Below are 143,727 nucleotides of genomic sequence, written 5' to 3'. Positions count from 1 at the left end.
ATAAATCCTGCCCGATCACATCACATGCGTATTTCAAGCCAAAAAGAGGTACAAGCGCATCTCTACTTTCACATCTTCACATTTAAAGTAGGAATAAATCTTCTCAATATGCACACAGACCCGCTGCTTGGTTGTTTCACGAGCTTTCAGTGAAGGCCTCTCTTTGAGGTTTGTTGTGCCAAGTCGGGGAATTTCGAGGTCTAACTTAAAACTGCTGCCATGTTTCAAAGTTGTGTTGGTACTAGTCCTTTTTATCACTGAATTCATTATAGTTGAGCTTTTAAGCCCACGGCACTGCATATCTGGTAAACAGAGTAAAAATGATGATAATGTACAATGGGTTACTATACTGTGAGTTCATAGAATACCAGGAATCAGCCTTTGGCAGAATGACTACACAAACCAATGAGTATTTTGCTAAAATAAAAAGATCTATAAAAAGCCATTGGTCAAATGCTCTACAAATATTGTGCTAAAATGGATTGTATCCCTCAATACATAATACATAATGTACAGTGCAGCTACACGTTTAGTTTTATAAGTAAATTACTGCCTACTGTATGTTTGAATGTAAATGCCACAGTAGAATCATCATGTGAAAGCATTGGTTATGAGGACTTTCAAATCATAGAGTATCACCTTGTCCATTGAAGTAGACCTCCTGGATAGTTTATACAAAACAACAGGAATAACTGTCTATAGTAATGTATTGCTTTGTTCAGTTAGGAAAGAGTTGGAAGAGTCCCTATAGGGTTCTTTAGAAAACAAGTCTAGACCCTTTAGCCCTCATATTTGGGTCATTGTATTTGTGTTAGGGATCAGAGGGACTATCTTTCAGGGGAAACGGGTGAGGCTGAGCTCAGTTCACCAATAAATATGCCAAGCTGCTTTTTTTAAGAAGAAAGGGGAGATTTAGAGGAGTAATAAATTATTCTGAAATGTAACTGATATTTAGTTCGCGTGTAGTAGAAAAGTCCTCAGTAAATTGAATTAAGACTATCCTCAATTGTAAGGAAATTGTATGCACAGAACTGAAGACTCATTTCCTAATTCAGACATTAGGATTCCCACCACTTGAAAATAATACATGTTTTTTCCTATTCACAGAGTCAACTATGGTACAAGCAAAGAGCTCTTGTCACATTTGATATTAGGCCCTTATCCAAAGATTACTTTTACTGGAAGTTATCTTCATTGAATGTAAAAAAAATGAATAATTGATTGCACGTGTCAGAGGGTACATTTTTGGGTATACACACACATACGTATATATATATATATGCAGTATGTAAATATAATATACAGTGTATATAGTATGTATTAATGAATATATTCATGCCATTTAATGAGAGAGTCCCTTAATAAATGCCACTTCAATTAAAGCAATCATTCAACATGAAAATGAGAAATCGCAGCAGCAAATGACAGCCTAATCTTAGCTAGGTGGATTGTGTGCTGGGGGGAGAAAAAAACTTCCTTTGAGTACAGTAGCTCAACAATGCCTCACAATCACCTTCAGGCCATATTTAAATTTCCATTGAAAAGTAAACCTTTTTTTCCACGGTTACTGCAATCAAATGAAACCTAGCCCCTCACTAATTAAGTGTGTGAATATCTGGACTCTAATTAACATATTTGTGAGACAGGCAGACAGGGCTTTATAGCATCAGTGTATGTTCACAGCTTGAGCTGTGTCTCTCAGACCTGGGTTAAAAGAAACTCCAGCGCATTCAAGCACAGGTCTTCCAGCTTCTCAAAGAGAGGGAGACGTTGTAATTGGGTGACCGTCTTGTTATCCCTTTGTTGGTTGCAATTCCCTCATTAGCATTTTGGAATATTTTAAATTATAATCCAGAATTAGGTTTTACTTTTTCCAATTAGCTGGGGCATTAAAAGAGGAGATGATGGGCTCAAGGTTTGGGGCAAGCATAAATTACTGATGTGTCAGACTATGTGCTATCGAAAGGGTTGTCCTCTTGCACTGAGTGGTATACAGTAGATGGTATGATATGCATATCACTTCAACCAACAATATATTGCTGAGGCCACTTGAAAATTGTGTGTCTAACTTGTGATACTGCTGCTTTATAAAAGAGAAAACCTTGCCTGTTTAAACACATGCCAATACTCATGATCAAAAATATAAATGTCACATTGTCAACTCCACAAAGCAGCTATTCTGGTTGGAATCACTGATTATCAAGACTGATTTAATGTGTTAGTGTTTAAGTTTTTTTTGTCATTATTGTTTCTAAATAGTGCCATTTTAAAGTAAACTACAGATTCTTAAACTGCTTTCTCTTTGTTCTGATTGTTTTACTGAGCCTGAGTATTGTTGAAAGTTCCTGATGTTTCATGCCAAGGTTATGTGGTTGAGAGTAGCGCGCGCGTGTGGAAAGGAGCAGTGGCCCATGGCCTCCCAGCACACCCCTAGTTAATTGGAAACGTACATTGTCGACTCAGCCAATGTTAGTGTCTAATCAGGCTGAGTTTCTAAAACTAAGTAGATTTTATTAAAGAAAATTTAAATCATGGGTGACCCAAATTGAGTGCATACAATTCCTGTCCTTTCCAAGCCAGGTCATGGACCAATCTGAACCATTAGAACACAGACCAAAAAGTACTAACAAGTTAAGTATGTCATTGTTTATTTCAGAAAAAAAGATTTTTTGCCTTTGTCATGTGAAAAAAGTGAGGGTTTTTGGCGTCTTTTGCACCCAGAGTGTGTGGTTAAGGGACTGTGACTGAAGCACCCAAGTAGAAACGTTGCTGATCCTGTGTTCACCTAAACCTCTCAGGATCCTACGTTTGTAAGGAGACATTTAACACCATTTCACCTCTAACAGGACTTACAGTGGCACTGGGCTAAAATATGATGTTCACCTCATGTCAGCCCTCGATGATAAGACACAAAGAGAACCACACAAAACCCTTCACATTCCTTTGAATTGCTTGGCTTTTTTCTTTAAATTGCATTTGTTCCAAATGTCCTATTAATGTGCAAAAGTTGAAGATGTCAAAAGTAATCTGACAGCTAGGTTTTAGTTAAAGCATACGTGTCATACTTTGGTTCTATTAGGAGGTCGTCCAAAGCTCTATTAGTGACAACCAAGTCACTGATGTGTCACCTTCATTTAAAGTTAAGCACTGTGACAGTTTAATATGGCGGAAGATGAAAGCCTACTGTTTGGATGACATATCAAACCTTTCTCAGATGGGTAATAAATAGGGCTTATTGTTTCAGTCACAGTGTGAGCAACTGTCCTCCTTCCTCTAATGTGTCTTTATTCCTCTTCTTCCTAGTGATTGATTTGTGACCCTGGAGTTTCTTTACCTTGTTGTTGGAGGTTTCTTTGTATCAGACGAGGGTCCGTCAAACCAGGTTTAACTGAGCTGTCAAAAACACAGAGAGTGGGGAAGAGAGTGGAGAGAATAAAATACACAACCACACACATGCACTCAAACCGGAGTGCCCCCCCAAAACACTAGCAGCGCTAGCTAGCTATACTCCTCTCCATATCTAAAAAAGGTTTGACTTTCTTCGACAATCAAATTGGCCAAACAAGTTATGTCCCAACATGCAACACGGCGTATATTTAATTTACAGTTATGTAACTTCTCATTCTCTAAAGCCAACTGTATTCCCAAGTCATCAGAACTCAAGACTTATTCATACTCTGATTACCTACATACTAGCATAATAAGAAACTGGTAGACACAATGAAAACCGTTTTTGATTTTTACAGATTTTCACACGAGAACAGTGTGCTCATCCTTCCTTCAGCTCAGAAGGGGATGATGAGCTTCATTTCCATCACTGTCACCTCACATGAGGCATTCACGTCCCAGAAGACAGTTTCTTACATGTGACCACTGGACCATATATACAAATGTTATCAATATATCTTCCAGGGGCGGCAGGGATCTTGCCTTGTCGAATGTAAATAGTCCATTGTAAATATCTCTGACATGTCATTAGAGGGGGAAAAGTGACACAGGTTGCGCGCTCAACAGAGACCGATTCTACAAACATAGCAAAGCCTCGGCAGCTACAGGTGGGCAATTTTGACGGCTGGAAAAGGGCCTGGGGGATCCCTCCGTCAAGATAAGCAGGTCTATTAGACCAGGGCTCGGTGCTAGGCAGTCCGTTTGTTTTGTTCTTTTATGTGGAGCGCAGAATGAGGTGCCGTGAAGCTTGAAAGAGTGTCTGACATCTGAAGTGTTCTGATAGCTCCCCGCAATGCTCGAAAAAATTAACTCCAACTCCCAGATCAACCCTCAGGAGCTTAATTACATCAAAGAGAGGGAATCTTGTTAAATTCAATCCAAACAAAAAAAAATGATCAGTAGTTTTCAAGGCTTTGTTTGACATTGAGAAGACATGAATGAAAAAGGGAGTGAGGGAGAGAGAGAGAAGCTCACATTCACATGCAGTGAAACTCAAAAGAAGAAGAAGAAGAAGAAAAGAGAGAGACAGTCGAGGGTGGCCTGTCAGAAATTTGGGGTTATACATGACGCCATTATAAGGACACATCACGTTGAAATAAAGTGACCTAGCTGACACAGACCCTACAAATGTCTAGAGAAGAAAAGTGCCTACAAAGGTAGCTTTGCATGGGCTCCCCCCTGGCCATTCTATTGACAGAGATGACAAGGGTCCCACGATGCACTATTATCCTTGACCGTCGAGCACACATCAAATGTGCAGGGAGCAGTCCCTGTCAGAGAAAAGAAAGGCCCTCAGAATACGCAACACAGAGCCAGCTTGTTACATTAGGTTCCACCTAGGTTTGTCAAAACACAGGGTTATTCAGTGTATACACATGCCTTCAGGGATCCTCCTTTCAAAAAGAGACTGAATGCGAGAAAGACAAGAAAGAGTAAGGGTGAGGAATCAGACATGCTTTTGAATCTATGGCTTGCTCTCTCTTCAAGGAGACGATACTCTGCATATGTTTACGCAAACCTTTACTTTTTCTCTGAAATGGAAAAGAAAAAAGAGAAGCCTTGAAGAAGACAGATAAAACAAACCGCTCCTCTGCTATAGAAATCGCATCTTTGTGATGTTAAAAGTAATTGATAAACAAGGTCTTTCTTTCAAGGGAACTTGTCACAAACTCAGGGTTAGGGATTTTCTATCAACAATGAGAAACTTTGCTTTTGTCCCATGCCTTCATTTCAAATAATGTCTCCAATTAAAAGATCTTGACTTGGGGCATCTGCTTTATTGATTTAACCAATGGCCTTACCAAATATTTACACTGGGTTTGAAAAGTGAGCAACCTAACGCCATGCTGTAAACAAACAGAGAAATTTACAAATCTTTGACTGTCATGACAAATTTGGAAGAACTCTCACTTATTTTATTTGGTATATAGATATATATAGACACACATACATAAATAAATGTGATATTGTGGTCTTTCCATATACACAAATAAGATATGTAATATTTGCTACAGTGTAAACAGTCCATGCACCATAAATATGTTAACGTCACATTCACCTTAGGTGAACCTTCTCTTTGCCGATTGCATAATTGGAAAGTTGTTAGACAAATTGATACATCTGCATTGAGCCTTGCTGAAGGTTTGGTAACTTCACCTCCTAAGAAGTCACACACTCTCTGTATGACCAATCATGGTATTACAGGGGAAAGATGGAAAAAAAACTGAGGGTAGTGCATGGATTACTTTTGACAAAATTATTTAGTCAAATGTATTCATATTCAATTTTGCAATACAGCTACAGTAAATAGTTGCACTGAAAGTAATAAACAAATCACGTTTGAAAATGACCCATTAGAGTTGTTAAAAGCAGGACACACTGAAAAAGAAATCGAATAGGGTTTAATAGGGCCTGACAAACATTACTGAAGAGGAACATGCTAAAGCATAGAACCTGTGCCATGAACATGATGGACTTGATAACGTTCCACAGCGATGGTGGGCTCAGCTGGAGACGGTTGCTAGCACAAGGTCCAGTATGTGATCAAGCTCCTCGAGGAGCCTGCTCATCTGGGGGAGAGATGGTCATCAGGAAGAGCCAAGTCAGGGGCTGATTTAAGGAGTTCAGGAAATCCAGAGCACTTCACCCAGGCTGGCCCCAGTCCACCACAGATGAGCACACATACTCCCAGGGAAATGACAGCATGGCCGATCCTGGTCCTACATCATTAGAAAACATACGCCATGACCATGGGGATCTGTGTTACAATTTATGTTGGACTATTGCCAGTGGCTGGACAAATGGATGCTTGATCATACCAGGTTGGGTCTCTCCTGTAGAACACTGAGAACTGTTGCATTCATTTGCGTCACGTTTTTTCCTGAACCTGACGGCACTGTTTGAAGGAGCAAATGGCAGGCCTCTTACTTCAGTAGATTGATGACCTAAACAGGGTGTGGGGATCCACACAGGAGCTCCATGGTGACATACTAGACTGCATTGGTCATGACCACGAGACGCTAAGGGGTTAGGTCATCTACAGTAGAGTTTGGAGCTAATACGAACATCCTGCACCAAAGTCAGAAAAGGATCAACCTTGAGAGGCCAGACCTTTCCCAGGCTTTCAGAAACCATTGAAACACTATAGATGTTGTCCTAACTGTCCCAGACATGTTTTAAATAGCGATTACAAAATAATACAACTCAAGGAAGACACAGTACACTGTACAATGTATCGCATTAAGTCACTGCCATCCCAGCCTACGTTAGGAGCTCCATTCAGAAAGAGCTTCACGTTTATGTCAGTCTCAACCTATAATGACAAATGCCATAGAGCCTGAGGGTGGCGGCAGTAGCCAAGGACAGCAGTAGAACTCCTAACAGGGTAGTTGACCTTTGAACACGAGATATGTAAGACACGTCCCGGTCGACGTCAGAGTATGGCCACTTCGAGCCCGTCATTGCTGGGCTTTAACTGAGATCCCCATCAACAAATGGCCCGAGGGGGAAATGCTCCCCTACCGAGCATAGCTGCTCAACTCCCTCCACCCACGTCCCCCACACTATCCCACCCCCCAGAGGCTGGACCTTCATCCCCTACGAAGACACACTCGCCTCTGTCACCTCCACTGTGCTCTTTAAGGGGATTTTCTCCTCAAAGGGTCAGTGTCCCTCTGACAATGTCACATAGCAAGCAGGGATATTGTCTTCTTCTGATTTTTGGAAGCAATTTGTTCAGGTGCCATCAGTAGATTTGATCTGAGGTGTCGTGTGTGTGTGTTGAAATAATAGCACATGAAGTCCTGTTGGATCCTGTTGATTACTGACCTTACATGGTCAGTAATGTTTGAGTGATCTTACTTATGATAGTATTGATGAAATTGTTGATTTAAAAATCCTCTTCTTTTGAGGTAGTGTTTTTTTTTAATCAATGCTGCACACTCACTTTTCAAATGAAGTCTGGAGAGTATCATTGCACAGTTCAGGGAACCGCACTTGGTAGGCTTGTGTTTGGTTTGAACATAGAAAAACTAAAAAAATATCACAATCAATCACGAGCGTTGGATCTGTCTGAACCTCATAATTGGATGTGACATGTTTGGATACATATTTTTGTCTCCAAATTAAAAAATATCGCCCCACAGAAAATGTATTCCTGTGAATGCCAAAAATACTGGCAGTGTATCATTTAGAAAACTACAGCCAAGTACAAAGTTACACTGGAATTGCATTAGCTGAAATAATCAGCATTATAGAGATAGATAAAGTAAAATATATTACCCAAAACACAAGACATGACTCTCAGGAAGACTCGGTATTGCACCCCTCATTCAACTTACTTCAACTGACACAAGTTCATTATCATGGCCTTGAAGGCATCGACAGAGTGTGTATATTGGCTGAGTCTTGAAGGGCGGAACAGACTTCATAATTTGAAAGAAGAAACAACAATTTTACTATCAAACCATATGGCTTAAATTTAAGTAAGTAGCAGGGAGAGGCTAAATCTAAGAATTCCGTCGATTGTGCTATTGCCCTGGTTTGTACACTGTCTGTCAGAGTAACATTTTGTTCTCTGGCTGACTACGGCATCCACTGCTTTACCATTCCAAAATAATTCTTCTGAACTTTTTCCAACACAAGACCAAAACAAAACAAAAAAAGCCTAGTCGTCACTGCCAGCCTAATTTGCTTTCTCCAGGTTACCTGCCTTGGCCATCAGAGTTGAAGCAGGGGGCCACTGGGGGCCAGTGGGGCCATGTTTTACTCCCATGCACCCTCTCACCACTGCCTTTAAAGTCCTGTACTGAGCGCTCGGCATTGAAGTTTGCCTTGTACCCACATGCAAAGCTATCATTATCCATGCCTCTTGACAATCCACCCTGCCATCTTTGTTACATCTGCAGCAGTAGCCTAGGGCAACGACATGACTGTATGGTTGATCTGTCTCTTTTACATATCGCTCTTTCTCTGCGAGGAGCGTGCGCTGTGTTTGAAACTGGGAATCCAGAACTTGGACAAGCTCCCACCTCTGCTTGTGTGACACCTCTGTTTCCATCCTCTTTTACTTCGTCATTCTGATGACACCTTAAGAAAGCACTGATATAGACGTTCAGCGGACTGCTGTAACTTGATCAATATCAGACAATAATGGCCTCTCAAGCACATCCTCCATAGTACTTAAATGTATTCACAGAACCAAAGAGTGTTTACATTTGAAGATCGGAATATCCTACAGTCCTTGTAGTGCCTTTAGGCTTTTAGAAATTGAAGGTTACTAACCTAAAGAAGCTTAAATGTCTTCAGTAGTCGATTTCTATAAACAGTGTATTACTGCATTATAGCTTTTGCAACAAAACAAATAAACAACTTCTAAATTGCTACAAAGAAAGGCTGCATTCTCATAGCTATCTACAAATAATAACTAATGGTAATTATTTACATAGGAAAGCTGTAAAAAAGAAAAGTATATTCTGTATAGTACAGGAGCAACACATTACGCATGGAGCATGCAGTCAACATGACTAGGGCCTGCATCACTTTTGTAGCAAAGCAAATCCCAGAGCGCGTTTTTCCTCTCCTGAACACTGACAGGCCACCGCTTGGGAAGTCAACTGCTCTCATCTTGTTCGCCAGAGGAGGTAGCCTGCAGCTGTTACAAGCCAGCCCCTGATCTTTACATGAAGGACCAAGCGCAGTCTGTCTACCGCCTTACTAAACAGAATCAGAGTAAAAAAGAACCCAATGTTCGGAGTACATGCGTGAAATGAAAGTGCGGGAATATGGCTGAGTATTTTTTATGTCTTTTTCACCCATCTCGTGTACAGCGATCATATTTCCAGCTGTCCACCAATTGTGTTTGTCTTCAGTTTTAACCTGCAGTTTGGTTTGTTTATGTATGACATGTCCGACTTGATTCATATCTCTTTGGTCGCTGGTTCTAATATTCCCTTCCACAAAAACATGTGGATGTTGATATTGTAAGAAGCCCACACATGGATATGAAACCGTCTCAACGTAAAACGCAGGCCATTATAGTCAAGGTGTTTCACATTATTGAACCCTCGGTGGTCCTGCTTGCTAAGATTTATTTATTTTCTGATTTCTCGCCCAATTGGTCAGAATTTTGCAGTTAATAAGGGGATGAGGTTGGGGTCACAAATCCCTCTTATTTTGGCTTACATTTGCCATTAAAAGATAAAAGTGACAGAGCATTTTACTTTTGGATCTGTAATTGAGTAAATGTTAGAAAACTAAAAGCACCACAACTCATCTGTCACAACATAAAGAGAAAGAGACGAATATTTAAAAAGCAGGAAACCCAACTGTCAGGCGGTTGTGTCTATTTCAAGATCAACATTCTTCCCCCCCCCCCCCCCCCCCCGCTCTGTCAAAAATGAATAATTAATGTGTTCTGTCCGATTTTAATTTGGAGCTAATTAGGTCAGGAAAGTTTGGGAGTGAAAGGTACGTCCAGGTCACGTGACGCTCTCAGAAGGCATCCACTTTCATGTGGCTAAAACTTGAGCGGAGAACAGAGGATCCCGGGGCAGGGGAGCCAACAGGACCAGCGTGGGGACAGAGGGCCGTGGCTGTGGACAGAGATAATAAAATAGAGCGGGAGCCTCAGAAAGCCACTGAATGAAGTCACCGGGGAGATATTAACCATGGGCCCTCACCAAAAAAAAGCTGTCTGTCTTTTTGTTTGTACTGTAACCGCAGAGAAATAATTATTCAGTTTTAATTACTGTTTGGAACGCCACTGTGTCTGCGGCTTAGGACGTGGACTGTCTCTGGTTGGAGAAGTTTGAGAGGCAAGCGCTTCTGACCAGAGCGCAGTGGGGGCAGGAAACTCACAGGCAACGTTATCACCTTTCACATGCACTGGAATAATTGACTTTGCAGACTTTGATCAGTCTGCAAATACTTACGAATGTCTTATTTTTACTTTTTGGCATGACATAGATTTTCACTGAGAATTTATTTGGCAAAGTGTGTCTCGTCGTGTAGTCTCAAAATGTACAGTGTCCTACTGTGACCACAGTGCTAATAATCGCAGTAGTGTTGAATCCAGATTTATAGTTCTACAGGTTACAGCAATTACAAAACAAACTTTGTAACAATCTACCTAGTGTCCAGTATCACCAATTCTTTGTGCTTTTTCCTCAAGGACACAATAATGCAACCATGAAGTGACACATTTTTTCCTGAACAATGTGAAGCTCTCTCACGAGGGGCAGAGGGAATGTGTTTTACTTTCCATCTCCTTTGAAATCCTGCCTGCATAAAGAAGACGGATGTCATTTTTAGATTTGTAACGGGAATATCTGTCAATGACTGGAAACCTCTCCCTGTGCCAGTCAAACAAAACGTGTTTACCATTGTTCTAAAACAGACGGAAACCAGGAAGGTAAGCAACTCTGACATTGAAAGTGCGAGCGCAGAGGAGAAATCACACAATAAAATTCCCATTTGCGCAACTGATTTCCACTCTAAAGTAAACATGGTCTGAAAAACTGTACGCATGTGAAAAGCTATCCGCAAATGTTTGCCATTTCCAAAACCAGAAATGCAACAATGTCATAATTATCTCCATTTACATTTAGGGATTGTAACTCCAAAACCAAACAACACCAATACTACATGTAAAAGTTGTTTGATTAAAACAATGAGTATAGCGATTAGATGAATGATATGACTTTAAGGAAAAAACACGTCTGTTCACTTCCAACTAGGCCATCTAACCTCCTCCAAATGCAGACAGAGAACAAGAAGGAGCCCTAATCCTGATCCCTGTGAAAAATGTCTGGAGGAGAAAGATCCAAAATAAAATTACCCCGTTAAGATGGTATGACCTTAGCTACGTTATTCAGGAACCCCCTCCTCGTACACCATTTTAAGTGAAGTCGATTCTCTTTTTTTTTCTCCCAACTTGCTATGCTTGAATCTCAGGTTCAATGCATTCCTTTCAATGGCTTAACACTCGGCAATGGAAATATAATTATGTTTTACAAGTCTAACCCTTATCTTTACTCTCCTTCATTTGCCCACCCTTCCAATACTTTCAAGGGATTTTAAAAAAGCACTTCGAGCTATGTCAGGACACTGCTCCGCGTTTCATCTAAAGTACAGTGCATAATCGTTCAGGAGAATGCCGCAAACCAGACTCAATTTTTCACAGGCCATTTACAACCAAACAAGGTGCAGCCTTGCTGTATTGGAACTTGAAAATGAGCAGATCTGGTGTTTTTCCACCTTCCGTACTCTTGACACAAACACGCCAGCCATCTCGCTGGTGCCAAACAGAAAAAGGTGTGCTCCGAACGTTGAAGCCCTGACGAAACGTCCTCCTCTGTGTCCTGTCAGCTCCTGCTCCTTTTTTAAGCGTTATCAGGCCGTGCAACGTCTTCGTTTAATCAGTTCCCATTGTTTAGAAGTGTTGTATTCCTCATTAGTTGCTATTGTTAACAAGCACGTGTAATTATGCTTCCGAGCGGACCATCATTGAAGCTCCTTGCAAAGGAAGAGTCAGAGCCCTGTCTAATCAGAGACGCAGAGACACTGGAGAGAAGGGTGTGTGGGGGGGAAGGGGGAGAAAAACAAACATACCACTCCTGAAAATACCTGCACCAGCGGCTTCATGAGGCTGCTTCCCTGAGAATCCCCACGATCTAACAAACACAAGAAACGAGAAACTAACAAGACAAGGAATCCCAGGGCTGCGACAAATTACACAGCGTTATATAATATGTTCAGCCTACCAAAAGGTGTGGACGCAAGGTAGGAAAACAGCTCAGTTTATCTGAGAATGTGGCAGTTGGAGGGATGAATGTTTTCTGTGTCAAACTTATATCAACATGCTTGTTTGTCCCCTGTGCAGAGACGAGACACTGTTTGTGGAGGCTTGGGGGCTGTCACCGTGTAGTGGAGTAGGTGTGAATTATGCAAATGTTCTGACACATACTTGGACAGGATTCGCAAAGGAATATTCACCAGTCGCACAGCAGGCCCAACAAAACAGGGCCCTACCTTGAGGCAGGAGCTTATCTTATTTGCTGCTTTTTTAAAGTGGGGGATTAACATAAGCACCTCTGCCATTGTGCTCCCTCTCAAAATAATTTTATCTGCAGCGCTCTCAGCGACAATCTGCGTTTATCAGGTAACTGAATATCCTCCGCGCAGATGAAATGCGCCTTTGAGGATCTCCTCCATTAACCAGGTTATATTTAGCAGTGCGCCACTTCATTTTCAATATTGAGAAAGGGAGCGGGTGACACAGAGTGGCCAGGGGGGCCCAGCAGATAAAGACCCCAGGGTTAGGATCCTCAGCCTTGGTTGAAAGGTAAAGAGGAGGAAGTGAGTCTGTTGTACGGAGGCTTCTAGAATTATGGCGGCATGTGACACAATCCGCCTACATTGTACGTCCTGTGCTGTAGGTTTCACTGTAACTATTTTAAGACAATTGAGATGAGCTACGAGTTACGGTAACACGGGTCTTTCGAAAATGTCCCGTAGCTTATCTCTCTCTCTGGTCGCTGTACAATCACCATGTAAATGGGATCTACCTCCCCATGGTACTCTTCGCATAACAGCTTTTTTTTCCTTCTGCATAAAGAACTTTTTAGCACTCCCTTTTGGCTTCCCCCTTTGCCCTCTGGAAATTGCCCATTAAAAGGGTTTTTTGGCAGCTCCGGCTGACAGGAAACAGAACAGGAAATGATATAATGGTTTCAGAATTGAGCGCTTCTCCCATGCCCAGCTGCTCTGAGTGTGACCTTTGAGTTGACTGGGAGCTGTAAGGTGGCATGTTTGGCATCGGCTCTCGTACGAGGAGAATGTTCTCGTGAAGAGTTCCTGTGCTGTGACAAGCAGAAAGGGTGCTTTTTCTCAGTTGGGAATAAAAATAGATTTACAGGAAACCACTTCAGCTTTGAAAAGACAATACGTCATTTAAAACAGATACAGTTTTGGTTTCAGATAATTATATATTTGTTGTCCCCATGTGATTTTTAAGCCTTTTTTAATTATTTCCGAATAATATGATTGTTAAAAGAAAAACAGGATACACACTTTTTTGTAGAAATTAAAGATCCAGAAGATGTGGATATACTGTTGCCTGTGTACATACTACACATATGTACATAGTCTGTATTGGTTTGCTTATAGTTACAAGCAAAACATGGCCTTTCCCCCTGCTCTGCTCTGAGCTGTCAGTATGGAAGACATGTTCCTCCCGGGCTGACGGCCCCAACTCTATGTATCCCACTTACACACTCACCGTGATAGCTGTGCATTACTGTCACTCACCCTGTTTCTCTCCCTCACACGCACAAACACATGCTCACTACCACGCACACAGACACACACCATACACCCACAGACCACGGTGGAAAAGGTAGCGTTTTAAATGCTGTTGTTGATGTCATGGCAATGCAACTATCGCTGACTAGTTTGGTAGATTGTGTTTGCAGCCGACTATGAAGTAGTCAAGCTCATCCCTTTCATATTTATAGCGTGACTGATTTAAGATGGACCGATTGTAGAATTTAATTACAGGGGACACAATGGCCACACAATCCTGTTTTCTTCTCCAGCCCTCTTCTGAGGCGCTGACACGCCACACACTCTGGTGCACACTGCCACCGATGTTTTACACTCCAAATGAGCTGTGCTTGCACAAGAATTTAATTTGATCTGCTGCTGTAATTGTGCTCCGAAAAAAAGGGGACAGTGCAACTTTAAATGTAATATGCACAAAAAGTAAATTAACTGAAGAGAGCCCTTGTGATGTGTTGACACTTGCTCTGTGCTCTTACAAAAAATTGTGATGATAAAACACCACAAAGAAAAGCGTTATGAATTTTATTAATGACTGCAAGACAGTATGCAAAACATCAAAGGTCCACAGAAAAGATTAATGACCCCGTGTGAGACTGTTTAATTACCTCGAGCTAATTAGATTCTTGACCAAATTTTTAATATCTGCATTCCCTCTAAAGCCTAATTGAGATTCTACCATATTTATCAATCTTTCGAATAAAAGAAAAATACCTAAGTGCTGATTTTAGTTCTTTTTTTGGACTATGGTTACCATTTATGGACAATTATTAAATGAATCGAGGTGAAGCAGAGCTTCCCCAAAGGTACAGGGGGAGAGTGTTTTTCTCATTGCTTATTTACTCTAATGGGGGTGGAGGGGTGGTTATCGATGTGATCTCCTGTTTCTAATGAAGTGTGCTGATGCTAATAAACAGACTTAGCAGAGCTGTAAACTCTCCTTGTCATACAGTAAGTCTCTTATCTGGACCTGCCTGTGTGACACTCTCCTGAGTGCTCTCTGAAATTATACTCTATCCAGCCCTTGTTTGGCTTTCAAAAACCTTTCTGCAGATAATCCTGCCGCTGTTTACCACAGTACACAACCTGATTGGTTAAGCTATTCTGTTTGAACCCCTCAACCTAATTATCTATCGATGTGACCCTCGCTGGTGCAATTATTGCTTCATGATTATCTAGGTAAAACAAGTCAAGACTTGATGCCAAAGTTTGGAAACAGTCTAGCTTGTTAGGATCAGTCAGAATGGCAGATTTTCTGAGTTGTTTCTCAGGGAAAAGGAGCAGAGGAAACTTGGGAGTGTAACATGATGGCTGTCCATGACTTACACAGCACCATCTGGTGTCGTCATGTTTCCACTACAATACTAACGCATGTACAACAACGTACATTGTGGTCAACTTGGACTTGACCAGCAGATTATTTATATCGCTCTGTCAAGAACCATCCAGAGCAATCCTAGTCATGACTAACCCTCCAATTAGCCAGCAAACAAACATTTAAATCATATGCACTGCCTTGTTCCCTTGCTCTGTTTTACACACCAGCTACAGTGAGAGAGATGGGGTGAAGGCTGAGAGAGGGAGGGGAGGGGGGGATGTAAATGGGAGTGGATCACCATCCCTCACTGGTATTTCATTAAAGGCAATTAGAAAATGAACGCTGTACTGTCCCATAAGACTCAATCTGAAGAAAGAGAAGAGTGGTATTAGCTCATTGAGCTCAAGTATGTATGATCGCTTTCATCAATAGATAACTGTTCCTCTGCCTACTCTCAGTGTCAAAGGTACTATGCTAACAATTACAACAATTAACACTGTCAAAATAAACCCTGTTGACTTAGCAAGAGGGCATAACACTAATATAGTTAATTAATAACAATACTGGGTTTTCCCTTCGAAATGTATTTTTCTCAAATGGCAAAAAAGCGACATACAGTAGGACAACTGTGACAGAAATAGCAAGACATCTGTTGTTGTATTTATGCTAGCCTCGGGTATCTACCTTCCAGCTATACTTGCCTCTCTTCTGTTCTGTGAACATAGAGCCACATTGACTTCACATTTGTCTAATTCCCTTATGAGTGCCTCAGTAAATACAGAATGACCAACCAAAAAAATACTGTTTTCATGATGAAATTTGACCTTTTTTCCTACTGTAACAGTCTTGTGAAGGGAAAAGCGTTGTAAGCTTCGGTTAACACAAATACAAATGAAAACCTACAAATGTCTTAAGAATAGCAGCCTCTTCACCTTAAAATATGCAGCACTGTCCATCTGTGGGGGCTTGAGGGGAAAACAGTTTTCTTTGTGCTGCATATGTGAAAATACAATTACGCAATCCCTAGGGAATCCTGCCTGTCACGTTGCATTTACCTTGGTCAGGGGGAACGTGTGCTCTCTGCCATCACCCCTGCCAGTCATAGACACTCCCTGTCAGTAACAAAGCAGCAAGACTCATCGGTGACTTGAGTACTGATATCTCCCAAATGCCCTTCAATGAATACAACCGTACCCAGAGCATTTTGCCTCCACCATCTATATTTAGTCAGAACTAACTCTCGTGCTACTTGCTGAAAGTTCCACAAATTCCCAGACGTGAGGGTAACAGACCACATATGAGCGTTGATAAACTGCAACAATCCGCATTGGGAATCCTCAACAAACTTGCATCTTTGGGTCTGGCAGCACATGCATACACCAGCAGCATCGGAATAGTGTCTGTTCATTAACTGCTTGAATTCATGTCTGAGACAGAGATGTTTTTAGAGGGGCAGAGAGCCAGAGTGGGTTTACTGAGGCCTGTGACCTCGGGATGGCCTGAGGCCTGCAGACACCGTCCTAATCAAATGGTGGGCACTGGGTCGAGTCTTTGTGTTAAACCTTTTGTGCTCCGCCTAGCAATGGGTGAACAAGGGACAGACACTCACGCAAGACTCGTTGCAGGTCGCTGCGAGGGCAGCACTGCTCCGGGCTCGTCTGTAATTACAGATCTCAATCTAGGCAGAATGAGGGGGAAAATAATTGATGAATCTTTAAATGCATCTGTCATTAGCAAATGGAAAACAAACAATAAGTGCTTCACTCAAAAGTTGGGGATACAATTATTATTGTGTGGCGATAGTGGGCTTTTACAGAGTGACTTACACAGTTCTCTGGTGTGACTGGAGCCATTCAGAAGTACCCTGGTAAAGGAGCTCTATCTAGGCCAAAGCTTTTAATAAAGATTGAGTACAAAGTCAAAGTGCAGTGATCAGATCACAAGGAAGAGGAAAATCTGAGTACATAAAAAATCCTCATATTTTGAGATCTCATTTCCTGAGTTAGTACACTTCCTAATAGAATCAGCTGCTCTGTAAATCAGACCAGTTCAAGTCGAAGCTGGGGGGAAATTATAGATGCCGCCAGTGATTTTACCCTTTAGTTTTATAAAACGGAACCCAATAAATGGACAAGATAAGGATGAAAGTTCTTCGCTTTAAGCTCTATGTTACTAAATGAATATGTTATCCATCTTGTGGTCCACTTATTACATTTCTGTGTGGTTAAATGTATTTTCTCTTATTTTCTGTAATAAAAATTATGAGAAAATAAGCCTATGGTAGGCTGAGTCACTATAGCAAAATACTCTCTGATCCTAATCAGGAAAAAAAATCTGATCTGTTCTCTTTTGAAGTCATATATCTTCATCTTTCAGATAATTCTCTGAGCAGTGACGGTAAATGTGGAGAAGTTGAAGCAAAACGGTGACATCCTTGTCTTGGAGGAGAGAACATCATCTTATCAATAAATGACATCATTCGACTCCAGAACTCAGGCTGTCACATAAGAAGCACTTGAGGTAAAGAAGGATCTATTTTCCCATTACGATTGTCTGAAACTGACTGAGCCAGGAACGCCAGGGATTTTTGTCTCCCAGCATCTGTGCCTACAAGGAGATGGAAACTTTTGCCATTTTAAGCAGTTAAGGAGTTTTCCTTAACAGGTCAGAATCCAACATCAAAACATTTTCTACAGCACGTTGTAGCGCAATACCGAAGACTTTTAGTCAAAAGACTCAAAAGTATTAGGCTACTATTGAAGAGACTAAGTTCATCAGCAATGCTGGTAATGTATTACAATCCATTTAGAGTTTACTAGATATAACGCGTATTGCCCCTGTTTCTTCATCAGGATTGACCTAGCGTTTTACAACACTTTATTTCGTTCACTCTGTTCGTACATCTTCAGTCTCTGTGCAGTATTTCTGACAGGTTCTCTCCATACGATCATTGGCCTTGTTTTGTAGTGCATGTTGGATAGCTGAATACTTTTCCCATGACCACCATTGTACCATGCAGTCATCAGTGTAGACAATGTAGGAAAGTCCCCTTTCACCAACAAAGACGCTCTTGTTCAGTTGAGCTGGAAGTGAACTCGGGGTGGATACCTAGAGATGGTGACTATCCTTTGTTGAGGAATTTCAGTAGCCAGTAACTGCAATAGGGTTCACAGTGAACAAATTAAATGGTTCACCTCAAGGTTGACTATTTTTACAGCATCAGAAAAAAGTACTGCAATATATCTAACATTTGCACGTCTGTTTGCTATCTCCAAGTTCCTGAACATTTTGCACAAATATTGCATATAGTGCTGGATGGCCACGGATAAATAAGTATAACTAGGATAATTAAAAAACGGACCATCTATATGACGTCAACATTGCATTTGGTGTGACTGACATTGCAACCTTAGGGTTGGTCTGAAAATTGCATTGTATTTGCCCTACAATAGGGAACGAGCATTGTGGCGATTGCTATCTGTAAAGGAGTCTCAGGAGGTTCCTGTCTCATTGTGTCTTAGTGTAACAGATTACGTTTGGATATGTTTTAGACTAAACACATTACAGTGCAAAAGACACACCTGCACTTTATCTGATAGGGAAACCCACAGTGCAATGGGAACCAAATACAGTCTCCCAAAACAGTTTCCTGTCTACTCACTGAGCGTGAAGGTGTGTGTGTTTTTAGGGTGGGGACATATTGACCACAATATGTTTCTCTGAGGAACATACTGTAGGAATGACATCTTTTAATGATAAAGCTGGGGATAAATTGTTTATGGTGCTTTTACGGAGACCATATTCCATCCACTCTGTGTATTGAGTGAATAATTCAAAGAAAAGCCGTTTGTTTCAGGGGAAAGCAGCAGCATCTGAAACATATGGAGGGAAATCACATTGAAAGCAGTGCGCAGTAAATTAATAGTAACAGATGCCAGGATGTCTGGCTACATTTTTTATTTATTTTTTTGCTTTGTTTCTCAGAGAGGTCTTGCATTCTTAATGTTTTGAAATAATACTATTATAATTGTCTCCTAGTTTACTTCAGTCTCACTCCTGAATACAACATTTCAGGGTTCTCACAGGGTAAGAAACCTTTAGGAAATGAGTCAACCACGATCCCAGAATGAGTTACTGTATGAGTTATCGGGACTTTAAGTTAAAGTCAATATTTGCCTCCGCTGAACCTTAATAATATAAAATAAATGTCATTCTAAGCCTTGCTTCCTACTATTGTTTCTTCGGTAGTATCAGGGGGACCATATTAAATGGAGTGGGCTTTAATTGGAAATGTTTAATAGGCAATAAAGTGTCCTTATGAGCTTAACATCACTAGTAAAATGTTGATAGATATCACAGACATCTTACCTTAACAATCCTCGCCTCTGTCTGGCCTCATGATGGAATTATTTATTCTATCCCGACAAGAAACACGACCATTTGTCCTCAGGTCAAGCAAGCACAGTAAACCTTGTCTAAAAGATGTGAGATACCAAATTCAAATCAAGGTAGAGTCTGTGATCTTTACACTGATAACAATCATCTTCCAGAAAGCCTAATGACAAGCAGACGTATGTGCCGTGTATTTGTAATTAACGGTACTGAGCAATGAGCAATTAAGAGCATGGTTTTGTGAAGCTTTTAAGATAACAAAGAATGATGATAAGACGTAAAAAAAGAATAAACACGTATTTCTCTGAGAAGTGCTTGACCTAGACAGAAGAGAAAAAAAGGTATTAATATTGTGTATTAATCTATTCTTAATGCCCATACCGGATGATTTGCAGGGTCTGTGGACAGGAGACTAGTGTGGCAGCATTATGATTGAGTGTGGGGCCATTGTGATGGGGAGAAACAACAAGGTAATTAAAGCCAAAGCGTGCAGTTTACGCTCTGTCATCCGTGACAGTGTAAGGTGTCTTCCATTCCAGCCCTAATGGAAAATAAGTCAGGTAATTGTCATTGTGCACTGGGTGTCATCATTTATTAAATGTGTAATTCATCTTCACACCAAAGTGACGAAAACAGGTATACTGATTTATTAGAAATCACCACAATGATTCCCATACAGCATATACTTGTTTGTGTTGGTCACAATGCACCTTATAACGTCAAATCATTCTAACCATAACCCTCTGAAAGAAAACACACATGCAAGCACACAAAGGCATTCACACTGGGACATTTTCTTCACAAATATGGACTCCAGTGGAGGGACTGGAGAATCACTGCGTGAACACAAATCTTTTTTGAATAAGTTTGAAAGCATCAAAACCCCTTGTACTGTATATTTTTCGACGTGCGACGGGTTGAAAAAGAGATCACATTCAGTGTTTTCTTTCCCAGTTACAAAGAGGCACATAAAAAGTTACAAGGTTGTCCCCTGTGGGGGTAGATTTCAAACAGCACCTGTCAAAGCAGATGGGGCATTTAAATAAGATTCTTTTAGAGGTATTTGTTACAGTGTAACTCAAGATTACCTGCTGTGCTCTGCGATGCTTTCACTGCTGTCGCACTTTCCTGTGAATCTGTTTAGGAAAACATCTAATTCGCATTAAACACCCTGACCGCAAATTACCAACCCAGAACACTGCATTTATGTTGTTATCATTGCCATCCTAAGTGCAAGTAGTTTGGTGTGAAAACACAGTTTATGTTTTTGGGTAAAGAATACATGTGCCTCTGTCTTTTCATGATAGAAACAACGTTCTGGACTTAATCACTGGTTCCAACAGCAATCGAGCACTCATGACTTGGAGGGGCACTGAGATCCCACCTGGGATGTAAAAAAAATTCTCAAAAATCAACACCCCCCCCCACCCCCCCATGCTCACATGTCGTTTTAGCTGACTCTCCTCGTCCAGGGAGGGCCAACAATCAAATACACCTCACAGAGAAAAACAAGCTTTCTAATTGTCCGCAGTCCTCCCCACTTATGCGTCACACTGCGTCCTTCATGTAATTCACAATTTGACAAAAATCAACGACAAGTTCAAGGGGGTGTTATCGTTGACAGGCGATAGTGGCCGTGGAGGAGACTGATCCCCTCTTGAGATGACTTTGCTGTCACTTTGGCAGCTTCCGTGTTTCACCGCGTTTTCCCATTTTCCCGACTGTGACCAACAGGGACCCCAGCGCGAGCTCGGGGTCAGCACCGATGTGTCCTCCTGCGCCACTCTCTGCTCCAGTCAGAGCTTTCTGATGACAGAATGAGAATTCCTTAATGCACTGGTGGGTTCAGCTACCATGGCTCCTCTGTCATTTCCATCTGCTTTTCCCCCCAGCCCTTCCATCAGAATTGAAGATGCCCTCTTGTTCTTAGCATGCTAAACTTCATTCAGATTGTCACACACATAAGAACTGACAAAATGCTTTCTCAGTCCACTTCGTCAGAGAATAAATAAATAAATATGTCTCCTTTGTGGCTGGGAGACAAGGGCTATCAAGAGACGGACAAACAATCTGAAGAAACCTAAAGGGATATGACTAATACACACACAGAGACGCACATACACAGACAGAGGCACACACACACACACACTTAGGATATGGGGTTGGTCCCAAAAGGCTTATAATGGAAATAGGCAATGTGACAAGAGTTAAAGCTGTGGCAAGCCAATGTCCCAGATAATGGGACAAACACACAAAGCTGTCCAGAGTTGCTTGCTTCCCATCTGCATCTGGTCATACAGGTCTAATAGAGTGCTACCATTTGGGGTTTCAAAGAGAGAGGGTTGTGGCAGGGCAGTCGGGGTAGATAACCCTCTTCTCCTTTGGAGCCTCACTGCTAGACTGTATTTCGCACGGAAGACCGCAATCCTCTTTACACTGACACACAGAGAAAACGTACAGCTTGGAGACAAAGAGAAATAGAATACTATTCTTTTATTGCAAATAAAAACAACCAACCATTAAAACAGGTGAAAGGCAGAGTTAACTGATAAAACCACAAATGTATGGTTGGAATATGTATCTATTTGAGGTATGCCGAAAATATCTAATGTCCTTGCTATGTGGGGTTTCGCAATAGTTTGTTTGTGAGTGAAGGACAATTGGTCCTTAGTGTAAAGTGAGTGTTTGGCTTTTAGCGGACCTTTGGATGCCAAGTCCTCTGCAGGCTGGGGATGTTACCTTCAGTGTCATTCAGGCCCATCTCAACACTAATCTTCTTGGTGCAATGGAAGAGCTTAACAGCTTTGCAACAGTATCCCTTCCCAAATGTCATTATCACAATGAATTGTACGACTGTCTCCAAGCCTTTGTTTATCATTTCTTCATGGAAAGTTAACGGCACTCCCATTGACATTCACAAAGCCCTCTCCCCACTCATTCTCAAAACATACAAATAATCTCGTCAACCACTTCTGATTGCAATTTGTGTCTAGTAAACAAGCTGAATGGTACTACATTGCACTTGATCATTTCACATCCACAATTTCAATCACGTTAACAAGGGCAAGGTAAAGGTTGAGGCTGGTTAAAGGGGGTGAGTAGCATGTAGCATGCTTGCTAAAACGAGAAGCAGATTGTGCAGATATTGTGGAGATATCCAGAATGTACAGATACGTATATCCATGTTCGACTTCATTCTGTATCTAAACAAAGTACATATTTCCCAAGCACATAAGTCAACGACCTTAGACCTCTCACCCATTCATGCTCAGCTGGAGAAGATAGTGGATTGGTGGTGATCCCTGTAGATGCTCCTTTCCTGTGTAACATCTTTGTTTACTCTCACACCGAGTCTATGATAAGCACTTTAGTAGACTCAGGAAGCAGAGTGCACACATTCCACCACCTCATTACCCCTGCTACCTGATGACCCAGCCTCTCCAGCACATTTTTATTTATTTATTTATGTTTCACCCCCTCACCAGACTTGGCGGGTTACGGTTTTAATATCATTGGTGAAACATGATTATTACCTCTTAATGCTGAAATTACGGGGGCCTTCTTTTTGTCTTTCCCAGCGCTACATTTTTCCTGTGCTGCACCCCATGGCATTAACATCTTTATCTCCACATGTGCTCCTAGTTTTAAAACCTTTACCCCTGCTGTTTGAAAAATATTTCTCATTTTCCTCCCCCATGGTGTACAGAAATCCCCATAGGCAAACCATTAGTGATCTTTCTGCCTTTCCCAAACACTTATTACTATCACCCGTACTCCTTGCGCTGCCTCATTGGCTTTTGGTAAATTATGCAAATAAGGTGATGTTCAACATATAGTTTTCTGTTTCTGCAAGTGCGCAAGTTTGCACAGCTTTCAAGAAGCAGCCGAAGCCATTAGAGTGACTGAATCTGTCAGCAAGATTTATGCATCAGTGACAAATTATAATGCTCTGCTCCTAATTTTCTCTGCACTTTGCACAGGTTTAGTTAAGTTATGTGTTTGCCTTTTGGGGTCTTCCGACTGAAGTTTTGTGTTTGTTTTCACATAAAAATGTGTCACTTCACACAAACATCTGTAATGTGATGACATGCATGGTTAGATTCACTTGTCTGGATGTTCATGAAATGTCAATTAATTCCAAACAGTGGGTTGGTACATTGCTTCTTCAATTCATTGCAAGCAATGCAGCTATTGCACTGTGATGTACTGTATTCACAACTATTCTGATAAGTTTGTTGTACTTAATAATATTACATATGCTTATGATATGAATGCATCTTATTTTCTAATATACATTTAATATTAACCCTTGTGTTATCTTCGGGTCATTCTGACCCATCAGTCATTGTGACCCACCATCGTATTGCGACAAATTTAACGCATACAAAAACAAAGTGAAGCATTTTCTTTTAACCGTTGGGCTGTCTCAGACCCCCCACATTGCGAAAGTTAAAAGAAAATTATTTTTATTTGTTTTTGTATTGGGTAAAATTGGGTAAACACAACGATGGTTCGTTATGAACCTTTGGGTCATGTGACCCGAAGGCAGCACAAGGGTTAAAAGACCCGTGATGTTTAATGAAAAGGGAAGTGAAGCCATAACCATAATCTGCTCTCTGTTTTGATGGAGTTTGTCATGGAGAAGATACAACTCTTACACCTACAGTACTTTCTAATCACCAGGCAGCTCATTCAGATGGTGGATGGTACTTTAAACTATCTTATTACGGTAATGATAGGAGTAATACCAATATGCATCATTGTAACACACCTGTCATTGATTAGGTACTGCCTTTCAAAGAGGAAATTAACTGTAGTCTCCAAGAGTATAAGATAAACCAAAATATGTGGATAGTCTCGGGATTGTTGACAATCTTAGTGATATCTAACATAGGCATATTTCATGGAGTCACCATAGTTCCTACGCAGCGTATAATTGTTTTCATTTACTTCAACATGGCTAGCTGAAAAGATAGGGTGTTTCAATGAACAGATTAGGGCCTATGGGTGCAAACAAATGACAAATCCCTCTTAACCCCGTGAGCCTCTCACTCTCTGCCTCCCCCCCATCAAACATCACTCTGGCAATGTTATTAAACACAACTTTGTAGATTTACTTCCTTCAAAGTGCCATTTAACCAAGCCCAGGCAGGAAGGAAGAGCTGCGAGGGAATTACAGGTTGCCAGTGTGCCTCTTAGCAGAGGAGTGACAGGGCATCATTTTGCCCAGAGGGCCACCTCCCGTGTGTTGTGACAACCAGTCATTACACCTCGGAGAGATGCTCTCAGCTGCAGGTTCCAGCCAGATGCAAATGGACACAAATGGGCTCCGACTGTGGAGAAGCTAATAACGCCTTTTTATCTGCTTTACTCCCCCTTCCCTTTCTTTAAGGTGGAAGGTTGGCATTGAGAGGAGACTTGGTGAACGTGCTGGATTCAGAGCAGCCTCTGGTGCCAAAGAGAGCTGCTGTAGCTGCCTGGAACGGACAAACTTACAAAGATAAAGTTGAAGAAAGATTCAGAAAGGCTACGTTTTCTGTCCGCGAATACTGAAATGCTTTCCTGAGTCTTGCCCATTTGAAATTACAATGCAAAAGGCTGGCCTAATTCCAAAACGACACCCACCGCTTCCTGAGTATCCCACGTCACCTCCCACACAAACCATCGAAATTCAACGAAGAGTAAGAGAACAGAGGAAAGTTGAAGTCCATCATTTGCCTGAGAGATATTCTCTGGAAAGAGGAGCTTTTCCCTGGTCTCTTTGAGAGGTCAAGGGGATTTCAAGTTGATTTAAACACACGGAAATACAATCATACTTGGTGTTGGTTTATCTAAAAAATAGCACTGTTAGATGACCTCTGCACAGAAATGTTTCAGCAGTTGGTGAATCAGATTTTCGGATTCAGGTAGTTTTGGGCATGATTGTAGCATAGGCAATTTGGGTTAAAGGCCGGTTTACATTATAACCCCTGGTTCATGCAAAGGCCTCTCCTTCCTCATTCAGTGTGAGTAATAGGATTCTATGTCTCCAAGCACTCAACTCACTATTCAAAAGCTCAGAAATTAAAGTTTTTCAAACACTGGTTGGAACAGTTTCCAGGTGCAGTGTCATGTAAAATGATGCCATACACACCTTCCCTCTTCCCTCTTGAGATTCACATCAAACGCATCAGGTTCTTGGTAGGTTCTGACCATGTAGCAGAATACCTGTTCTGTACCTCAGACAAGCCAAACACATTTTCCATCCATTGTCATTTTGATTAAAGTCAATGATGCAGATATGTTGAAGGTACTCTTGCAAAGAAATCTCTGCATGCATGGCGTTATTTTTTCATCAAAAAGAACATACCACATTCCGATGATGAAAGGAGGTGTATTGTTGATGGATGAGGTCATCATCAAGGCACCTTCATGTATATTTGCATTTTTCAAGTCAAATCCTGTAGGAGAAAAGGCACTGCAACACTATCTGTGTTTGCTTTTGCCTTTATTTATGTAAGTGCAAGGTACTGTTAAAGTTATTCTTTATGAAAGAAAAAGTATACAAAAAAAGACAGTGAGTGGGTAAATCCATTTTACAAGTTGATACAATCATGTACTGACAACAAGGATACCAATTACATAGAAGCTATGATTCAAAAGGTTCCACCTTAACACAAATCTCCTGCACAACATATCTTTCCAATATCCTTTTATGTATTTTTTAAATATCATTTTCCTCGCATAAAAGATTATAGCTAAAGAACGCTGGCAATTTTATTGCTGTTTTGCCAGAAAAAAATAATTATTTTATTGTTTTAATAATGCCTGCTTTTATTCTGAGGGTCAAATTTGATTTAAATCTCAGTCCATTACGGCCTGTAGAGAACTGTGTTTTTGATAAACAGAATCAGCAGGGGAGGCCTTTGCTCTCCGTGTCTGCGGCTCTAATAGGAGCGCACTGACAGGTGCACACAAGCCACACCACATGCAGTTTGCTTAGAGAATCATACAAACCCAAGTTACTGCACTAAAGAGTTCTAGAATTAAGAGAGGCTATTAATATGAAATGCACAAACAAAACCCCAAATGTTACCCTGCGCACGAAAGCTGCATCATCGCAATAAAAACTGCCATAACCTGTACAGAGCTTATAGGTTTAAAGACAAGTGCAATGACGTGCCATTAAACTACATGGGTATAATCTACAGCCACAAATTAGTCGTTCTTCTCTACAAGGACAGCTGTCAATGGTAACAGGGTTTCATTTGATGGTTTTATCATGAGAATTCATTCCAACAAGAGAACCCCAAAATTAAAGAGGATTGATTAACATTGTACATTATCTCACACAAGTGGGAAGCATAAATGCCTTTGAAACACACACTATACATCTGTTGAGTAAGAAACAACTAACAAACATGGATAATAGCGTATTAGTCTTTCTCACTGGCCGTTGAGGATTTAGAGCTTTATCTCAATACATAACAAGCCATGTGCTCATAAATTCAGACTTCAATTGGATAATTGGATCAGTTACTGAACAATTAAATATAGTAATTTAGTTATGATGTGATATACAGCATTTATGCTCATTAAAGACTTAAAAAAATGTCATAGGCCAGAGTTCTATGAAGTGCAAATGTTGAGACAGTCCAGAACTGTATGACTGGTTAATCTCTTAGTCCGTTAATACTGATTTTCGAACATTAGATTACTGACTTTTGTACTGTGCATCTTACTATAACAAGGTGGACCCGGAGGTGACAATTACACTAACTGAACTAAAGGCAGTACATCTTACTGTTGGAGCACAATAATTTGATTTTGAGATACTTATCTAAAATTATTCCTGTTTATGAATTGAATAAACAAAAAAACATAAATAAATAACTGAAATGTGCATGTGCTTAGTGTATCTTGAAAAGTTTGTTTTGCATAGCTAAAAGTAATATAACCACTTTATTTTGTGGTTATTGTATAATACATACAATTACCATACAAAGTCTTATGTTGCATTATGCAGGGATCAATGTTGGAAGGTTATATTGGGCAATAAGGCACATACTCAACTTTCTTTGTGACAATATCCTTGAGAAGATGAAGACATGTTACTATAAGAGGGAGTGAAAATAGGATTGTCTCGGACAGAATTTATACTTCCTGGTTCTGAGATAAAGTGGTCTATAATCTGGAAATGGAGTTTTCTTTAAAATATTATGTTTGAAAAAAAGCAGAGCTCAAAGCAGACCTCTTAATCTAATAAATTGATTTGCAATATCCTTTAAACTGTGAACTGACAAATGTGGCCTCCCTGTTGCTCCGCCTCAACTCCCCATTTCCTCTCCATGGCACAACCCATTGAAAAGACAAAAGGATGCCCCAGTAGTTTCCAAACTATTTGAGTCCCGTACTGTAACATTTCATTGGGGCCTCACCAGTGGTCACCTAAGGATTAAGGGCTACACTCATCAGCTCTGTTTTTACCATTTCTATTCTTTGACCAAAAGCCACAATACACTGGAGACAAGGCATTAACGTTGCAAGCGAATGAAAAACAGATTATCCTTGGATATGAACTCCCATGTTCTTCGATTGCTGGACAGCTGTACCAAAATGAACAATAAGCGGTTGACTTGGGGTCCGTAGCCAGTATCATCTGCACCAGCAGATTGCAGCACAGAGAAATAAGATCCAGTGACTTCACAGGGCCATTATAACACCATGCGGCCTGTGTGTAAAAAATAGAATTAATCTCAGGCCCAACAGACCCGCGGCTCATTCCTAAGTAGCATGTTTCTGCACAGGGGAAGATTTACCACCCATGGCTCCATTCGTAGCATGTGAAATATGTCACCCTTCTTCACTGCATACCATCATACACAAAAACGTAAAACAAAAAGTGATTTTCATCCAAATCCTCTCAGGCCTTTTGAATGCAGCATGGAACATGACTCTTTGGAATTGGTGAATAATCTCCCAAATGTATTGTGATTCCTAATGGTTTAGTCCTTGTTGCCGGTCGCTCTTTTCTTATCAAGCATTTGTAGCAGGCGTACCTGCGTTTGAGGCTTGTAAAGGATTAGAGGTGACCAAAACCTGCAATACCGTATTTGGAATATTGTTCAAAAAAAGACGAAGAAAAAAAGAAAGAAAGACAAAGAGAGGAGGATAAGACGTGTGAGAACCCCAAGCTCTGGCACTCATTGTTGGACCACACAGATCATCAGGGACATTCTTAGGAATAAATAAAAACATTTCCTCTCAGTGTTTTTAATAACTGCCACTTGACATTGGGAAGCTTTAGCAATGTCCCTGCTTTGGAGCTGGTCTGAAAGAGGAGTTCTTCTGGATCTGGCCAGTTGGCGGAGCCTATCTCTACCCTGGCAGAAGGCATCAGGGATTTCATGGCTATTTGCCCATCATGGTACTTTCCCCTGCTCACACCCCACTTGGGCAGTATTTTCTCAGTCTAACGTCTGAGTCCTCCTTTTGATTCACAAAGGCAACATTTACATATTTCTCTGTATTAACGTGAACCATCCACAAGCCAATCTCAGTCAGGGGAAAATACATGATATGTAACCATTTCATGAGAATATGCTCTGCCTATTGTTGCCACTATGTATCTGCTTTCATAAAAGCAAAACACAGATTTATGAATCTATAATGCTCTTGGTAAAAATGAAATGGACATGTTAATCACCCTCCCATTTGTAAGAAAACAAGAGCCAGTTCCTCTTGAATTGAAAGATTCTAAAAGGGATGAAATATACAAATGACTGTGCTTGAAGGCGCTAAAAGCTGGATTGGGGAGGTTAAGGGTGTCTTAATGTGGCCGCCGGGTTTGTGCATCTGTGCAGCATCAGAGAGCCCAGAGCCAAAGCCGTGTTTGACTGGGCAGCCACAGCTGTGGCCTGCCCTAACCCACTGTGGTTGTGTGTCTCTCTCCCTCTCTCTGCCTCTCTACGGCATGGCCTTTTTGTTTTAAGTCCTATTTTTTACCCCCCTTTGTAAAACTTCAATTGAAAGGTTTTGCTTACCAATGTTGAAACGTATAAATAACCAGGCACGCTATGCCTCTGTGATTATGTCCACGGTACACCGCAGACTCGATGGAAAATCGGAAATAGTTGCAACCTGTGTTCTCACACGCAGAGCAGCTGGGGTGTGTCGAAGCCCACAACACCACTAATGTAATGTTTGACTGCCAAACCAATACGGAACGCAGGGAATATTCAGTCTCATCTCTCTCACCCTTAACGACGCTATGATATCAGCCCCTATTTTCCACCTTTTCACGCAAAAACCGACTAGCCAAACACTTATTCAGAGAGCAACTAAAAAAGCTGAGATATAATTACTGAAACCGGTAAGAAATATGCTTGTCTGTCCGATATGTCAGTAACTCACAGGTTACTGACAGAGACCACTGCAACATGGTGTGGTGTGATGGAGACCAGATCATGATGGATGAGCAGTAGTGTTCCAGACCACTGGACATCAGTGGCCAGTGCTGAGTAACCCCATTTCCTGCTTGCTGTTGACCCCCTTGCTCCCATCAGCCACTGGCCAATTCCAGGCTTCTGGATCCACCCCAGGCCAGAGGGGTCAGACACTGGATGAGAGGCCAGCTCCCAGCCCAGAGAGGGAACAGACAGCAACCCGCCCAGCCTGGGTCTCACCACCGTGGCCTGGCAGACAGGACACTCTACCGCTCCAGCTCTGCCCAAGCGGCTGGGTCTTGTGAGCTTCATTGACATAGCTACATTATCAAGGGACTGGAATCATGATGTAAATATTAAAATATCTCTGACTGATATGGAACATTGTTTGATGATGTTGGTAAATTGTTATTGTTAATTCCATTATTGTTCTTTTAATATTGACGGTAGCGTTGATCAATCATTAATCATCACCATTTTTATTGTTACCGTCCTTATTATTGCTGTTATACTAAAATAAAATAAAAGTAATACTATTTTATAAGTAGTAGCAACATTAGTTTTATGATTATTTAGTTTGTTTAATTATTATTAGCACTTTCATCATTATTCTCAGGAATATTATTGTTGTTTTATTATCAACATTAGTAGTAGCAGTATTTGTGTTAGTATTGTGCATTTTGTGAATGTAGAAATGTTCAGTATTTAATCATTTAAATAAGTCATTCTTGTATTGTGTCTTGTCTTAGTTAAATATTGTTTTGTCTTTAATCTCTAAACCTGATATTATGATAGCTTGCATGGCCTCAAGATGAACTCTGTGAGAAAATAAATGAATACATGAAGATGGACATTTGAGATTATTGAAAAAAACACATTGGGCTAAATTAGCTTTTTAATGTTTTGGATTTCACACTGTACATCAACCTTTTAGTTGTGGGTATCGTTTACATATTGAACATTTCACCATTATTATTTTTGTAGACCTATACTGTGAACCATTCCGTTTCCCTCAGAGCGAGATTTGTAATTTGTGTACATGGCCTCCACTGTTGTTTTAGGCTCTGGTCCAAAGCCACTCTAAAAGGTATGTGGCTTCGCAGAAAGAATAAACAGCCATTCCATTTCACTCCCACGTCTCGGACAGTTGTCTCTACTCCTCTCGACTCTGCCAGCTCCAGAGTCCAAAGAAAAGCACACATAAAACACATACTTTGGGGAAATCAAAAACAGAAGGAACGGCTAAAAAGGTTACAATAAGAATACCAGAAACAAACCCTGGCTTTTTCAACCAGCCTGCAACTCTGCGAGAGCACTGTGTCTCTCTGTGAGGAGGAACAGGAAAGGCATGGGCAGCAAGATCATGCTTTCCTTCTCCTGTGTTTCGTCTTGTCTGAAGGTGATTCGCCTAGACGTCCATCAATTAACTCAGAGAACAACGTCTCATGTTTGGATCCCGCAGCCGAAAAACAAGCTGCGTTCATGAAGTATGACTCAACCCACAGACTCTGGCTCCTGCGAGCACAGTGAAGCACCGGGAGGGAGAGCGAAGGCTGTACAAATCCACACTGACAGATTCACTGCTACCTGGCCCTTATTGGTCATGTCAATGTTTGCATTGTCTTACACCGACGTGAAATGGCTTCTGGCAGACGTGTGAGGCCGAAAGACTCCTCAGCAGAATGTCACCCCCATCCACCCCTCCCCCCCCCTCCCCCCCCCTCCCCCCCTCATCACACATAGGATGGGTGGCAGTGGAGGTCAACGGTGTTTCACCTGGTTAAGAGACACTTAGCGCAGTTGGCAGGGTTGTTTTGCGAGACAGTGAGCACAGCGCACACGGCATACTGGATGATCTAGCCTCAGGAGTTCGGAGAGACACAGAGAATGAGCCGCACGAAGGCAGGAGCTCACAGTACCTCGCTGGTGTCTTGTCTAGGCAACACCGCTCAGCCTTTCTCCTCTAATGTTCAACACAGCCATCTAGCCACGGGGGGGGGGGACTAACAGCCTAACTAACTTCCACTAAGGTGTTCAACGTAACGAGAAAAATGGAAACAATCTTATCTGAGAGGGAGGAAAAGTATAGAGTTAAAAGCTTTTAATATCCGCCCCGCAGATCCTGCCATTGTTCTGGAGATGCCTGTTCGCAGGCCAATTGAGACTTTTAGGAGTTCAAAAACACAAGGTATTTAACGCAAACGCACCCCCTCGTTTATTGTTCCTTTTGATGGAATTTTCTTCAAAGCCAGCCTCTTACATCTGCACATCATCTGGCTCGGCCCCTCATTTGAGATCTCTCATTTGAGAGTACCTAACATCAAGCCTTCTCATTTGCGTGCTGAGGTGCATTACCTTAGGAAAGACATATCAGAGTTTATTAACGGCAAGAAAACAGGGGATCCTCAGACACTGTGAAATATTCCTCTCCCCAGGAGACTAAACAGAACAAGAAATAACATGAGTGGTAAGTATTAATGTATGCTCTTTGATGTCTGCTTCTCCAAGTCCTGTAGCACCATTAACATTTTAACTGAAACATCACGTTTGTCAGAATTAAATTGTGCATCTGAGATGGAAAGAACACGTATATGTCTATCACAGAGTCAAGAAAGAGCAAAAGGCCCAATTAGAATTGTTTTTGAACTGGAGTAACTGGAGTGTGTTCAAAGAGAAGCGAGACATAGAGAAAAAAGGTTGCATGACACAATAGCTTAGCCCCCTCTAGTGTCCATTCAATGCTCCAGCTGTACTTCAGCATTACGTCTACCAGCAACACTAAAACATGAATAAAATACTGTCTATTTACCATTGAACTTCAGTGTAATATTTCTCAAATCTATTTGATCACATTATTAACTCTGCCAATGGTAATAAAAAAAAATATGTCAATGAATATGAAAATAGTGACATGATCTGCTGTAGAAATAACCACGGTAGTCATTCATTCATCCTATTTTGCCTTTTATAATCACCTTAGTTTTTAACTAATAATTTTGCAGCAATACTGTTTTCCTACTCAATCATCTCAACATGAGCAGACCGTGAGAGTCAGTGCTAGATAGTGTTTCAGGGATAAGCAAACACTCATGAATAACAAACAAGTAGATGCTGCTGACCTGCCACAATCACTGTACAGTAGATGTTACATACAACAGTGATAAAAAAGGATGAAATTATAGTGCTTGTTGGGAAACCCTAACTGAGCTAGCCTGGCCTGTTTCAATGTCAAGCTCTTGCACATTAACTAAGCTAAATGTCATAATTCAACTCAAATTCAGTCATGTTGTAGGGCGTTGTTCTGGAATAGAAACATGGTGCTTGTTCCATGAGTAATATTTTGGCAATTAATCAGTTGATTAATATGGTTTTAAACACACAAAGAAGACAGTGACAAATTCTATTAACACATTTGCGATCCTTAAAACGATAATTGGTCAATGAACATCTCATTTGTCAAAAAGGAGGAGGAAATATGGCATGGATTTAGCTCCCAATTCACTGTGTGAAATAATGCAGCTGTAATAAAGAAAGTTTTATAAGACACCTAAGTATGTTTCATTATCTTTTAATACATTCATTATGCTTTGAATTCTGGCACTATAAAGAGCACATCTCTGTCCACATATTTCAGCACCAGAGCATGGCCTCAGTTTAAACTCAGATTGGAGCAGAACAGTGGAATTACTGCGACTGAATTCAGGACCAGCGCCTACGATGTCCTCACAATGCTAGCGGGGAAACTGTGCCACCGGGTCAAATACAGTACGGCAACTTTTTTCCCCTTCACAATCGTTACATTTGCCCTTCTGACGTCCACGGACATTTTTACTTGTAGCACAATGGATTATGACAAATGTATTCTCTGTGTGATTGACCTACTTCTCTAACTACTTTGTAGTGAAGCAGGCAAGGTTTTTGTGTTGTGTGGTTTTAACACACGATTCAATTTGTCTGTTGGAATTCCGTATTTTCAGTTGATAGTGGGCCTACACACTTGATAATTTCATGTGAACGTGCAGAAGATAGTATAAGGAGCATGCCCAGAAGACTCCCACGGCATACGGCACTGTATGTATTGTGTGGTATGTCCTAGGTGGAGACCAAGATTGTGTTGAAGAGCTGTCCAGGCTGCGCCCAAGCCCAGGAATGAGCTCAGGGACTGGTATGAGCCTGAGGTCCCCTGATACACAGCTAATGAGCTTTGCTGCCGCTCCTAACATGTTTCCCATGCCTTCTCAGGAACACCACACATGCACCGCACACACACACACCACACACATTCACCACACACATGCCCTTGCTCTCTTTGTGTGTCTCTTGTTCTTTCTGTAGGTTGCTGTGTTTCTGATACACACACGCCTCTCTCTACAGCTTTCTCCTTATTTTCACACACACACACACACACTGTATGGGCTCAATGAATCTTAGACACATACACAGCATATCTGTATGCTTGCATGCCCAACACAGGAAATCTCTATTGGCAGTGGGTTATTCACGAAAGTCTGGTAAATAAGATTTTCTACAATTACCAACACTTACAAGGCAATAGCCAATAATGTCTTCCTGAGCAAGAAAACAAATTGAATTCGTTTTTATTCCAGTCAAAGAAATCACCTTTCTATAATTGCCCCAAGAAAAATGTGCAAACTGTATCATTTTTTGGCCATTTTGACTAATAATATTGTAATAAGATGTCTTGCAATATACTTCAAATGGAAAATATAATTACATGCATTAGTTTGTCTGAGCATTTATAAGATCACAAATCCATCAGGTTTTCAGAGCTCATCTTGAAATCCATACATCACTGTCGGGGCTGGTTTGATGATGGAAAATGTGTTCATTTGTTAGCTTTAGTTTAAAAGATGTGCCTCAGATTCATTTAGCTTTTAATAGAGAAGAATAGTTATGACAGCACCATTACAAAATGCAAGGGCTTCAGACAATGCACTTTGCCTTGGAAACTTCATCTAATTTTGCATTTAGATGATTACAGGCAATGAGAATATAAATGTGCTGAGCATCGTTGTGGGTAACAATGACGTTGCTGTACTACACTACTGTTGATACTTTTAGACGTGTCCATTAGTAGCAGTAGGGAGTTGTGGTAGTAGTAGAAGTCGTAGTGGTAGTAGTTGTAGAAGTAGCAGTTCTAGTAGCACAGCACAACACTGTTACATTAGTGGGATATAGGGAGGAAAATTGTCTTTTTGTCCAAAGTCACATAATGCAATGTGGCTGCTTGCTACTACTCACACTAGTCCTGAACAAATCACATCAGATGCTGTGATGCCATTAAAGCACTATGCAGGGCAGTCCCTTTCTAAACACAAGCCCTGCCCCTCCTTCCTGTCTCCCACTCCCACGCAGTCCACTCCAGTACTGCTGACCATATCCCCAGACACATCCACTTCCTGTCTTTTTTTCATGCTGCATTATACATTATACTCTGATGTGAGCAGTAAATACTGTGTTTCAGTCATACTGTCCACGTATTAAAGACATAAAGATCTCCTAAGTCCCGCAATACTTTATGTTTAAACAATAATGTGGGGTATACTGATTTGAAATTATTTTTCAAGAAGCCACACCCACCCCCCCTCTCCCATTATTTAAATTGAATCACAATGACTTTCTTCTGAAGTTAAATATGGGGGTTGACAAGCATAAGCAATTTATAAAACCGTATTTCTGTTTGAATAACAAAGTTATAGTGTTGTAGGATAATCAAACAACATTTTAAATACATGTAGTGAACTCCTGTGACAGCTAAACATCAGATTCTGTCCATACATGGTCATTTTATCCTTGTTTGATGTAATTGATTATAAGAGAGTGACACAGGAAATACAATTAAAAGGAAGACATTTGCAGTAATTGCTCTTAAAAAGCCCATGAAAAACTGATGGTGTTGTGTATTGTATGGCCACTGCACACCATTTCAGTTTTCAGTCATGGTGTCTCAACTCTTAATGGACATTAAACACTGAACAGAAGAAATATACAAGTACAATTGAGTTAGCAGGCACTTACTGGAGAATGCGCCTGATACATTTGCGTAACAACACATAAATGTCACAGAAATTACATGTCATTAGTAAAGGGTATGGATTCCACTTCTTGCACTTACTGGAGTGATATCTTTTTAAAACATGGTTAGCATAGCATTTACAGATAATGTACAAGTTTCCCTTTCAAAGGACAAACCTGGTTATTCAATTCAAACATCCTAAACCTCCATTTTAGAGTAATTTTGGTAACAGCTTGTTAGCTTGGCCACCATACAAGCCCGTTCGACACTTCCTATCCAGCACCAGCTCCTACACTACAGCCAGGAGAAGATTCATGCAGACCGAACTTGGTGAGGAGAGTAGAAGGGATATTCCCTAGATTGAAATCTCCCTCTACTGGTGATGAAGGGTAATAATAGAACACACAGTTACCGTATGAGCCAAACTGACTTGATTTGGCAATGTTTTAGCACTGGAAATAGTCTCTAACCACATTTGGAAAAGACACCTCAAAAAATGGTTAATCCTAAACTAGACCTTAATCAAACCACGCAACCTCAGAATTTTGAGTTACTTTGTTCTTTAGTGTATCAAATTAGCTGTCAGCGTGATCTAAGCGGTGCACTGGACATGTTACACCCAGAGATAAGGAAATAATCAAGTAAAGGAGTGCAACTTGTTCCATTTATGAACCACTTCCATTCAGGCAATGTCATAAGGTGAGGAAGAGACACAGTCATCTGGAGGAAGATAGAGTAATCCAAACCCACAGAGACCAAGGCAGTGATATTATATAGAGCTAGGGATTTTTTCTTTTGAAAAACTTTATATCAGAACGGGATTAGATCAAATTAAGAAAAACCTATAAATACAGTTATTATCAGATCAAATTCTACCTAACCGTGGCAAAGCAGAGCACATTATCTACCTTTGAGATGGTAGAGACAGACATTAAGTGGTTCTTCCATGTCAGCAGTGGGCTCCTTTTGGCAGCTTCTCCTGCATGATTCATGAAAGACCAGTAGAGGGCTAATTGTTCAAATTAATTTGCGTAAACGACTAAGCAAGAGATAACAGAATTACATCTGCACTTCTTTGGCATGGGTTCAACAGCGATGGGCCTAAACAGCCAGCTGCTTCAAGACGGAATCCTTGCCAGAAATTAAAAGCCACAAACATTAATTAATAGACTTTTTGTTACGTTAATTTGCAGCAAAAGGTTCAAGAGTGAAAGAAAAAGCTGAAGAGGAGCCGGGATAATTAGAATACATTTGTTTGATGCAGCATTTTTTAACAGATGAAAAATGGTTTCAAAAATAAATTTAAAAAGGGTTAAAAAAAATAAACAGGCGGGAGGGGAGGGGGGTGAATGGGGTGGAGAAGTCAAGTTTTGACAACCCCATTAATCTCCATGATAATGTAGCTGTTACAATTAGAGGGATTAAGTCCCAGTGCTGCACTGTTATTCATCATGTAGCATGTTCGAGGCCATCTGTCATTGCTCAAGTCAAATTGTGAAGGCTGTCCTTGAGGGTACGCTTAGAAACAATAGCCAAGCTCTGGGAATTCCGGAATACGTAGAAAAGTAGAGTCAGTGAGCGTAGGAACATCAATCTCTGGCCTCCTCATGGTCTTTCCAAATGGGGAGAGAGACCCATACTTTGTGCTTGTCAATTTCCAGCGTTATCTACACGCCAGGCGTTAATGAGCCATCTCTAACTCTCACTGGCCACAGCAAATGATCTTAAACAGCTCTCAATCTCCACTCTCTCTAGTCACTGTGTCTGCCATGACCAGTGGGGTCGGCAAGGGACGTCCTGTCTTTGTTGCACTGATCTGATCACAGCTGTTATTTGGCTTTCTTGTTTAGTAGGCTTTTAACAGAATATTCCATTCTACACAATGTAAACATGTAAACTTTTCAGTTTTTACAGTGTATACTCAATATTAGTAATACTATGGAGATGAGACGGAAGCCTTCGCTGTCATTAGCACATGCTAGTTAGGAAAAGTTCCATTCCAAAGAACCATTCCTCCAGCAAGATTCAGTGGACATGAAATGACTGTCACAGTGTTTCAGATGAACTTTCTGCTTCAGCAGACTGCATCAATTCTACTCAAATACATCACAGTCCCTCCCTCTACCCCCCCCCCCCCCTTTCAACAATAATGTCATGTCCATGTAAACACAACGACCAATGCACCGCTTATCTTTATGTTTCCTGCTTTTTGCTATTATGTCAAGGGACATCATTACCATAAATTACAGTTGCAATACGAGGTGTCAGGGAGATAAAAGTGAGGCTTGGGCGCACATTAACTGTGGTAAACTTCCTCATCAGCCAGAGTTCATGATCGCCCATCCACACTGACTATTTTATGCCTGACTTGGCTGATGTATGAGAGGAAAGTGTTCAGCAATTTTTTCTACCCCCCCCTCCCCCCGTCACTCCCCGAAAAGCGAATCAATGGGCGAACACGGGGAGCTATCATTTATGTTTGCTTGTGCATGCCCCTTCCCATCGCCCAGGGATGGCTCACCTGGGTGTCGTACATCTTGTGTTTATATTACCCACAGGAGCCAGCGGCTCACACAGACGCTGCTGCCTTCCATTCCAGCGATCCAAAAGGAATGTAGAACGCCTGTCATTCCCTAACCGCTTCAGCAGGTGTGTCCGAGTCACAACATTTCCAAACAGACACCTTGTGCCACGACACTGTGGTGGAGACATGCTCTTACTGTGTAATAACATATCCAGATGTATGACTTCACATTACTACGAACAAACATTGCTCTTATCCTGCCACACGACACTATTTGATACACAGTTGAGCTTGTGCCGTGAGTGCCAAACATCCCTATTCTTCTCCCTGTCTGCCTATATTTCAGTCTCACGTCTATAATACCCCTTGATTGTCACTGTCAATTAGCAGTTGAGGCAACAGCAGTTCATCTATCAGTCTTAACGGTTCCTCACACTCATTTGGACGCTCAGGTCAAGTAGCTTAGGGGGCCATTAATTGCAATAATGAAGTCTTCAGTGAGTGATCATCAATGGCGTTAGAACGCTATTAATCCTTTTCGAAATCTATTTTTTAATGTTTAGCTTTATCTCCCCGCTTGCAACATCTCATTTAGCAGTGCTTAATAAACATCATGGATCCCTGATCCTCTCTGCTCTCATGTGAGGGCCACTTGAAGGTTTATTTTCGCTGCTTCACTGGACAAATAGGAGATCTATCTGCGGAAGCCTGTGCACAATTTACTCTGTATAGAGTCCTCCATTCATTCTCATGCCAGCAAGCAGACAGCTTTAATAACTGAAATGACAAATAAACTGGAAATCATTCCAGGTCTTTTCACTTAACTGACAAGTTGAACACTTTTTGTAATGAGGCAATGAACGTCACCCCTCCCATCCCCCTGCTACCACACACACACACACACGACACACACACACAACACACATCTACTACCATAATAGGTTCATTTAAGAGCATCAGGTCTTGACGTGTTATCATTTATCTGCATTATTTCGCATCCTCTATCAAAGTACTTGCCTCGCACTACTGCACACATCAAACGTATTGGGCCTATAATGCATACACCAAATTTTAAACGCAAATCTTAACACTGACCAAAAGATTATTACACAAAACGTGTCTTTATTTTTTACCTATAACTTCCAAGCGAATCCTGTCAGCTGATATTCTCCATAGTCCTCCAGAGTTACACAGAGTGGGAAGCCTGACAAACTGTTATTTTACTATAACTGCACATAAATAAAATCAAGATACAATTGTGATAAGATGGAAAGAAATTATAAAATGCATATAAGTCAAAGCCAGGTCATATTTGACTCTACAAGACACCCTTCTATTTCAGAGAAAAGGATAGACTTAGTGTGCTTGGGTGGCACATGTGAAATCTTAATGCTTTCATCACACGCCTGAAGTGAAATTGTTCATTTTACCTCTAATCGTGTCATTTATCAAAATACTGCTCAAGCACGTTGATATGTGTGATTAGACTAACTAGATTTAAGCAAGGGCACAAGGGCTTTGCCATCATTTAGGCCAAACTTCAAGTGAATTCAAAAGAGTGCAACTTGATTTAGCTCAAATCTGGGTTTCTGTAATGCTATCATTAGTTTAACTCTTACATTTTCATTTTGCACAACTCACCCAGCTCCCCTAACTACCTTAATGACCTTGAAAATCCTGCATTCATCCACCAAAATGTGTGTAAAAAAAGAAAGTGTAGAAACCTTTGACAACGGAAACCTATTTGTATCCAGGAACAAACTCTTAAGGGTCACTGAAGCAACATTCAGTAAAATTAGTCCCCATGCAACTAAAAACACAATGGCCTAATTGAGTCCAATATTTACAGATGATTGTGAAAATGTTCTTCATGATGGGGAGATTAATCTTGTTACGATGGAAATATGTCAGTTTCAGCTGGGCATGATGGATGTGATGTATCACTGTGGAGAAATCGACCAGATAACCCCCCCCCCCCCCCCCCCCCCCCCGTGACAGCTCTATTGTGCAGAGATGATGTCACCTGTTGTCCATGTAGTGACCTTCTAATTTCCTAATTCAATTTCAGCCTCCTGGCCGCCTGGAACCTCCTCTAGCACACTCATATCATGAACCAGTATTAACAATTGCATTCTGACCGTCTCAAACCTGCAATTCCCTCTAAATCTAACCAAGTAGTCCTTTATTAGGCTGCCCTGTTAAATCAATCTAAATCTAAGCATAATAACTCTCTAATCAGGTAGTAGGAAGAATAATAGGTTGTCACACATGAGGAAAAATAGGCAATCATGAAATGTTTTCTTTAATTAAGCTCAGTAAAGTAGAAGGGCAGGCTAGGAAGCGAGGACACATTCATCATAGCCAAGGTGGGAAATTACTTCAATTACTCAGCAGGGAGAGAGCGAACAGAATAATAGAACTCACAGAAGCAGAAGAGGGGACACTCTGAACCGTAGGAAGTCCCAACGACACAGCTGTAGTGAGGGCACTGAACTGAGGGAAGTTGCCCACAAAAGGTATTACACTTAGTCACTAGAATTCCCTGCACTGACAATCCCAGCAGAGGTCTCCTCTACCAGTGGTCTGTCTGCTGTCGCACACCTGGCCAGAGATGGTGAACCCCTTCTAGTTCCTGCCCTTTTGGCTGGCTCTCTACTCCTGTCTCCTGCGAATCAGACTCCCAAAATGCCCCCGTGAGTGAGCAAGAGGGAGTCTGGCTCCCTTTCCTGGTAAGATGACAAGATAAATGACCTCTTACGGTAACAGGATTTATTGATTAGATGAGAGAGACGCTGGCTGAGGAACCCGAGGCTTCAGTGACAGAGCTCCTGCCAGCTAAGCTGCTCAGGAGAGAAATATAGAGATGATGAGTTTTGATAACTGCAATTGAGTGCCAGGCGGGCTGCTTCATGGTGTACAAATAGTTCAGTCTTAGCCATTACAAGCAGGATCAGAGACAGCTGATGGATAATAAACGGTACACAAAAGAAACACCTAAGAGAAACAGCCCTGATAGCACGAGATGGAATGATGCACTTGTCTGTGGTACAAGATGGAAGGAGAAAAGTTGCACAGATCTGTTGTGAACTAAAGGATCGATAGCGTTATTGCATGAGCACAACAAGCAGCTGTGCAAGATATCCTCTGTGAGTGACTGACGGTAGAGCGACAAACCATTAATAAAAGGCGACCCAAGGCAAAGAAATAAATAAACACTGCGTTTCCTATTGACTTCTGTCTTTCAGCTTTCGTCTTTCAAGACTGAAAATGCAATCATCAAACAGTCCTTTAAGAGGCAGCCCAACCTTACCTATCCAAAGACATAGCTCGCGTGGAGGTGGGAACTACTGAGGCTCCTAAGGTCCTCACGCTTCAAGCTCCAGCCTGGGCTGGGGACCTCGGGGCTGGGGCCCCCGAGGAGCGAGGACTAGTGCTGGGGCTCTGTGGACTAACGAGGACACCTAGAGCCCACTTGCCAGCAGTCTCACCGAGCACCCTCTGCACTCCTCATTAATGTCGAATCAGTGGAACAATTTCACTTCATTACCAGGTAGTGATTGCCCTGGAGCGGGCGGGGCCAGTGTGATTTAGAGGTTTGCAGGCGCGGGGGCTGCCTGAGCAAGCCTCCCCCTCGCTCGGCCGCTCATGAAGAAACACACCACCAATCACCTGTCTGTCAGCCCGCCATCCACCTTGTCCGAGGTGCTCCTATTCTTTGTCTATTCACGTGTTCGTGTGCCCTGGGAAAATTAGATATGGACTTCCTCAGCTCTCTCCTCCTCTCTCTCTCTCTCTCTTTGGAGCTCTTTCTCCTCTCTCTCTCTCTCTCTCTCTCTCTCCCTCTCTCACTCTTTCTGGAGCTCTCTCTCTCCTCTCTCTCTCTTTCAGCTCTGGCAGCGCTTGAGTGACCTGGGAGCTCTATCATAATGCCAGCCAAACTGCAATAAATCATTTCAGCTTTCATCTATTGTTATTGATGAATGGGCAATTATTTGTCATCTAATATGCTGAAAATGATGACCTAAGAGATGGATCCACTTTTTTGCCGCAACAAAGGACAGCATTGATGGATTGTATCCTTAAACTGTTATTACACTTTTAATGCGGTGCTCAGATATGACAGGCTGGGTTGTCTGTACTGTCCCTTTTTTTTTGCGAGTATCATTTCCATTGTAGAACATCGAGTAGCAAGGCTCATATTTCATGTTGGGTTTTTCTTTTTTCAGGAGCTCTGGCGAGAGGTTTGAAAATGAACACGTTTGCACTCTATACCTGACGGTTGCTGCTCCGTTGTGGAGTAGATGGCTTGTGTGCTGAGGCATGGCTGAAGGCTGTCATATCACACATCTTCTCTCTCCCAAGGAAACTGTATGAAAGACGAGAACGATAGAGAGATTGACATTCAGAAAGATACACTTGACCGATCGTTTTCATTTTCACTCCATAAATCACAGGCTCTGTCTTGAAATCGGATTTCAGACGTTGGGAAATAAATGTTGGTTCCATTTGTACTGAGTAAGATGTTGAAATGATTTCAATCATTTTGTGACTGATGAACTAAAAGACAGATAATATACTGGTAGTCCACAGCCCAGTTTCCACAATCAGAAACAAGAATAAAGGTCACCAAGATATCCACACATAGCCTACAGAGAGGTGGGCTAGTGTGGAAAATATTGGTCTTGTTTGTGGTCATGTTTAAATGAACAATTAACCATGATTTCATTCTCATTAAAACCGTCTGATATATTATTTTCCACTTAGGGGAATTGTAAACATTTGTGACTCCCTAGAACGACTTTAATGTGTTCCTTTCGATGGATAATATTCAATTGTGTCTATTTCTTGTTATTATTCATTTGTGTGTCTGCATTCAAGCATAGGAGACAAAGAATCTGCACTAAAAAGCATATATTACATACATTTCACCCAGGTAAGTAGAAATTAAATCAACAAAACAATTTAAAACAGTATATTTGATATTCAATTAGCATGTTCCATATTTCTTTACCCCTGAAATAGCAAGATACACTGTGTCAGAATTAACCCATAATTCTTAAGTATGCTTAAGAAATCAATTAAGACAATGAAGGTAAAGAAAACAGAAGCATTTCTTGGATAATCTTATTGGCTGCTTTAGGTCTTCAAATTGTTTATTTTCAGTCCTGTTTTTTGGAGAGAAAATAGAGCACATATGGCATACATCTGCCTTGACAGACCAGCATATTCACACGTGTAAAGTGGAACTGTTTGATATGTGCATGCAATAGAAACCTGATTACCCAGATGCAAATTTTATATTTATATGCATGGTGCGATTTTACATGCACATTTGATGTTTTAACGAATAATGAAGCTTGATTCTAAGCTCTAGAGAGGAAATTAGCTAAATAATTAATAAAGCACTCCAGAGAGCACAGAGTCAAAGGACTTTCTGCACACAGTTCTGGAATAAAAGGCCTATCTTTCAGATATTATTTGGTATTTGATCATCACTGACACCACAGTGACATCAGAAACTAAGGATGCATCCTCAATGCTACCTCTGTGGTCTTCTGTGTATGTGGAATCCTTTCCCAGCACCGTGGGTGCTAGGGGCAGGAACAGAAGTACACATTCATTAGATTACTTCCACTACTAGATAGGCACACAAGTTCTAAGAGAAGTGTAATTTGTCCTAGTAAATGACTAGTCTACGGAATGGGTGTACAGTCTCAGGAATATGTAAGATACTTCCAGATATGGGGTAGGTTATGCAGGATCGTCACCAGTAGGCTATTGGGAAATGTCTGCCAAAGCCTCATTCTATTTCTTCACTTAATTCTCTCACCATTTGCCACAAAACGGACATTGGACATTCACTATGCATGTGGTCATCCTCTTGGGAGAAGCTCTAGAGAGACTGGGACGAACAAGGCCTACATGCCGTGCTCTTGCCGAGGTGATGGTGTCTTTTAGGTGTCCTCCTGCAGCTCTCATGCGGGAGAGCTGGACCAGGACCGTGGAAAGCATAACAGTCTGAAAGGAATGTTTGTTAACATTATTCTCAGATAAGTGTTTTGCCTTGGGACATAGGGCGGCCTTTTTAGACGTTTAACTGCATTTGAATTCAATTACGCCGTGAACAAGTAGCTAGTTGGTGTTGCGAATTGGTGTCGCGGTAATCTACTTCTCTCGATAACACATCGGCTCTAACGTAGGTCTACAATGTATGGTGTTTGTGATCGCGTAGTTTTTCTTTTGTCGCTCACATTCACAGAGGAACAATGTGGGTGAAAAGCAAGAAGTCTTTCTCTCTGTTATCATGATTAGCCTAATCCGTGCTCTTTCCACCGTTTTGGGTAAAACAAAGTCTTTCGTTTTTCGTTCATAATTTTCACTGATTCTTTCAAATGCTCAATTCTGGTTTTAAAATAACATGTTCCATCACCACTAGGTGTCAGCATTTTGTGTCACACAATTCCATTGACGTAGTGCAACAGCAATACTGCACATAAACAAACCTAAAACTCTCAAGGAAGACAAGGAAATACTCCCTGGATAAAAGAGAAAACACTGATGATCCCTCCTCCAGAGGAGATACAGAGAGGTGCAGACCATAGGCTAAAAACAATTATGCATTGAGAATAGTGATATCATACAAGTCAAAATGTGCAATTGAATGGATGGTGAAACCCAGATACAGTTCTGAATTAGTACAATATGCAGAGGTCTGCTTTGGTGTTTGGGCAGTGGTCACCGACGTGGCTGGGAAGTAAAGGATCAGCATAACAGCACAAGGTGGTCAGGTAGAAAATCTACTTTAGATGAAGCATACATTTGTGGAAGAATCAACATAATGAAACATTAGAACATTTTCCCTGAGTGTTACTTCAAAATTGCCACCAGAGGGCAGGATTCTACAATAAATATTACAGTAGAACCAGATAAGGGGTTTCAATATTTTGTTAAATTTTACTATAACTAGAAACTAACAGACCTGTTCAGTAAAAAAAAAAAAAGAGGCTTATCTATGGAGTACACAATCGGCAGTGCCAATGGAGAGTAGATCACTTCATTTGTGATAAATTATCAACTGTAGCATGGGGTCTGAACTTGGCCTTGTGCAGTCACTTTAATCACTTTAATATGGCACATACATAGATACAACACTCCAGACTCCTCTCCAACACACTCCACCCTTCTGCCTCTGTTGTGAAAAGTCTGACCTTCCTCTCCACTCATAACATGTCACACAACCATGGGGGAATAGTGTGCTTCAGCAAATCTCACAGTTATACATCCTTGAGATGAGCGCTATTATCATTAGGAGCATATGTGTTCCCTGGGGTTGATAATGAATGGGAGTCATTAGGTGGGGTGATGGTCTGTTGAGAAGGGAGCACTGGGGCAGACACAACCTGGCAGACAGACACATGATAGGGGGAGAGAACCACCCTAACATCTCCCTGTTAGGTTAGTGTGGACTGGTATAACATCCCTCAGCAGTAGGTGGGTAATCAAACAAGTGAAAAATATTTAAAGTGTTAACCGAGCAGGTATCGAAAGACCACATCTTCAGCTCGAGTAAACCAAGTGGCCTGGGTAATCCATCAGAGACCCAGCGGCGGGGACAAGGGAGTGGAGAAGGGCAGTGTGGGGGCACAGAGGAGGAGGGGACAGAGGCCACTGTAGGAGAGGGCTGGGCCAAAGACGGAACGGAGAGAGGTGGGCGGGAGGGGGTGAGGGGGGCCTGTCATTCACTTTGGCACAGCAAACGCTGAGCCCTCTGCCCAGCCCCGGCCAGACACGATGTAGCCACTGATGAAATGCAGCTGAATCGTCGGATCAGAGCGCCCAGCCCAAGGGCGATGAGCTCATACTGCCTGCATGCCTGCCCGGAGTGGGTGGAGCCTATTGCATAATTCATCAGGTGCATGACATCACCCCTAGCCAATCAGCTGCTCTCGTCCATGAACAATCACTACAGCAACCCTAACAGTGTTCACTATCCTCTGTGTCAAAATGAATCCAGGGCCACATGATAGAATGTTATTGGAGCAAGCCAGCAATCCAGATTCTCCAGACTTTAATTTTCTAAAGGAACCGTCCACTGTATAGATTCACATAAATTAGCACTACTTGCTTCATCAACTTGATACATGAACAACCCATCTTTTCTTTTAACTAATTATAGCTTCGCATGACCATAAAGAGGCCTTTGAGCATAGAAATACCACAGAGCAGCTAGGGTAATACATAGCCTGTTATGAACACTGCTGAGCCTCTGGGCGGTTGCTCAGTGCTGCAGCTGAAAACAGCTCACCTTAGATGAACCCAGCTCTCAGCGTGATTCATGGGGACCAAAGCCAGCGGTCTGTAGGGAAACTACAGCTCTAGCAGGAAGATGGGGCCCGAGATAGACCCAAAGCTCCAAACCCACCACTGACCAACCCAGTGTCTCTCCCAGAAGAGAGAGCCCAGGCCAGGCCAGGCAGGCTCCATTCAGACAGAACTGGGACAAAGTGAGAGCCTCATTATGCCGGACAGCCTGGCTGATCAGGTGCCAGCAGCTGTGACTCGGCCTGCCCCTGAACTCCCGCCTCACCGGAGAGACATACCTGCAGCTCTGGTCTGATCGACACCTGGGGTATCACAGACACCATGTATACACTCTCTGTTTACTGAGAGTGCATGATGCCAAATTATTAACGGCAATCAAAGTGGAGCGCCGCCTCTGAAGTTATCGTTTGTTCTCGTTCAGTGCGTGTTGTCGAGAGACATTCAACACACGAAAAATGCTATTTTAATCTTCCATCAAGAAGAGGTGCAGGGGTGTTTATTTGGGGGGGCAGTGTTTGCACAGCACAGCAACGGCATGTTTAATCTTTCATCATTGGGCTTCTGGGCAGGGACTTCATCAATCAACTTGGCTGCAGTATCTGGTTTCGGGAGTGACAGCCCTCAAGGTCTCTCAGCCTCCCAGGGGGAACCATGGGGTCACCTGGGCCTCTTTCTTCTAAAAAAACATTTTGGGGAAGGGAGTGGGGTCATGAACCCCTACAGCAGAGTATCCTTGCCACTATTGTCATTGAAAACAGGTCCTTATATTGTACATGCTCAGCAACAGGGCAAACAAGGTTGTTCTTGCTTGAGGCTAAGCATGCACCGTGCATTATACAGTACGCAGAACAAGCACAGCTCTTCCTTGAAATATGACTGTGTGGGATGAATGCCGAATAGAATAAATTCATTTAAATATACAATGATAGAAGAGAAGCACTGACCTTCTTCACCTCCCCTCCCCTAGTGCTTCTGCCAAGAAGAGGAGGAGAGCTGCCAGTCAGTTTAGTACTCTCTGCCGCAATACAACAGTTCCAATTGTGACCAATTGAAAATCTCTAAAACATAATATTAAATGGCAACAACTTGGTCAGGTGGCACATGCCCTATCTATCTGTCAAAGGGTTGGGATAGAAGATGTATTGAACCCAATGACTTTGTCAACCTTTCCAGAATGTAAAACTACTTAAATTCATTAATGTAAACCTTGCAAAAGCCCAACAAAAGCTAGTTCATCAAGTTCATTTGCATGGCCACTATGGGTGAATTGCTTACATAATCACATGTTCTAAGATCATAAAACTGTCTGCAGAAGCTCACCAGTGGCATGTAGTCAGATGATCAAAAGGGCCTTGTTTCATCATACTGTCAAGATTAGAAGTAGCAACTAGCAGGCTGTGATATTCTTAAACAGCAGTGTTATATACAACAGCCATGTGCTGTCATTATTACCGGCTTACGTTTCAGTGCTCCTCAAACCCAAGGTTATGTGAGGTCACTTCCACAACCCTAGCCTGCACCGTTGACTGTACCCCCTTGGATGGTTGGAATTCCTTGCCCTTTAAGAAAGTACATTGTGTACATGAGGGTCTGAAAATAGACCTGAGTCCTGCATAATGTGCCCACCAGGAGTTACTGGACAGACACATTAATTACAAAAACAAATGTGCCTCATCACCGTGGCCATTGGTTTTCATAAACAGCGGGCCGGGTGCTAGGCCAGGCCAGTGTTATCGGGGTGCCCTGAATGAAGCAGCGTTGACAAACTGGCACTAACAGTGGGGGCCCCCGGGGGGGGGGGGGGGTGGGGGGGGGGGGGGAGGGGGAGGGTGTTGGACACTGACAGTGCACACGGCCGGGAGAGGGGCCCATGAGGTGATGTAAGCTGGCGGTGCGCCAGCGGAGCGGGCGTGTGATGATGCGTGGCGCCTGTCAGACTTTTGGCAGAAGTGGTCGTGAGGGGGGGTGGAAGTGGGCGGAGTCGGCTCAGGGTGTAGACCGTTGAAAATAGCTGCCCTGCCTCAAACCCCCCCAAACACAGCCCATCCCCAGCCCCGCAAACACTTGGCCTCTCCCACCCAGTTGAAGTACGTATATCTCCCGGGCCGGTCATCAGCATCTCTGATCCTGATGGTAATCTCTCTGGCTTGGGACAGGAATGCCGGGGCTATTTCTGTGTCCAATAACAACGTGCATTATGGGCCGCTAAGGGACACGGAGAGCCAGAACATCCCGACTCCCAACAACCCCTTGACCTGCTGCAGTAACACGGTCTCCAGTTCCCCTCCGCACAGGGCAGCAGCACTCGCTGCAACACATAAAGTGCAGTTGGGTCTGAGAGGGTGGGGGAGGGTGTGTGTGTGTGTGTGTACATGGTCTCCTACTGGTCAGAAGGCATTATCGTTGTTTTATTCGAGGGAGTCACATTGTTTTCACCGCGGGTGACGCAGCGGAGCCGCTCTCTGACGAGGTCCCATGGGATGCTCTGTGACAGTGTTGGAGAAACTCCGGCTAGAACACAAAAACACTTGTCAGGGCTGCTGAATTTTCTGCAAGGCCACTCAGCAAGGGCACCTCAATGATGAAACAGAAATGTTGTGCTGGAGCCAGTTGAGGACAGTCTTTTATTATTGGAAAAGTGAACTGGAGTTGATTGTTTCAGCTCTAATTGATCTTTTTAATAACATACCTGAGATTGCAACGTTGAAAAGTTAATAACATACCCTGACGAATCCCAGCACTGTTGGAGGTAAACCACGTGGGACATTATAAACAATTTGGGATACTACCGTTGGCAAATCATATCGATTCGGCAAGTTAAAATGTATTCTCATATGTTGTGCCAGTAGATTAAAGCAAATTGTGGAGGGACACGTCATCCGTCTCAGCTACAACACCCACCGACCCTGTGTAAATACTAAGTGCTTATCACCATATTTGAAACCTTGATAAGTGAGTTGGGGGCCGTCGGTCTCCGGGGCTTTGTTGTCTCGTTCAGCGTCTGCTGCGGCACCCTTTCAGACCCCCACCAATTCGAGCGTTCCTAGGGTAACGCTTTCTATTGTACAAAATAATTAGCATGCGATCACAGTCCTCAAGTAGTGGTAGTAGTAGTAGTACAGATAACAAACAGATGCTTTTCCTTGTATTTCTGGAGTACCGGTAATTGCGAGACAATCACAAACTGGTTTACAATGACTCCAGGCAAGTCACAACCATGACCCTTTGTTTCACCTGATTTCAAACCATCTGATGATCATCTGTTACTGTATACTGTATGCACAGCCTTTTGTATAACAGTATGGCTTCCATTAGAGTTTTGCTGTACACTCCCTTCTTCTAGTTAGGGTTGTTTTGCATAATCTGTTTTCAGACCGGTCAAATTACAATCAGTTTAATAATTAAGGAATAACTTAATGGATAATTCAATTCACTAATGTTCCCTCACACAGGCAACGTGTATTTTTCTTCTCTGCATTTTAAGAACGCAAAATATCTATCAATCAATTTAAGCAGGTTAAAGTTTCAGGATTAGGGAAGTAAATATGTATTCTTCTTACGTATATTCTTCTTATGCTTATGCTCGTCGAGCTGTATACTTCCATTCTTTTTCTACATTAATTGAACAGTTTTGCCCTGTAAGGAACAGTATGTTGTCACTGTAGCTTTCAAGCTTGTTCAGGGACACTAAACCAAGGGACAGACCCTAGCCCCTAGCTTTACATGACATGCTCTAGTAACTACAATACTGTGTTAAGACGTCCACATCAGCCCCAGTGATGGAGGATGTCTTAATTCTTTGGAGGGATAAGGAGTGGTGTTAATGTCAATACCTGCACTCTGCTTATTTGATCAACGGCTGTATTTTCGTTTTTTGGCAGATGAAACCTGAAAGAGTGAGCTTGGGGAGAGGCTTCCTGCGAGGTCTATCTGGCACAGAGGTTGAGGCTGTTGTTATCGATCTTAAAACACCAGCCAACAGAACAACTGCAAATGGGCTTGATTGAATGCACAGCTTTCCCAGAATGATTATTTTGCTCTCAAAATGTCGAACCTCTTCATCAGTTACCTGATACGTTTTCTATGGAGACTGTGTTCCTTGTCCATTGATGAACTGTTGCTATTTTTTCATCAGAGAGCTCTTAAATGGAGAATGACCAATTTTGTAATATCAGTTCAGACTATCGACCTTGCTTTTTTAGATAAGTAGTGACAGCTACAATGTAGGGTACAGGGGTCTGTGGACAGGCTAGGGAGGGGAACATTCAGATATGGGCAGAAGAACATTGTGACCCACATACTGTCTACCAGTCAGGAAATACATTACACTTATACTGTACAGACCACTCTTATTCCCCTCCTCCCCTTCCTCCACCTGCCAAGAGTTAGGAATATTAATAAAGCTGCACACACGCAAGCCATGATGCCACAATGCCAAGGAAACATTTTCTTCCTCACCACAATTTACACCGTCACTGGCTGCAGATATATAGCTGTCAATCAATGTTGTATCAAGCAAGGAAATAGTTAAAGCATTTGGAAAAAACTTGGAGGACACATTTTCTAGCAGCAAGCATCTGGACCACAGTTTGTATTACCTGTTGTGCATTCAAATAAACAGAGTTTTCAACTCAAAGCTTAAATATGGAGCATGTGGTGTTAATGGTGGGTTAGGGTTATACCAGCAGAGGGGGCAAGAAAAGGCAGAGAACACAACATGATTATTTACTTCAATCACACATTTGACAGTCAGATTCAGCTTACTCAACAGTCAGCAAGCTAGCAGAATTCTCTCTACTAAGAAATTGGACACGCCACACACACAGAGACATACACAAACATACACACACATACACACTCATGAAAAACACCGAATGACAGGTCTCTGGTGCTGGGGAAACAGTAGCTAAGCTTCTTCTTCTCAGTGGTTCAGTTGAAATCGATAACACAGTAGAATACTGCAGAGTAGAGAGGAAGGTCAGCGTGAAAGGATTTGACCTTCCAGACCACCCCTAATGTAGCCCAGATTGTTCCCAGCACATATGGTTGTGAGAATTGAGAGCTGTTATGACTACCGTTGGTGGGGAGGTATCTTTAACGCAAGCACTGTTTATGCAAGTACATCCATTGTTAATTTAGGACAGAGTAGAACTAATACATTGTCATAAAGTTATCTCAATCATTGACCCAGAGGAAAATGATATTAATAACCGCTGTAGGTCAAAATATACTCCTTTGGATCAGGTTGCGATGCTGGGTGTATTGCTTCAGAAAATCTTATCTGCAGATCATATTAAAAAAGTCTGAATTAGAGTCAAAGCAGCTTTGTGAAGGAAGAGGAAGGATGCATTTCAGGTTTCAGGACAGTGAACTGCCAGGTATTACTCAGCTACCTGTGTGCCGGGGGGGGGGGATTTTATTCTGCCCTCTACTTGGCCGTCACTGGATATTGATACAGGAATGATGCAGATAATGAGATTAGACCAGAGCCTGAGGCCTTCTCTCTCGGGTTGGCAGGCCCCCACATGCAGAGGGTTAATACACTGCCAACAAGACCAAGTGCCAAGGGCCTTGCAGTGCAAACAGATTACACTCTTATCTTGCATGGTGAGGGCCAGGAAAATCTAACTTTAGCCAAGTAGTGGTTTCTGACAAATTAACAAGTGTGGAAAATTAAGTACGGCAGTTGATTGCATGGTGAAGTACTCAAGATTATGACTAACACACTGGTTGATGAATTGAGGTGCATAGTGGTTAAAGGATACAGAGGGCCTGACTAGTTTTCCGGCAGTCTTTGTCTGAAAAAATGTATCCGTGTAAAACTCTTTAAATTTCATTTCAAATCATAGCATTTTCTAAATCGGTTCAGTTTAAACACACTTTATTGAAGTACTTTGTAAAGTGGCCCTTGTACCTTCCCACACACAACCTTGAGGGTCACAATAAGCAGCTTGGCAGAGACTGCCTGGTTCTCCAGAGGAACAGTTTAGTATAAAATGTAACATCGATAGCTTTTATTAGATGAAATGCTTCTGATATATTGTAAAGCCTAGTTTAAAACACCTGTGAATTTGCAGATGATCTGTGTGATTTGTTTAATTATATATGTGTATTAATATGCCTGCATGAAGTCCTGAAAGTGAATGGTTCGATAATCTTCTTCCGAATCTAGATTGGTAGAAAGAGTATTTTGTGTTTGTGACATTATAGGAATATTTGTGAACGAATAGGTCTTTCTGGGCAGGGCTATTTACATTGCTGGCTCCCACACTGCACTCTACTGTTGCTCCATGCTGTGCAGGATGGCACTCTCATTGTAATGAAGTCTGTAATGATGGTGTTTGGTAACTCTTTCCCTGAGTGAGACTTACTCATCTTCAGCTTTATTAATGAGCAGTACTGTAGCCACGCTCGTTCTAATAATATTGCAGAATCGATGTACAAGCATTGCATCTGCTTGTATGAAAGGAAACACAGGACCTTGGGGAGGCTGAGCTATCTTGGTTTTCTTATAGGGGAGGCTTTTGCTGATTGTCAAGATCTCCACAGAGCCAAGAAAGCGAACTGCAGAATCATTCAAGATGTAAAAACACGGCTAGGAATCCAACTTTTATGACACTCTGCATGATGTATCAAGATAGTCCCCCTTTAGGGTTACTAGGGAAAGCAGATTGACCTTCTTTACCAAGCTGAAGAGATATGTCCTGGCCTCGAGCGAGTTACCACAGATTTTTCCTTTTGCTTTGTGGATTTTACACATTACATAAGGCTTCCCTCAGGGACCGTGTTCAAGGCCGATGATGTTGGAAGGGAATAAATTATTTTTCATTACACCAAATGCTCCCTGTAAATGATTCCATTGGGTCTATTGATGTTTTGATGCCTGCCCCATGTAACTTTATACTGGAGGTCTGGGGTTACCCTAAAAAGTGTCCAGACAGGAACGAGGACTTGCGTGATCATTGGATCCCGTCTATATCTCCAGCCTCGTCTGCCCTGTAACCCAGGAGCCTGTGTGTGTGTATGTGTGTGTTTGTGTATGAGAGAGTGTGTGTGTGCGCGTTTGTATGTGTGTGTATGTGTGAGTGTATATGACTCTCATTTACATCTACAGCACGTCTCCATCCGTGTGATACGTATACTATTCTAGGAAGGGTTTCACCGCAGGCTGCATTTACTTCCACATTTAACACCTTATTCCTATTTCAGGAGCTGGGGAACGGCTTCCTGGCAACCACATTTGCTTAATTACAGAACAGAGCCCAGTGTCTGGGAGCTGGGGGCCAGCCCATGGCCCCTCTGCTCCTCCTCAGAGGATTCAGTTTGAGATTTCTTTGCCATCCCTCTGCTGCAAGCACAAGTACCTCTCCTGGTGGCTACGCTCTCCATTATATCCATGTGGTGCATGAGCACATCATTTGTAACATGCTGAAATCCAGCCAGCCACGCAGCCACGCTCTCTATTTGATTACCACGGTGACAAATGGAGGGTCACGTCTGTAAATGAATACCTCTTAGCGTCATCAGACGATGGACACGCCATCAGAGTGAAGGAGCAAAGCCCACTCTGGAAAGCATATACTGTTAAGTGCTGAGAGAAGGTAGGCAATCTTCAGGATGTCTGGCCTAGTCATTTCCTGAACACATTAGCTGTCTGTAGGAGCCCCTCTCCCCGCTGCCCCCGGAGGGTTCCTCATTGACTTAGCAGCCGTGTACATCACTCCTCCATGCCTGGCTGGAACACACACCCCAGTACATCACTGTCAGACAGCCGCCCTTCAGGAGCCACGGTGACAAACAGCTTGAGAGTGCTGCACCGCCATGCAAACGGGCTGCACACACACACACACGCACACACGAATGCGCACAAATACACAAAAACACAGGTATAACTAAGGCATTCATTTCAATTACTGTATGTTGTTCGTAAGCACCAGGCTGGAGCACACGAATGCAAGGAAATGCGTGAGACCATTACCCTCAAAAGAGCACTTTGGAGCTCCATGACCATTCATCTGTCACTAGGTGCTTCTTTGTTACCTTCCGCTTTAACTCGGATTGATTACAGCAGCGTACATGATTGCAGGCATTACATTAATGAGCATCCACGGTGCTCAGGGGGAAAAGAGAACAATAAAGTATAATAAATGAGACCCTTTAAAAAGGGTTAGCTTGAGATCGTTGAGTGACTCAAGCAGACCCAACACTGCGGCACATTCCACAGTTTAAGTAAGGCGGGAGGTTATGCGTCGCAGGCGCTACAGTGAAAGATTTCCCAGGGAAGCAGCCAGGTAGAAGGTGTGTGGTTCTCATCACTCCTACCTCCTCTGCTGTGCTTCTACATTTACATTTAGTCATTTAGCAGACGCTCTTATCCAGAGCAACTTACAGTAAGTACAGGGACATTCCCCCGAGGCAAGTAGGGTGAAGTGCCTTGCCCAAGGACACAACGTCAGCTGGCAAGACCGGGAATCGAACTGGCAACCTTCGGATTACTATCCCGATTCCCTCACCGCTCAGCCACCTGACTCCCTTCTTATTGATTGTTGTGCCAACACAAATCTCAGACGGCCGGTTGCTACTGCTCTGCTTAGATATCCGCCATGCCCCTATGGAGAAGGCTGCCTTGGGTAGACATTGATCCACACTCAGAGGTGCTTGGGTCGTGTTGGCCGTGTTCCAGAGAGACCCTGTAGGGAGGGTTATACAGATGGACTGTGGATGCAATGTGGCCCGTAGGTATGGTAATGCAGATATTATTTGGTCATAGATTAGATTATAAAACAGGGGACATACACAGCTATAGATATTGTTAGAAACAGTTGTTGGCACTGTTACTGATATCTTTGCAAGCCTTAGCAGATCCTGGCAATATGCAGTTGTCGACAGGAAACCTAAAGAGCCTGTTTATGAGCTGGTCATGCCAAAGGGCCTGAGAGGGCAACTCTTGAAGAAGAAGCTTGCGCACCATCCACGACAAGTTGACTGCTGCTCCTTCAGCATGTTTATATACTGCACTCAGACACTTACCCATGATCTACTAAACCCCATTTTTGTAGGCATACAGAGGGGTAAAACATCCTTTAGGATCCCTGCAGTAACAATGATCTGCACTCACGAAATGCCCTGGGGTTTTCCTTCTCGTGTGTCTTATTGAAGATCATTACATCATACCAGGAAGTTGGACACCCTTGGAGAGCTCCGTTTCGTGTTTTGAAAACGCCAGCTGTTGAGCTACATCCACGTATTGAACATCTGTACTGGACATGCCTGGCCAAGCACTGGCTCCAGAGCATCTGGCGGGCAGATCTCATTTCACAGGGTTACAGTGAAGATCATTTCACACTATAGGATTTAGGCAATTCTTTCTTTTCTTTTTTTAATCTTTCTTGATCTTTTTTTTTCTCTGAAAGAGCCATGCTGTTGAATTGTAGGAACGATCAAAACATGTTCGTCTTGAATAGGTCAATGACTTCACATGAAAACACACAGCTGGGTCAATTCAAAAGGTGTTGCTGTTTTCGTTTCGCAGTCCGCAGCGTCTTCTCCACACACAGTCCTCCAGTGAAGGTTAATTCATATACAGACCTGATGTACCTGAGCAAACCTCAGAGCCACTCGCTGTGCTAAACAGTCAAGCCGTCAGATGCCTCACATAGTGATTCCTGGTGGTCTGCAGTCGGCAGTGTCCAATTTCAAAGGCTGTGCAGCAGGGAAGATATGTGGTTGCCTTAAAACCCCTGGGCAGCCCGACGCCTCTTTCCCCATTGACAGGCAGCCCAGTCCCCTGCCCCTCCACCAATTACTGCACAAGGGCCTGAGCAATTGAAAGGAGATGAATTAGAATGCTCCCCATTAAGCCTGACACACATATTCCTCCACAGAGAGGTATAACGGCGATGGATCAGAGCAGAGCCCACCCAACAAGTGAATTAATATTTCATCAGGCAATCTCTGAATACAAACACTCGATTGACTTTATTTTCCCTTTGAGATATTTAATAAGATCAGCCTGTTGCTTTGTTCTTGAGTCTTGATTCTCTTGGAATTCTTTTTAGAAGTTTCCTGGGTCTCCTATCCTATTGATGGAACGGCTGCACTGGAAAGGATAATACTAACAAAAGTGTCTTGTTCATGAAGAGGACACAAGTCCTGTTGGAACATACAGTGGGGGTCGGCTCCAAGGGGGGGCATGCTGTGTCCCCTCAAAAAATAATTTTGTTAAAGTATAAATAAGAAATACTGGCATTGGCTATAAATTAAATATCAAGATGGCTACACTTTCCTGCAGAATATGCAGTTCTGCTCTTATTTTGACTCTCATACATGCTTTGTAAATGCATGCCCACCTTGTGAAAAGAAATGCCCCCCCCCCCCCCATTTAATTCGTTCTGGAGCCGAGTCTGCATACAGTACATACAGTAGCCAAACAGAAATGAAGGACAGATTCTGCATGACCAAAGCATTAACATGGGCATATGGAGCATTAACACAAGGGGCCTGAATTCATATACTGTGAAAAGTGGGTCACATCCCTCTGACGGAGGACACGCTGTTCTTGAGCACTGCAGACAGCGACTTCGCCGTTGCATCATACAACTGATTTGATTACATCAGTTTAGCCTCCGATGGGAATCAGTGATGTATGCATCCAGAGCACGGGAGAGAGAGTTTGAAAGAGAGAGCGAGAGAGAGAGCGAGCCCGAGCAAGAGCAGGAGAGAGCGAGACTTGCATATTTCACTGTTCACACATGAACATGCAAGGCTTGCGGCAGTACAGAGACACAACGTGCCTCATCCTTCCACTAGGCTTTCGCTAGATCACTTTGGGGCGATAGCAAGACATGTTATGACACTGAGAGATCAGGGATCAGAAGTTTACAAGGAAGGCTCTCAAATTGTGGCCAAAGTAGGGTTTCCACAACTCTGTCTTTGCAACACATTTCCATCCAATGTGCCCTCAAAAAGAACATGGATCCTCTGAAACTTCAGGCCTTCTCTCCTGCGGGTTTTTAATCCTAATCTAATCTAGCACACTTGATTTGAACAACTAGGTAGTTGACAAGCGGATTTAGGCTAGCTGCAACTGGGATTGAAATGAAAACCTGCAGAAGGGTCTCCAGGTTCCGGGGGGTTGGGGCTCCCTGATCTGGGGGGCATGAAAAACCAAAGAAAAAGCAGAGACCAACTCCATCATGTCATTTCCAGAGTGAGTCTAGAAAAAGATTGTGTCTTCTCAAAAGAATTGAGAGAGAGAGAGAGAGAGTGTACGATGACAAGGTGACAAACACCCACTATGAGCCATCTGACGCATCACATTCAGCCAGTCTTCACACCTCCGAGCTTAGTTGCACCTACGCCTCCAAACAAGACTGGCGTCTGAGGAGGAAGATTTTCTGCTTTTTCCCTCATTTAAAATCACTGAGAACAGATGGCTGGAGTCCCACGGTCCCCTTTGCAGGGGCTCCAGTACTGAGATTTCAACTGGGCCTCTGCAAACCAGGAGCAAAATTCCAAGCTGGTACTGTGAAACAGTCTCGGACTTCAAAAGCTGCAAAAGTCAAACAACTATTCACCTGTTTCCTGTATGAATATATACCTCTTTACTTGGTTGAATTTGGTACACAGCATAGCACATTCCTCCAAACTATTATGTAGATGATGACTGTCATACAAAGGACGTGTTGCAAGAAAATACTTGAATGGATGGAGAAAGGGATTACAGTAAGAGAGAAATGGGCAGAAACAAGAAGAATTAAGTGCCTCAAAGAGCATGTGTGTGTTCAGGGACAAGGAGCAGGTCTGATTACAATGCGGGCCTTCCTAGACAGCATGCCACTGCTCTAAGGAAAGGCCTCAGCTGTGAGGCAGCAGCCTGTTGTGAAGCTGAGGCACACATCCCCAGTCAAAACAACCCAGCCAGCCTGAAACAGATGGTTCTTCCATCCCCCACTCCCCACCACCTCCCCACCACCTCCCCCCCCCCTCCAGAGGCTCAGTGCCGGGCACACACACACCTCCTCACTCTCTATTGCTTACCGGTTTGTCCAGTCCTGAGGAAATGTTTGGGATTTTTCACAGACGCCGACTGTCAGAGTGGGGAAGGTTTGGGTGAAATGGGCCGCGTCCAGAGATGGTGAGATCACCAGCGCTGGCGCCACTTATCTGAGCAGGATCTCGGACTGCCCAGGAGTTTCCTGAATGAGCCGCCAGTGCTTTCCACCGAGCTGAGCTGGAAAAGGAGAAGTGCCTGCCCATTCTGCTGAGAATCTACAACTGTTTTCTTTTCAAATACCAAAAGAGGAACTTCAGCTGTTAACTCAGAATGAGCAAGAGTACTTGGAATGTGTGAAATCCACACCCTCTCAAGGTGTCTCTCCAGATAACATGCAGTATATTTAAACACAGTGTCAAAACTTAACCTCCCAACACGATAGAATATCAGCAGAAGGCACTTTAATACAATAGTCTAACTTACTCATTCATCTTTCTCACACTGCCTCTGACAGCAATTCAAGTTAATTCTGGGATATAAAAGCCAGTTCTGTACAGGATGTAATGACTTGTGTTTACCCACAGTGACAGCTCACTCCTCGTCCCTGCCCCAGCCAAACCCCTTCACCCCATCCCCTCACCCCATCCTCGTGCCACAGATTAGCTAGACAACAACCCTTTCCATGCTTTCCAAACGGACACAGAGGGGCCTGGTAATTCCCTTTTGGTCTGGAAATATGCAAATGCTGATGATGGCAGCTTTCAGATCTCATTCAATGGAACATCTCAGACTGTGATCCGATGAACTGGCCAGTTTGTGGCAGGTCCCTGACTTACTGAGCAAGGGAATTATCCCTGTACAATGCTTGCTGTCTGTCAAACCATGAAGGCACCTAACAGCAGTGGGAACTTACTTTAAAATCAACCCATGAAAACATACTGTAGGAGGAAACAGTGATGGAGAAGGGTTAAGATTGTGCAGTATGTTATTAGTCTAAATTGCTTGATGAGAGTGCAACAGTTTGCTAGTTTTATTTGATAATCATACGTGCCTGCTTGATTGTCAAAGGGATATCTTGTGTTCTTTTCAAACTAGTCCCACGGCAGCAGCCTCACAAATAGGATGCGTATTTTAAGTTGCTGTGCACTGAATATAGTGCAGACAATTCTCTGTTGTGGAGTCCTTTCCCACATGCTGTTGAATGGTATTATGTGGTGTGTTGTTTTAGCTGGAGATACTACAAAACACAAGTCAAATTAAACACTCATTCCGCAATTAGCACTTGATCAATCACAGCTAATTGGGGGTACCAATGGCCTGTTTAAAATAGTCTAATGCGAAAAGAGTTGCAGACCAAGCAAATACTGTTCAATGAAGTGTTAAACACATATCACAATATGTTATGTTTAGTAAAATATCCTCCAGCCAAAATGCTTTTACTAGAAATCTTACTTGATGCAAAGAACCAAAGGTTTGACATAAGCGCCATGACGATACTATGTCGGTCTTGATGAAAAAGGTTCATGTGCGAGCGTGTCTGTGCATTTGAGTTCTAACTGTATCCCTGACTTTCAATTTACTGTACGAAAGGCTGGGAACCTTTCATCAATATACAAACTAAAAATGGATGGCTATCATCTGCAACTACAAAAGTGGTTTCTGAAAATGGAACCCTATCCCTGATGGTTTTAATACTGAACAAGGTTTGGATTTACACATAGAAAATGCATAGATATGCCTTCAAAAAATATTTTGACTATATTAAAAGAGACAGCAAGTCAAAAATAACTGATAAATAGATAATGTCCTTTCTTGTCTCAAAGAGCTACAGATCAACTGTCCTTAGTTTTTTTTATAGAGTGCCTTATGCAGACTGTATTCAACTGCAAATGTTTAGGAAGTTGGAATATCACTGGTCCAAGAATGGATTTCAGACAGTGGAGAAAATCAATCAAATACGTTAAACCTCTATGCACCAGTGGGTAGGGATTTTAATTTCAGTATGAATTGTATTAAATAGGTATGTATTATTGTTCTACAGTTTATCTTTGTAGTTTACAGTCTGAGACTAAAACCCTAGGGTGCTAGACCTAGTTTTAACTGGCGTCGCGGTGTCTGTGAAGATGATGTAATCTCGTTGGCAACTTGGTTGTAGTGATAAGCCTGTATCTGTATCTACATGGCTTCCTTGTATTGAAATAAAGCTTTGTTTCTGCCCTGGAGAAATGGAGACCAAACACAAGTCAAATTAAAAAATGTATGTTAACAAAGTCAAAAGCAGAGTATTGTAATGTAACTGTAGCATGGGTCTCTCGTGGTTGTATCCATTGCATGTATTTGTAAATGTATGTTTTGTCAGTTACAGTATGTTAAAAGTAGATAAATCTGTCTCTCCTTGTCAGTAATTGTTTCAAACAAGTGTTTAAAATGAGGACTTTTTGTTACAGAACTCTCATGTCTTCGATAATTAAATGCTAACATAGCCTCAGAGATGTCAGTGCAACAATAGCTGGTGACTCTGAAACTGACACTGGCTTTGCTTTTAAAGCAAGACTGACATACTCACTTTGAGCACGATCAAAGCCTCCTCACAGAGATATATGATATCTGAGTACACGTGAGGACGGACGGAGCTTGCTGCCAGAAAAGAAGAGCAATTAGGTCGACATCTACTGGGCTTTGTTTACAGGTGTGGTGTTCCCCACAGGAGGATCAAAGCAGTCAATAAAGGCAAAAGGGGCATATTTTGTTCATCTTGACAGAGGGCTAGGAAATAGTTTTTTTCTTCACATGATAATTAAATGAACACACTAAATTAAATCGTATCTTGATTAGAGGAGAACCAACGATAAATAATCAGATAATTTCAGGACACATACACAGTAGCATCGCAGTAAAATGCTATGGAATTTTGAGATAATATTTGAGGCCTTCCTAATATACAAATAGGCAAGTGGTTTGTAATAACTTTTCAGTGAAATCATGTTAATCCAGTAGACAATATAGTGGAAGGAGGTTGAAAATTGTACAATACTTTTTCATCTGGTGTTTACAGAATCAAACCATGAATCAACTACGACATGCAAATTTGGTTAAAAGGTTATGATGCCATGTGCCTCATAAGTTTTGAAGGAGTAAAAAGTAAATGTTAACTATGGTAATTATGTAGGCTCCTCTTGCTGCATAAGAAAGGACCAAAGCCTTTTAAAGATGCATGTCAGCCCTGCATGAAAATACCTGCCTGAGCTCAGATCTAAGCCCCAGCTAGCATCATCATAGGTAATACAGGGATCTGTAATACCCTTTGAGGAGATTTAGTGTCTGATAGTTTCCTAATGGGATTAGCTGGAAGGTAAACCTCAGCACCATTATGCCGTCCTTTATTTCCTCTCTAAAACAGAAGTGAGGGAGGGAGGGACTAGAATTCCTTCCATTTCACTTCCTCAGCACTTGAGAATCCACTTCCTTTTTACTTTCAGAGATGCATTGAGATACTAGTCTTGCACCGGGGGGAAAAGTATCTATGGCTTACTGACACCAACACGCCTGATACTTTGACTGTATAGGATACAACTGAGAATGTATCCTATCAAACAACTACAGCCACAATCATGTTTCATCTTTAAGTTAAAGATAGGATCATCCTAAAACATTTTGGGGAAAAACATTGTTTGTATTGCACATGGCATTAAACAGATACTTACTTATGGTCTTACACTTCATCCTCAAAGCTGAGCTGGATTGCCCTCAGGAAGTGCAGGTGCTGAATCACTCCGATAAATCTACATACATCATTCTCTAAAATGCATAAAATACAAGTAGGACATGCCTCAACAAAACTAACAACCTAAGGGGTAAGAGTAATATACTACTGTATTACAAAACCAAATGTGCCCATGTGTAGTCTAGTGGGGCCTATTTACTTCTGTGGTGGTACATTTTCACAAAATAAAACAAATCAAATGGGCCACAGGGGCATATTGCCTGAAAACAATTACTTACTGAAATTGTTGACATATGACAACCGGTCAGTCTTAGTTGTTCTTTTAAAAAAACTGTCAAAAGCATGTGCTGCATGGATATTGAGTATATCAACAATCCCAACAGCGTGTCCACTGCTTTGTAAGGAAAATGTACTGTTGATCAGTCTTTAATCACTGCTTCACCTTTGAACCATTGGCATAAATAAATCTCCTACACTGCTTACGCAAGAAAGGAAAGGTAACTGTGACATGCTGCATAGAAGCAACTGTACACTATTCCTCGTTGTGAATTTCAATTTAAGACGGATAACGATGCTCATCACTAATTCTAATTGGTGGTTATGCAAAGATTCTTTAATTTACACCACAACGAAAACGTCCGACTCTTGTTTTATGTGATTGGTGGTCATCCTATCATTGTTCTGCTGTAAACTAGTTTGTCGGTTTCCATTTGCCATGCAGACAGTCAGTCAAACTTGCATGCGATTAGGCTACATACTTGTGGGAGGGGCAAAAAGGAACTAAAGGTAAACAATCCTCAGAAACGCCATATTGAGTTGAAACTAAATGCGGTTTTGTCAGCCAGGGAGCTTCTAAAAGCCAGAGGATACGTTTGCAAACATTTTTCATATGCTTCACTCGGAGAAAGCACCTGTCTTGTCATGTCAAATGATAACAGTCTGAGGTGTTAACGTGTAGCTAGCTTCTAACATAAGTTTTTTTAGCTGTCGGGTGTACCGGGGAAAATCTAACCTAGATATATGGTATACCATAATATCGGTAGGTAACATTACACGTGAGGACGCCTCATCCGAAAGAGGTTGACAGCTGACAGTGACAACTTGCGTCGCTGATCACAGAACAAAAGTGGAACTTCGCCTGTGGAATGGAACTCTACAGAAAGACTCGTGTCTGTTTGGAACATATGTAATTGCAGATATTCTCGTATGCTGATGCACGATCGACGTTATGCAAGAAGTTCCATCAACACAGCGCTTGCTATAGGTGGCTCTGCCTTCTCAGTCAAAGCTTTACAAGAGGAGCTTTCGCGTAAAGTAGCCGCATAGCAAGCTGCTTATCATTGAAGTACAACATCCCAAACGAGTGTAGCTAGCCAAAGCTATGGCATTTGTTTTTATGCGGGTCTGTGAGAGGTTAAATTGAATTCGGTCATTGAACAATATCGCCCATGTAACACTATAGCTTTACACATTACACACCCCTTGGCGTATCTAGGTAATAACTAAACTAGCGTGTTAGTTGGCCAAGTTTGACGGCTCGTGCTTTCAACATTGTTCAATGACTGATGAATGGAGTTAACGTCCAGGCTTCCCGTCCGCGATCGGTGTTTCCACGAGTCGAGTCAACAAGTCAGTAGCTAGCTCGCTTCAGTAATCTTGTGACATTGAATCTAACGTTACGCACACAACTGCCACCCTTAGTAAAACACGTTTGGATATATTGCACATTTGGACTCGAATTCCCTGGACATATTACTGTACTAGCTCTTGCTGGTTGCCGCGACATAGCTGGCATCGGGGATATTTTCTGAGGACTCGGGCAAGCTACAGTACTTCAACTGCCAACTGGAGGCTGTCAGTGTCAATAACACACTGCACTGACTATGTTGACATACTAGGATAGCAGTCCAGTAGCGATGTTTGTGTTTTTGTCCAGACATTCACAAAACTCGGCGGAGGAGCAACATTTGTAGCTTTGTGATTTCCTCGAAATCAAAGGATTACATTTGGATGGAAAATGGTAGCTGCTACCAAGCTGGCGTTCGCCGTTTTCCTCGTCTCGTGTTCCTCAGGTGGGTGTGGATTGTGGAAAGCCTGCTAGATTGCTCGATATGCTGGTATCTGTCTTTGTCTATTATCAGTAGCAGACATTCTGTAGTGCAATGGTTTGGTATAGCTGTGGTGTCTTAAAGTGAGTCGATTGAATGCTTTGAATTGACATTTTCATTGAGTTTGAGATATCAGTGGTCAGCAACCGTCCGGTCAATAAATCGTCACTTTCTTAATTGTAAAGACACAGACCAGGGTTACAAGCTACTATGTGCACTGGTGTCCTTGGTGAATATGCTAACCCTGCATAATGTATAATTTTATTTTTTAAAGCCCTAAAAGTTGGTTGGTTATTTGTATTCCCAGGTTTGATGAGTAGGCATTATCAAAGGATGCACCTTGTCCTTGTCACTGGCATGTGAAGTTGTCATAAATACCAGTTGTCCTTGATTTAGGCTATATTTGGTCTGATGTTCATGGTCTGCAAATATTTCCCTGCTCAGTCAGAGCAAACCTATTATGTAATTGTCAAATCTTTTCAGGCATGTAGAAAGCAAATGTAAGTACTATCCTACATATCTGTAAGCTCTTATGGTTAAATAAGCTTCATGAGGAATCGGGTGTTGCTCTTCTCCATGCCCTAACCCTATTGCAGTCTACATCACCCAATTGTGGTTGTAGTCTAAAGTTATACTTTGTCTCCCATACAGTACTTTGGTAAAATATTTTTTAATTGTCCAGGGGTATTGTTGAGAAGGGGCATACAGCCAAGACTGTGGACACTGGGTTGAGTATCTTAGTAATAATGTATTATAAAGTCCATTGTGTAGCCTATCCTGTACTGGTCAGTAATCTAATGGTGTTAGGCCCTTAAATTGGACAAAGGTCCACACATAGATTGATCCTCTTTTAAACAAAGCTAAAGAGGTTACACAGCCATATGCTGAGGGTAAAGTAGCTCTAGCCCAGAAAATCCTCTGCACAAAATGTAGAAAGGTTACTGTTTGCTTCAATAAATCCTTCAGTAAAGTTCATTATTAATCCTAAATCACAGACCTGGTATTGTTCTTAGTAAGTATGCCTACCTAGTACCCCCACATCTGGGGTTGTCCATGATTTTCACTTTCAGTTTGTTTGAATGCCTTTTCACATCAAGATCAGACTCTCAATCTAGACCTTCCAGTTTACATGATAGTGAATGGTTTTGGAGGCGTAAAGGAAAGGGTCATCTTTGGAATGGGTTACCCTAACCCTTATCTGGTGATAAGATGGTCTCTGTCGGTCTAGGGCCTATTAGTAGCTCAATCTTTGTAACTGGAGTGATTTTTTTAGTCTGAACTGGTCTGTTTTCTTTGTGGATGATAAACAGCTACAACCACAGTAGCTGCTGCAACTCTTTTTCCATGTTTGTTCTTTCTCAGGCCTGTAGACTCTCATCATGCTGTCAGTTTCAACCTGAAGCCCAAAAGGACACAGGCTCATTCATTGCATTTAGGTTGAGGTAACATTGAATTTAGGGTTTGGATGTGAGAAATTCATACATTGAGAGGATGGAGAAGACTTGGAAAGTGTATATTGTTCGAATTTGCATTTCTCTTTTCAGTGTGTTTATATTTGTTTGTAAAGTTTTTTTTTTTTGGGTTATGATTTATGAGAGCTTACGTTTTGTGGCCAAAGTCCATTTCTCTCCTTCAAGCACTAGACTAAACTCTCAGGTGCAATATTTAGCTGTTTCCTGATAGGTACAGAAGTTGGCATGTAGCCCGATGCTGTGTCCCAGTTTTTCCAAATAACTCCTGCTTGAATAATGCAGTAGGCTCCAAAAGCTCAGGTGTGTTTATCATGACAAGACTCCTTTCCCATTGGACCTGAGAGCTCCAGTCCATGCATTTCCTGTCTATTGTCACCATAAGCAGAATGTGTTGCCTCGGGGAACATTGTGACCAAAGTTATACACCCTCTCAGGGATTCTAACATATCCAGTTCCATACATGAGATATTTCTGTTCTTGCGGTAGAAGCCCTACACTGAATGCAAGCTGCCATGTAGACCTGCCTGTTAGTGTTGGACCTTAGTGACAGATGGATAATGTGAAAAATTCCCTTCCATCTACAGACTATGGCCCTTTTCTGTATTATATTTTTCTTTCCCAGTTGGATTTCACAAACTACCATATTGCATAACTCTAGCAGAATGTCAAACAGACTGTTATTTGAGTCAGGGGGCAGATTAAATGTGAATTCCCTGGCAGGGATTAAATAGATGTAATGTAAATGTTGGACATCGAAGTGTGTAGATATACAGTGTTATCCTTCATTAGGACTTGTTAAAGGTAGATACATCTTTGTAGCAAATCTTCATGTCCTGTATTGTCAAGTCACCTTCAAACATCACCAACACGTAAACAATAACGCAATGTGACAACACACATTGGGGAGTTAACACCATTGCCATGACAACTGCAATGCATATTGTCAAAGTTGGCTTCCAGGGTGATGATGAGGATGATGATTCTGCTTATGATTCGGTGATGACACAAAACATTGCTACGCAACTCTGATTGCATATCAAACACAGATGTGTGCCGTCATTAATGTGTTGCAAGAGTTTATTCGCTGGCATGCGGGGGTGGTTTGATATGCATTACTTGGTAGAGACACCAGAAATCCCCATTTATTAGCCTAATATTGATCTAGTAATAAAGCAAACAATGTGATGGGCTCATTTAAGCAAGGCTTTAACCATTAGAAAAGGGGTTTCCTGTGCTCTGCAACTGAACTCTTGGACATGCCATAGGTTGTAGCCTAGTGTGAGGACCCAGCAGGCCTGTACTGTAATAAATGCATCCTGCAGATGTTGCTTGATATGCTTCAGAGGCCTGCAGTCTAGACAGACTGGCTGTGCAATGGCCTGGCTTTGATCCTTGATTAGGCAATAACAGGAAATGTATCTTGTTCTTTTTTTCAGGTGTCTTTAGGCTCTTTGCGTCTTTTTTGCATGTTGTTGTTCTACCTGAATTTTCTGAAATATATTTAGTCATTTCTGTTACCCAAAGCACAAAGCGAAAATTGTAGGCTAGCCTATATGTGGCCTGTATAGTAAATTTTTTTAATGGATCTTTTTCTGTTGCGATCAAAATGTGGTCAGTCAGGAGGGTTACAGTAAGTTATTACAGAAGGGATTGATACTGTAGGGTATTACCATTAGTATCTGGCCTGTGGATTTTTAGTTTATTGACTGCTCTAGAGAACCAGAAAGGGACCAGGGACTGTGTGTTAGGAAATGCTGCATTTGAGAGAGCGTGTTCATCCTAGTGGCATAACCTCACTATTCTCTCACAGTTGTCTTAGTTGAGCTGCAGTGGTTTGTAGTCAGTGATTTGTTTAAAGCATTCCAGTCACTTAAGTGTTTCTCATCCCTTCAAGTATTTTAGTATCCCAACCTCCTCCAGATAATTCCAGATAATTTTGCAAGTGGGTCAAGCCCCCCCTGTGTTTAAAATGTGTTCTTTTTTTTATATCTTTCATGTATCTACAAGAACACTATGCTCACAGGCTGGTTTGTAGCCTATTAGGGAGCAAGCCCTGGAATGTGGCACATGGGCGAACTGTACAGTACAGTGGACGGTTCAGTGTGAGCCCAAATGCTCAGCCTGGGGCAGCATTAACAGCCGGCCATCAGCAGTATAGCCTAATTGAGGTGGAGACCAATCGGCTGTCGGACATTCCAGTGGGGATTAAGGGATTGGATACTGTTGCTGAGTTTGGTAGTTTTAATGCCTGTATGGAAAGACTGCAGCCTTTGTGACCAGCTAACCTACCCCGCCGCCCCCTGTCACGGCTGAGTCAGATCAAGCTAACGCAATTCTCCTGCTCATAGGTCGAGCCTATATCTGGCACCACGATTCAGCATTCATTCCGCCACTAAAGGATGTGGTTTTGCTGTCACGGACGGTGTTACATGGAACTTGTAGATAAACAGGGGTTCCAAGAGAGCAGAAGGCCTTTGTTTACGGTGCAGTGTGTGTACAAGCCGTCGCTGATTATTCTTTTGTGAGCCATCACGAGAGATCTGTGGCTGCTTGTAATTTGACCATAAGCACTCCTAGCTTACTGTAGAAGAGCAGCATCCCTCAGCCTGTCACAGGAACAGTGATTAAGCCTACCCCAGGCAGCGAAGGCTTTGTGCCCCGGTGGCATACAGTAGCACCCATACTGTACCCTACATTATATAACTGTAACTCAAGCCCGGTGCGCTGCACAGGGAATCTGTGTGTTGCAGCGCACACACGATTCAGCCCGCAGTCTACTCTCTGCACAAGTAATGCAAGCTGGCTGATAGTCAGCAGCAACCCAACACTGCAGCAGTCCCAGCCATACACTGCTCCTTTACAGCACAAAGAAGCAGCCCCAGTGATTTTCCATGGCTCTTCATACAGGATGGTTGAAGAGCCCGTGAAGGTGTGCTGTAATGTGGAGAGAGGATTGCCTGGTACGCCTTAAAGGGCTGCACCACAAACGAGGGGAACTGAGTCAAGTACAAGCCGGCCAGGTCTGCAGGGTCAACCGCCGATTTGGTGAAGTGGCCTATCTTCAGCTCTCCTGCTACAGAATATATTACCAGTGATGTTATGATTCCACTTTTCTGAGCGGGAAAAAGTGAAAAAAAAATCGAATAATAATAATCACATGACTAGGTGTCATGTCATCTTGAAAACATAGACTCTAGGGCTTCGGTGTAGATCTCGGAGTAGAAGAGATGGTTTGGAACCTGCCTATGTGCAGATGCATGGACATGGTGAAGAGAGCAATGTTCAGTTGTAGTCTGGAGTGAGACACATCAGGGTTTCCTGTCGTCATTGTTAATGACCCCCAAACACCTGCTTGAGGTAGGAGGAGGTCACAGGGAAACAACTGGAATCTAGATTGTCCAAATGTAGTCCTTTGGCAGATGAAGGCAAACTAGCCAGCCAGCTCCCGTGAGATATCTGCCAGAAGCATAACAGCTGAATGATTTGTGTAAAATGAGAGCTCATTCAGGTTCTCCATTCAGCAAGCCAGGCTGTCCAGGGACTTGGTCAGTGACCACTCTTCAGTTACCTCGAGATAGCTCTAGGGCTGTTGAGATGAATTCCTTGCTGTCGATTTCCTGTGCTGTTTCCCTAAACAAGCTGGTTTGCCTGAGGGTAGGTTACCTAAAGGCCAGTCCACCAGAACATTTAGAGAATAGACTGACAGAGTGAGGAAATATTTCCAGGTCTGTGTTATTGTGCAGCCACGGTTACGGAATCCTTTTATTTCGCTGGCCTGTAGTTTTGGTCTTCGCTGTTGTCAGTTCCTTCTGTCAGGTTAGCGTTGCAAGTCTGCCGATTCCTGAGATTCCTTTCCATAAATAAAGCCACACTGTTCTGTTTGATATTACTATGCTTTTCTACTTTGCTGGAATGCCTGTCTGAAAACCCAGATGACAGTACTTGAGTTGAAGTATATTCTCCCATCAGGATTTACATTTTGAAAGGACCTGCCTCTCTCCCTCCCTCCCCATCCATTTGGAGACCTGTCCGTCTTATTGCCAGCAGAGTTCTCCAGCTCCAGTAATGCTCAGGCTTCCATGGTTACCTTCTCCCAACGTCACCTTTGGCTGGCAGACAGAAGGAGTTAGCAGCGTAGCTTGTGGCCCGCAGGAGCACTGGAGGGAGTGCCAAGACCTGACTTTTGCCACATACTCCAGCAGCCAGTCAGTGGATACACTATGCTCAAATTCCAATCAGTCCAAACAGCTACAGCATTGACTTGAACCGAACTGAGTGGAGATGTTGTCCTTTGGCAAATTCACAACTGTACCTCAGCTTGAATTGTAGCCAGGGTCCCACTTAAGCTAACTCTGCTGTATTGGTCCAGAATGATTGCCTCCTTGTTTCACTTACTGTACGTATAGACTTGCTGTCGGCCGCCTGTGCAGTCAGCTACATAGTAGACGGTTGAGTTAACATTTGTGCTAGCTATACTTCCTACTGCTTTGTAACCAGAGATCCTCCTACATTGTGTGTTGTTATCTTAACATGATGGATCCTTCCAGAAAGGGATCAGCAGCTTCTCACAGGCTGCCGGTGCTTCTCAAGCTGTGGTCAGGAATGTTTCTGTTTCTGTAAACACTTCCTCTAACGTTCTTATTCTGGTTAACCACTACACCACATCACATTCGAGGTCTACCACTTCACATTCGAGGTGACCACTTCATGGAAGCAACTTGTCCAAGAAACACTACGTGTATTTGTCAGACTGGCCTACATTGGAAGGTTCATATTTTTTGCTATTCTATTCTTTCAGCGCTGGTTTTTTGTTTTGTTTACTCATACTCCTTCAGTATCCAGGAAGTTTCCAAGTCTCAAAAAATGTTCCTTTCTGCAAACAAACATGCCGTCCGGTTTGACGTTTTCAGACTTCATGGAATGTGCTGCAACAAAGGGTCATTCTGTGGCCTAGCCTGACTTGTTGCTGTATGTGGGTGGGAATGTGCTCTTAAGGCATTGTATCTGCTTGGCACAGTCATTGCGTTGGCTATGCACTCACTGTCATTAGTAGATTCTAGGAAAAGACAACTGAGTCAGAAGATTGATTCAGTAACAAACAAAACTAAATCCCTCTACCATTCCAACTAAGATGGCTTGTTAAACATAATAGTGCATTCAGGCAGGTTGTTTAGTTTCCTTAAACAATACTTTGAGCTTTGTTCACATGGAGCCCAGGGTCGATATGGGTCACTCTGCACCATCTGGCCTTGGGCTCTACCTTTGGCCCCTCGATGCTGGAGGGGAAACTGGTTCTCCTGGCTCGACAGGCCCCTCGATGCTGGAGGGGAAACTGGTTCTCCTGGCTCCACAGGCAGCGATGCGGCCAGTGTGCTCATCTGGACTGTGGGATACTAGAGATGGCAGGCTGCCAGGTGGACAGGACCAGGCCAGGGCCGCAGAACATAGTTTAGGAGGCCACGAGCCAGAGCTGTTCTTAGCTCCAGAGGGAGAACTTGGAGCGAGGAGGAGCTTGGATGGCCCAGCCTTGGCCATCCAAGGCCATGGTTGGGGGGCAAGATGAGGGGGGGCATCATGTATGGGGAAGTTGAGAAAAAAGATGGGGAAAGAGGGTAAGATAGGAGGGAATATAACATTGCCCAGGAAATTGGTATGCTGAGATGCATGATTGCCTCATTTCAAGACTAGTAGCCTGTAGGCCTAGGTAGGAGCATTGGTAAGCTTTAACCCGATTGCCTAGACCAGTTTCTGTGTTGTAGCAGGCCAGTGTTTGTGTTTGAAATAACCCTGCTGCAGCTAGACCCGGGCTCTAAGCCTTGTTTACCTTTAGCTGCGTTTTATTTTTTACTTAATCCTGACAGATTCAGAATCCTGATGAAAAATACATGACATTGCTAAAGTTAGCCTGTTACACAAGCAGCGTTTGAAAAGGCATGTTTCAGTTTGGCTTGCCCTGCATCCATTCATGCTTTAGTAATAGGCAGTGACAAGTAAGACATGGTAAGTTTAGTTTTTTTCCTTTCTATTTTCTTTTTGAAGGAGTATGGTGGATGGAGGGGGGGGGGGGACTTTGTTACTTAAAGCTCATTTCCAGGCGTTCAAAATAGTCCTATTTCACACATGGTTCCCTAGTTCCCACTTGACAATACAGTACAGCAGGGTTCTCCCTACAACAACCAAGGCAATCTGTTAACGACTTGCTAACCTAGGTCATGCCTTTCCAGCCTGGTTGCATTTTGCTTTCAGCCATAAAAACGTTTTGTTTACTCTGAACGTCCTCTGACCCGAACTCTCTCACCCGCTCTCCCCGCCGTGCAGGCGCCATCCTGGGGCGCTCTGAGACCCAGGAGTGCGTCTACTTCAACTCCAGCTGGGAGAAGGAGCGGACCAACCGCAGCGGCATAGAGCCATGCTACGGTGAGAAGGACAAGAGGCTCCACTGCTTCGCCACCTGGATGAACGTCTCCGGCTCCGTGGAGATCCTCAAGCAGGGCTGCTGGCTGGATGACGTCAACTGCTACGACAGGTAGGCCCGGCAGGCCCACAGCTAGGAGCTGCGGCTGTCTCCCCCCCCCCCCCCCCACCCCACGCTCTGGAACAAGAGGATGGAGCAGGATGTGGGGGAATGAAGACTTGAGAGCTTTGATTTATATAGTTGTGAAAGGCTAGAAGTGGCTATTTCTTCCAAGTACAATGTTTTCTGAGCATTCAGAAGTTGTTGATGTTCCGTGGTGTTTTGATATAAACACATTTATGGGCGTAAAGAAAGGTCCAGGCTAAACGCACACTGTTCTAACCCTTTGGCAAATTAATAAGATAACAGGCCAAGCAGTCTACTGGAACCTCCCTGACTGTCTCTCTGCCCATTGAAGGTTCATCTTACACAGTGGCCCAGGCGAATGCCAACTCATTTGTTTACAGTATATGATCTGTCCTATCTTTGCCAATTCGGAAGGAACAGGGGACAGAGCCGGAGTCTCTCCTGTAATTGTATCGGCTAGCTAATGACGCGCGTGCTAAAGAACATTCTAGATGCCCCCAAAACATTTGACCTGAATGAAACTACTTAACATCCTAGCCAGTAGTGCTTTAGTGCTGGCACGTACTGCAGTCCGTAGAGTCTTGCAAATGTCAAATAATCGAATGCCAGAGGCAGAGGGCTCTTACTGTCGTGTCCATCTAGTCGCTACTGCCCCGTCCTTGTTGACTCCAGTAACCATTTGAATCATGAATGTCCTGTATGTTTATGGGTCATTTTAGGCCCTGCACTGTAACACATATCAAATCTATTTTGCCTCCTGTGAACTGTAGGCCCAGTCCTCCTCCCTAGAGAGCCCAGATCAGTGTTTGGTTGCCTGCACTCAGCTTGTATGTGATAGTGATGTGTGTGTGTGTGTGTGTGTGTCCTCTTTGTGTCCCACAGCAGCGAGTGTGTGGAGAGGAAGGGCAACCCGGATGTGTTTTTCTGCTGCTGTGAAGGGAACATGTGCAATGAGAAGTTCCTCTACAGCCCCGACACTCAGACGGTGCAGAGTAAGTTCCTCTGGTCACCGGGGCTGTCGGCCCCGTCCACGACCCAGTTAGACACACACCAGCAACCCTCCAACAACCTGAAAACCACAGCAGTAACCGAGGTCTGTGCAGAGCTGTGGTTCTGTTAACACTGGCAGCCTGGCAAAATCCAATGTGGCCTCCCATGTATCTGGGTGGGGGGTAAGGGGGCTGGACTACATGGCTGAATGACTCGTTTTTGGGTCAGGGGGCTCTTTGGGGCAGTTATTTTTGGCTGTTGATTGCAGTCTTTGATGGAGGAAGTTACAACCATCACTCTTCATTTTAGAATTGCATGTTCTACAATGCAGAGCAATAGTATAACCGTTTTAACTGATTAGTATTTCAAGTTACTCAAGTTCTATATGGTCGGAGACCATAAAAATGTAGTCTCAAGCTTTCATATCTTAATACTTCCCTCCCTTTTTCTCCTCTTTTCTTGGCCCCAGCAACCTCCAACCCGTATACCCCGAAGCCTCAGCTGTTTAACACCCTCCTCTACTCTCTGGTGCCCATCATGGCGATCACAGCCATCATCCTTCTCTCCTTCTGGATGTACCGCCATCACAAGCTGGCGTACCCACCCGTCCTGGTGCCCACCCAGGTATGTCTGAATCCCCCCCACAGTCTCACACACACACACACACACACACACACACACACACACACACCCATTGGTTGTGTGTACATCAACGGATGGGCCCATCTGTGATGCCGCCTACTCATCTTGGCTTTGTAGAATACAGGCAGATGTTGAGAAACACTGGTTGAGGTTGAATTAAATGATCCTGCTCTTCTCTGCCGACCCCTCTTCCGAGTCCGACTGCTAACTTTAGCTCCGTCAAGAGATGCCTTCTCCCTTCTCAGGTCTCTCGATCAATCCGTCCTTTTTCATTTGCAGTCTCCGTGTGCAGGAGTGTGAGTTGTGCCCTATATGCCGTTTATCTTCTTTCATATCTCTGTAAAAAAAAAAAAAAAGCCAGAACAAAGGTGGGAACATGAGGTTTTGGAGTTTTTCGAAAGCCTAGTTCAATGGTCACAAAGGTCACCAAAATACTCCTACTCTGCTATCTGCCCTTTGCCGTGCTTTGGTGAAGAAAGCCCAGGGTTGGCTGGCAGCTTATTTTCCGTGCAGAACTCCGCGTCCTGACCTCCCGCCTCCCTCTTTTTGTGATCTATTTCTGGGGCGAGCCGAGATGGCCGCGTCCACGCAGCCCGGCCACGGACGGCCACGGTGCACAGAAAGGTCACACACACACACAAACACACACACTTTGATGAAATTTGGTGAACGTGTTCATATACATGTTTAAGGTCAAGGGGTGCAAGTGGGTTTATGCTTCGTTACACACACACACACACACGCTATATGCTGTCATGTATGTAGGGATTCAGGTGGCTGAGCGGTGAGGGAATCGGGCTAGTAATCCGAAGGTTGCCAGTTAGATTCCCGGTCATGCCAACTGATGTTGTGTCCTTGGGCAAGGCACTTCACCCTACTTGCCTCGGGGGAATGTCCCTGTACTTACTGTAAGTCGTCTGAATAAGAGCGTCTGCTAAATGACTAACTGTAAATGTAATGTATTCATGTGAGGTCTAGATCCCCTGCTCCACTTCAATCCCAAGAAGGAAGGAAAAATAAGGGAAGATCCAATAAATAATGCAGTTTTCTTTTTTTTCGCTCTCTCCATCTTTCCCTCCCTCTTGCGCACACACTTCTCTGCACAGGCCTCCATAGGTCTCCCTCGCTCGCATTCTGCCACAGGTTGAGCTGCGGAGCTATAAAAAGCCAGTTTGGAGGCAGGCCCTGAGGACATTCAGTGTTTAATTAATAATGCATCTCCCCGGAGCAGCGGCCCTGACAGCCCACGTGCAGGTGATCTCTGACACCGGCCCATCTCGCCCACTTTTACTCTTAACCACTGTGTCAGATTTGGTACCGCTGCCCTAAATGTTTTATTTGTATTTTATTTTTTACCCCCAGTGCTGGGTTTTTTCAACATGGGGAGCAGGCCTCAGCAAAACAAATGCACCCTGTTGATCCTTGAGGGGAAGGGCGTCCGCCTCCGTTTGAAGTAGCCTCTCTCCTCTTTACATAAGAGCCTTCAGCTCTCAGGATGCACCGCTTTGCCTGCCGGCGTCACACAAAGACTTAACAGTATTGAAATGGAACGTCGCTACATCGCCATGGCAACTATAGAATGCGTGAACCCGCCGTCGGTGCACTGCTCATTTGTGGCGGAGGGGCTGACTAGCCATTGAGATTCTGTCCTTGTGTTGAGCAGACATGCGTGTACTTGTGATGCAGGGATGGACGTTGTGCCCGGGGTCATTCTATTTGGTTTTCGGCTGACCTCTCTGCAATGTATCTATCTCAAGCACCGAGGACCTCCATACAATGTTTCTATGTGTCAATGTGCCCTTGGGGGCTAGTTCGAACAGACCAGCTCATGCAGGTCCAGACCTGCCTAGGATCTAGCCCTGCTCCTGCTGTATGGAACCTGAGCCAGGGGCCGCCTTGTGCATTATTGATGAGCCTTTAGAAAGGCAAACACTTAATACGGTGTTGTTCTGAGTTTTGAGATGGGTGGGGGCGGGGGGGGGGGGGGGGGGGGTAGATTATGGGATGGATAAACAGACGACGGATTACCCACGAGGCGATAGAAATGTTAACCTCGCGGCGCTGTTCAGAATCCTGTTTTGGAGGCAGCATCATACCTACAGCAGTCAGTCACCAGTATCCAGTCACCTCACCAGTATCCAGTCACCTCACCAGTATCCAGTCACCTCAGACACCCAATTCTGCCGGTGCGTGTTGGGTAACAGCCGTGGGCCGAACACGTGCGCGGCGTCTTCCTGGTTCTCGGGAGAGAGGGCCGAGCGCCTCTGGAAGCAAGCCGCCGCGTTCTCCAGCGTCTCCACCGCGGCTACGCACGTCATCCCGTGACGTCGAGGGTCGCCTCGCCGGCCCCCCGGCCCACGTATTTGTCATCTGGGCTCCATTTCTCACGTGCCAGTGCGAGGAATTGAGCAGGAATTGATTCCGTTCTCGAGCACACAGAAACCCAGTGCTCTCTCTCTCTCTCTCTCTCTCTGCAAGGGAGACGGGGAGGAGAGGAGAGAGAAATCTCTCCCTAACCAGAGTCATCGATCACCCCCCTCCCCCCCCCCTTCCCTCCCCTCGAGAAACACTGCACTATCTGCAGCCATTTCACCCTCAAAAACAATAACTACTCTTTGCCTCCTTTGCCCCCTCTTAACTAGCACGCCTTTCATATAATGATGGAGGTAAGATAAGTTCAATTGAATTTAAACGTTTTTTTTTCAGTGCGTTTTAGCCATTTTTACCCCTCACATGTTTTTTTTCATATATATATTTTTTTTTTCTTTATTTTTGTTTACAAGCAAATGCTATATTATGCTCATTATGAATACGTATTTGTTTCTTTAATTATAGCTATATTTTTTATTAAATATTTATTTTTTGCATGATGGATGTCTAACCCTTGTGAAAAATGCAAACTACAAAGAACCAAATGCATGGATTAAAGGAAAGCTGTCATTGAATGCACTGTGTATGAGCATGGAAACCTATCTGTGATTGTCTTCTGCAGTTATGTCTGGTGTAATGCACTCTGGGAAATGGAGTTTGCTCAACTACAGTATGTAGTTCTGTATTGTACAGCTTGTGTTGACAGATGGGTTAGAGAGGTGTCAGTAGCTAGTCTAGAAATAGCCTGTGTCTGGGACTTTCACCTTGTCCATTGAAAAAGAGGACGTTGTTTATGTCAGTAAATGTGACATGTTCAATATAATCACTAGTCATTGCAAACATATTGAAATTGAGATTCTGCACCCTTTGATATTTGTTTGCTAGCTATAGACCTCTGAAGGCTTGTGTGTGCTGTTTATGAATGGGGAGCTCTAGCCTACTGAGTGAAGTCATACCACGTCAGTGTGCACACAGTTTACACAAAGGGGCCTTACTGATGAGAGATGCAGCCATTTCCTAGTCCGCCTACCTTTTTAAATGGATGGACTTCCGAAGCAAAGCTGAAGGAGACTGATTGGGGATGAGGGTGTTGGGTGCAGGATGGTGGTGTGGGGTGCAAGTGACAGGCGACAGATATTTTTTCATTTCCCCTGGTCTGCTGACAAAGTGTAACGCGCCCCATTGAGTGTCAGCCCCGTGATCACAGCCACGGATCTGATGACACTCACTGCCCCAATCCCCCTCCCCCCGCCTGTACACAGATCACAGGCCGCAATGATGGATGGGCTTCAGAACAATGCTGCCGCAGATGGAAACCAAGCCAGCTATCACCATCCCTCCCCTTTTCCCTCCCCTGTCCCCTCGCTCCCTCAGGGTCAGTCTTCTCCTCCTCTCCAGGAGATAGCAAGGGGCCTCCACACTGGTGGAAACAAAGCCAAATTCAGTGTCTATTTCAGTCGTTGCCCCGTCATTCCAATGGAAATGTTTGTTCATTTTCAAGGCCGATTCAATTCCTAGAAAGTCGGCGGCAGCTTCTGGTTAAACAGAGTTGGCTTCAGCCCGCAGGTATGTCTCTGTCAGCGATGCAGCCCTTCACCCTCTGACAGAGCCGAAAAGACCACAGGATGGGCTCGAGGTCGGCCACCTTGCACTGTCCTGCGGGTGTCAAAACCTCGTGGCACTGTCCTCGTCGCACTTTTCGGTCAGAAAGCCCTCGTGTAAACATTGTCCTTCGCTGTGAATGCGTCCCCTCCGCATAGTCCTCACCATCGGCCTGCCAAGACTCATAACCCTTAAATTCAATATAGCCCGTAAAATACTGCAACATTGTTCCCATCTCCTTCTAAGGACACATCGTAAACTGGAGATGACAGTTACATCTACCGTTTTAGTACACCCCCAGGTACACGTGTCCATTAAAAAGGAATATCATTTCTAATGCCATCTTTACGACATGTATTGGAATAGAAACTTTGGGGGGAATTAAAACGTGATTTTTTTTTTGTTTACTTCACCGTGACCCTGGTCAATGTCAGAATGCCGCCTGTTGTTTACGACGGCTGTCTATCCTAGCATTCCCCTAGACTTGGGACGTTAGTCCCCCCCTCCCTCCCTCCCATCACTCCATCCCTCTAGTCCTCCATCCCCTCCACTGGCTGAGCCCTCGAGTGGGCATTGAACCATTTGGTTATCGGCGCAACATGACATTGCTGGGTGGGACCAACATACAGAAACCATTCATGCTCCTGATGCTCGCTCTCTCTTCATCTCTCTCTCTGCTCCCTCTATGCTCTCTGTGTTTATCTTCGCCTGAAAGTCACACGTGGAAATGATTAGTTTAATCCAGGGCACCAGCCGACTTAACCCACTTTTATATTTGGAACACTTGCCTCTCACTTTGTTTTTATGAGAGCGTCCGGCCTTAAGCCACCGCAGAGTTGAGGCTTGACCCGTCGGGGCGACCGGGATCGGGTTGCTCCTCCTGTAGCCAGCGCGGCCACATAAAAATACACAGGACTGTATCCCTCCTTGCAGCCACGCCCTCCTTGTTTTTAGTCTACCAGATCGAGTGTGGATGTGTAATACTGTCTGCGCGGCCCTCATCTGACGTCCACGTGAGTTTGCTAACGCTAAATGTAGCCTCTTTGACTCGCCAAACGCTGCCAAACATGCCCAGTCCTACCTGGCAACGACGCTCAAATATACAGTCCATCGTTGATCCGATCCGTCTGCTTTTGATTTCGCTGACGCTCGCGTATAGCTCAGCTTGTACAGTTAAGTCAATGTAACCCCAGTGCTACCTGGTCTAGATCGAATGAATTGTTGACGGCGTAGACCCTGTCTGTCAAGCCCTCTTATTGCTACAGCTGTAGTTACGTTCTGGTCAGGGTTGGAGTGTGCCCTTCTCCTGGACTCCTGTGCAAAGCAAATGTAAGCACCAGTTGCCTTCGACCTCATACAGTCACTTCAGATGGAACTTTTGTACCCTCGTCACTTTAGCGTAGTGCTTTTTAGTGGCGCTGGCTAACGCCCCCGTCGGCGGAGGGTGCATGTGGGCTCAGCGACGCGGACTGAGGCCCGGGTAACGAGCGTCTGTCCCGCTTCCCTCCCCAGGACCCAGGGACCACCCCGCCCTCCCCCGTCCTGGGACAGAAGCCCCTGCAGCTGATCGAGATCAAAGCCAGGGGGCGCTTCGGCTGCGTGTGGAAGGCCCAGCTGCTCAACGACCACGTGGCCGTCAAGATCTTCCCCGTTCAGGTATCGGTCAAACGGCGCCAGCGAAGATCTTTTGTTTCCGACCCGGAACGAGCTTGTAAACGGAGCCCCTCACAACACCGGCGTTCATTTCGGCACCCGATACTCAATTGTGTGTCCTTTTTAGTTGTTTCCCCCCCCCCCCCCTCTCATCTGTGTAGTGATCCCCCACTGCAGCCGGTGTGGGTTGCGTTGAGGTAAAACGTGTGTGTTGTTTTTGCGGGCGGCGTGCCAGGACAAGCTGTCGTGGCAGAACGAGTATGAGATCTACACCCTGAGCGGCATGAAACAGGAGAACCTGCTGCACTTCATCGGCGTGGAGAAGAGGGGCAACCACATGGACATGGAGCTATGGCTCATCACGGCCTACCATGACAAGGTACTGCTGTCGCCCGCCCACCCGCCCTTCTCTGTCGTTGTCAGGGCTGTTGAAACGTGGCACCGCTAAACAGGATAATGTGTCAACTGTACTGACAACACTACTGTAAAGTTATCAACTCGGTCAGTCAGATATATTTGAAACGGTCTCTTTTGCGGTGTATTGTACAAGCAGTCGTTAGTGCGACTTTACACACAGGGCCGAGCTTTTGGTTGCCTGTCTTTTAAGAAGACTACTTTTAGGGCTGCCTGCTGTTATCTCATTCACGCACTGCCAGAACGGGAGGCTGTCAGTGATGTTCCACAGGTCTGGAACGCCCTCTGGTGGTAACTCTGTGACACTACAACCACTTAAAATGTGGTGGAATTAAGACGGCAGTAGGGGAGACGTTGTTTAAATGACTGCATCATTTCCTCTGTGCCTGAACAGGGCTCGCTGACTGATTATTTGAAGGCCAACGTGGTGTCCTGGAACGAGCTGTGCCACATCGCCCAGACCTTGGCGCGGGGCCTGGCCTATCTCCACGAGGACATCCCCGGTCTGAAGGACGGACACAAGCCAGCCATAGCGCACAGGTGGGCTCCCATTGTCTGGCCCTGCCCCGGGCCTACACACAGGGCTCTCCCCCCTCAGCACCGCCACCTCGTCCTCCTCCTCATGCCAGGCCTGTCTGACTCTGCCAGCTGCCTGTCTGCCTGTCACAGCCCCCCCCGTTCCCCTGGCTGGATTGAAGGGCGTTATTTAGTGCCGTCTCAGGAGAGGGGCATTTCCCTGAAGAACCCTGCTGTGCCGCTGCCAGCACTCCTGCTAATGCTGTCGCCCCCCGTCCCGGCCAGCCAGAACACTTCACTGTGAATGATTACGTCACCCCCCCCCCCCTTCCTGTCAGCATCCATGCATGCAAACGCTCTCCCCACACAGCCCCCCCCCTCGAGTACGCTCGAGACTAGCTCCTCGCTCCGTCCTCCTCGATTTCCCCCTCTCTGCAACTCTCCTTCATGTCTCCTCTCACGACCACAGGGACATGAAGAGCAAGAACGTGCTGCTGAAGACCAACCTGACGGCCTGCATAGCAGACTTCGGCCTGGCCCTCAAGTTTGAGGCGGGGAAATCTGCCGGAGACACCCATGGGCAGGTGAGCTCGACTGGTGACAGTTGTTAAAAAAAAAAAAAGAAAAAAAAAAAGAAAAAAAAAGCTATTAATAGTTATTGTGAAAATACTCAGAGCCAGCTTCCAACTATCAAGTTATCACCTGATTTCTTATGAGGCTTAGAGACCGTTTGCACTGTAAACACGTTTCAGCACTGATGCGTGTGTAAACGTGTAACCCGTGCCCTCCTGTGTTTGTCCAGGTGGGGACTAGGCGCTACATGGCTCCTGAGGTGCTGGAGGGGGCCATCAACTTCCAGAGGGACTCCTTCCTCAGGATAGACATGTATGCCATGGGCCTGGTGCTCTGGGAGCTGGTGGCACGCTGCACGGCCGCAGACGGTGAGAGGAGCCCCCCCCCCATCGTTGTTGTTGTGTGGCCCCGTGTATTGCTCATGATTCCCGCCATGCCTAGCTGGGTGGTATGGGGTCTAGGGATGCGTATTGATAAGATATTAACGGTTCCGACTCCTTATCAATTCCTGCTTATCGATTCGATTCCTAATCGATTCTCTTATCGATTCTCCCCTCTACAACTCTGTGCGTCCAGCACCCCCCCCCCCCAAACACACTCGTTCTAAACGAATTTCTCAAACTGGCTTTGACTGGCTCTGAAATGAGCTAATACCTACCACCTCTAGGCCTCTTCAGGCCTCTGTTTTCAAAACAAAATCTAGTCGGAGATAGAAACTTTCAGTTTCCTTGTGTTCAAGCTTCTATTACTCAACACCAGTAGGACTTACTGGGGTCCTAACAACAGGGGAAATAACTTCAGTGTCACCTTTCAAAAGAGGCCATTTACATGCATGTACTCCAAATGGTTCAACAACAGCTTTCAATGTACTTTGGGTATTTTGTTTAGACGTTTTCAGGCACATTTAACAGGACTATTAACAGGTTAAACAATTAAAATGCTAAGTTTAATAATGGATAAAAAATCGCGAACGTTTGCTGATAACACACGCTGCCCAGATAACGTGACATGATCAATAAGATCAATACTAATGGGAGACGAATGCCGGAGCTAAAATGTATGCTTCAAACGATGGGACAGAAGATAACTAGATCGACTCCACACAATAAAGGCAAATTGCTTCACACAGTAACAAGTGGTTGTGATCACTTTTGAGCAGTTTAGCTCTACCTAGATAGTTAGAGATGAAGCGCGAACGTTAGCTGCGCTGCTGCATGCATCGAACACATGACGTTCCAGTAACTTCATTCCATGCTGTGTGTTCAAATGCTTCTTCATATTTGTAGTATTTCCTCCCTTCGACGAAATAGACTTTTTACACACGTTACAAGTGGCGTTGTTGTCATGTGAAATACAACCAAACTTTAGAACGCTTCTTCCTAGTTGCCAAGTTTGCTGCAGTCTGTCTGAATAAACTATAAAAGTTCGCGCATGCGCAACGGCACAGAGAATCGTTAACAGAATCGTTAAGGAATTTTGCTAACGATTCCAAGGAATCGATTCACTGGGAACCGGTTCTTGATACATTACATTACATTGAGTCATTTAGCAGACGCTCTTATCCAGAGCGACTTCCAGTCCCTAATGGGGTGTGAGCGGGCCGGGTGCCAGGGAGAGAGAGACCTGCTGGCCTTGTGTGCAGCATGCAGCGTGGGGATCAATGACCCAGGGACAAAGCTGACGCCGCGCAGAACGCAAATTGTCAGAACACTTGCATGGCGGAATCGGATCCCCTGAGGTCCTCGCTCTTTTTCAACACTTTGTCCGTGGGTCGGTGTGCGGTTGTGTGTGTGTGTACGTACGGCGTTCGTTTCTCTCTCGCCCCTCGCTGTGTGGTCGTCTGACGTGAGTGTGTGTGTGTGTGTGTGTGTGTGTGATCGGACCTTGTGCGTGGCTGACCGGTTCTGTGTTTGCAGGCCCGGTGGACGAGTACATGCTGCCCTTCGAGGAGGAGGTGGGCCAGCACCCGTCCCTGGAGGACATGCAGGACGTGGTGGTCCACAAGAAGCTGCGGCCCGTCCTCCGAGAGTGCTGGCAGAAACACGCGGTGAGGGAGGGGCGCTAGCACACGCAACCACAACATGTCCAGCCAATCGTAAACTAACACACACGAAAATGTTTGTTCCCAGTATAGCTTCTCAGACGTGTGCTTGTCTCTCTCTGTGGCCCTGCAGGGCCTGTCCTTGCTGTGCGAGACCATCGAGGAGTGCTGGGATCACGAGGCGGAGGCCCGCCTCTCGGCCGGCTGCGTGGAGGAGCGCGTCATCCAGGTGCAGCGGCAGACCAACGTCATCGCCCCGGAGGAGATCGTCACGGTGGTCACCATGGTCACCAACGTGGACCTCCCGCCCAAAGAGTCCAGCTTATGATTGGCTGCGTCAGACACTGTCTCTCCCACTCCCCCCTCCCGCTAAAAAGAAAAACTAAACGGACGTGACTGTGGCTAACCCTGGTTGGTAAGCCGCCACCAGCCGCAGACTGGCGTGGCGTGGTGTGTTTTAGTGCGGGCCACTACTCTCATTCAGGAAGACCCGGGCCCTCCCACACTAGTTTCTATTGACGTTGTAGTAACATGTGTGCCTGGAGATCCACTGATGGACTCTTCTGAGACCCACCCTGAGGAAACTCCAAGCCAGGTCCCTCAACAGACACACAGCAGCTGTGCTGGGCAAAAGGATGCGGTCATTCAAATCAAACTTTTGTCAGGTATTTTTCTTCATATTTATATTATATATGTATATATATATATATAATATATCTAGATGTATCTATATATGTAGATATATATAGATATGGATAGATCCATATCTATATATGTGTGTATATATATATATATAAATATAATATGAGACGGACTGGATCTTGTTTTTATATGAAAAGAAGAGAATAAATCTCCCAGCTCAGTTCATTTCAGTATAAAAAGGGCAACTTGTTTTCAACACAATTGTTTGTGTTTATATGACTTACTAATTTAATGCCAATAAGAAACAGCTTCTGAATGTTTAGTGTAATGCTGCTGTACATATATCAACAGAAAAACATGGTATCAAGTTGGGGTTCTTTTTTTTAGTTTGTAGGTTGGTTTTTTTTGGAGGGGGGGGGGGGGGGGGGCGGGGGTGTACATTTAGAAGCATTACTACTATGAAAACCATGAACCTCCCTCAACAAGGTATACCTCAGTTTCACATCGGCTCTCGTTAACGCAAACAATCCACATTACTATTCAGATGATTTTGGTTTGGTATAGAACTTTGTCAAGGGATCTGACTCATGGCACTCCCACTTGCAGCATTTCTGAAGACGTATGCCAAGAGAAATATGGCCATACATACACACCAGTGTTTCTGCCTTTTATTGCTGATTTCTCCTTTTTAACTTTCTTTTCCTTTGCAACTTGGTTTTAGAATTGTCTTTCTTTTTTTACACTGTTAGCCCCTTACCAGTGATATTATTTGAAAGTATTTATTTAAAAAGCACTTACCTATTATGATTTGCTGTGTCTACAGAGTAGTCCATCTAATGATGTGAGCATGCCTTTTTCAGTTATCGTTTTGGTATACGTATCCTCTTGTATGAGCTGTGACACCTGTACATTTAGCTGCGCTTCGATCCATACGGTCACATGGTAAGACATCTGTATTCTGTTCTGGGTGGTTTCACTTGGCCTGTGCAAGGTCTGTTGTGATGTCTCTTGAGACGCACCTCAGGAAGCTTTCATCTATCCAGTGGCCTCTCCCCTGCTTTCCAGATGGGGGGGCCTCTCTCTCTCACACTCATGCCAAGTGCCATTCCTATGCCACATTACTGCAATGGATACTGGGCGACGGGACGTTCGAAAGTCCCTGTGGGGTTTATTTGTGAATGTGTTCCATTATAGGCTTGAGCGGCTCAGTTTTTCATCTGAGTAGCATTGACACTGGTGCGGTCACATTTGAAATCTCACCTCACACTTTGTCTTTTAACAGATACCACAACAATGTTCAGGGATCCAACAATACTATGCTTTTCTAAGTTACAGTAGTTTGAACCTGTATATGCAACAAGTGCAGGTGCAGTGTGTATACTTCGGCACTGCTGCAGGTGCAAAATTGTCACCGATCTGTAGCATTTTTATTAAAACATTGACCTTGTCATGATCTTAGGGGAATGGAGGGCAGGTGCCAATTCAAATAATACACAACGATTCCTTTACCTCACTGGATGACAGTGCGAGGCAAGATCTTACTGAATGTGTTAGGAAGAAGTGCTTATCGGATGAGATGGCGGATGGAAGATAATGAGAATAACCATGCAGATTGGAACACTGTAGCTCACAGCAATAGCACATAAGGGCATTGTTGGTAGGCCATCAATCTTAAGTAATTACAACATGAATAAAGAGGCGTCAGGCGGACCTCAAAAGTCTCTCAGATCCTTTCCTGGAGGTGTTGAGCAGGCGATGAGGGAAGGTGACATCAAAAGGCTTTTGAGATTCCAAAAATACTCTTTTCAGAGAATAAACGTAGCCATGCGACTTGATCTTTGACAATGTTTCAGTTTCATGCAGATTTGTTTTCCCCAACAGCTTCTTGAACATCCTGGTTTCACAACATCAATCTCTGTACAGGCATTCTACACCCCATGACTTCGACATGGGCCTTTTATTCTGAGTTGATTTATACATTGAAACTGGAACTAAACATTTTACAGGTTCAGTTTAAATGGTAATAATGCACATTATGTAAATAAATATCAATGTTGTTTTTAGATTGTGAAAAGAGCATGGGGTTGTTTCTATCCTTTTATCACAAGATATTACACATGTATTATTCCATAAGATTTTTTGCTGTTTATTTTATATATAAATGTATTTTGAAATTGTATTAATTTATGTCATCATGGCCCAAACAAAGTCACTTTTTCCTTCCCCGGATAAGGCTCTCTTCCTTTCCAAACTGGTCTGATGAAGCCTCCTCACATGGCAACCTGAATGAACAGATTTTTACCTCAGACATCCAAGCTCTGGCCCAGATGCTACAGCATTGATACCTTTGGTACACTATTCCAGCAGGGCAGCATGGATGTATCCCTGGGATTTGACCAGCAGTGTTTTTTCTGTAAACGCATTACCTCTAAAACAAGTCCAAAAGCTAAAATAAGTTTGTTTGGACTCTCAGTATCTGCCGATAGTCAGTGCATATTAGGCACAATTGACTGTACATTTACCCAGTGGACTTGCCAATTTAATTGCTTTGTGAGTATTTCACCAAGTGTTTCAGTGGCCTGGTTAGAAGTGATTGTTAAATATTGTACAGAGAAATAGTATGCTATTCCCCTTGAAATAAAGTATAGTGACTGCTCTACGTGGTGTCTTGGTTCTGGAATTTTTCCAGTTATGTTATTAGGTCCAACATTGACCACACAGTGGTGCTATCCCCATTTCAAGATAAATCTCAACACAAACGTATGCGTTCAAAATGATTGGTTTACTGAAACGGCAAATGTTTAGAATACAAATGAGTTGACAATGTCTATTACTAAAGCTTTCGTTTTGATATTTGAAAGAAAAGCAGCATGACGTGTCTCCAGTCTATCTCAATACTCCCCCTGCAGGTGCAAGAAAAGCAGGCTTCTGGAACATTTCTGAAAGTTTTGATGACTTAGTAGTGACTTATAAGTGCTCTTTCAGCTTGGTCCTTATCTTTCAGGTGGAGTGGGAACTGTCCAGAAACAAACCATCAACCAAACGCAGACATTGCCCACTGTTTCACATCAGTGGGGCATTGTGGGTATTTCTGCAAGGCCTCCATTATTTGGCTGTGATCCAGCATGAGCTTCATGAGTTGGTACTCTCTCTGGACCTTAGCTGTAGACCCATCCATGGGCTGGATGAGTTCTAGCTGTTGCAAGTGCTCAAAAGCCTGAAAGAGATTAAGTGTTTTAGAGGGACAGCCAAAGACACCATGTTTTAACCGTAAATGTATGAATTAAGGTTTGATTTTGGATTTGTTTTTGTTTTACTTATGTCCTTATCAATACTAGTTGTACTAAGAGATCGCTCATAAGCACCTTCAGGACGACTGGCTTGTCAAAATTATGAATGGAATGGGATTTTCTCTGCAGAAATTTCTTGAACTCTAAAAGTAAGGGAATAGTTAAAAGTATGGCCGGAGAAATTTCAAACTAGTTAGAAGAACCAGTTGTTGATTGATTACCATTGTGAACCATTTGGAAGTTGAAGGGCTCTCCGTCATAGATGTCATTTAGGTGTTTCATTGCAATTATCAGACAAAGTTCAAGAATGGACAGACCTGAGAAAGAGGCAAAGTATTAAGTTTCCTTCAACAACTGGATGGGACTTGTGTCTTCATTGTAGGGAGATGAGCGGAAATCTCATCCACCCTGAAGTGTGACATTCATTGAGACAGGAGCAACTGAGATTTAATACATAGGAGGTTTGGTAATGCAGCCCTCAGACACATTTGGGCTTTACCATGGAGAATGTTGGCTTTGGAGTCGACCATGCACACTCGACTGGCCTCCAGGATATCTGTGGCTGTGATGGTGGGTTTTGATACAGTCACACGGCTCAATGTAAGCATCTGCACAGAACAGCCCAGAACATGCATTACTCTTTGTCAAAGTGAGAATGAACTGATGTTTATCTGATGACAAATGAAACACGACCCGTCCTTACCAGTAACATATGCAGAGAACGAAAATCTTTGCTGGAGTTGAAATGCCTTTGTAGAACATCCACAACCAATTTGTCTTCACACAGTGTCTGGGGAGAGAGAGAAAAAAAACGTTATTTTCCCTCCAGCATATTTTCCCCACAATCTATTTGCAACCGTGCCCCCCTCCCCTCCAACCTTGATGCTGGCGTTCCAGTCCTGAGCAAAGCGGGGGTCAGGGAAGTCCTGGGGAAGGCTTAGCTGGGTGCACACAGCCTCCAGGTACCCCTTGAAGCTCAGCCTGCTGAGCAGGTGGATCTGCCTGTGGGAGAACCTGGACTTGACTCGCTTCTCCAGCAGCTCCAGCACGTCCTGGACGACCGAGACGCAAACAAGGGTGGTGAAGACATGAACATGGGTGTTGAGCACCTGCGTGGCAATTCCTGAGACTCTCAATCCTAACTTAAGATGACCCTTGTCCCCCCCTTTAAATCTTGCCCAATCAAGATGAAGTAACGGTGTTGGAGGTGCATATGATAGAGAAAAGAGGTAGCTGGAGGGTGGGGGGGGGGACGGGGGGGACGACGACATACCAGCCGGCAGGTGAGTCCAATCACAGCAACGGGGGCCTGGGCAGACTGGGAGACGTCCAGGAGGTTGTAGAGAAGGGTCTGGTTTTTATGGTGAGCAAACAAGTCAAATTCATCCAGAATGAAGAGGGCAGGACGACTGCTGCTACGATCACCTGGACATTAAGAGAGAGGTAACACTGGAAGGTCCACAACAAACAGCACAGCCACATTACAAAACACCTATAAAACGGGTGTTTCCAGTAGTACCCTTGTACGAATAAGCAAAATACATTCTGAAAAGGTACCTTTCTTTAATGCCTGAAGCAGGAATGCCAGGTTCTCTGCAAAACTTCCCTAAATAAATAAAAAACATTGCCCAGGGAGAATCACCCAAGTAAAACAGAGGCTGTGCTGGACTTCAGAGCACTGGTCACTCACAACAATAACATTCTGCATCTCTATGGGTGGTTGTGTACACTTACAAACACTTTGTCCCCGACCACATTTTCCAGGTGAAGCTGGCGTGTTATTTCTTTGAGGGCTATTCTATCATCAGTCTGTAGGAGGCCTGGACAGACAGGAGGAAGCTGTTAATATGGTATGCTGGACAGCCGGTGCAGAATACTATGGTAGAGGTTTTGATTGCCTACCATTCAGATGAACCTGTAAGACATTCTTCTTCACTTCATTCACCTCCAGCAACTCACTCAAGACACGATTCAGGAGCTGAGAAGGGGGTCAGAGGAGGATCATATTTATTTGAGTTACTAATCAAATGTTAATTCTTAGATTGTTTAGTTCTTAGGAATAGTTAATCTTGTGTACCTTTACTTAATTTAACATTTGTATATGTTTAGTGTTTGCACCTCCCTGCCACAGTAAATTCCGTGTTTATATATAACATACATGGCGAATAAACCAAATTCTGATTCTGATTAATTGTATTGTGCTTGCAGACGATTTAACTGGATCTGAACAATGATTGATGGCACAGCCAAGTAAAGCTAATGTGGCCAAGAAGGCAGCTTGTGCTGAATATAAGGAAACACTGTAGTACCATTGTTTTCCCTGCTCCTCTTGGTCCAACGATGATTACAGAGTTGCTCTCCCCATGGACCGCAGTCCTCTTAAGAAGCTCCAGAAGATGTCTTAAAGATGTGGACAATGCAATTACCGACTCTGCACATCAACTGTTGATCCATCATAAAGTTGCCACCTGTCCAGCACTGTGTGGCCAGGGACCAGTAGCCAAGAGAGATTTCAGAGATTCAAATCTACAGCTCTGGATTCGGGGTAAGAGACAGGCAGGCTTACTTATGTTGAGATTCCATTCCCTGTGGCTCGTTGGGAAGTTTGAAATGACAGAATCGCTCTCTTAACAGTCGCTGAACCTGAAAATATACATTACCGGCTTAGCAAACCTTTTGAGTAGGTATGCGCTGATGATTAGGAAACTGCCATAGACCAAACACATACAAACCTGTGAGATGCATTCTCCAACTGTTAGGTGCAATTCCTTTACCTTTCGTTTACTCATTCCACCAACCTAGAAAACAGTCAGTGATCACAACAGTAGTGTCACACAACTTTATGCGCTCCATGTGATAATAGCAGCAGCAAGTTTACGGGTTAGTTTAATATGTCGATTCTTTAGATACAGTAGCTACTTTGCATGCGTTAGCAAGCTACAGCTAGCTATCTGGTTAAATAACCACCAATAGGCTACAGCAGCCCAGCCAAAAGCAAGGCAGCATTCTTTATCAAATAGTGGTCTTAGTTCATAAATAATAAATGACACAGACTAATGCAGGCAAAACAATGAAGTTTGTCTTTTAACCTAGATATCGGTTTGCTGTGACGTCGTCTTCGCGGGAAGTCACACTCAAAACAATCTAAGATCCGTCTGAAACGAGGTCTCCAACTCCAACCAATTTCCGGGTTAAGTGCTAAGACGATGTATGAAAACATTAAATATTCAACCTAAGTAATGTGTAGCACTAGAATATACCTGGTAGTTTGTGTGCGTGTAGGTGTGTTTAATTGCAGTTTTATTTTATGTAAATTATTTTTACATTTAGATCATACAATTGCAATTTAATTTAACTACATGATACTAGGATGTGCAGCTGGTCATGATAATAGCTGAGGGTGACTACGACAATATGTATTTGATTAAAAGAGGAGTTGTCAGTTCCATAAGTGAGAGGTTACGTCCTCTGTGTGTACGTGATACAGTTGAACTGTTGTGGTGGTCGTGATAAACATGTTGTCACCACACATTCTTATTCGTTCACATCAAATTGTACATTTTGTAATGTATTTACTATGAACAAATATTTTAGACTTGTGTAATGTGTTTGAGTAAAGTACACACTTCGCGCAGATCTTGATTTTGCTACATGTTCTTGGTTTATCTTCCACTCCTCTGCAGCGCAAGCGCGTTATGCCACTCCATCTTCACATCCCAAACCTAGGAGAACCAGAGACAGTTGTCGATAGGTAACGTTGGGATTTTTATTTTTATTTTTAAAGAGACAGAAGCTCACCGCAGGTTGTTGAAACCCACTCTATTAGCACGTACATCAATTAACAAATTCGTTTGATATTGGAAGAATTGTGAAAGTAATTTTTATACTTTACTTTGGAATAGATTAGCTAGCATAAGCCTTAGGTTCTTTAGCCCCTTAGCTTTGCAACGCAGCTCTCCTAGCTAGCTCAACACGATTGCTGGCTAATCAGCTACTGTAGATCCTCTGCTAGCCTAGTTCTTTGGATCGGACTCAGATGGGGATAATTTGTAAGAAAATACTCAAGCAACCCAACACTTACTCACCCGAAAATATTGTTCGAGCTATAAAGTCTGGATGTAATCGTAGTGTTTCTACCGTGGAATTAAGTTGAAAGTATGTGCCTGCCAACAACAGTAGGGTTTGTGTTGGCTAGTTAGTTAGCTAGTTACTCTGCTAACGTAAGTGAACTTGCTATTTTGCTACAAAGCTAGGCTAGCTGACTGTAATTCATTTTCTACTATCTAGCCTAAGATATAGAGCAATTCGATCTGGCAGTATAGTAAGGCACTCGGACAGAAAGCCTTTACGATTACGAAGCCAAAAAGGCCCGCTTGTTAGGCTAGTCGCTAATTATCTTGTAACCGTGCTATCTATCTGAAATTTCAGTCGCGTTAGCTTGTGGCCTCGACAAGTTAGCAAACGTCAACTGTGTTAGCGAGCTAGCTAATAATAGCTCTAGCTACATTGTTTTGGTTCGTTAGCGTGCTATCTAGACAGTTGGCTATCTAGTTATTAACTTTGTAGCTTGCTAGCCAGCTGGATATCTATGTCCAAATCTGCAAAATAAGAAAGAACTGCGCGGTAGCTGAAATTGAAATGCAACTTGATAGCTATAATATATGGCGTTTATCAGTATATTACCACTTTGTCAGTTAGATGGGGTTGAGAAAGTCACAGTATTTCCCCCCTGAGAAATACCAAATGACCAATGTACATTTGGTTCGATACCAAGAAACGAACATTCTCATCACAGAAGTGAAGCCTGCCACTTCTGCATTGGACACAACACGGAGACTGCATTCACAATTGTGTAGTCAACTGTTAGCTCTACTGTTATATAGGGCTAGGCATTGTTATGACCCTATTTAGTGCGTTGAGTTGGCAACGCATTCAAACTCATATGTCAGACTGCCATACTCAATTGTCCCATTGCAGCATCTCTAAAATATATATATAAAGTTAGACAATGTTGTCTGTTGGAAAACTAACCTGAACCCCATAGGCTTGTGCAATGACTGCACACATGTATTGTGTCATTCTACATGAAGGCTTGCAAAATGTTCTGTATGTTATGACTTTTTGTGTCCACTGAGTACCTATGTTTGTGGTCACTGCTGCATTTGTAAAAAATTGTACAAAATGAGTTAAGCCCTTCAGTTCGTCTCTGTCACAGCACACAATTGAGTATAATTATCATACAGCGTAATTGTAGCGGAAGGCTACTGTCAGCATTAAGCGTGTGACTGAATGGTCATAATACCTGGACTCCAGATACATCTTGTGTGCTTGAGATCTCCTGTCCATCTAGACTCTAGAGCCACAGACAGTTATGAGTCAGCACTGGGGCAGGGATTAGCCAGGGTATGACGCTGCAGCCCTCTCACATTCAAGGCCAGCCTATGGCAGCTGCATGGCTTCAAAAACAAGAGCCCTGGTCTATTGTTTGTAGCTAAGCAGAGCATTGATTAGATTGAATGCAACCTTTAATGTATTGTAAACTGTAGCTAAAACCGCTTGATGGTTATCACATCTCACTTCAATCCTTTCTGTGTCTTATTTTTCGCAAATGCTTTTTTGTTTCTACTCAGGAACCATGGGAATACCACGACACTAAGATGTCATCTCTCGTGGGGTGTGGAGTCACTGAAGGAAAACTACTTTTGTCGTCAAATTGATATCTGTACGAAGAGAGAGAATCTGAATCTCTGAAACCGATGGACATGTTTCTGGCCAGTTATGGGCCAGCACAGTGTTTTTTTCCCATGATTCACTCCATCTCTCACCTATGTTGCTGCGTGGTCTTCCTGAATCGGATTCAGTGTCTATGGCCCTGAATGGAAGATAGAGTTATGGAACTCTTATTGCCATTTAGTAGGGTGGCTATGAAGGACCTTAAAGGGTAACATTTGCAGGGAGCGTGCCTCACCCCTGATCCAGCCCGTACTGCCAAGCATCCAACTTTGCAAGGGAAATTGCAGCACACAGGCCTCCCCATTGGAAGACTACGATGACATGTGTTGTGAAGACAATGGCTGACGTGTAATATCCTCTGAGGTGTTGTGTGCAAAACCAGAGCAATGAATGGAGGAAAGGATCGTGAGGGAGGGGGTTTGGAAGGGAAGACTGCCCCGGTCCAGATCCCTATCAACTGGCAGCGCAAGGTGGATCCCAGTGGTGTCCACTACATAAGGTAAGACCCCCTCAACCACCTTTTTACAGGGATATAAGTAAGTGAACGCCCATAACCTGATGTCTTTGTGGTCCGCCTTGCGGCAATCATTTGATTTCATCTCGTTCCCCTGTAACCTGCAGCCCTAGTGGATCTGTGCTGTCGAGCCAAGAGCAGGTAAAAAACTACCTGCTCACAGATGGGACCTGTAAGTGTGGCCTGGAGTGCCCACTTATCCTTCCAAGGGTAAGGCTTCTTTCACCAGCTGGTGTTTTCTGTCAGTTGTAGCTTGAATGGAGTCCAAATGCAGCCGAAGATTAAGGGTGACTTTAGAGCACAGCGAGGGGGCTTCATTATTGGTAAGCTGGTGACCGGATGTACATGCATTTCTGGGGGAAGGCCTTGTGGTGCTGTTAGTTGGTGGAAAGTTACTTTGGGTGGAAGGCTGTTTATGTGGTATCCAGATGCATCCAGTTTATTTGTCTTCTAAGGAGGAGTTGGAAGCCAAGGTTTTTCAAGGTTGAAGACAAAATGTCAATGTTGTATTCAAATGCAAACGCAGAATGGGAATGTTTTAAGTTTGTTTTTCTCTCTCTCCGTCCTCAGGTGTTTAACTTCGATCCAGGAGCTGCGGTCAAACAGAGGACAGCGGAGGATGTGAGGGCAGATGAAGATGTCACCAAACTCTGCATCCACAAGAGAAAGATTCTGGCTGTAGAAACGCTACACAAGAGTATGGAGACACACCCGTCTCTGACCCTGAACAGCCCTGGGGGAGGTACAAGTATGTAGCACATTTTCCACCTCTTTAATCTAGACTGCCATTTGATGCCCCCCCCCCCATTACAAATATGCTGGCTATGTTATTGTAAGAAATCGAAGAACCATCCCATTTATATTCCCAGTTTTAAAAAACAGTTTTCTTATCTGCTTTACAGATGCAACAGCAATGGCCTCCACACATTCCACAACACAGCGAGCAATAAGGAATAGGCCCCACGAGGTGCTGTCCAACCCTGTGGTTCCTGATTGCAAGAACCCTTTCAAAATGATGATTGCAGCGGGCCAGCAACGGCACTACCCACAAGAGATGAGCGGCTCCCAGCATCAGGATCTCTACCCTGGATACCCCAGGCAGCAACGGCTTGGGAACGGCGAGCCGGGGCCCAAGTCTCCGTACCGTGCGGGCTACGGGGCCATGCTGAGTCCACCCTCCTCCAGCTCTCAGCTGTTTGGGGATGGCTCTCTGTCTCCCAGGACAGACTCTCTGGGCAGCCCAGATGGGTATCCTCGGAACAACCCCTGTGGCTTCCCTGGAGGCCACAGCCCAGGCCCCGGCTCCCTCCACGGCAGTAGCAGGACTCGCCTCTCCCCACCTACCATGCTCCTTCACGGCTCTCCTGCAGCCCAGCCATCCTGCGCTATGGCAGGGAGGACTAGCACGCCCCTCTCTCCCACTGCCACTGCCAAAAGCCCAGTCATGAACAAGCCCCGAGGGAACTTCCCTCCAAGTATGGATATGCCACGTATGCCGTTTCACCACAAAACACAGCCAGCCCCTCACCCTGGGCCCCCGCCAGCGATACCTCCTTCCTGTGCCCTCCAGAAAAAGCAGATGACCTCTGAAAAAGACCCTTTAGGCATCTTGGACCCCATCCCCAGTAAGTCCATTGGTCAGAGCTCCACAAACTCCAACACCTCCAACTTCCAACCTAGTATCCACTCTCAGGTACCAATGATGAATGTAAACATCCCCCCTGCCATTGTCCCTTTGCCCAGCAACCTACCTTTACCCTCAGTCAAGCCTGGGCCGATGGGCCACTCTCAAAGGACTCAGCAGGCCACCGCCTCCATGTCCCCCTCCCCTGTCACCTCCCCAGTGCACATGGCAGGGCCGGCTCTGGGCAGGATGGAGGCTTCACCCCACCGCTCGCGGTCCTCCTCCACCTCCTCCGACCACGGCAACTTCGTCATGCCCTCGGGGCCCCAGGCTCCAGGCGGTGGTATGAAGGTTCCTCCTCGCTCCCCCAGGTCTGCCATGGGCTCCCCCCGTCCTGCCATGCCCTCCAGCCCCTCAGCCAAGCCCGACGCACTCCACCAGTACAAAGACATGCCCAGCCAGCTTCTGTCTGGGATGAGTAACACCATCAGCACCCAGCACAATCCCATGTTCCCCCCCACCTCGGGCACCAGTGCCCCCCAGAAGGGCCACCCAGGCCTGCTGGGGATGCCTCTCAACCAGATACTGAATCAGCAGAACGCTGCCTCCTTCCCAGCGAGCAGCTTACTGTCAGCAGCAGCCAAAGCACAGCTAGCAAATCAAAACAAACTGAGTGGCAACAGCAACAGTGGTGGAGGTGCTGGCCTGGGGGGCGCAGATGGCCTGGGGAGTGGGGTGGGGGGTGGGAACACGGGCGGTAACAGCGGCAGTGGTCATCCGGGCCCTTTGGGCGCCATTAGGAGCGCGGAGGGGCACAGCACTTTAAACCCCATGCTGCCCCCCAACTCCACTATGCTGCTGACCATGTCTGAGGGCCAGAGCGGAAGGGCCGCTCTCCGGGACAAGCTCATGGCCCAGCAGAGAGACCCTCTCCGCAAGCGCAAGCAGGCCAACAGTACCCCTAACCACGACAGCATGGTCTATAACATGCTCAACAAGCCCACCATGGGAGGGCCCATGCCCAACGGCCCGGCAGAACAGCTGAGGAAGGCGTCCCGGCTCGGGGGCCTACCGCCCAACACTTCCATGGCCCAGCTGCTCCAGTCTATGAGCTGCCAGAGTTCCCACATGGCTGGGAACCACCGGCCAGGGCCGGCCGGCCCAGGTCAGATGCACTACAGCGATGGGCACATGGCTCCAGCAGTTTCGCAGCAAAGTTTCCTCTCCCAGCAGAGACTCCTCAGCCAGGGGGATGGATTGCACTGCCAGACCATGGACCCAGGAGGCCACAGCCAGTTCCCAGGGATGATGAGCCAGATGCAGGCTGCATCGCTAGGGAACTGTGGCCCTCTGGGGCCTGGTGGGCCCGGAGGCCCAGACAGCTTGTCTCTGGGGCAGCCCAACATCAACCCACCTCCCTTGTCCCACCCAAGCCACCACCCCCAGCAGCAGAACCTCCTCCACAGCACCCTGGGTCATACCAACCAGTCGGCTATGGCCGTCAACAGCAACGATAGGAGCTGTGGCCAGCCTCTCTCTAATCCAGGTAAGGGCCACTGAGAAGGGTATTATGTTCTTCACAGTAGCCTCACAATCACTTTCAGTGTCAGATTCAACCCATTTATGTGGGTGAATCAAATAGTTTCACACTGGAATGGGGCTAAGTCTTCTGTGGGGTAGTTAGTTGGCAGTGCTTGTGAAGAATATAATTTTCTTAAGGTTTCCCAATGCTTTGCGTGGAAGAGGAGATGTTGCCCGTTTACATTTTGAGACCAGGCTTAAGAACACATCGATGGTGCCGTCTTCGTTTTGTTAATGCACCAGCTCAGTTTCAGATCAACACGAAAATAGGATCTGCCTCCCTCGTTAAGAAAGGAAAGGGAAAAAAAACACAGCCCAGATATACTAAAAAGCTTTTCTGAGCTAGTTGGTAGCTATAGTAACGGTGGGTCGTGAATGGAGCTGGGAGAGCAGCCTTTGAAGGGTTTTAGGCCCTACGTGTCTGTGGTTTGACATAACTGAATAGACTTTTTTTTTTTTTTTCTCCCTCTTTCTGCCAGCAGTGTTGAATGTGACTGTATTTGGCTCGTGTAGTCTGTACATCTCAGTTTCGTAGACTAAACGCCATTGAAAATATGTGGGTAAGCTATTCCTTCAGAGGTGCTGCTAAGTTCAGTCTTCACTCTGCGTCGTTGGTCCAGGCTTCATGTCTTTGGTGGAGACATGGTTCCATTTCCCTCATGCCAATGCTAGGATCGATCCACCGTTTCAAAAGGTGTACTTTCATAAACAGCGAGGTACACCTACAACCAGTAGTGTAGCTAAACCATGGCTGTAGCGCTCTGAAAATGGACTCTGATCTGCCCATCTTGGTCACATGTTTCCCTTAGCTCATGCCCACAGCCCCTCCCTCCCTCTGTCCCCTGCATCACACCACCAGCCAGCCAGTCCAGCATCAGGCCCTGGCTCTGACCTCCTCCCCTGGCCTGTTAAATCATGTCCCTCAAACCCCCAGCCTCCAGGCTGCTGCCCCGAAAGCCTCAGACAGCACCACCAATCATCACGCGGTTACCATAGTAACTTCCCCGGCAACCACCATCGCTATATCATAGCGGGTGGTCTCAGTGGCTGATCCCCGGCTGCTGGCCGTGCAGGAAACGAGTGAGGTGAGAGAGGAAGAGGAGGAGAGAGAGAGAGCTTAGCACGCAGCTGCCCAGCTAGGTCTCTAACTCTGCAGCACTGCACCAGCTGGCCCAGTCACCTCCCAGCTAGTGTGGCCAGCCACAGGCCGTATCCCACACAAACACACAGACACATTTCCCCTCTCTCCATCTCTCCCCTTTATCTCCCCTTTGCCATTCTCCGCACATTTTCCACCGTGGTGACAAAAATGGTCCAAAAAACGGATATTCTGACTCCATGATATTCTGCCAACGTCTTATTACGTCACCATAAAACAGGGAGTATGTTGACATTCAAACATTGTGTTCGATGACATGTTCACTTTCGCTCCCAAACAGGTGACCCGACGTCCCTCAACTGCGGTATGCGCAGCCCCCAGCTGGGCAGCCTGCAGCTCCACCACAGTGGGGGGGGTGGGGGTGGTGGTGGCCAGGTGTACCAGCACCACGGCCAGGCCCAGCACCAGTCCCTCCACCACCAGAGCCTGCAGGGCCTCCCCAGGTTTCAGGGCTCCCCGGCCTACTCTGAAGTCCTCTACCCAGACTGCAGCTCCTCCTCCAACTCTATGGCTTGTCTCTACCAGAACTACCAGGTCTGTACCACAGCTATCGATTTTGCTGTTTCATTTGACTCAATAAGTGCAATTTTGCCGTTCGATTTGACCCAACAGCCTCGATGCTCAATCTGTTTGTTTCAGGTGTGTTTACCTGACAATGTTCCTGTCCCCCAAACTCAAATGAACTCCCAGGCAGGGATGGCGTCCCTTACCGAATCGCAGGGCATGCTCTCCCACCCGCAGTTTGGTGAGGGGCGGGGGGAGCGGCCAGGCCCAGGCGAGGGGCCGCCCCCGGGGGTGTCGGCCTCTGACAGGCTACCGGCAGGTGGCGGCGGCGGCGAATCGGTGGACGCCATCTACAGAGCGGTGGTGGACGCCGCCAGCAAGGGCATGCACGTGGTGATCACCACCACGGTGAGCGGCACCACAAACACCAGCCCCGTGCCCGCCCTCAGCGCCATGAGTGCCTTCACTGCCTCCATAGGGGATCCGGTCAGCCTCCCCGGTGCGGCCATCCACATGCACAGGGGCCACCAGGAGGCAGAGGCAGCCCTGAGCCAGCAGCACAGACCCAGGCAGGCCAGGCCAAGCCTGCCCCAGAACAACCCAGAGCAGGGCAAGAGCACCGGTGAAGGGCCAGAAGCCCATGACTATTTCCGATCCCCGGGCTGCGGCACCCCCAGAGGACAGTGGGAGGGGGAGGCTCACTCGGGCCTGGACGGCCACAGCGCCTCCTGGGGGGGGGAAGAGTTCCTGGAGTGCTCCACCCAGGTGAGGAGCAGCCCCTGCATGGAGCGTCCGGGCAGCCTGGCCCCCGCTCCCCCGTGTCCGGCTGATGGCTCCCAAGACCACGGCCCCCCCCTCCTGGACGACGGCTTCCGCTTCAACGCCTGCAGGACGCCCACCATCAACTACAAGGAGCGCCTGGAGCAGATGGTGGAGCGCTGCGCCCACATGAACGGCGGGGCCCCCTTCTCCGTGAGAAGCTACGGAGACAGCCTGGGGCCCCACAGGCAGGAGCTGACGGGGGACGACCAGTCTCCCAGCTCCTCCACCAGCCTGGAGGGCCCCCTGGCCAAGGAGTACGGCCACTACAACGGCCACTTCAACGGCTGCACGCCCAGCCCCTCCGACACCAAGAGCCTGAGCAGCGAGGAGGACCTGCGCCACCCGGACTCGCCCTCGTCCGAGCTGCTCCAGTACCGGCCCAGGAGCTTCAACATGAGGGACCTGGTGTGGGGCGGCTTCCCCTCCTGGCCGGGCAAGCTGGCCGGGGAGGAACAGGTGCACAACACCAGCTTGCAGCTCCGAGACCAGGGCAAGGTGAGCTGGAATCTAGTGAGGAGAATCACTTCGCTGTGTCTGTGAAAATGGTGTGCGGTTTGAAATGTACAGTATTTGATTTGTTTGCACTCAGCAGGGACTGATATTCGATTATTTTCCTTTTTGCGTCTGGCTAGTGAAGGAAGAAACACTAGAACGGTGTGATGATGTTGAGGCTGACGTTCTGCTCTTGCTTGTTTCGCCCAGGTGGAGCCTGAGAAACTGAAGACACTCACTCATGACCTGGAGGCACTTGAAAGAGCCACGAAACGGAACAGAAGGTAAGCTGCCATCAAACGAATACTAAAATCCTTGGTGTTTTCTTCTCCTGCCTTGACATCCAGCTCTTATAAGGACAAGCATCAGCGTACAGAAACAGGATACTCTTGTGTGTATGCTGTGGTAAAAAGAATAATGTAATCCCCTCAGTAGTCCCCATCCAGACCAGCTCCAGTCTGGTTGCTAGGGTGAGGTGAATAGCACTGACCGCAGGCTCACCTGGCTTGTGCTCTGTGTGTGACTACACAGCAGCTGCCCTGCCAACCCACCCTTAGCCCCCCCCCACCCCCAGCTCGAAAAGTTAACCACAGTCACTGCTGGAGATTAAAAACCAGCGCTTGTTCATCCTTTTTCCTCACCTTAGGAACCCTCACTTCCTCCTAGAACTCTCCATCTCCTCTCCTCTCGTCTGCATGGAGGAAGTTGTGGATTTGTTAAGTGATAGTCTTCTAAGCCTATAGAATTCTTCCAGCTAGAATTTTCGCATTATAATCAGAATCAGAATTCGGTTTATTCGCCATGTATGTTACACAAACACGGAATTTACTGTGGCAGGAAGGTGCAGACAATAAACATATACGGATCTTAAATTAAGAATAGAGGGTTGTAAAGTGTCCAATGACCTGTGTGTCGTCTGTTGTGACATTGCTTGTTTTTTTTCCACCAGAGCTGGGAAGTTGAATAATCACTTAGAAGCTGCTATACACGAGGCCATGAGTGAGCTGGACAAGATGTCGGGCACGGTGAGAACGTCTCTCTCTCTCCAAACCTCTCTCTCTCTTCTTTTACTCTCCTTTTCCCAACCCTTGTATCCCCCCCCCCCTCCTGCTCTGCTCCCCCCCCCCTCTCTCTCTCTATCTCGCTCTCTCTCTATATATTTTCAGTGTGTGCACTTCCCCACCAGCTAAGCTGAGCAGAGACAGCCAGAGGGCCTGTCTTTGTGTCAGCAGGGAGTTGCCAGTCAGAGGGTTACATAAACACACCGCAGCACCCCTCAACCTGTGCCCGCGGCCCTGCCGGCGCACATCTCATCAGGCCACATCTGAGAGGGAGGCCTGGCTCTGGGAGATAGCATTAGAGTGATAGCATTTACTGTTACTATTACTATTGACATTTAGCAACAAAAGGAAAAACTGGTTTCTCAAGCTACATCGATTGCATGCCTCTCAGATGCATACTCTTGAGCTGCTGAAGGGAAATGTATGGCGCACTTTATGGAATATGACCTAATGGTAGAAATCCTCTGTTAACAGGTTCATCAGTTACCTTCGAGAGAAAAGCAGGTGAAGCTGCCCAAGCCCAAGAGAAGAAAGATCTCCAGATAACATTGAATGCATGGTTCTAAGAACTATACTCAGCCTTGGAACAACGTTCACCAAGCCTTGTGCCGTTTGAACCCTACCAGGTGCTACAATATGGATAGTGGTACATTCTTGTTCCATTTATTCCCTGACTGACTTTGAAGGTGCTGGAAAAGCCAATCACAAATACAGTTTTGAAACTGTAAGCAACGATTGCAATTTGTCTACAGCTCGCTGAATAACTATTTTTTGTTAGAATAAGATATTAAACAAAATGAAAAAAAAAATCTTACATTTAAGAAAATAGACAGTCCAAATATTTCTGATACATTTTCAATATGTATATAGATAAAACGGAAATTTCATGATATTAAGAAAGTTTGTAAATATTGTACAATAATGTCATGTACAAGCGTACTTAATGCACATTTTATCTTTTATTGTACAAAACAAAACAGAGGTGTACCAATGTCTTGGTTTTTATTCGGTACACAGTCACTGAGACTGTATGCATAGGGTAAAGCTTTTATACAATTATGATTATACCTGCTGTTTTTGTATCAAACAGCAGGTGAACTGGCATGATGTTACCCCTTGAAAAATGACAGCCACTCAACACAAGTAAGCGTTCGTTTATGTTCAAACAGAATGAACTTTACCAGCCGAACGTGTCTGTGCTTCTAACTCAACTCACCCAACTGCAGGCTACATTGGAGTCGAAGACCATTCAGCTGTTGCAATATGATTTTGTGTTCATCCTTCTTATGATTTTCAATTATTATTATTGTCTTGCCAGTTCTCCTGAAGATAGAGTAACCATCCTGAAGAGTACTGTACAATATAGTATGCGACCTAAGCCTAGATTGTGAAGAAAAAAAAACACTAACTGCCTATGTTTTCAGAAATGGTGAAATAATTTCTCAATTGGGGGCCTTAAAATGTTTTTATTTTTGTTTGTTTAATGTTATAACTTATTCATGTACAGTATTTCATATTTATTTGTAAGCTTTACAATATGCTAGATGGCAATAATACTACCAAGAGTTAAAAGCTCAAGCCTTATATGTGTCTGCGTTTTTTACACGGGAATAATCTTTGTACAGTGTTCTGTTAGCAGTTAACATCAATATTCCTTTATTTAAAAGTCTGCTTTTTAACACATGACCTTGTTTTTACAGATCTGCTAGCTAATTGTTGCAGCAGAAGATTGCTAAAATGGCCACAACTGATAGCTTATTGGTTCCTTGCAGAACGTTTAGTATTTAAATAGAGTATTGATATCTTGCCTGGACATGTAAGTCCAGTCCATGACGGTCCAAGAATGCAGACAGACGTCAGCTTCAGAAACTGTATGGTTAATTATGACAATATTATAACACTATTTCAGACAGTTAGTTAGGATAGTTAAAACATCTGTGGATTTGTTGAAATTAACGATTGTGCATCATGAAGAAATTCTTACCTGCCCCTAGAGACCTTGGCTTTCAGTGTTCTGTTAGTGTTAAGTGGAAGCAAAGATACTAATATGACATGAGGTTATCACAAAACTACAGTGGAATAGAGGTTGTACATGATTGTGCAATCAGTCTAGCTACTGTAATATGTGTTTTTCTGTAGTTACAGAGCATTTCATTCACTACACACTTGTCAAGTGCAATACAAAGTAGACAAGGGTTACGCATTTCAGAGGGTTTCCATCCAATGATGGGCTCGTTCACAGTTGTTTTGATGCAGAATACACTTTCTTACGTTGTTTTCTCAAACTACTGTAACTTCAAGCAAGAAGCGTTTCCCACTTTTTTGTTTTCAAGATGATACCTTGCCTAATCAAGATTTTTTAAATGGGGATGTCTGCAGTCAAGAGAACACGTGTTCTTTTGGTAAAGTCCATTCTGACCTTGTAACACTAAGACCCAGTAACGTCCCGGTGTTAATTGTTTTGTTTGTTTTTCTCAGTTGAAAGTATTCACACGCAGGTCAGCAACAAAAAATGATTTTTTTTTCCTTCTTCAAATGATCAGTGTAGTCTTCATTTTATTTTCACTGAGATTGTGCGTGTGTGTGCGAGTATGTGCAGTTAGTTTTATTTTGGATATGCCAGTGAGGTTATTGTTTTACCTTGTGTTCCATTACCTTTGCTTGCTCTTTGAACTTTGTTTTACAAAAATGTTGTTGTCAGGGTTGTATTCAACTTGTAATTAAGTATATATTTTCTCACTAATATATACTTTACAAAAATAGACTTTGTGAAGTATGATGTGCACTTGATCTCACTTGTTGCGTTGGTGTGTGTTAGTAATAGTTTATTGGAGTCCATAATTTCTAATTGTTTGGATTTTTATGATTTGTGTAACCAGATGTTTTTGTAAATATTGTGAACATTACAGGTCATGCAGTGATGTAACATTTGAACAATGTTGCACAGATGTTTAAGATATTAAAAACTGGTCACTCTTACTTGAAAACTTGATGTCAAATTTGATTTTTTTGACAGCTTAGAACATTTTCTTTGGTTTCTTTGCTGATTTGTGTTTTTCCTTTATTAATTCAATGCTCACCTCTAGTGGTGAAGTGAAAAATCACAAGAAACAAGTCTCACACGTATGCTATGTTTTGACACATTTTCCCAGTAGTCCTTCAAAATCATCAAATTAGAATGTATGCTGTGCTGTAAACCGTATGGGTTCATGTGTAGGCTCCATATTTATCATATTTATTTATTTTTGTAATGTGTTCTATAAATGGGACAGACTGGAAGACAAGCTCACGGTTCTCATACAGAACTCTTGCTCCTCAAGGCTGTTGGGACAGCACATACACACCATGAACTGGGGTGAATGATGAGACAGCAGATGGCTCTATTGCAGCATAAAATACACAAATTAGTACCAGCTAGCACTGGCCTGATTAAATGGGTAGCAATAAACATAGTCTTGGGCACATTATTAAACAGTTTGCACATAATAAGCCAATTCTCTGTTGGTAAAAATGGTTATTAAAGTTCTATTTCAATTGTTAATAGTCTAACGTTTTGAATTCAACTCTTGTATTCAACTGCGCAAAGGTTGAGAGTTTATAGTGATGACCAGCCCAAGAGGCGGAGGGAGTGATACAAGAGTGGTGCTGATGCAGGGCGGTGAACGCGCGCAAGATCAGGATGATGCGGTTTCTGAACTCGGGGCACCTTATGTAGGCTTCTGAATGGACATCTTAAGCCGCTCCCTTCAATACAGACTTGATATCTACTGCCAGATTTTAGACGGAGGCTTTTATTTTACCTCTATAACGTAGCCTAATGGACAACTGCAGATGATCTGCCCATGCCTCTGCCCAGAAGGCGAGAGGTGCATCGATGAAGGACGTTTTATCTGACGCTATTCAACAGATAAACACTAGCAGAATTGGCAGACTAGGTCGGCTTTAAGTTTTTTGCTGTGGCTTTTGCTTATCCGCAAAGACAGACATGGCGGACGCAGCCGAATGCGGTATCAAAGTATTGTGCCGATTTAGGCCATTAAATGAATCCGAAATTACAAGAGGAGATAAGTACATTCCTAAATTTAAAGAAGAGGACACCGTGGTTATAACAGTAAGTTAATTGGCCCTTTTCATCTTAAATGGTGTAGCCTGTTTCATTGCCTATTTAGCCTACATTGCCAACGGGAATGGCGTAAAACCAACTTCATCATCAAACCGATGCAGCGGAAATCTGCGGTGCTCATATGAACTCTCCCCACGCACAAACGACACGAAAGGTTATGCAGCCTAATTTGAGTTTTTAAATTTTCCTTATCCGTAGGCTATAGGATTGTCAAACCATTATTGTTGTTTTGGCTGCGCAGCACCTGCATCGGTCTACTGCAGTTGACAAGATCAATCCTATAGAAATATTGCATAGGGCCAATGCATTGAGGTGTAGTTTGGACTTCAACAATGCTGCGGTATTCCGCTTTGCTGAATTTGCATTATGTGACATTAATGACATTCTGTTGTGCATTGTCACCTGTGGCGATGTCAACACAGGCTAGCCTTGATATCTTTACTGTTTATTTTGAAACATTGGGGTTGGCGAAATATAATAGGCCTTTGACAGTTATTTCCATTTTGGAAAAGGAAACCCTCACAGGACACGATTTTAATCTATGTTTAAGCAGTCAGCTTGTTGCTGTACAGTCGACTGTAGGTCGTAATTATCTTATCTGGTGGGAATACGGAACTGTTTGTTGGTTAGATGGTGACATCCACACCACCTTGTTGTTTGCCTCATTTCAGCCAGTTAAATAGGCCTACATATTGCGAGGCTACGCGTTATCTTTAAATACATTGTCGAAATATCTTCGAATACAGTATTTTTGGACAAATACACACATTTAGCACAATTACTCATCTGTACACTGTGCTGTACATTGCAGCACAGTAGTCTTTCTCTCAGCTCTCCTCCAGTGTATACATTATTTATGTAATTGTATCTGTAAATATTTCAAGTTTCTAAAGCATAACACAAATGAGACACCTCAGGGGTTCTTTTTGATGACTGTGAATGTGATTGCGTTGATGCAATCACATTTGTTTTGGACAAAGAGAGGCTTCTGTGCAAGACTGCTGGGAGAGACATCTCCTGTTGCCCCCGGAGATGTGCTGACAGACTTGTTACGAAAGGCCTGGGTTTCTCCTGGGAGGCTTTTGCTCCCATTACAGTGTAATCCTGAAACAATATTATGATGTTTCTAGAACCATCCACTTGTGTCTGTTTGCCTGCTTATCTACCTGTCTGTCTGTCTCCTTGCCCTGCTGTATGTCTCTGTGATTCACCATTTGCTTTGTTTTGGACAGAGCAAGCCATATGTCTTTGACCGCGTCCTTCCCCCAAACACTGCCCAGGAGCAGGTCTACGATGCGTGTGCAAAGCAGATTGTTAAAGGTAGGCTGAGTCGATGTCCTCTGGCCCTGGCGTGATCCATCTCCCTGCTGATAAGTGTTTCAGCTAAACCATGTCCCGTGGTTGTGTTCACACAGACGTCCTTGGAGGCTACAATGGGACCATCTTTGCCTATGGGCAAACGTCCTCAGGGAAGACACACACTATGGAGGTGAGCTCCTTCGTCCTGCCCTACTGTTCAACAGGGGGACCTGTAACTGAGATATTGTATGCCATTTAAATGTGGATGTGTAGATAGGATAGTGTTCAAGGACAATTTAAGTGTAACATCCAGTATTTAGACAAATGTTGAGGCAGGTTTTGGGGATAAATAGTGTCACCTAGAGATTGTGGGTCAAGGTTCATCAAGGCACCTTTGAGAATATAAACACTTTTCACCATGACTCACCTAGTCAGTCACTCTGACAGCATTCAAAATATTGGATTTCATTGGAGCAGGCCATTTCAAAATGGTCTTACTCAGAGATTAAGGATTCATTTGGAGTAAGTTTATAGCGTTCCAAGGATATTTTGAGCACTATGGGTCTCATTTGTCCTCAAGTTTAAAGAGGCATTAAGTACATCAGCACCGGCAATAAGGAATCATTGGCTAGTAACCTAATACACAAAATGGATAGGAGGGGGATGGACATTGTGTTAGTCACTGGTGATGGGCATGCTTGGTACCATGCTGTAACCCCCCACCTCTACCCCACCTCCACCCCACCCCAGGGTAAGCTCCATGACCCCCAGCTGATGGGCATCATCCCCCGCATCGCCCATGACATCTTTGACCACATCTACTCCATGGACGAGAACCTGGAGTTCCACATCAAGGTAAACACTGCAGGTTCAGTTTGGATCCAAAACTCTTGTCTACAGTATGGCAGCGTATATTGTGATAACAAACATTGTCTCACTTTTCATTTCTTAAGGTCTCATATTTTGAAATATACCTCGACAAGATCAGAGATCTGCTTGATGGTAAGAAATGGGGCGGATTTCGATGTTTTCATGTTCAAAAGTGTGTGTGTGTTTGTGTTAAAGAGAACACCTTTGTTTTCTATTTTTAAGTTTCAAAGACCAACCTTGCTGTACACGAGGACAAAAACAGGGTGCCCTATGTCAAGGTAAGGAAAACGTTGCTCCAGAAACTTTCTCCATCTGGTTCAGAGGGTCACCGCTGATGAAGCTGTGGTGATCTTCCAGGGCTGTACAGAGCGATTCGTCTCCAGCCCGGAGGAGGTCATGGACGTCATCGATGAGGGCAAGAATAACCGACATGTGGCAGTGACAAGTACGTGCCCTGTTAACTTGTCAGCATTTCGCACCCAGACATACACACAGTATATACCTTCTCACCTGTGCAGTCAATGCTGCGTAGTTCACTTTTGTACGCATTAAGCAGAAGGCCTCATTGTTGCGTTGTTGCAGACATGAACGAGCACAGTTCCAGGAGTCACAGCATCTTCCTGATCAACATCAAACAGGAGAACATCGAGACGGAGAAGAAACTGTCCGGAAAACTCTACCTGGTTGACCTGGCAGGCAGTGAAAAGGTAAGGCAGGCCATACAAGCGTACAGGACAGTACATTTAGTAAAAACACGACTGTGTGCCATCGCCCGGGTTTGTCAGTTGAAGGTGCTGATACAGGGTTCCTCAGCCAGGCGCTGACTCGGTTTTATGTCTCCTGAAGGTCAGCAAAACTGGGGCGGAAGGAGCCGTGCTGGACGAGGCTAAAAATATCAATAAGTCCCTTTCGGCGCTTGGGAACGTCATCTCCGCTCTGGCTGAGGGCACCGTAAGTTCTTAGTTCTAGTATCTTAGATACTCCGTCTGCGAGGAATGAGGAGGGCTCCTCTGCACCCTGTTCTTGTTTTGCTACGAGTCTGAGCTCACAGATGTGTCTCCTTGCTAGAAAACCCACGTGCCGTACAGAGACAGCAAGATGACCCGCATCCTGCAGGACTCCCTGGGGGGCAACTGTCGGACCACCATCATCATCTGCTGTTCCCCCTCCGTCTACAACGAGGCGGAGACCAAGTCCACCCTCATGTTCGGACAGAGGTGAACGCCCCCCCGCCCCACTACCTCCACCCCCCTGTCTCCTTTTCCTTTCTCCTCTCTACAAAACTAGTTAACGTCCCTCCATTCCTGCCATGACAACAGCATAGAAACTGTAGAGCAAGGTCAGAGATACACTACATGGAATGGTATCTGTAGCAAAAATCATCGCGATTATGAGCCTGTACACAATTAAGAATGAAAGTGAGTACCTATTATAAAGACAAGCTCTCTTTGAGGTAATTCTAAACATTAGCCTACTCCAACTCCACTAATCTGGTGGGGCCTAAGCCACTAAATGTGTAATTGTGCCATCGTAGCTATTAGCATGCTAATGACTGTGAACCACAGTGAAGACAACCCATTACTTACCACACAAACTAGCCACTCTAAGGTAATATTATCCATGTCTGTTATGTCTGTTCATATCATCGAAGAGCCCTCCTAAACTGATGGAGATAAATTCATTCAATCAACATGTCTCCAGTAGATTATGCAACCATGACAACCTAGTTAGCTGAGTGGCTGGGTGATCCCTGAGCTGGACTTTTATTGTAAGAAGGCAAGCAGAGACTCATTAGTCTCCCCCCTCCCCCCCTTCTCCTTTCTGTCCTCCTCTCTCCTCTGAGCTTCACTGCAGCTCTGCAGCCGCTGTAGGTCACATGGTATGACAGTGCAGTAGAGCGCACCACAGCACAGTGCTCTGCTCCAGGGAGACCTGCTACTCTGTCTCCGCCAGCACGGGCAGAGCAGAGCCGTACTGTTTGTCCTCTGTGTCCTCTGGCACAGATACACGCACAGCACTCTCATGCAGTAGACACACTCGCAGCACTCTCATGCAGTAGACACACTCGCAGCACTCTCATGCAGTAGACACACTCGCTGCACACTCATGCAGTAGACACACTCGCAGCACTCTCATGCAGTAGACACACTCGCAGCACTCTCATGCAGTAGACACACTCGCAGCACTCTCATGCAGTAGACACACTGGCAGCACTCTCATGCAGTAGACACACTCGCAGCACTCTCATGCAGTAGACACACTCGCAGCACACTCATGCAGTAGACACACTCGCAGCACACTCATGCAGTAGACACACGCACAGCATACTCATGCAGTAGACACACTCGCAGCACACTCATGCAGTAGACACACTCGCAGCACACTAAGCAGTAGACACACTCGCAGCACACTCATGCAGTAGACACACTCGCAGCACACTAAGCAGTAGACACACTCGCAGCACACTCATGCAGTAGACACACTCGCAGCACACACACTCGCAGCAGACACACACAGCTCTCTCGTCGGAGACGCAGCAGAGAAACAGAGAAAAGCGTTTTAAAGAGAGGGGGTGGGTTGAGGTGGCGGGGTGGCGGCGAAGGGTCACTTGCTAAGCTGAGGGTGTGTCCGGGGTCGTTGAGAGATGACAAACCTTCTGTTTTCATCATCTGGAGACTGAGCTGAAAAGGTCAGGGCTTGATTATGCAAGCACTCATCAGGCACACACCAAAGAGGGACCTAGAGGAGGAAGTCAGGAGAGGTGCAGACAATCAGTGGCACCTGACAGGGAGTCAGGTGGCTGAGTGGTTAGGGAATCTGGCTAGTAATCTGATGGTTGTTGGTTCGATTCCCGGCTGTGTCAAATGACGTTGTGTCCTTGGGCAAGGCACTTCACCCTACTTGCCTCGGGGAGAATGTCCTTGTACTTACTGTAAGTTGCTCTGGATAAGAGCGTCTGCTAAATTATTAAATGTGTAAATGTAAATGTAAATCACAAGCTCCTACTGTCACCCGGTAGTTCACTAGTGGATGAGCGACCTGCCACAGATAAACCCAGCCTTGAAGCACCAGTGGAAAGGCCTGTTTCCCATACCACCTCCAAGGTTCTTCATAATGATGGTAATGAATGTATTAGAAAATCTAATCTGCTGGATCGATCTGGATTGGATCTGTGGCCAAACCCCAGGCCTTGAGAAAACTCTTATCTGAGTGTTCCTTCTAACTTCCTTCGTCCTAACCCCCACGCAGGGCCAAGACCATCAAGAACACCGTGTCTGTGAACCTGGAGCTGACCGCCGAGGAGTGGAAGAAGAAGTATGAGAAGGAGAAGGACAAGAACAAGAGCCTGAAGAACATCATCCAGCGCCTGGAGATGGAACTCAACCGTTGGAGGAACGGTAAGGAGCAGTGGAGTGTTCCAGAACACTGGAAACGAGGAACTGGGAACACTGGGATGCATTATTATCACTGACATAGCTTTTGACATTCCCCAAATTGGCAGCAACAATGGCTTACACACACTAATACACACACATACTGCAGCCTCACAAAAGTTGGCCACCAGACCAGTGTCACATGTTGCGTGTGACTTGAACAAAACCACTCTAGTCATGCAGTAGCCTACCGTCACCGTGCGAGACCAGAGCGTTGACCCCTGACCTCCCCCCCTCTGTCTTGCTTCCGGGTCCCAGGTGAGAACGTTCCGGAAGAAGAGCAGCTGAGTGCCAAGGACCAGAAGAACCAAGAGCCCTGCGACAACACGCCCGTCATCGACAACCAGGTCCTGGCCAGCAGCGCCGTCTCCAGTGAGGAGAAGAGCAAGTATGAGGAGGACATCAGCAACCTCTACAAGCAGCTGGACGACAAGGTGGGTCGGCCCAGGTCCAGGGGTGGATGTCGCCCGACATGGAGGGCGACGCAGCAGTTACGGTGATGACGTCGTACGACGATTAGACCTTGAAATGTGTATGATCATTGCTTATTTGTTCTTTCCCAGGACGATGAGATCAACCAGCAGAGTCAGCTGGTGGAGAAGCTGAAGGAACAGATGCTGGACCAGGAAGAGGTAACTGCAATAGCTCAACAGCGCCACCTTGCAGTTATATATTAGTACTACATGTACCTATACTTAGAAGAGCACTACCGGATGTTTTAGTAGTAAGAATGCATTTGTATGTCTATATTCCTGTGTGTGTGTGTGTACTTGTAGCTGCTGGCGTCAACAAAGTTGGACTACGTGAAGGTGCAGGACATCCTGACGCGCCTGCAACAGGAGAACGAGGCAGCCAAGGAGGAGGTGAAGGAGGTGCTGCAGGCCCTGGAGGAGCTGGCCGTCAACTACGACCAGAAGAGCCAGGAGGTGGAGGACAGGAGCCGCTCCAACCACCAGCTGACAGAGGAGCTGGTCCAGAAGACCGTGAGTGAGAGGAGACAGGGGAGAGGATAGAGAGGAGAGACTTGTTTTGGGGACCTGTGTGAGAAGTCTAAAACGACCAAAAGAATGTTTGTGATGACATTTGAAATGGCATTTCATAGAAGGGATTCGGTCTATTCTATGCTATGTTTGACACAAACGGAACTTGTATGGTAATTCAAGTGTGTGTGTGTTTGTGCCAGGCGGTGCTAGTGGAGGTGCAGAGGGAGCTGGCTCATCTCCAGGAGCTCAGTGGTCACCAGAAGAAGAGAGCGTCTGAGATCCTCAACCTGCTGCTGAGGGAACTCAGCGATATAGGGAGCATCATCGGCGCCAACGACGTCAAGATGGTACACACACACACACACAAAGACACACACCAAACCTCAGACCACAGATAGATACATACATGCACTTACAGACACACTAACCGACCCACAGAACGCAGACAGATGTAGACACACATGGGCACACGCCTACAAACGTTCCTCCATTTTGTGAAGCAAACAACACCAACACACTTTCTTTGTGTCCAACAGACTTCCGAGGGGAACGGTAACGGGGTGGCTATGGAGGAAGAGTTCACCATGGCCCGTCTCTACATCAGCAAGATGAAGTCAGAGGTCAAGTCGCTGGTCAACCGCAGCAAGCAGCTGGAGAGCGCACAGGCAGACACCAGCCGCAAGATGCAGGCCAACGAGAAGGAGCTGGCCTCCTGCCAGTTACTCATCTCCCAGGTAACCAGGAGGGTCTAAGCCAAGCATACAGTACATACATACAGTTGTGTGTAAAAGTGCTGGGCCATTGTGACGGATCTCATTGATCCCACCTTGAGTCCTGACCTGAGCATACCTGACACTGTGTGGGATCGGTTGGACAGGGGAAAGAATAAAATGTGTCAAGGTCAAAAGTAAAAGAATGTCAAAAACTACATGAAGCTTGGATGAATACTTATTTGGGTTTACTTCAATATTCTTTTGTGTTTTTAAAGAAAGTCAGTATTTTGTTCATAGAAGTTCAGATACCACAGTTAAGGTTTGGTTTTCTAAATGACCATGACATGCACAGTAGATATCCCAAATGTGCTTTTTCAAATATTAGGGTATATTGTGTGTGTGTGTGTCCTCCCATGCTACGGCGACATTGCAGCACCAGGCGAAGATCAAGTCCCTGACGGACTACATGCAGAACATGGAGCAGAAGAAGAGACAGCTGGAGGAGACCCAGGATGCTCTCACAGAGGAGCTGGCCAAGCTCCACGCTCAGGGTGAGCCTTGGCCGCAGCACCTGCTGCACTCTCCCACAGCACCCAGGACCGTTTCACAAGGCCTCCAACGTCGTAGTCATTCTCTGCTATGACCCGAGGGAGGCGTTTACACTGTGTGGTCAGCTCATCACTCTGCTTGTGATTCTAAGATGGCTTCTGAGTGCCCTAGGTCTCAGACATCCGTTTGGCTCTCGTACTGTGTCTCGCACTCGGCGTCGTTATTAAATGCACCAATCACTGAAATGGATTGTTGTTTTCTCAGAGAAAATGCACGTGGTGTCGGATAAGGAGAAGGAGAGCATGAGCAGGCTGCAGGGAGAGGAGGATATCAAGGTAAGCATGTGTGTGCGTATGTGCATGTACAGTATGGGTGTGTGTGTGTGTGTGTGTACGTATGACTGCACGTACAGTATACAGTACCAGTCAAAAGTTTGGACACATTGAATGGGAAAATGTGTCCAAACATTTGACTGGTACTGGATGTGAGTGGGTGTAAGTGTGTGTGTGGGCGGGTGTGTGCGTGGCTGCGTGTGGGTGTGCGTGGGCGGGTGTGTAACCTCCTCTGGTGGGCCCTCACACAGAAGACCCTGGAGGAGCAGATGGAGTGCCACCGAGAGGCCCACCAGAAGCAGCTGTCTCGCCTGCGCGACGAGATTGAGGACAAGCAGAGGGTGCTGGACAAGCTCACCGAGTGAGTGGCGCAACCCATCAGCTCTGAAGGCGTCTGATTTCCGGCACGCCTCCATGTGCAAAGAAAGTTGTGACCGGGATGTCTATTGCACGATGGTAGCACAGAATGCGTTCAACAAATGCGAACTCTGCTTTAGGACTTACCTCTGCCTTCCCACCTTTCTGCCCTTCCGTCCTTCCTCCCCTCCTTCCCTCTCTCCCTCTGTCTGCTGTCCTCTTTCTCACTTGCTTTCTCCCCAGTCTGAACCAAGGACTACTGCTGGAGCAAGAGAGGATGATGTCTGATTATGAAAAACTCAAAGCAGAGGAACAGGAGAAAGACGCCAAACTTCAGAACCTTGTGTAGGTATCCCTTGACCTCGGATCTAACTCAAAATCTTCGTTTTTCTTTTGAATTCTTTCCTTTCTATCTCGAAACCATTTGATGCTAGTTCCAATGGTCTGGCTTCTTTATTGTTGTAGTCAAGACATTTGTTCATGTATTTGCAACCTTGTTTGTTTTCTGTGCCTCAGGCTCCTAAATGAACAGAAAGAGCAGGCTCAGGAAGACCTTAAGGGACTGGAGGAGACTGTGGTATGTCACCGCTTTGGGATTCGTCCATTTAGAAAGTCCTTATCGACCATAAGTTCTCTAAACTCTTTTTTTCCCCACAGGCAAAGGAGCTGCAGACTCTGCATAACTTGCGCAAAATCTTTGTACAAGACCTCACAACACGCGTCAAGAAGGTACATATGCATGTTCTACAACATGTCATGTTCTACAACATGTCACATATTCTAGGCCATGTCACACAAAATAACATTATCTATTCGAAAAATGCTATTCATGGTGATGGGTCAATCATTGTCCTAAGCGGATGTTTGTAGGTTCTCAGTTGACTGACTGCTGTGTGCTCTGCATGTGTTCAGAGCGCCGAGCTGGACTGTGAAGATGGAGTGGGCAGCGCCGCTCAGAAACAGAAAATCTCCTTCCTGGAGAACAACCTGGAGCAGCTCACCAAAGTCCACAAGCAGGTAATGTCACACTGAATCATCCCTCCCTTGGCTACATGTGAACTGCCAAAGTTCGTGAGATCAAACAAATATGGCCACCTATTGGTAAATAAAACATAACAAGAAGATTTCTCAAAATGAATGATTTAAATCTGTCGACTGCTCTAATACATGTGATGGTATGCGTGACTGACTGTGTATCTGCATGCGAGTGCAGCTGGTCCGTGACAACGCAGACCTGCGCTGTGAACTGCCCAAGCTGGAGAAGCGTCTGCGGGCCACGGCGGAGCGGGTCAAGGCCCTGGAGAACGCCCTGAAGGAGGCCAAGGAGAACGCCATGAGAGACCGCAAGCGCTACCAGACGGAGGTGGACCGCATCAAGGAGGCCGTGAGGGCCAAGAACCTGGCCAGGAGGGGCAACTCTGCTCAGATCGGTGACTATGTGTTTGAATTATCTACCCTGGTTCAGCTGTGGGAGCCGTCCTGATATCCAGTACAGCTTGCAGGGTATCTATTAATGACTGGTGTTGCCTTGTCTGTCTGTCTGTCTGTCTGTCTGTCTGTCTTCCAGCTAAGCCCATCCGCTCAGGACACCACCCTCTGTCCTCCCCTACTGTCTACAGCCACCAGTACAACCACAACAAGTAAGGTTGGGGGGAGTGGCACCCACCCAGGCTTCCTTAGTGACGGCTTGGTTTAACATTGATGGCAGAGCATGGGGATAACTGTTGGTTGTAGTGCACACATATGAACACTAGAGGTCAGGAGAGCTTCGTTTCTTGGACTGACAGGACTGGCTGCTTTGATATCCAGAAAAAAAAGCACCCTGGATTTGATGAATTTGTATCTAATTTGTGGATATTAATCAGTCCTTTGTTCCTCCTTCCGACTGCAGATAGACCCAGGACCTGCATGTACAGAATACCTCATAGCTGAACCACCTTGGCCCCCTACCTACCTGCACCCCCCTGCCTGTTCTTGGAACGCCAACCTGACTGTCTCATCTTTCACTGACTGGCAGACAAACCTCCTCCTCACCTAACTCTTTCAGCTCCTGTATATATTTACATGATACAGTACATATGGCCATGCAATGTAATCGCGTACTGCATTAACTGCTTTGAGAGCTCTCCAAGTGTACTGTAGTAGATCTACAGGGGTTGTTCTTGTGAAGCGTCGAAATGCACCTGTAAAAAAATAGCATTGGCATTTGAGCTCCATCTGCACTGTGTTTTTGCATTAAAATAGCTTATCAATTATAATTTGCACCTTTTCCGCGCTCGCTTACAATAGATATGTAGTTATGGTCTCTGTTATCATTTTCCAAAGCTTTTTGTCTGTTTGGTATTGCATAGTCTCTTTCATAGTCTGTTGCATAGTCTGTTACCTTCATGATACATAACAACTTCCTTGAGAGAGAGGGGCACTACTAGCTTGATCATTCAGAGTTAGTGGTAAGTAACAATGTTTGGCATGAATTGTCAGCATTAGTTACAATACAGACCTGTCGTTTGTGATTTACTGGTTTAGTAATACCTTTTACTTTTGAAATTGATAGAAATACCACACTGTACCAAGGGATACCATGGGATGATTTATTGGGAATTTTCTTAGGTGTAGGGTTAAGGTGTATGGTACTGTCTTCCACCTGCAGCTGAGATGCTGATCAGCCAATCGGATGTCCCTGCAGTCAGACAGGAGACAGTACACTGCACTCTCAAAGCAAAGCAAAGTTTTTTTACATACAGACCTAGAACTTTCTCTCACAGTATGGCACGAGTAATATGTGAACTGATGTTCGACCAAGCTGCCCACTGCAGACAGTAGCAGGCTTTGGCTTAACCTGCTGACCTTAGTGCCTTTAGAAACTCTTGGAGACTTTTTGACACACAGTATTGTTTGTTTCTGACTGACTGAACAACCCTTTGAGCCTTGATGAAAAAACGAGAAGAAATCTTAGTGGCTACATGCAATGGAGAAACGTGCCCTCTCTCAGAAATGACCCTCAGAGTTTAATATGTTCCTACATTGCTTTACATGTTATTGTATTTCAGCATGTTCTTGGGTGTACACATTATTTTAAATGTGCTCATCTGCAAATGATAGCAGTTATCATGGCTGGACTAATTATTTATGGTTGTATGGTTTCTGTATCTAGCATTCAGTTGTTACAATGGACAATGCTGTTGAACATGGATGGCTTCAGAAGGAATATGGTACGCCTGCTGTACTTGACTGATAATGACAATTACTGTATAAGTGCATGTTGTATAACTCATTTTAAATGTTTGAATTAGAGCAAATAAAGATATTTAACTTTATCTAGTAGTGGTAATGTATTACTGCTAATAATCTTGGGGCTGTCCTTTTTTTTAAATAACTTTCACCTGAGGTTAACTGAAATACAGATGCAGACAATGTACTTGGTAAAGAGCAAACTACCACAAATCCAAACTAAACCCAAATCTGGCCTTCTTCCTTCTCCGCTTGATTATCTTCCTGACATGTCCTCACAGGTACCACCAGACCAGTTCACTATGACATCACCATGGAGATGACACTTAGACACATCCCCACCAAAAAGGGACTCTAAGCCCCAGAGATGCTTGGATTAGTGGCCACGATTTAAGCAAATAAATCTGATCTCTGTTTGCCCTTGGAGATCCTGTATGTGATGTCTGTTTTAAAAGCAGGATCTGTTTTGAAAGAAAACACACTGTTCTTGGAGGAAATGTGACCCGACCAGGCCGGAACCGCATATGCTTTTCTTTGAATGAATAACAACAGATTTTTGTCCCTATGTTCAGGTGGGCAATGGCATGAATAGACCAGTGTATTGGCAACGTGAAAGACAATGGTGGCGTTTGTATACGTAGCTACAGTATGGTGTAATTTCAAACTCTGGTTTCCATAAATAATAGATTTATTTTCTGGTACAGGTTGAACACGTATTCCTTACATGTTAGGCTCCAATTCATATTTGTTATTATTAAGCTAAACTTAATATGCAGAAGTAATGTTCTAAAGTTTCTGTCTTCAATGCTGAATAGCATGGTCAGTGAGTGACCTTTAAAGGGTATCAGAGCAGGTGGCATCCATTGTGTTCAGTTTGAGCCGTTTTGATTGCCTAGCCAGAGAACAGACAGAGCATGCATGGATTCTTCAATCACTAAGGCCTCTCTCTCTGAATGAAGGAAATGTCATTGAGTAACTGCAGAAGAGATCCTACCTGATTGCTGGCCAGCCTCCCAAATGCCCAAGCTGTCAGGCTGGAAAAATGCCACTAGGGCCTTCACAAAAGTACCGTTCTGTTTGCGGAATGTAAGCCCTGGATACCTGAAACCCATTGTCCCCAGTCCCTTTCTTGGTCCCCCTGTTATCTGAACAAAAGCCCAATAAAGGCATCATGATTTCCTGCCTAGAAGGGTGCACAAAGAAAGGCCTTGTTTGGGGATTCTGGTGTTCATTTTATGTGGGGCTGCCAGTGTGACAACCAAGGGGAAAACCAGACTCCACTGCCAATAGCAATGACCCAGAGGCTGGGGTCTCACCCAGATTGTAATGAAGGGACAGGGTCACCTGAGAGTGACAGAAGACGAGTTTAGGAATATGAGAGGAAGGTGAAAAGACAATGTGTCCGAATTTGTCACAATGGTCACAAGAAACATTGTCTGGAACATTGTCAACAAGTAAATATCCAAAAAGCCAGCAAGACGATGGGTTTTGGAACGCAGTTACTTATTTCATGGAATTAGTCGATAAGAGAAGACCACTGATCGGTGTGTGTCAGTCTGACAGTGATTTTTCATTTGCTTTCCCAGGCGAGGAAGTGTCAGTGTCAGACAAACGAACACTGCTTTAACCTTTGGAGGCAAGCCAATCGGAACGCTGTGAAACTCCTCCTCATCCCTTTACATACTGCTTCTACAGCAAACTCCACACACACACAGACTGATCTGGGAACAAGTGTGCTCTTTTGACATTTAAACATCATGTCATACTGGCTCATCCTTCTCCTGCTGCATTGAGCAATGGAATCTCAAACACGGTGATTGTGATGGAATCTTGAAGGACGTTTTCTTGGCCTGAGGAGAACATTGGTGAAAAGGAATGCTTGTACGGCACTGACTATCTTTTAGAGCTTTTGTCCCACTATGGCAGAAACGCTTCTAAAGAACTGACTGGCCTCCTTGAGCCAACAGCAAAAAAATATTTAGTTTTGCATGAGCAGGGCTTCATTCATTTACATTTAAATTACAAGGACAACATACTGAATCTCTCCTGCGCCTGATGAACAGCAGTTCTCAACCATTCTTTTTCTTTTTGAAGTCCACTTGATCTGATGAAACACGTTCATAGACTGCAGACTGTCGCCTCGTAAACAACTGGACAGCTGAGAGCTACAAGTGTCCTGACGTTCAAACCACTTTCTCAGCTCAGCACATGAAACCTGGGAGACACACTGGCAGCCCGCCGAGGACTTCCTGGGAGAAACTGTTTGCTGTCATTCCTTCATTCCAGGGGGTGTGTCTTGTAAGGTGCTGCTGAAGGGTCCGACATGACAGATCGGACATCTGCCTGCCGGGCAGGGATCACGCTAGTCCACATGCTACCAAAATATCACTGTTTGACAAGAAACTGTCAGTATACCATTGCATCAGTCATTCCTGTGTGTCTCACACTGGAGATTCCATGTCTGGAGGGTTCAAAGGGTCAGCTCTTGACTTGATGGGTCCGAGAAGACAAATGTACTCCCCCTTATGCTGGGTAGTATATCTAGTATTCTTGCTTACAGCTTGGAGAAGACATTGTTGGAATTGTCCTCAAGGTCTCTCACCATGTCACCAAAGATACACTAGTAACAATCATAATGTATGTTGTGTTGCTATAGTATCAGCACCTATTCCCCATACAAAAGTTGCCTAATTGGAAATGTATGAAATTACAGAATATATAAAGTTCAGAATATGTTTAATGTTTTGTAGGCTCCCTATGCCTACACTGTACACACAGGGCCATTTCAGTCCACATAGACCTTTCAGAATTGGATGTTTGTGTACTGTTGTGTGGTATTTCACTACATTTGCAAGATTAACATTCCCCTATCAGCCGGGGGTCACTGTACTAATTGGTCATGATGTTCTGAAGGGATTCCAACACTTTTTCAGCCTTGTTGGTTTCAGGACTATAAGCAGGGTCCCAAAAGGCAGTCGCAACCCCAACATGGGCTGAGGGGAGCAAACTGACTGATCAGGTGAAACAAGCATGGTTTTCTTCTTTGAAAAACTACAAGTGAGGCCAAATGAAAAACATGATTAGGTTGAAATTCAGCTAACGTCTGTATTTTAGTGCAAAACGAACTTATTTATATTATTTAGCAATCACACAAATAACACAACCGTCATAGTTGGCCCCTTCATGATACACGGCGAGCAGTCATCCTCCGTGTCTACTTACTGTGGCTGTGACTGGGATCATAAAAAGGGAATAAAATGAACTGACTCTGCATTCCACCGGGTTGCTGATGACAGGCCCCAGGAGCGTTCTGTGCATGTGCAGGGATAAAGTGAGAGGGACTGATACAGCCGGAGCAGAACACAGATGAGACGCTTGGTCTTCGCTCACTGGCCACCAAGCCTTTGCTACAGTAACAGTCGCTTTTTTCACCCACAGATATACAAACAAGCAGGTGCATCAACACATACACACATGCAAACACAAATAGACTTGACTGATGCATGTACATTCATGCATGCTTATCTACAAACAAATAAACAAACATAATTCATAATGGATGCTTTTAGTTCTGGAACGTCTGGAACACAGTTTGGTTCGTTAGGCAGCAGATGCCAACCATGCAAACCATCTGACCTGCTTTTACGTTTCCATTTTACATTGTCATTTAGCAGACGCTCTTATCCAGAGCGACTTACAGTAAGTACAGGGACATTCCCCGAGGCAAGTAGGGTGAAGTGCCTTGCCCAAGGACACAACGTCGTTTTGCACAGCCGGGAATCGAACCAACATCTGATTAATAGCCCGACTCCCTAACCGCTCAGCCATCTGACCCCCCTTTTAACCATCACCATGTGTCATTATAATAGAAAAGTACTGTTTCTTTAATTGTCTATTTAATTGTCAGCAAGTAGAGCAAATACATATGTATAAAACATAAAAAAACATCAGGGTATGGTACAGTCTGTACTTAATGTAGCCTACAACTATTATATTATTTCTTGACGGAAAAATGGGTTCAGATGTTCACTGCATACCATACATAGTTCAGGACTTTCACTTTTGCCCTCTCTCTAAAATAGTTCGTCTGTCTTGACCGACATGACATGGGTCACTGCATGCATTGTTGCCATGTTCATCACGTTAATGTTTCCTGAGTTTTTTCCCATGACGTTTCAAAAAAATCTTTGTAATGGATAAACTGCTCACATTCTATACAGTCATCCATAGTACCCAGAGGAATGTTGCATTTTACGATGGCCTAGACTAGAGGAAGTCATAATTTCGTGCACAAACTGACACAGTTTATTTTGCCCTGCCCTTGCTCACACTTTAATTAATTCACTTGAAGTTTAAAGTATACAATGTTACTTCACATGTAGACTCACTTCGTGCAACATGCCTGTAAATGACTACACACATGTAGACCTAGCTTTTACTTCGTGTATCATGACTGTCATGAGCAATAACTAAACACATACTCCACAAACTCTCTATTTGAGCCCACACATTTGACAAGGGCGTAAAGCACGCCTACCGACACGTCTGATTGGACCCGAACAACCAGGATCTGACATGAAAGCAACATGAGCAAGGACGCATCCACTCCACAGCTTTCTAACTAGTTTGTATACATGAATGAGTATTTGTCAAACATTTACGGTTACATAAAGACGAAAGGAGAAACCCTAACCCTAACGAAAGAAGAAAGTGTTTTGGTAAGTGTACCGAAATAGCCTATTAAGTCATATCTAGACTTTATTTGCATGTCTTACTAATTGTGCAGTGAATAAGTTAGATTACAATAAAATAAAAAATCTAATTTATTGCTTTGTTCCACGTATTCACCTATAATTGCAAGTTTGTTTCATATTATATTTCGGTTGCCAAGTCGTTATTATACTGATTTTGAATGTCCTTTCAACGTTAAACAATTCGTGTAAAAACAGTATACCCCTACGTAGATGTAGCCTTATCTCCAAACTACGATACAATTGATGAGTTTATTAACACGTCGTGTCCATGGTCAGCATTCCGTTATTTAAAGTGATTGTATCCAAAGGAGTTGAAATTGCAGCGCGGTCTGACTTACAGACCAGCAGGTGCATGGCAGAAGTTTCTAAGCCCCGACATATGTGCCTGGTCGATAAAGAACCTGGGTGTCTTACTTCAAACTCCCAAGAGCAGCTCCAATACACCACAATGCAAGGATATCCACCACCCAGCTGCAAACTTTTATTAAATGGAGTAGTTATAGCCTATTGCAGGCATCAACCCAGTTTGTGAAGCTCTACTCTGATTGATTGGCATGTACATTATTTTTAACCACAAGACACCTGGACTTCATCAGTCACTAACTGTATATGCTGAGGCAAAGTGTTATTACAGCTCTAGGGATGGCAGGCTTAAATTGCTTCTGCCTGGGGGCCCTGCTATCAACGGTTAGCTCCAGCCGTCCAGGTGTACAGGCTTCTCACAGTTACAGCATTGCATGCTGATGAATGTACTGTTTGTTTGTGAGTGTTTCAGCTCTGTTGTGAGACTACTGTTCGGACTGGAGCCCTCCCTCTAGAAACACGCACACTCCAAACAAGGAATTACCTGTTCACCTTTTTTTTCTTTGTCAGGTTTTTAGAAATCCTACCAGTAATGCCACCGTCCAAACAAAACTACTTAACGGCAGCCCGTTTGATTTAACTTGTTTGTTGGAATTCCTGCATCTTTTTTGCTGACCTAGTGCAAGAAAAAACCTGTCTTGTGCTATGGCATGTCTGCGTACACATCTGTCTGTGTCACAGTGTGTGGATGATGGTCACACATGTCACATCTAGGTAGAGTTATTGCAGAATGTCTAGCGTCACTTCAGCATGATGTTGGAACTGCCACACAAAGGTGCCTAACAGTATATATGTTTTTAGATGAGATAACAGCCAAGATTGTTTTTATACATTTGACAATGAAATGTTTGCTCTGAAACAGCTCGAGTAAGACAGACAGGGGATGCCTGAGCGTCAAGTGAGTCTCTCTATCCTCCTCTCTACTCTCACTCATATTCACAAACCAAAACAGAGTTGGGGTTCTAGCATTTAGGACCTTAAAAAGGTGAAAGGATGATGGTGGACACGCTCTTCTGCTTGTCTCTCTTCCAAGCCTGTGGGAAACATGGTTTCCTAACCATGCTCTGGAACTGACATGCATAATGGATGCTGGTTGGGTCTGACAAGGGAGAGAGGGCATGGGTAGACGTGTTGGAGCTCTGCCCCCTCTGTGCCCTGCAGGTCTCTACAGTACAACTCAGGACTCAGCAGAAGTGGCCTTCCACTTGTAGATCCATAGCAGTGATTTACATAGGTATTTAGCAAAGACATAGCAAGAATTTCAAAAGGAACATTTGCAAGTTTGTTGTTCTCAATTGTAATATCTTTTGAAAACCAGAGGGTTGATTTTATGCAAAATAAGGCTTGGAATGGAAAATCTCACTATTGGAAGAATGAACAGTCTATCCTGTGTGAGAAAGGAAAATAAAATCAATTCACTCTACAGTTTTCTCAGAGACTTTGGTGTCTTTAGAAATGCAGATCAAAGAAAGGGGTTAGAATTAATTTCCACACAGTTTAATTCGGCCCTTGCTTTGAACTGCAGCTTGTCTCCCACAAAGCTCTACTCGGGACTGTGGCTGCTCTATCTTGGCCTTGTTGATGTGTGGGTGTTTAAAAGTCTGGGCTGTAAGCGGCCAGGGCTTGACATCAAACATCTCCTAATCATCTAGAGAGAACTCTTGCAGAGGATGTGCTGCGAGATCTACGTCTGTCTATCTCATAGTTGGATACTGATCCATGTATATTTTGCTCTTACAGTACGTAGACGTAGGAAAACAGAAAGTAACCACAACAGATGTATATGAAGTTGACCTGGTCTTGAACTGCACTTGAAAAAAGGAAAAAACATCACCCAGGGCTCAGATTCTAAGCAGGCGAAAGCAGCGGTTCTCATCCTGTGAACGTGAAAGCTTTGGTTGGTAATCTGTGAGCTTTGTCACAGTTCTGTATAAAGATGAAGGGTCTTGGAAAAAAAAAACTCCCCTTCCAATCCCAATTAGCTCCCTTTGGCCTTTTAACTGTGTCCCAGTGTCGGTGGCGGCAGGAGTGGGATAGACCCAATTTGTGCTCCCTCACCCAGCCCCCCCCCCCCCCCCCCCCCCCCCCCCACACACACACACACACACACACACACACACTCTCTCTCCAACACACATGCAAGGGAGCCTTGCCAGCCATCCTTCAAAGGGGTTTACCGTTTAAACTAAAACTAGGACCGATAGAAAATAATTGGAAATTATTCATTATTTAACGATCACCTGAAAGCCTTGACCAAGTAGACTTGTGCAAGTGTAGCTTGTGTCCAATTGCCATCAGGCACATTGTAGTTGTCTACACCGTTAGCTACAGTAGCTAGCATCATGTACAGAATGCCCTGTAGTGTAGTGCTCTTCAATGTCACTGTGGAACGTCAAGAAGCTGTTTCCATCCCGGTATCAACTCAGTTGGTATGTGGTCAGTGACGACATCCTGTCTAGCCGATAACTTTCCAAGTGAGGGTGGTTATCTATATAGACAGACCCTTTCTATGCAAACCATTTCACTGCCAAAGATAGTAAAAACTTTTCTTTTTTTTTCAAAATGTTTTGCAAAAAGAGTGAATGGTCAGACATCAGTGCATGACTAAGCTTTCACTATGACCTGTATCACTGTACTGTGTGTATCCTTATGTCTCTCTCTCTTTCAAACATGTGCATGTCTGCAGGTCATGTATGTAAGCATGTCTGCAGGTCATGTATGTCTACAGGTCATGTATGTACTGTATATTGATGGATATTGGATGCAGATTCAACGATTAATTGTGGACTTTTTTTCGAAATTCATAAATCTATGATTTGGGTACACCAGCAAAGCAGCCTAGTTGGCTCAGTGAGTCAGTCCCAGGATCTCTCTGTCTGAAAGGAGGAGTGCCCATTCACAGGCTGTTGTTGTCCTGGAATATCACATTGCGTGGATTGCCTTTCCCACCTGGCTGTGGTGGAGAAGCTGTCCTGATGTAAGAGCAATGTAGGGGAAAGGCCTGTGACATTAGAATTAGAATGGCTTCTACTAAACTGTGGCTGTAGTTTTTTTTTTTTTCGTGTTTGTTTGCTTTTAATGGGGGGGCATGTTTGGTGCCAGTTCCATGTGGATGTCTCTCTCTCTCTCTCTCTACTCTATAGTTGGCAGATTTGGACTGAAATGATAGTGTCAGACACAATACAGTTTGACTGTTTTCCTGATCATCTGAGTAGTTAAAGTACGAGTCCCACCTCGACGTGTGATTACTGGCAGACGGCCAGAGGAATGAGGAACAGACAGGCAGAGGGGAGGGGGCCCGGTGGGGGGGGGGGGGGGGGTGCAAGTGGTTAGTAAGCTGTATCCTCTGTATAGGAAAGGAAGCACAATTGCTCCAAATCTAGTAATTACCTCAGCCATTTCCTGCCACCAGACATCTATCAACCTGTCTTAAATCTGTCCTGAATAAAATGTTTTTTTTTTTATCCTTACACACCACTGCCGTTTTAATTTACAAAGGAATGCATCAAGGTAATACAAAGTTGATGACGGATATGTTCATAGCTTTCAGGGCTGGCAGTAGAATTGAAAGAAGAAATGATTGAAGTTTCCATCCCAACTATTTATGGTGAGAATGCTTGGAAATAAATAACAACACGTTGGCACATGCTACTCTTACCCCTCCTCCAGTTGTATAGACACACTCATCACACAAGGGGCTTGCGAAATACCAGATTACCACATTTTGTGCATTCATGAATGAAGTAGAGAACAGGTATTCAAGTGGAATTAAGGAAACCCTGGTAATAAGACAACAAATCTTGCAGAAATACATACCTTACTAAGTAAGGTGGGTTGAACAAACCAGTCATCCTAGAACCTTTGTCAGTATACTGTACTTCAAGTTGTCATGTTGCATTAACATGCAAAACCTCATAGTCTTAAACTATTCTTTTTTTTGTCATTGTTTTTTTAGTTTTGGGTTACACTATTATACAAGAGCTTTCAGGTAAGCTCAGAAGAAGTAAACAACACAGTTTGGTTGTAGTTTCATACGACTAAAAAATACCCAAAAACACGTTTGCCAAGTGAAGTGGCATGCTGGTGGACTATTCAGATGAACGAGGACCCTTCCTTTTGAGGGCTTTTAATTATATAGAGGCAGATGGAAAGATCCAGTTCATGTTGAATAGGAGTTCAATAGGAGACATGATGCTGAATCGTCAAAGCAATACTAGTTCCCTTCAGATCCTTAAGACTAGAATGTACAAGTTGTCACAAGACGTTACATCCTTGTGGTTGGAAACCGTGAACATCTCAAATGGTATTTGGGACTATGGAAGCATGTACAAACCAAGGTTTATAAAGTAGGCAGGTTCATGCGTGACTTTATTTGACCTCTTCACTCATTCCTTTATGATGGCTTCTGCTAAATAATTTTCATTTCTAAGTAAAAACAACATCATTGAATGAAATTTCTTTGTTGCCCCCCCCTTCCCCTCTTTCTGGGGGCTTTACTCACGGGGTAGTGGTCCTATTCATCAGGGGCAGCAGTATGGAAGGAGAGCAGGTCTGGAGAGGGGCCACCTCCCTATAATATGCTGACCTGCCATTCTGTTCCAGACTGGTACAGTACAACCAGGGTCAGAGCTAAATGGCTTGTCAGCTAATACTAATCTAGTCTCTGTATTTCCTCATTGACGACCCATCCAGAAAACCCAGGGGGCCAGGAGGGTCAAAAGGCCTGGGAGCTAAAATGCCTTTAAAATGTCTTTACATCCTGGGAAGTGCAAGGTTCAATGTTTCCTTAAAAGATAAGTAATGAACCAGGTCTTATGCTCTATTTGCCTTCCATCAAGCCTGAAGATAAAGCCTACATAAGTATTTTGCTGGAAGACTAACTAGGGGGTTGACATGACCTTTCTTTTAATTAGAGACTAACACAGCATGGCTGAGATGAACAGCTGATCACCAAGGTGGACAAATCGATCTTGTATGTTTAATTTATTAATGTCCCCACCCCACTGGGGTTGTTTCTGGTGTGATGTTGAATATGTGAGTTAAAGATCAAGTTCTTTCCCTCTCTCTTGACAGCTTGCTGGATGTTTTTTTCTGAAGACGCTGCTGGCCAATCGGACACCTGCATGTGGAGGGTCTCAACCAACCATGGAGGCCTGGCCAACAGTGGCCCGGGTCCTGCTGCTGGCACTCCTCGCTGATTGGCCAAAAAATGCCCAATCACGTGATTTTACAGTGAAAGACATCATTTTGCTCCATCCATCATGTACAGTATATCGCATAACTTCCATACTGTCTTTATATTTATGTTATAATGCCCAGGTTCCTCTCAATGAAACATGCACATGCACCCCATTCATTCATCATCACCAGGGGGCACTTGTCCACAACAGCATTATCCATCGACAGTACACAGTGTACATAGACTTTAATTGTCCTAGGGGTTCAAATGGAATCCTCCCAAGTCTGTCTTGCATAAAGCGAGAGCAGTGGAGCCTAATTGCAGAGTGTTGTCAATTACATCAATCCCTCAAAGGTCATAGCCCCAGTGAGAATGGTCCTGAATCACACCATTGTCTCTTAATTCTGTCTGTATTGAGGATAGTATACTGTATGTCTGCCAGAGTACACGAGACCGCTCTCTGGTCCTCAGCCTCTTGGCTCGAAGCAGTCTGATAAAGCTGGCTTGGCGACGCGTGAGAGGTATGTAAATCCACAGATTAAGGGCTAAAACAACCTGACACTCGCTCCGAGAGACAAGCATGTAGGAGGGCGACCATCGCACTAATAGCCCCCCTTCCCCCAACAGGCCCCTGCAGTCATATGAAATCTCAAAGATCTTTTACTTAGACTTTTTTAAGCCCAATCTGCCTCTAACATCATGAGAGTCAGAGGAATCGCTAGGATCAGGTTCACAGCTCTGGATTTCATAGGGATGGAGGGGGGTGGGGGGGTGGAATTCTTCTAGAAGTGTGCGTACATTTGGGCCCCAGGCTAACCATATACGGGGTATAGGGTGACCTTCGCTGGGGCATGGATATGGAGGATTAGTAGAGGGGCAGGGAGGGCTGGGTGGGGGGGAGTGGGGGGGGGGGGGGGGGGGGTTAGCAGTGAGGAGGAGGGAGAGGTGGTGGTCATGGCTGCGTCTGTGCCCCACATGAGTGACAGGATTTGTTCTGTGAGTGAAGTTTGCGTGACCCCCAGACCTATAGCTGTCGTGGACGGAGAGGCCTGTTCCTGTTCATGTAATGGCTGCCAATGGGAACAGCAAACAGACTGCCGCTTGATCACAACAGATGGTTTTTCTAAAGAGTTTTAAGACGATGTAGACAGCGGAATTGATTGTTTGATACTGTGTGCAAACAACACGTCTTTAAAAAATATTTTATGTAAGTGGATGGTGTTCTCTATTTCTTTATTTGTATCCCCATTGAATGAATGAGGTGTCAATTGTTTTTGATTCGTTGACAGTTTTATGTGCTCTAGTTTGGATTTTGGACCATGCAGCTAATTAGATGGATGTAGGACATGGGGTTGAGTTACACTTCAGTGTAGTGTAGTTACCTTTACACTTAACATTTAATTTATTTAGCAGACACTTTTATCCAAAGTGGCGTACAACTGATTACATGTAGTTAAAGCCATTGTTATTCCATGTTGTGCAACCTGAAAAATAAGTTCTTCTTTTCTCTGCATAGCAACACCTCATCCTGGTGGATTCAAATGCTTCACATGCAAAGACTCTGCAGATAACTATGAGTGTAACCGCTGGGCCCCAGACGTATACTGTCCTCGAGGTAAGGCCTACAGTCAGCCTGCTCTGTACCTGTACACCCTCCTCCAGACCACAACTAGAAATGACCGACTCCTCACCTTCTATCCATCCAACAAAGCACAAGATTAGGTCAGAAACTTGAATTCACAGATTGTACGAATGATTATGCCTTCTTGCTTCTGGTAGTTGACTATGCATTCAAATCGGTGTACATTCAGTATCAGATTCAAACTTATTTCCAGGTATCTGGAAAGCAATGAGGCACTGTTTCTTCTATTCTTACTTTCAACTCAGCCAATTCAGTGATACTCCCTCGTTCCTTGTTAGACTGAAAGACCTGGTTAAAGTCATACAAAAAGAACACTGTCTTTGACAGAAACACGGTACTGCTACACACTCCACATGATGGACGTCCAGGGGGATAGCGTGTCCGTGACCAAGCGCTGTGTGGCCCTGGAGGACTGTCTTTCCACCGGCTGCACAGACGTCAACAATGACGGCTACCAGGTGAGGACACACACCTACCACTCACAAAGAGACACATGCTTTGTGTGAGAGAACTTTCAAACTGAAATATTCACAGCTAACCACTATATACAGTTTATTAAACCTACTGTCATTGCAGGGTTTTAAAAGTATTCTGTGCTGGTGGGTTTACATTATTAGACAAGGACAGAAAGCGAGTTACTGACTTGGACGCTGGTTTTAGGTCTGCATCTCTTGTTGCGAAGGAAATATTTGTAACCTGCAGTTGCCGAGAAACAAGACAGGTGCAGTATTCTCCACCTCCTCCCCGCTCCGAAGTGCCACCCTGCAGCTTTCCAGCACCTGGCTGCTCCCTGGCTCTGTCGTTGCAAACCTCCTCAGCATTACACTAGCCAGCCACACATGACAATGGAAAGGCTTCAACGGTAGCCATGAGCCTAGCAGGACATGTGGGTGTATGTAGAGGTCTGATATCTCGTATTATTATCTCTTGGGTTGTGTAATTTATTTAATGTTTACTGTACCAGAGCAGTATTAATTCATAGAACCACACATAGAGGATGTCATTGTTTATTTCTTTTTATACCCGTCATGTTTTTATTTGATTTTTTCAGTTTACTAGGCTATTGGCAAAGAATGACCTTTAAAAGAGAATATAGTACCAGTAAATACCAAACAGCTGAATGTTAATTAGGTTAGCTAAAACACAATTCAAACTTAAAGGGACATCAGTGGGTAAAGAAATGTTTTCATACATGCGTGCTCTTTCTCAACTATGTGCAGAAATGAAAGTGTGGGATTGGATTCCATCTTGAAATTTGATGTTCACAAGTCTGTTATAGTACATTTTTGTACTCTGCAGCATGTACATAGAAAGTATTTATTTTTATATTAATTTTGTGGATACAATTTGTTACTTTGAACTATTATATAGGTTGTATAATTAATGTTTTTGATGAAGTAGTAGAGAACTAAAACTAGTTTGAGGACAGATTAAGAGTTTTTTTTGCTGTATATCTGTTTCGTCCAATTAAAACATTGGCTGGCACTGTTTGATTGCCTATACAGTACTGTAAGTCTGGTTTTCAAAATGGCCTGTATACTAACAGATATGCAAAAGTGAATATAAGAAAGAAAAAGAGAAAAATTAATACAAACCATGCTCGGCTCAGCTCCCCTCTGACCCACTGGGCCCAGGGGTAGAGCTCCGGTGAGCTTGTGCATTAATGCAGGACGTGGGCTTAAGAAAACACTTCTTCCTCCTGTTATTCCAAGCAGTGAAAAGATGATGCCTTTCAAGGGCTTTAAATCCTGGATGTGTAATATGAAGTCCTTGATAAGGGGATTATTCTTGTTTAGCAGGGTGTTAATTTATCTCTCTGGCCAAGGCTTCCTGAAAGTCTGAGAAGTCTTCTCAGATAAGATCCCACCCTCCATGCCTCTGTTGACCACCTACTGGAAAATTAAACATTTATTTTTTGCTATTCTCTTAAAAAAAAAAAAAACTTGTAACCAGATGAGAAGATAACAAACTTTAGTCCACCACACCAAATTCTTATTTATTTCAATTTTAGGGACATTTGTAAAGAATCCATATTACAACTCCAATAACTCCTTGAGGTCTGACACTTGCAAGAACATTTTAGCCTCAAATGTAATCTTAAAATCTCAATCTGGATTACCCATATTGTTGTTTTAATATGAGCCTCACAAACAGGTTCTCATATCTTTTGTAATTTCATTTAATTACTCCAGTGAAAAGCTTTTCAGGATTACAGGATTATCCAAAGCTGTATACAAATTCAAGTTGTGTATATTACTGTGTGCGACAATGCATTTCTTGTAGTCTGTGCCAGGTTTATAGAGTAAAAGAATCTTGAGAACTACCACAGCTCTGCATATCAACTGTGAACAGGTCCTCATGTCATTCCAAACACTGACACTATTTTCCTCCATTCTGGCACAAGCAGACAATGCTGTTGAAAACATGCATCACAACAACAGGTCATATTTCTCTTGACATAGTGTTAGTAAAATGTGAAAAATCCATGATCACGATGAACTCACATACAACTGTTGGCTCTTACTGAAAGTAGCCTGGTGTTTATCAAATGTAGTTCAATGGATTATTCTCATTTGTTAACCATAGCTGCCAAAGGAAACTTCATGAATCAAGTGTTAATGACATCACATGAGTCAACATAGTACCCCACCTTACCTGCTACTTAGTACATAGTTGAGTGACACATTTCTTGATGCCTTAGTTGTATATAGTTTCATATACAGACAACCTTTGGGCACCCTAAAAGACACTTACTGTGCATGTGTCAATGCAACAGGTAGGTAGGTTTCTGTTCCAGACCCGTCCTAGGTGCACAAGGACAGTCTTTGTACTCTCATATTGGGATTTGCAATTAAAAAGAAGCTAGTTTCCAGTTCCCAGTCCATGAGTGTGACCTTGCAGCCTCTCCATAACATGACTATTGGTAGGTGCGTTAGTAAAAACTGTTCCTACAAACACCGGAGTTCCTCTCAGGACGTGGTTGATGACTTTGCACGAGCCCTGGTTCTCAATATTGAAGCCCAGGTGGACCCACTGCTCCTCTGATGCCAGGACGGCGTGGCTGGACTGAGATCCAAAAAACTGTGAGGGGGAAGAGGGACAGGAACGCTTTACAGATCACCCCAGAGGCCATGGAGCCTGTAGATATGGCACAATGATCAATGAGTGTGTACCTAATATGATGCAGAGCGACAGGTAAAACGGGGGGTCAGATGGCTGAGCGGTTAGGGAGTCGGGCTATTAATCAGAAGATTGCCGGTTCGATTCTCGGCTGTGGAAAATGACGTTGTTACCTTGGGCAAGGCACTTCATCCTACTTGCCTCGGGGGGAATGTCCCTGTACTTACTGTAAGTCGCTCTGGATAAGAGCGTCTGCTAAATGACTAAATGTAAATGTAAAACGGGATAGGCAAGAACGAAAGACCAAACCCCAGCTAGATACTCACAGCTACTCCGGAAGAGGGGTTGATGAAGTCAGCCCAGAACCCCGCGGTCCACAGGGTGAAGCACATCTCCTTGGCACCACTGACAAACTGTCACAACATCATATAAGTGCATGAGTCAGAATTGAGAACTGGAGGTAACTCGGTGAGGAGAAAACCGTTCTGGCGCTAGTACTCACTTTTTGCAACATCTGCTTGTCTGGGTCTGTTTCTTCACGCAGCGTGTCTCGGTGAGTCACGGTGACCACGGTTATAGCACTGGCGGGGGCCGCTGGGAAATAGGACTCAAAGTCTGATGTGAAGAGAGAAGAGTTGCAAGTAGTCATTACATCAGCTCATTGGGAGCCTTTCTGGACATTGACAGAAAACTTTACTGACTACTGATTATTTTATGAGAGGAGCATTTCATGAGTGTGATGGTTTGCACAGGCTCTTATCACCCTCTAGTGGACACAAAATATAACAAATTCTGTATTCAAATGTATTTAGCAAAAAGAGAATACAACTCTTGGATAAGTTAGCATAAAGCACCTTTCTTCAGCAGCTCTGGACAGGATTGTATTGAGCAGTCCACGTTTGAATGATCAAAATAATTCTCCGCCTTGCGAACTCGTGCTGCTAATACGTTACCCCCTTTAACCTGAAAGGAAACAACATCTGTGAGTGTTCAACAAATACACTGTTAACGTACCTGTAACAATACTTGTACTTAAAGGCAATTTCCTTTCAAGGATGATGATGGGATTTTTCTTTTTATCTACCTGGAACTCACTGACGAACTGAGCCAGGACAAACTCGTGCCTCTCAGAGCTGGTGGGGGTAGTGAGGACGTCGGGGACTGTCCTGTGGACTGGGCCTCTCCGCTGGTCCGCGGTACCCTCCAGGTGACAGTCGAAGCCCACATTGCCTGGCAGCTGGAATCGTTGGTCCTGAGGGCCGAATGGTCCCATGCTTTCATCGGGCCACACGGTTCTAGTCCCTAGGGAGGCCAAGATTTACATTGACAACGAGTTGAAGTATCATTTTGGCAATCTAAAAGATTAATATGTCGGAGAATACGCCTAAGTTATAATATGTTTTCCTCACAACATAGATCTGGATCTGTGACTTGAAGAATATAGCAGCTGAAGTACCTGAGTCTGTGTGTGATACAGCTACGTAGGGCTCATCAGAGCTCGTAGCAGAAAACGTTCTGATTCGTCCAACCCGGAAGGTTGTCAGTGCCTGGCGTCCAGCAGTGTGAGACAGGACCTGCCTGACTCGCCCACAGATCACCTGCATAGGGACAGCTGTCATTAGGTACCAGAACCACCTGGATCCTGCAACAACATCCTGCGTGATGATTTTAAGTATACTCTTTTACTTACACTAGTCATCCTGATCCCTCCTTAGCACTTTAATCCTTTGAAGACCTGGGAAACACAATACAGCTGTGGTGATGCTGTGTATGACCCTTACAATTTTTTTTTCATTATGCCTACTCGCTTTAACTACGAGGAACTGAAAGAGAATATAATAAAACCTAAACAGCGTTAGGCTTATTTTTCAGATGATATAACTCGCCATCTGGTTAACTAGGCTACATGTTACGTTACAGTCTGAAGGCCTGGACATTTGAAGGATTGGAAGTTTCAAAACATTTGCATTTAGCACCATCGAAATAGTACAAGATTTGCAGTTACAGCATTTGAATAACGTTGGTTGTCTTGACGCAGGGGAGTTGCATATAACACATAACGTCTGCTAGCTGTAGACTATTTATCTACCCGGGCTGATCATCAAGCTAACAGCTGACAGCTAGCAAACCAAACTAGCTTGTTTTTGTTTTGGGTTGTCACTTTCACTACTGTATGTGAGTAGTCATGGGTAACATTTTAAATGACCAAAAAGCATTCGACCACGACACAATCCCAGTTATGTGTTTTAATTGTGCCATTACACTTATTTTTACAAAATGCATTTTTTATAAAAGAACATTTTGTTCTTACCTAACAGCTCTCCACTTGCACGTACACACCACACACCCGTCACCCATAAGCGCGTTCTCAACATGACTATAGCCGACGAGGGACAAACCGTACTTCCTCATAAACTCTGCCTATTATTTTACGCCGCTAAATGTCAGTATATTCCTAGAAATAGAATTGCACTTCTCAAACGACGATTGGATAAGCTCATGGTTACCGTCGCCTACTTTCAAATTGAGATCATGTGGAAAAATAAATATTTCTTTTTCAGCTACACTTAACATTTGAAACAGGAATTTACTAGTTTGAGAACACATTCTTTGTTTTTTGTTCGTTAACCCCTGAGATTCAACAGCTATTTAAGATCCCTTGATTAATGCAAATTACTGCATATTTAATTAACAAAGTATTCAGGAAATCCTCTCATCCATACCCCACTGGGCTAATCAATCTTGACCTATTATGAATCTCGAGAAATCACACAGTGATGCAAAACATTGAAATAAATACAGTGGCCTACAGCAAAATTATTCACGATGTGTACCAATATTTGCAAATCAGCATTCATTGGAGCTTATTTATATGATAGACCACGATTCATTCTTTAAGCAATGTCTGTAGATGGAGCAGTTGCATCTCTATATTGCAATCAACCATTGTCTTTAGTTTCTATAAGGCTTTAGCATATTCAATTGGAGAATAGACTCAAGTGAGTCTCAAGGCAATGCTGATGACACCGGTGAGGAGCGCAGGTCAGTAAGGACAAGGGCAAACACTCTTCTGAGGTAAACACTCTTCCGCAAGCCTGTTCTCTGGGTATGGCATGCTGAATGACACCCTCTCTGAGTAGAATGGAGGCGACACATCATTTAATCGTTCTTCTTCTTTTCAGCCTGGATCCTTTCACTGTGCCTCTCAGCATCCACTAGCTTTAAGAACAATTGCAGTAGGCCACTCAGCAAGTCACTTTCTTAAACTCAAATCTGTATCACCCCTCACTGTAAAACCATCAACATATCATCACATAAAAGGAAATACCCATTTGTTCTTTGCCTCAGACAAAACAACACCCAGTGAATGTTGAGTGTGGCACACCTGTCCAGCTATTCCACCAGCACCAAGTGAAGTGAATGATGTGTTTCTGTGAGGGTTATAGCCTTGAGAATCCCAGACAGAGTTATGAGTCAGGCCAAGTTTTTATTGCTGCGCTGTCAAGCTACTGCATAGCCCCTGCCAAGAATCAGCACTTTTCTACTGCCATTTTATCCTCCTTTTTAAGAGCTCTCCTTTGTGTGGTGAGCGAAAATTCCATTTGACACCGGGAGAATTCTGCTCTAACTGCCCGTGCTGTCAGGCCAACTAACTACACGGATTCAATTACTGTGTGAGACTCTCGGGAATGTTACACGAACGGAACGTGTGCCTGCTCCCATCTGCTGCCGGAAACACATGTGCTTGATGAACCTTCTCAGAGCACCTCTGAGCCGCCAATGAAAGACAGCTTTACACCAGCGCCAGGTCAACGGCCGCTGTTCCTGAACGTGCTCTGCAGAGCAGCAGCTAGTGTGCATGTCTCGCCATCTGCTGATACTAGCTGAGAAGAGAACGTTCCTTTTCCATGCTTTCTCAGATTGATTTATGTCTGATTTATGGGGTCAGTTGCAAAGTACAGTCGTGATTTCCCTTAAGTAATCCATATGCCTAAGTAGACCCTATGGAGCATAGACTAGAGCCATGTTTCTAATGAACAAGAAAAATCTATAGTCAACATAGATGGGCCAATGTGTATCATTAATCTTTATGAGATACTTCAAGTTGTTGTGTTAACCATTCTGCACATACAGAACTCAAATTAGAGGAGGCACCTCCTGATAGAGAGAAGCCTTTGTGGTGATTGATTTGTGAGCAACACAAGCTAAAGTGAGTTATTGTGCCATCTGCCATCAAAGACAGACTATTGGGTGACAGTTAACCAAGATCCCGGAGCAGGCCAAATATGTGGGTAGTGCATGGTTTCTCTCAGGAGTGGCTTTTACTGGAAAGGTGTCTGTATTCATTTGGAAAGGAAGCTTCTTTGAGGTAAAAGGACAGAGATGCCAGTTCAGCAGATTCCATTAACTACCTCTAGTCCTGTCACTGCTAACTGAGCCCTGGGATAGAAAATAAGTCAAACACCCTCTACTTTGTTTTCCCTCTTTGATTTTGCCTTGTTCAACTAGAGAGCTGTTTCCAAGGGATGCAGGCCTATTTGTCATCTTGTCATAACAGAGTATGCAATTGCTTTTAGTTTTGACCAAAAAAAAGCCCTTGAAGTATTTTTATAGGGGGGTAAAAATGAAAGCATATTTTTATTGCCTGCTTTCACCCAGTTCTTGTTTTACAGTTGACTTGTTATTTTGAATGGCAAAGCAAGAGGAAAATGAAGCCAATATTCAAAGGAATGTCACTGGGGACCAGACATGACAGCTCTTGAAGAGAATTTCCAAGAAAATGTGTCATTTTTCTAAACACAAAGCTAAATTTCTAAAGTGCAGCTGGGTAGAACATCATTTTATGTCTGCTAGGTCTACTCTGCAGCCACAGCCATCTAGAGAAACTGTATCAATGCTTTAATGAGATTGTGAGGAAATATCCACATTAATGCCACCATTCCCAAGATACTTTTTTTCCTAGATCATCATTTCCACTGATGAGAAAACTAATATCTCCATCACATCATCTCTGTCCCTGGGCGCATATCCATGACACAGCTTGTTCTGCCTCCAGCTGGAGCAGCTAGTCCGTGCCCGCCTGCCTTCCCGCCTGCCTTCCCACCCGCCTGTCCGCCTGGATTGTTAGGACCGAGGCGGGACTTGCTGACATCTCTGAAGGCGCAGAGAACCTTGACAGTTCCGACCGGTGCTGTCTGTTTGCATCAAGATAGTGATGTGTGCTCACATGAAAAGAAAGCTCTCAAAGTGAGTTCACGGAAAGCAAACTTCTGTCTCCTCAAATGCACTGAGTGAAAAAGAGAGAATTGGAAAGATAACATGCTCCAGTTTCGGTGGAATGTCAAACTGTGCAATAATAATACAGAACAGCTGAAACCTCTACTCCAGGTGGAGTTAATTTAAAGTGCCAGCTACAGTAGATTTCATTGCATGTTAAAACATAAGATCTGAATGATCTCTTCTGTATCAAAATACTAGCACCATAAGTCAAGTCAGTTTTCAAAAACTGTGTTCCTCTGGACAGAATTATTCGGGATTATTCTTGTAACTGGGCCTGGCTGTCAAGAATCATCGGCATTCAGAGACCCTCTGTAGCCACAATCTCTTCTGCCATCTTTTCAGATAAACTCAGGATGGGATGGCATTCTCAACCTGATCCACACCTACTGGCTCCTCCAAACCAAGAGATTGTAATCTCCTATCAACCTTAGTCTGACAGTGACATAAAAGGAGTAGGCCACACTAACCGAGAGAGGTTCAATCTTTGGGATAAACTTTGTGTTTAACAGCTCAGAGGAATCCTTCTTTCAGGAAGTGTCTGTAAGAGAAAGCAGAGATTGAGCTGAGGGAGAGCAGCCACAACAATCTATGAATTGATATGTAGACAATTTAAATTAAATTGATTTGTTTCATAATTAAATAACAAAAACATACTATTTAAATAAAAACATTTGGGTCAAAGTTACAATAATTTTCAAATTTTGTCCACATTCTAAAAGGAAAAATGCAACAGGGAGAACCTAGGCTTTAGGCTGAATGTCATGGAGACATCTTTGTGACGGCTACTTGCTCACAGGGTGTGGAAGTGGTTCCCTTGTGCTGGGGCTAGTATCACCCAACTAACCTGTACCTTCGTATCATATTACACACAGAATATGTCTATGGGCTTTGTCATGTCTATGGAGGGGGTGGTGTCTGCCAGAGATGGCCCCACAACTCTAACATCTTTTGATAGGAAGAGGGCAATTTTCATACTCAGTGCCCAAAGGTATTATAAAAGAATATCTGGTTTCACAGCCTACACTCACATTTGAGGTCATCTAAAAGGCCTTGTGAAGGTCTATTTCACCAACATTTTGTCTGAATTCACCCACCAAGAAACCAAACAACAAACTGATAAATAATACCGTTTTTCAGGAGGCATTGCACAAGAAGTTTGGTTATCATGTACATGACCGAACATGTTAAGCCCAACAGGTATTGATGCGTTCATGTTGTGTGATTCTTTGGCTTGGACACGCTCTAGTGACCAGTATCCTGCTTCAGAGCCTCTCACATGGACCACAGGGGTTAAGAACAACACTGAAGACAAATATATCTACAGCATGATGAGAACAGAACACAGGAAAAACCTCTGCAAAAAACATCTCCTAGAAACACAGTCCCAGAGGTTAGAAGGTTCATTCATTCTAATTCGTAGCCTGAAGATAAATGTGCGGTGAGATGAGTATACCTTGGTGAAATCCTCCAGTTTTACAGTAGAATGACAGTAGAATACAGTAGAATGTTGTCTGTGGGTATGTGTGGGTGTGTACAGTGTGTGTGAGGGTATCGCCCCTAAAGGAGATTAGTGTTTTGCACATCAGACAAACCCTACAGCCACACCTCAGGTGCCTCCTCTGTCTGCGGTATGTGTGTGTGTGTGTGTGTGTGTGTGTGTAGTGGGCGTCCGGTGGGTCCACAGCATTAAGAGCAGGCAGAGGCTCAGACCAGGTGAGAGCGCCAACCATACCCCAATCAGACAGGGGAACAGATCCAATGAGCACTGACCTCATTTGGCTGGTGTCTCTGATCTGCTCTTGTTACCATCAGGAAGCTGAGCTCAGTGAACAAGGCCACTGTCTGCAGGATTCTCCACAGGTGGGTCAGAGTACAAACCACCATATTAAAACCTGTCACTCAGAAGATGTGACTATAGACTGCAAGGCTGTGACAAAATCTCTCGGGTGAATCCTTTGTGGTGTCATCATATTTCTGAGGTACCAATTCTCTTTCATTTATCATACGCATTGGGCAGGGAGGGAGATGAAGGGCAAAAATCCTGACAGCAAAGAGGATAGGGAAACACCTGTTAACTCCCCTCACGGCTGTGTTGTAAAACATCAGCCTAACAGGCTGAAATCCCTTTCAAGAAACCTATCAAGACCATAACCATAACAACATTGCCCTCAGGGTAGGTGCTTCTTTTGTGTTCAGTCAGACCAAAACACCATGAGGTCCCCATTGAACCTCCACAGCCCTCCTACCCGCTGGGTGGGAAAAGGGCCTACGTTCAGCAACTCGGCAAACCATCCGGTATGAATTATGGATCTACCATTTGCTCATGTGAAAAATGTATTCCAATCGTGTTCAGCTAAATGAAAATTCAAAGGGCAGATGATGACCGATGGGGGTGTATGAAACCCTTTATCGATGGAAACCACAGAAGGGCCTTATCCAACAGCTTATCCAGCTCCTTTAACGTGGAGAGTGTGAGTTCAGATAAGTGGAATCTATACCCAAATGTCGAATGTCTTTGTTGCTCTCCTTCACGTCACACCTCTCTAATGCAAATCTCTTTGAGAGCGGCATAGGGAGACCAAAGCGAGGCTACACGTGGTGTCACCACATGGCTTTCCAAAAGAGCACTCATTAAAGGTAATTCCCAATCAGTTCCTGAAAACTGCTCATTCTCAGAGGCTAGACCACCTGGCTGCAAAATAAATGACTGAATGGCTTTATTTCAGGCTGCATTTATACCATACTCTGTTGTTGGATGCAAAGCAACATTCAAAAATAAAGTACCATAAAGGCATGGGCTATTAAAGCAGAACAACAACTTTGTTTTTTTATATACACAGTTCATATATTTTTAAGGCAATTCTGAATTTATTGGGATATAAAAAGTATAGATAAACAGGAAATGTAGGGGAGAGAGAGAGAGAGGGGAGGACATGCAGGAAACGGCCCAGGCTGGAATTGAACCCTAACCCTCCTTTAGGCCCTAGCCTACATGATGAAAGCACTCAACCAGTAAAGCACTAAGGCACCCCTGGACGGTTTTAAGACTATAATTGTCTTTTGGCTGGTGGACTGCAGACCACATGGAGTCAGAAGGTGACCTGCATCTGTTGCGTGACAGCTGGTATTGATTAGCAGCAACTTGGAAAGGTCAGACTTATATGATTTACCCAAGAACCACGCTGAAACACAGAGTTGAAAAATATACATTTTAAGTGAGAGCAGGGCAGTGTTCAGAGAAATGCAGTAGAGGTCAATGTACATCATGCCATGCTTTCTCACTTAGAGAATATTTCATTCAATAGGACCTTTAGTCATGTAATTGTGGACAAGACCACGAATCAAATTGTGAAAATATAGAGTAGGTTTTTGTAAAATTGGGAATTGTCAAACATTTAATGATAGCCAATTCATGACGTGAATTTAAAAGCACAGGAGCATTTTTAGGGGCAGGTTACTTGAATAATTCCCCCATTAGATTGGGCATATTGATTGGCCTGGTGTACTTCGAGGTCAAGCATTGACAGTTTGCCCAATCAATGGCAGCCACCTTCCAGGGGGCTAGCAGTCGATACATGGTTTATCTTCCCCCAGCCACTGCTAAACATGTAACCCACTGTCCATCCTCGATAAGGGCTCAGGGTAGGCTGCTCAGAATGCTGCAGACGGGCCCTGAGCGTTGCTCCAATCCGATCCTATCTAATATCACAGGGGAGCAGGCTGAGCAAATCAATACTTTGGGAGAGAAAGTGCTATAATGAAGCAGGCGACAGAGATCGCTTCAATCTCCTGCAGGGTGGAGCAAACAACACTTCCACAAATCCAAAAGCTCTCATGGATCTGAGGAGAAGTTTGGACTTGATAAGGGATGACTTTGGTACAGGAGGACTGGGTCCTTCTCAAACTTTGGAAGGGCACCGAGACCAGAAGAATCCGTTTAAAACCCCAAAGACTGATTCTGGTGTCATTTGACCGGATTTCGCCTATGAAATGAAATATTTCCTGTTTCATAAACCATCATTTTCTGTTTGGCCCCTTTCAGTTTGGAAGGGATCTGAGCTATGGACTTGGACTATGGAATGCTGAGACTACATGTGTGAAAGCCTACAGTGAGGGCCATCCTGTTAACAGACGCCTGCCTCTCACTCACAGGCAGCCTGGAAATAACCCAGGGAAGAGCTGGGCTGCTGTCCTTCTCCTCTCTCCTCCCCCTCTCCTCCCCCTCTCCTCCTCCCCTCCCTCTCCTGCCCTTCTCCTCCCCCTCTCCTCCCCCTCTCCTCCTCCTCCCCCTCTCCTCCTCCTCCCCCTCTCCTGCCCCTCTCCTCCCCCTCTCCTCCTCCCCTCCCTCTCCTGCCCCTCTCCTCCCCCTCTCCTCCCCCTCTCCTCCTCCTCCCCCTCTCCTGCCCCTCTCCTCCCCCTCTCCTCCCCCTCTCCTCCCCCTCTCCTGCCCCTCTCCTCCCCCTCTCCTCCCCCTCTCCTCCTCCTCCCCCTCTCCTGCCCCTCTCCTCCCCCTCTCCTCCCCCTCTCCTCCTCCTCCCCCTCTCCTGCCCCTCTCCTCCCCCTCTCCTCCCCTCTCCTCCCTCTCTCCTCCCCCTCTCCTCCCCCTCTCCTCCCCCTGGAGCTGGCCCTTGTCAGATCGGGGCAGCCCAGTGCCAGCCATACCGGCTGAGAGAGGTAAATGGGTTTTGACAGGACATTACGAGCCCTCATGGCAGGGCTGGTGACAAACTGCAGGGTGGCAGCCTGTGTTTGCAGGCAAACCCAAGGACACATATTCAGCACGTACATTTTTCCAACTGATATCAGCTTCTTGTTCTTAAATAAAACCTTTAGAAACACAGTAAAAACTGTATGTATCAAACGCAAAGAATACAATGATAAAATCCCCCCCAAAATAAATCCACAAATATGACTGCATTACATTGAGCAAACAAAGTCAACCTTCATCAGGAAGTGAAGTTACTAAGAAATCTCATTATTTCCTGGCCTCTAAAGGGACTTGAAATCATTATTCCCTTAATTGCCAATTGTGACTTGTGTGGAACACCATTGAACCAGGCTGCACCCCAATGAAAAGAGCTCTATGAAGGACAACCCAATGCAACAACAGAGACTCCTTTCCGGCTCTGCCAGGTTATAGCACAATGCACTGGGAAGGAGCGGAGAAGGCAGAGGAAGAGGGTCAAGGATGAGGAAGAGGGGTGGACGGCGGGGGGCTGGGGAGTCGAGGGACCTTTGTTGAAAGCTGATGGAGCTCCACAGCTAACGGAGCAGCAGCTAGCGGAGCGTGGAGCGTGATTGGCTGTGGCAGTTTAGTGATAGGATAGAGAGGCTCTTCACTATGGAAAGGACAGCAGTCAGCACAGATGTACCTTTAGTCTAGGGAGGAAAAATAACAACACCCCCCCCCCTTCTCTCAGGTGCACTTACAGGACTGCCTCAGCTAGATTGGGTCTTGAATTCCTCTGAGGGGACCTGCCATCTCAGCCAAACATTGGAGGGAGATGGACTTGGGAAAATGGCTTTATTTATGAGTCAGTTTGTTTGCGTCTTTAAATTCCCCAATGCTTCTGTGTTCAACTTTTCAAGAGTTGATCCTTCAGTAAAAAGAAGATTTTCAATTAAATCTTTATGCAAATACACTGTGACTCTTTAATTTATTGCAAATCGAGTGGGTCTAACAGTGTGGACATTTCAGTGAAAGGAGTGCATTTTTCAATTTGCAGAACAGCAAAGCCTCGTTCAATTACCTACAGGCGCTGTGGTGACCTTGCCAAAGATAGCTGTGCCCTCTGTCCTACTGAGCCCATTGTGTGAGTCAGGGGACTTGGTGTCCTCCATTGCAATGCTCTTCCTGCCCGCACGAAGGACCGCGGGAGGGTCCCCTGGGAGCTGTCCATGGCCATAACTTTCCAGTCAACATCGCTCCGAACCACACACGACAAAGGCTTCTCCAAACGTGATTTCAACATCCCAGGATGCCACACAATTTCTCTGTTGAAGTGTCCTAAAAGATTTAAGATGCAGAAAAAACAGCAAGAAAGAGAGATGTGTGGAGGGAAAATCATTTTCTCTTGTATATTTTTTAAAGTTTCATCAGGAGATGTTTAGGTTTAAGTGTTTGTGTTTAGGTTTCAACCTTGCCAAGAAAAAACATGGTGATTGCTCAAGGTTCAAAGGTCCGGAGACGATAAACTTCAATTCCAGCGATTACAGTGGCTCTCTCTCCCCTGTTCCCCTCAGCCTCTATATCGTCTGACTGCTTGACACCATCGAACTGATGACACTGTGTCCTACTAATTGCCAAGCTCTCATATCTGGCTGCCCTAGGCTAACCCTTGTCATGCCGATCAGAGTTTATGACTTACACTGCAGCAGTGGATGGCTTTGAGCTGACGCGAACATTATGCTAATATCAGAGGATAAACAGTGACAGTCATCAGGGTAGCCCACTCTGCCAGACCAGGCACATATTAAGTGTGACAGAGACTCGACGGGGGGTAAGTGGTCTTGGCGCTGACACCATCCCAGTGATGGGTCTCTGCTCAATGAGCAGGCCAGGCAGTGGTGTTGGCTGTGCAGCCCAGGGTTTTTTTTCTCTCCTCTGTAATTCCAATCCAGGGAGAAAATTAC

The 143,727-nt window shown here is 44.2% G+C and overlaps 6 protein-coding genes across 8 annotated transcripts; 4 read left to right on the top strand and 2 right to left on the bottom strand.

Moving 5' to 3' along the window:
* Positions 1–63,374: 63,374 nt before the first annotated feature.
* On the top strand, positions 63,375–84,474 carry acvr2ab (activin A receptor type 2Ab). 2 transcript variants are annotated; one of them, XR_010879356.1, is made up of 12 exons: positions 63,375–64,593; positions 72,420–72,627; positions 73,525–73,634; positions 74,102–74,256; positions 79,759–79,902; positions 80,135–80,278; positions 80,708–80,853; positions 81,299–81,413; positions 81,632–81,770; positions 83,319–83,449; positions 83,577–84,137; positions 84,193–84,474. XR_010879356.1 is itself a non-coding variant. In XM_067260438.1 (11 exons), the coding sequence occupies exons 1-11, from the start codon at positions 64,539–64,541 to the stop codon at positions 83,769–83,771; spliced, it is 1,542 nt and encodes a 513-aa protein (XP_067116539.1). In that variant the 5' UTR covers positions 63,375–64,538; the 3' UTR covers positions 83,772–84,146. The 2 variants fall into 2 exon arrangements, 1 of the variants encoding a protein (XP_067116539.1); XM_067260438.1 differs by lacking the exon at positions 84,193–84,474 and having other exon boundaries at positions 83,577–84,146.
* Positions 84,475–86,593: 2,119 nt separating this feature from the next.
* Positions 86,594–90,167, bottom strand: orc4 (origin recognition complex, subunit 4). The gene is made up of 13 exons (XM_067260437.1): positions 90,108–90,167; positions 89,942–90,018; positions 89,685–89,775; positions 89,278–89,353; positions 89,110–89,195; positions 88,933–88,981; positions 88,649–88,800; positions 88,254–88,427; positions 88,079–88,165; positions 87,875–87,983; positions 87,597–87,692; positions 87,451–87,518; positions 86,594–87,302 (listed from the first exon to the last, which is right to left on the bottom strand). The coding sequence occupies exons 1-13, from the start codon at positions 90,162–90,164 to the stop codon at positions 87,120–87,122; spliced, it is 1,305 nt and encodes a 434-aa protein (XP_067116538.1). The 5' UTR covers positions 90,165–90,167; the 3' UTR covers positions 86,594–87,119.
* A 3,327-nt stretch (positions 90,168–93,494) lies between these two features.
* On the top strand, positions 93,495–103,836 carry LOC136966069 (methyl-CpG-binding domain protein 5-like). Of its 2 annotated transcripts, none has more exons than XM_067260436.1 (9): positions 93,495–93,607; positions 93,730–93,832; positions 94,193–94,370; positions 94,525–96,792; positions 98,267–98,520; positions 98,677–99,807; positions 100,015–100,088; positions 100,754–100,829; positions 101,340–103,836. In XM_067260436.1, the coding sequence occupies exons 1-9, from the start codon at positions 93,495–93,497 to the stop codon at positions 101,409–101,411; spliced, it is 4,269 nt and encodes a 1,422-aa protein (XP_067116537.1). In that variant the 3' UTR covers positions 101,412–103,836. The 2 variants fall into 2 exon arrangements, with proteins under 2 accessions (XP_067116537.1, XP_067116536.1); XM_067260435.1 differs by having other exon boundaries at positions 98,626–99,807.
* Positions 103,837–104,601: 765 nt separating this feature from the next.
* LOC136966068 (kinesin heavy chain-like) lies at positions 104,602–116,814 on the top strand. The gene is made up of 26 exons (XM_067260434.1): positions 104,602–104,976; positions 106,221–106,308; positions 106,404–106,477; positions 107,038–107,142; positions 107,241–107,289; positions 107,380–107,435; positions 107,515–107,602; positions 107,740–107,864; positions 108,004–108,108; positions 108,226–108,374; positions 110,407–110,555; positions 110,850–111,025; positions 111,155–111,223; positions 111,368–111,574; positions 111,775–111,921; positions 112,111–112,308; positions 112,721–112,838; positions 113,101–113,171; positions 113,420–113,529; positions 113,769–113,870; positions 114,042–114,102; positions 114,183–114,254; positions 114,438–114,542; positions 114,739–114,955; positions 115,093–115,165; positions 115,417–116,814. The coding sequence occupies exons 1-26, from the start codon at positions 104,851–104,853 to the stop codon at positions 115,418–115,420; spliced, it is 2,844 nt and encodes a 947-aa protein (XP_067116535.1). The 5' UTR covers positions 104,602–104,850; the 3' UTR covers positions 115,421–116,814.
* A 4,576-nt stretch (positions 116,815–121,390) lies between these two features.
* Positions 121,391–130,184, top strand: LOC136966250 (ly6/PLAUR domain-containing protein 6-like). The gene is made up of 5 exons (XM_067260714.1): positions 121,391–121,474; positions 126,947–127,136; positions 128,569–128,667; positions 129,022–129,152; positions 129,355–130,184. Exons 1-5 carry the CDS (start codon positions 121,391–121,393, stop codon positions 129,535–129,537), a joined length of 687 nt encoding a protein of 228 aa, XP_067116815.1. The 3' UTR covers positions 129,538–130,184.
* Positions 130,185–131,419: 1,235 nt separating this feature from the next.
* mmadhca (metabolism of cobalamin associated Da) lies at positions 131,420–134,189 on the bottom strand. The gene is made up of 8 exons (XM_067260345.1): positions 134,126–134,189; positions 133,505–133,549; positions 133,271–133,412; positions 132,899–133,116; positions 132,669–132,777; positions 132,317–132,429; positions 132,141–132,227; positions 131,420–131,775 (listed from the first exon to the last, which is right to left on the bottom strand). The coding sequence occupies exons 2-8, from the start codon at positions 133,511–133,513 to the stop codon at positions 131,557–131,559; spliced, it is 897 nt and encodes a 298-aa protein (XP_067116446.1). The 5' UTR covers positions 133,514–133,549; positions 134,126–134,189; the 3' UTR covers positions 131,420–131,556.
* Between the last annotated feature and the right edge of the window lie 9,538 nt (positions 134,190–143,727).

The sequence above is a fragment of the Osmerus mordax genome, chromosome 22 (genome assembly GCF_038355195.1).
Source record: "Osmerus mordax isolate fOsmMor3 chromosome 22, fOsmMor3.pri, whole genome shotgun sequence".
NCBI classification, from domain to species: domain Eukaryota; kingdom Metazoa; phylum Chordata; class Actinopteri; order Osmeriformes; family Osmeridae; genus Osmerus; species Osmerus mordax.
The sequence above is the reverse complement of the archived record's forward strand: the minus strand, read 5'-3'. Positions and strand labels throughout refer to the sequence as shown.

Coding starts and splice junctions, on each gene's coding strand:
- acvr2ab (XM_067260438.1), top strand. CDS start 64,539: ATGGTAGCTGCTACCAAGCTGGCGTTCGCCGTTTTCCTCGTCTCGTGT. Junction 72,628..73,524: donor GACGTCAACTGCTACGACAG/GTAGGCCCGGCA, acceptor TGTGTCCCACAG/CAGCGAGTGTGTGGAGAGGA. Junction 81,771..83,318: donor ACGCTGCACGGCCGCAGACG/GTGAGAGGAGCC, acceptor CTGTGTTTGCAG/GCCCGGTGGACGAGTACATG.
- LOC136966069 (XM_067260435.1), top strand. CDS start 93,495: ATGAATGGAGGAAAGGATCGTGAGGGAGGGGGTTTGGAAGGGAAGACT. Junction 94,371..94,524: donor CAGCCCTGGGGGAGGTACAA/GTATGTAGCACA, acceptor TCTGCTTTACAG/ATGCAACAGCAATGGCCTCC. Junction 96,793..98,266: donor CCAGCCTCTCTCTAATCCAG/GTAAGGGCCACT, acceptor GCTCCCAAACAG/GTGACCCGACGTCCCTCAAC.
- LOC136966068 (XM_067260434.1), top strand. CDS start 104,851: ATGGCGGACGCAGCCGAATGCGGTATCAAAGTATTGTGCCGATTTAGG. Junction 111,026..111,154: donor ACAAGCAGCTGGACGACAAG/GTGGGTCGGCCC, acceptor GTTCTTTCCCAG/GACGATGAGATCAACCAGCA. Junction 113,871..114,041: donor GCCAAACTTCAGAACCTTGT/GTAGGTATCCCT, acceptor TCTGTGCCTCAG/GCTCCTAAATGAACAGAAAG.
- orc4 (XM_067260437.1), bottom strand. CDS start 90,164: ATGAGTAAACGAAAGGTAAAGGAATTGCACCTAACAGTTGGAGAATGC. Junction 89,776..89,941: donor GGAATGGAATCTCAACATAA/GTAAGCCTGCCT, acceptor CACATCTTTAAG/ACATCTTCTGGAGCTTCTTA. Junction 87,984..88,078: donor GTTCTCTGCATATGTTACTG/GTAAGGACGGGT, acceptor TGTTCTGTGCAG/ATGCTTACATTGAGCCGTGT.
- mmadhca (XM_067260345.1), bottom strand. Junction 132,778..132,898: donor AGTTCGTCAGTGAGTTCCAG/GTAGATAAAAAG, acceptor GTTTCCTTTCAG/GTTAAAGGGGGTAACGTATT. Junction 132,228..132,316: donor ACAAGCAGATGTTGCAAAAA/GTGAGTACTAGC, acceptor ATGTTGTGACAG/TTTGTCAGTGGTGCCAAGGA.
- LOC136966250 (XM_067260714.1), top strand. CDS start 121,391: ATGAATGAGTATTTGTCAAACATTTACGGTTACATAAAGACGAAAGGA. Junction 121,475..126,946: donor CGAAAGAAGAAAGTGTTTTG/GTAAGTGTACCG, acceptor CTCTCTTGACAG/CTTGCTGGATGTTTTTTTCT. Junction 127,137..128,568: donor CATTTTGCTCCATCCATCAT/GTACAGTATATC, acceptor TTCTCTGCATAG/CAACACCTCATCCTGGTGGA.